We start from the raw sequence: 144179 nt of genomic DNA, 5'->3' as shown, positions 1-144179 counted from the left end.
TGCACAGTCATTTTCATATACTGCTTCTCCTTTTGCTCTTCCAAAGTGGCAGACACCAGAGAAAGCTCACCAAAGAGGGATACCAGCCACGTCAGGCGAGAGATGCCACTAAATGCAGGAAAGCCAAACTGCCCTTCTTCCAGTGGGCCAGCTGTGGGCAATCACAAATGTTGTTGAGGACTAGGAAGAAGAGAATGCCTGACAAAAGGCAGGGCACAGAGTCCATGGGAGAGTGCATGGACAGAGGGACCTTGCCTTACCAGGTAGCTAAATGTTGACTCACAAAAGCAACTCCCTTTTAGGAGTTATTCAGTTTTAATAGTAAAATGAGACATGCTACTGCCAACAGCACTCAATTCAGCCAAAGAGAATGATAAAGAGTTTTAGGCTTTTAGTATGCTTGGCATATTTACATGTGCATATGTCACCACATATGCACATATACACATATCCGTTCTCTTCAATAAATGATTTAAAGTCACCCACAGTCAGGCATAGTGGTGCAAACCTGTAACACCAGATAAGGGACATGGAGACTTTTGCCCAGGCTGACCTGGGAAAAGTTAGTGTGATTCTATCTAAAAAAAAATAAGGCTCTTGGGTTCCAGATACTTGGAAGGGATACAGGGGCAGGAAGATTGCTGAGGCTGGCACCAGATAAATGTACAAGACCTTATCTGAAAAACAAACAAAATACAGCGAAATGCAAAAAAGCAAGAAGTGCTGAGGTATGGTTCATGGTAGCAGGAATGAAGTCCTGACTCAATTCCTATCACCACCAAAAAACATCTGGCAAAAGGAGAAGAACCATGATCTGTTAGCCCCTGAAACCCAGATTGTCATCAGCTCCATGTGAAATGGCACACATCATGATATTTTAAAAGGCTGGAGCAAACAGCAATACCTTCCAGCTAGTTCAAGAGTATCAAGCTGATGGAGTGCTAAATGTTTCCTTAAGTCTTCATAAAAGTATACTCAGAAGAGTATAGCTATTAGAATTTCTGCTTGATCATGATCTGAATGTTTACCTCTGTCCTTAGCCCAAATCTGAAAGAGAAGCTTCATACCATTGCATTATGACTGTGATATTAACACTTAAGACAATGAGCATGTTCTATGAAAAGACAAAAAGAAGTTGGAAGCTGGCAGTGCATGTCTATAATTGTAGCTATTTGGAGGAATGAGATCTAAGAATCATGGTTTGAAGCCAGCTGGGTCAGGAAAGTCTGAAACACTTTTATCTTTAGTTAACCACGAGAAAGCCAGAAGTGGAGCTGTGGCACATGTGCTGGAGTGCTAGCCTTGAGGGAAGCTAAGGGAGAGCCCCGAGACCCTGAGGTCCTGCCCCAGCACAGACACACAGAAAAGTGCTAAATAAACACACATAAAAATTCGTGGAAGCACTGGGACCTAGACAAAGCATCAGACTTAGAAGCAAAATCAGCTCCCTCCAGGCTGCCCACCATCTCCTGTAGTTCATCTCCCCTGAACATGTTACAGAACAGCTCCTACCAGCTCCTGCCACATAGTGAACTTCCAACCTGGTTCTGTCACATGACTGGTGTGTGAGCTCAATGCCTGTGAGCTTCTATTGCTTTACCTGTACTGAGGATAGAAATTTCCAACTTTGCATGACCATTATGTGAGTTTCTGACACTTCAATTGTTATCCTTCTTGTCACAAGTCTCCTACATCATTTTCAAGCATCAGGACAATGAGAATGCATTGTTTTGAAACTCCTAAGGAGATGAAGGATCTTACCACTCATTGAGGTCAAGGATCCTAAAGATCTGCTTTCTCTAACAAAAGCCACTCAGGTGTTCCTGATATCCACATGAGCATCCATCTAACCACGAGAGCAGGTATCTCTATCAGTGTCCTTTCCTACTGTTCATGCTCAAAGAATGACTACCATACAATGAATGATCCAATGTACAATACATGAAATGCTGTGCACCCAGCCAATATTCCTGTAACTTCACAGGCAAGGAAAGGAGCTGGGGGTTCAATGTGTCTGCAGACTAAAACTGACCTGTGAAGAGAAGGGACCCTTTGAGCAGTTCTTTCCCCAGGACTTCTCTTTTCAGAAATGCAAATTCCTCCATCAAGAGTTCTATGTGCTCTTCATGCAAGACTTTTCCTGTCATGACAAAAATGGAATACACAAGGCAGTTAGGAGCACTGTGTACAGTTGCACATCTTGAGAGGCTTTGTCTGCCTCAGACAGGACAGGACACATATCCCTTACACATATTGCCCTTTGCCAGGTGCCAGTGGCTCACATCTGTAATCCTAGCTACTCTGTAGACTGAAATCTGAGGATCAAACTTCTAAGTCATCCCTGGCAGGAAAGTTTGTGCGACTCTTTTCTCCAGTTTTCCACAAAAACTGGGTTTATGGAGCTGTGGACCAAACTGGTACAGCAGTAGCCTTCAGCACAAAGGCTCAGGGATAGCATTCAGGCACTGAGTGCAAGTGTCAGAAGCAGCATAGAAACAAATACTGCCCTGGGCAGGTGTCTAGGATGTCCCCATCACTCCCTCCCATGTGCCAGATGCCCAGCTCTGGGAGTTCTAGCATGCCAGATTCAGCTACTCCCCCAATATGTCAATTAAAGAGATGCGTGCTAGTGAAGAGCAGTCAGACTTCCTTGACGCTTGTGCCCACAGGAAGAGAGAGCATAAGAATTTGAGCCTCTTTCCTAGTTTGGCATCTTGTGCTTTCTCCACAGGCATTGGTGCCAGGGCAAACAACTTGCAAGGGGACAACTACTGAGCTCCACCCCTTCTTCCAGTATTCACTCAGTCATGTGTTCCCTCCACAAACAACTACTGAAGGCTACTCTGATGTAGGGCAGGGTACAGCTCTGGGAATACAGAGGTGAAGGAAGTACTTCCAAGACCGAGCTTATTGCCAGTGTAGCACTGTCAGTCCTACACTGATGGTAAGTGCAAGGTGCTTTATTTGTGATTTTTTGTTATAATTGCTGACAAACTCTAGTAAAATAGTAAAGAGAAAGGATTGGTGGTTTAAACTTGACTCAACACCTCAATCCCAAGGCATTCTGCTCTTTTCTAGCTGCCTCCATAGAAGGGCTCATGCAGAATTAAATAAATATAAAACCCGCTGGAGGGCAGCAGGCTTAGGGGAGCAAATGTGGATGTTAAAGTCTGTTGGACGTTAATGGTTATAATGGTTGGTGTGTGATGTGATCTGCCACAAATCATGTAACTTCTCTGAACTGTGGCTTTCTACATATAAGCTAGAGAAAATAGATACTGCTATGTAATTTTTAGATATGATTTATTCTCTCTTTCTGCCTGGTCCTGAACATGGCAGAGCAGCCCAGTGGGAAGTATCTGGGCCCTTCCACCCAAGAATGGACTAATGCTTTTCTTTAGCCCTCACAGGATTGAAGTGGCTACTGTGGGGGAGTTCCACCCTTTTCTTTATGAATGTGTCAGCTAGCCTTTCCACATTGCCATGGTACATGGGACAGAAGGAGGCCCTCTCTACATGTTAAATAAAAACAGCTGGTTAATCCTCGAATGCCAGCCTTCACTACTGAGCACAAGTTGAGTTCTGTTACAGCAGGAGCAAGTAAAACACCTATTTTAAGAATTTCTCTGAGAATTAAGCACAGTGCATAAAAGCGTTTTCAGCTGGGTGCTGGTGGCTCACACCTGTAATCCTAGCTACTCAGAAGACTGAGGTCTGATGGTCAAGGTTCAAAGCCAGCCCAGGCAGGAAAGTCCACGAGACTCTTAGCTCCAATAAACCACCAGAAAACCAGAAGTGGTGCTGTGGCTCAAGTGGTTAAATGCTAGCCTTGAGCTGAAGAGCGAGGCAATGCCTAGGCCCAGACTTCAAGCCCCATGACTGACAGACAAAATTTTTTTTTTCATATTCTTGACATACAGTGAACATTTCTAAGTAGTTGTTACCTTGGTGAAACAGAAACCACACAAAATGCACATAAAGGACAATCAAGTACTCTAATCGGGACACTTTTCTATTGGCAATATAACCAGAAAAAGGTCCTGAGACTAGCTCAGGTGGAAAGTAATTCAATTTTTCCAATGGAGAAAAGGAATCTTTTTTCTTTTTTTTTTTTTTGGGGGGGGGGTCCGATCGTGGGGCCTGAACTCTAGGCCTGGGCGCTGTCCCTCAGCTCTTTAGCTCAAGGCTAGCACTCTACCACTTGAGCCACAGCACCACTTCCAGCTTTTTTTTTCTGCTTATGTAGTACTGAGGAATTGAACCCAGGGCCTCAGGCATGCAAGGCAAGCGCTCTACCACTGAGCCACCTTCCCAGCCCGAGAAAAGGAATCTTAGTCCCGGTCATAGTTTACACATTTCCTGCAAATCAAAACAATATTGAGACATTATCTTTCCCCAGTTAGATTGGCCAACAGTTTGAATTCTAACAACAAAAATGCTGGTGGGGATGTGGGGGAAAGGGAACCCTATTGCACTGCTGGTGGAAATGTAAACTAGAGCAACTACTTTGAAAGCAATCTGGAGGTTCCTTAAAAAACTAAACATAGACCTTCCCTATGACTCAGCCATACCACTCCTAGGCATCTACTCTAAGCATCATGAGCCAGGATATGATAAGGACACCTGTACAATCATGTTCATTGCCACACTATTCAAAACAGCAAAAATAGGGAAACAACCTAGATGCCCCATAATAGAAGAGTGGATCCAAGAAATATGGTACCTAGCTACAATGGAATTTTACACAGTCATTAGAAAGAATAAAATAATGTCATGTGCAAGAAAATAGATGGAACTAGAACAAATCATATTAAGTTAGATAAGCCAAGATCAGAGACAAATGGTGCATGTTCTCCCTGATATGTGGAAATTAGATCTGAAAGGTACTGGACTACAAAATACGAAGAATTTTAGATGCTCACATAGAGTGGGACCAGAAGAGGATAGTCTTAGGAGAAAATCACAAAGGTGCAATACCCAAATACCTCTTCATATGTATATGATATACATACTGAAACAAACTCCAAATATATGGAAACAAAGGACTTTTTTCTTAATTTTTTTTCTTTTGTTGACTCTGTATTCTTTACCTTATGTAAGGTGTATTCACATTCACATCTGTGGGAGGGTGAGGGGAGGGCAGAAAATTGGAGGAAAAAGGGTGAAAAAATACAACAGTGGAGTGCTGCACATTGATGAAAAAAGTGAACTATGCAACTTGTGGGTGGAGATGGGAGGGGGTGGTAATGGAAGAGGAGGAGGGAACAGATGACATTATGCAAAAGCATATGTACGTATTTCTGGATGTATATGAATGTATCCCCATTATATATCACTTCTAAAAAACTAAAGTAAAATTGGAAGAAAAAAAGTTTACACATTTCCACGAATCCCTGTGTACTCCAGGTCCCTCCACTATGTAGGAACAGCAACATGCCTGAAATGGTTCGAGCTTGAAAGTATAGTATAGAGATGCAGTCACACAGCTCCTCAGGGCAGAAAGCCTTAATAAGCGGGTCTGTGTGCAGACAGAGAGCATACGTCACCTTTCTCCTCAGCCAGGTCCCACAGTTCCTGAGCAGCTGCCAATGACAGCGCCATGGGGTATTCCACAAGAACATGCTTGCCAGCACTTAGAAACTGCCTTGGAAAAACAAGAAACACAGCAAGAGAACCCTCAAATGAGCATCACGGGCTCCTCAAGATGGGGAAGAGGGTGTCGTAAGCACATGAGTCTGTGTGTGAATATATTACCAACCAGGTGGGAGAGAGTCCTGGGAGACGTGGTGGAAGACTGAGCTCATAGAGTTTTTGACGACTCTGAGAAAATACCTCTCCAGTTTTAATGCAAATGTTCAATCAGTGTCATTCAGTTATAGACTATTTTACAGTCACTCTGGGAAAAACATATATTCTCAAATAAACTATTTCTTCCACAGTATTAGAAAGACAACAGAGCCCCTGGGCAGTGAGCTGTTTCTGAAACAGTCTGACCAGGTTTATCCTAGTACATTTGAAGTGGGTCCTGAAGCAGGAGAAGGTATTTTCCAGGTTCACTTTTGCCTAACATGCTCTTGGGCATTTTGTGCTTTTGCCACTTGCAAATTTTGGTATGCTTGAGGTAGGCTAGGGAGAACAGAGAGCGCGAGAGAGATGGACTTGTAACGTCTCTGTTCACCATACTTTGACAGACCCAAAATGCTGTCCTCACGAGTAGAATGTGATTGTCTTGACACCAGGGTGCAGGCACTTATAAATACCAGGATAAGCAGATCGCCTTTTCAAGAAAATTTACCCTTGTGCCAGAGAAGTTGAAGGGGACTCAAAGGAAATGTATCCACTTAGAGTTAAAAGGTCTTTCAGGAACAGCATGTTAGTGGTCTCTAGACTTCCTGTGAGAACCCAGAACAGAAACTTCAGGGATGCAGTGATGTGTCCAGTCACCTGGGCCCAGGTCTCCCCTGGTACTCCTCCCTCTGTACCAGGCCCACCAAATGCTTACAGTTAGAGGCTGTGCACTCACCCAGGGGAGATGCACCACTGCGCTTCTGCTCTGCAGCAGGAACATTTCCTGATTTCAACCATACCCCTATTTCCTTATAGACATATAGATAAACATTGCAACATAGAGGAACAACTAAAGAGCCAAAAGAGTTTTTGAAAATGTCTGTGTAATCTTCCCTCCCTTCCATTTTTCAGGAGCTTTAGGGGATCAAACAAACATACAACATAAGCTCTCTAAAATGAGAGATGCCTCTGTTAGGCTTCTCTCCACAGGCTCCAGACCCCATCCTCCATGCTCCCTTTTCCACAGGCCACATGAGCTTCTCAAAAAGCAGCCTTGTTGTGGTCCCAATGAATCCCCAAGGATCCTAGAGCAGGCTCTGAGAACCAACCAGGCAGCGATAGTGGCTGGGCATCCCACATTCAGCGAGTTGGCCCAGGACCCAGGAGAAAGCCACAAGAGCACATACCATCACAATGTACATCCCCCCCAGTACAGGCCTGACAGCAGTTTCTAAAGATTCCAAAACACCATAAGCCTTCCTTTAACCATGAAAACTTCCTTGCAGGGTGTTAGCTTGCTCAGTGCTTTTTCCATTCACAGGGCAGACTGCCTACAACGAAGAACCCACCTGATGTAGTGCTCATGGCTGGAGCTCTCGCTGCAGATGAAGGCCACCTCAACCTCTTGGCTGGAAAGAGCATCTTCCAAAGGAATCTACTGCACTTCTGCAATGCTTCCAAGTTTCCGTCTATTTTAGAACAGTGCAGAAATGCAACTCAAAAGCAAGCACCAATAAATGAGTGCCACCCTTCTCCCTTCTTCCCAACAATACTCAGAGACCAGCTTTTGGAAAGGAAGGACTTAATGTTCTCTCTCCCTTATTCAGGGCATTTTCCATTGTGACTTCAGGTAAAGTCATGGGATTTGGACTCGGGTGCCAACACTACCAGTGTCGGTAAGAAGCAGCCAAGGGAGTCTCTGAGTTACTATTTCTCTAAAATAAAAAGAATAATATCCTTTAATGACACAAGAAGGGGTCTTTGTGGTTGTTTCCAGTTCCAGGCACTTAGTCAAACATGGTTACACACAATCTAGAGCCAGGAATACTCTGAGTGTGCCAATGCCTACTGAGATCAAGCTCCTTTGCTTACCTCAAGGCCTGGTGACTGTCAAGCAGAGGACAAGCGTCTCTGCCTCCTTCACCATAGAGTCTGTGAGTGACACAGCTTTAGGGGAACAGGGCCAAGACAGAACCCCAGGGCATGTGACTCCCACAGGACATAGAAGGGCTCCAGTGACGGGAGAACAAAAGCCATAGCACTGTGTGCCATGCCCTGGTGCTGAGGCTGAATGACAGAGAGCCTCAAGGGACAATGAAGGGACATGGGCAGCCAGCACAGGCTCCAGCCAATCGCAGCCACAGCAGGAGGAGGGCATTTGGGAAAGTCGGCTCCCCAAAGATAATATGCTATGTTTCCTTCCATGGGCCATCAACTCACTACAGGATGTGACTAGGATTAGTGTGTGTCCACTATATGTCGAAGATATCAAGAACATTAAACAGAAGCATCACCTTCCAGTGACAAACAGGGAAGAAGCTGCACATAGGAACACATTTCCCAACACTTGAAAGCTGACGACATGAGGACTGTGTTGAGAAGCAGGGGTTCAAGACTCAGAGAAGACAAAGAATGGTAGCCTAGGGTTTCAGAACAGGATTCCTGGAGGGACAGCAGAAACTAGCCAGTAGGTAATGAGGAACCATGTGGTAACAGCAGGGTGTAAGTTGTGTGGGGACAAGACATTGGCATGAAACACCCATCTTTCTACATGGTTGCTGGGAGATGAGAAATTCCACTTTGCCCTTGAGCTCGAGTCTCATCCTGTCAGAGCTTCAGACAGGCATACTCGGGGTCTTCTTGTGTGTGAAGCTCTTGAAGTCTTACAGGAAGAAGCTTGGCAAAGAGCAATTCTAACACTTCTAGATCTCTCTGGGGCCTAAAAGCTCACATTCAATGCTTACATAGGAACCAGATGGTCTGAAGAATTATAATATGAAGAGTCTTCAGGGTGAATAACTACAATAGTCAGTGTCACCAGCTAGCTGACAATTAATGCCAGCAAAAAATACTGCACAAAATCAGCTTGGTATGATGTTTGGTGAGTAATGTGTGTTTGTGCATGAGTAAGGTTAGGGAAATGAAGAATCAGAGTGATAGGCTTGGTTTCCTATGAGCTGTAGGAAACAATCTTTAAAGAAAAGTGGATTTAGCCAGGTGCCAGTGGCTCATGCCTGTAATCCTAGCTACTCAGGAGACTGAGATCTGAGGATCACGGTTCAAAGCCAGCCCAGGCAGGAAAGTCCGTGAGACTCTTATCTCCAATAAACCACCAGAAAACCAGAAGTGGCACTATGGCTTAAGTGGTAGAGCGCTAGCCTTGAGCTGAAGAGCTGATGGACAGTGCCCAGGCCCAGTGTTCAAGTCCTGCGACTAACAAAAAAAAAAAAAAAAAAGAAGAAGAGAAAAGTAGGTTAAAAGTATCAGTGGGAAGAAAATACACAATATTTAAAAGACGAGCTTTGGAATCATTCAGTCTTATATTCTTAAGTTCTCTAGCTTTTTGATCTCTAAAAAACTAATTAACCTTCCTGTGGCTCAGTTTCCTTCTCTGACTAGTGGTGTTGACTGAGTATAGAACTCAGAATGACAGAAAGTATGTGAATCCTAGGGTTACCATGAGGATGCCATCTCTGAAAACTGATGGAACAATGAACTCCCACATGCCTCCCAGCCTTTTTCAGACCAAACCCACCTGTATTTGCTGTGTCCCTTCTGTAGCAGATGTACCTGGGGCTAATCTTCCCTGTTCTGTTCTTGGGGTTCCCATTTGCTGTACACCCCAGCTCAAGACCCTCTCCTTTTCACTTTCAAGACCTGACCAAACCTGAGACCTTGTGGGAAAGAACTGTGTGTGGTTTTCTCCCCTGGGTCAGAAGATGTCCGTGTTTTGTTGTGTTATTTTGCACTATGCTTCCTAAAATTATGTGTACCAAGCTAGTCCATGCCACCTGGACACGAAGCCAATCAGGTTCAGGTAAGCCGAGGAACCTTCTGGATTCTTTAAGTCCCTTATCCTCACGGAGCCAGCTCTGCCAACACCAACAACCACTACACCAAACTTTCTCACGGGCTGAAACATAAGGGACCAAGTTAGGATTGTAAACAGCAATTTAGCAGAGGACAACAAGAAACAAAGGATAGTCAGAGTCTTGATAAACAGGAAGAGCTGTAATTCTACAACACTGGAAGCCTCTGTATTCTGGCTGGACTAAGACTCTCCTGGGCTCAGAGGTGAGTCAGCTCTGTCCAACACATTCTGAAGGGGCTGTGCCTATGTCTTTGTGTGAAAATCTTGCCAGATGCCTACCTCCAATTGGCTTTCCCTGCCTACTGCCACCTCTCCAATGATGGAGTGTTCTGCTGTAAATCCTGCTACCCAGCCTGAGCTGTGGCCTCTGTCCTCAGTCTACCAGGGACATGAGGATAGGATGAGCTTAGAGTTATTCAAAGTGGTCACAGCTGCTGTATACGATGCTGACAGATAAGAGCACATGGAAAGCAGGATCCATGTGGTTTAAGTCCTTAGCATAGCTTTCCACATTTTAGCCACCATTATGGCCATTCAACTGTAACACCTTAAATATCACCTAAGTGCACTGCTGGAGGCTGCCTGGAAATAGACCACAGGGAATAGCAAGTGCACATTTTAGAATTATGAAACAACTCGATGTCCTTTAAATTTCTATGCATGACTTCCACATATCCCTTCAACCCAGTTGTGCTTGAATGCTTCTGAGCACAGAAATAGGAATGTCACCTTTGTGATCTCACCATCTGTGACCCCTGACTTGGCCCTCTTCCTTTGTCCACTGCTCTAGCCTTAGTTCAGATTTGAGATATTCTGGGCATTTTCCTATTACTGACTTCTTATTTTGTTCCATGTGGCCAGAAAACATTCTTTCAATGTTTTAAATCTTTTTAAATGTGTAGAGATGTTATTTTTGCATGTGTGCCAGTACTGGAGCTTGAACATAGGGCTTCATGCTCTCCCTCCCTTGGCTTTTTCACTTAAGGCTGGTTCTCTACCATTTGAGCTGATAAATTGAAGAGTCACTCAGATTTCTCTGTCCAGGTGGACTTCAAATGAAGCTCCTCAGTTCTCAGGCTCCTGAGTAGCTAGCGTGAGCCACCAATACCCAGTTCTGATATGTGTTTTATGATGTAGGATATGGTTTATCTTGGTGCTAAATTTGTATCTTAAGTGTCTCTCCAAGTTAAGCTTAGGTGTTCTGCATCAACAGGTTAGCAATAGTGGAAGGCAGGGGAACCTTTATGAGGCAGGAGCTAGTGGGAGGCCTTATGGTCATTGGGGATCTGCCTTCAGAACTGCAGGACCCTGGCCTCTCCCTGCTGCCCAGGAGTGAAGGGCTTTCTTGTGAGACATGTATCCTGTTGTGTTGGGCTGCCTTGCCACAGACCTAAAGGCAACAGGGCCAACTGACCATTGACTGGAATCTCCATATTTGAGCCAAAATACACCTTTTTCTGTAGGAACTGATTATCTCAGGCATTTGTTTCAGTAATAGAAATGTGAATAACCTAGTTTGATAATGTTTGGAGCAGACTTGAAAATGTAGTATTAAAGAAATAAAGAAATAGGTATGGTTTTGAGACAGTAGAAAAGGAACATACCTAATGGGTCACAATGTGATTCAAAGACCAATCATAAGAGTAAATCATAGTCCCAGAGTAAACTTCCTCCCCTCCCCTTGGTCTACAAACACTTGTGTTTGGCACTCCAAACCTAAAAGTAGAGTTCAAAGAAAGTTAGGATTCAGAGCAGATGTTCTACCAACTTAGAGAAAAGCATCTTTATGAGATGAAATGTTTGGGGGAAAAAAAGGGGAGTCACTGTAGAACTTTAAAGTGGCACTCTGAAGTGAAGACACTGGAGGTGGCCATGGAAGAGATATTGGGGCAGCAGCAACTTCCTGTCTTTGCTTCCTGGCTGCCATGAGGTAAAGAGATCTCCTCTGTCATGGGCCCCTGCTGTGATGTGCTGGGACACCACAAACCCCAAACAAGAAGGACAAGTGACCTGGGATGGGAAGCTCTGAAACAATGAGCCAAATTAAAACTCTTCCTCTGTAAAGTTGATATCCTCAGAAATTTGTCATAGTAACAGAAATCTGATGAATAGAGAGAAAAATGGGCAATGGGAGAGCAAGTTAGAAATAACCATTAAATTGCATAAACTGCAATCTGTAAATTACAACTACCTTTTGGCACCAGCAAATCATACTCTGAGAGTAAATCCTACAGAGCTATCCTGGGAAAGAAATTTCATCTATATCACTCTTGTTTATAAGAAGCCAAAGAGAAAAACAATCTGCTAGTAGCAGAGTGGTTATGTAAGCAATGTTATATCTATAAAATTGAATATGATACAACTACACAAAAGAATACAGTGGTTCTTTATGCATTGAAAGTAAATGCTCTCCAAGATATACATTGTTGGGGGAGAAACAAAAAGATACATAACAGTGTAAGTTCTGTGCTACACTTTATACATAGCCAGACAGCTGGTAGCTCACATCTTTACTGTTCAGAAGGCTGAGATCTGAGGATCACTGGTTCAAAGCCAGCATGGGCAGGAAAATCTGTGAAACTCTCACCCTCAATTACCGACCTCCTCCACCCCTCAAAAGAAAACGGTGGATGTGGAGCTGTGGTTCAAGTGGCAGAGTGCTAGCCTTGAGGCCAAAAAGTTCAGTGACAATACTCAGGAACTGAGTTCAAGCCCCAGGACTGGGAAACACCACACACACACACACACACACACACACACACACACACACACACACACACACACACACACACACACACACACACACACACACACACACAAAGTAAGTGGATAAAGGGAAGCGTATGTGTATATAATTATAATCTCTATGAAAGGTTGACCAAGAAGAAACTAATACCACTGGAGAACAAAATGCAGGAAGAGCATGAGATACTGGGTAACTGAAAAACAGAGGTAGGAGAAAGAGGAGGGCTAATCCTCATAGTATTTTGAAGTCTTTTATCATTTAGAAATGTTTAAATACATAAACAACTAATTAAGATAGGTGTGGATAACTGAAGGGTGCTCAGAGGTAAAAACACCAGAGCTGGCAGTGCTTCTAGTGACTCTCCTCCCTGGAGTTCCTATGTGCTAGAAGACATGTGCTGCTCCATTTCTGGAACTATCTGTCTCTCACCATCTCCTAACCAAAACTTACTCCCAAATCACCCTGACTCCTCATGCATGTGGGTTTGACTTTGGTCTCCTCTCACTCCACTGACCCCAATGCAATCTTTCATTTCCATACTGCTCTGCTTCAGCAAGGAATGTGGTCCACAGGGCATCCAAACCCCACTGCCACATTCCAGAGATCCTCAGCCACATGTTCCCGGACCTCATAAATACTGGACACTCCAGTGGCTCTTCTTTAAAGCCACTCCTTCCTCATCTTGTCTCACCTCGAGCTGCTGAGGTTTTCTTTACATATACTTTGTTCCTTCCTCATCCTGCCCCACAGGTGAGCACATCTCCCTAAACTCAATGGTTATGCCTCTTTGCTTCACTCTCTCTCCCATGACTCCAGAGTGGGGAGCTCCATTCTTCAGGCTGCCATGACCACATCTGTGCTGAAAGGCTGCAGTGTAACACCTTAAGCTGTGAGCCACTCCCTCCACCAGATCCAGTTCCAAGACACAACATAAACTGGGAATTTCTTCAGGCTGTCTTGTCCTCATTTAGGCCTTCATGCTCTGCTGAATTCCAGCCTTTCACCCACCTAACTAACAATCTTCTCAATTTCTGTGCAAAGACTCATTGCCACAGGAGTTCTATCAGCCTGAAATGCTTGTCATCCAGAGTCATTCCTTAGGCAATCATTCTCTGAGAGCAAAGGGCTGATTATTGCTGAGGATCCTCTGTCCTTTGCCCTGCAGCCAGCATGTGAGTCAGCAAGTTTTCTTGACAATTTCCACCATGTGATTTCCTTCCTCTACATTTTCACTGACTACTACAACCCTGGACTGGATTACTGGATTACTCAACAGTCTGGGAGTTGTCCGGCCCTTCAGTCAATCAACATTCAATGAGGACCACGTGTATCTGAGGCATCAGGTTAGAGGCCATGGGGACACACTGAGGAACAAAGCAAGCAGGCAGCTCAGCTTTAAGTGAGAGGACAGAAGGTAAGGGGAGGTAAAGAAATAACAATGATGGAAGTGACGAGAGGGCCATGTCCCCTCCAGATGGAGGGCTCTGAGAAAACCCTTCACCCAGCAGAAATGGCAGGAGAACTGGATGGACAGAATTAGATGGATCTGGACATGACCAAAGGTATTCATCTGTATCTTAGCACCCTGCTGTTGTTCCTTACAGAAATTTGTGTAACACTTACTTTCTTCATCTACAGAACACAGATGTCAATAACATCCTGCTCAGCAGCTTGTGGAGAGGAGGAAATACAAGCACAACTTGGTGGATTGTATAGTGCTTAACTGAATGGGAAAATGGAAAATGATATTAATAAAATTGAATGATGTCAATAGCACAGTAAATAGCACAGTTGCAGCCATGTATGAGGACCTTGGGGAAATTGTAGCTACAATCTGATGTTATAGGATTATATGCATGGGTTGTACCAACAGAAGATACTAGTTTCATTTTGTCACATTAAAAGTTATTGACACAAAACCAAAAACATTTTCATGAAAAATACAGCTATACAACGGAAAATATGTAAGACATGAGGACAACTGTCTTTGTCAAGGTGGGAATAGGGATGGGGAAAAAGGGACAAACATAAACACACATGGGAGGAGTTCCATGGACAACAGGGAAATGCAGCCAACAGTCTGGAGGAGGGTGTCCTCTGTGCTGGAGGAGAGGGGAGGGCCAGAGGAGGGAGAGCATGGAGATTAAGCAAGGAATTAAGTGGGAAAGAGAGGAGGCAGATGAAACATCAGAAGCAAACAATGTTGAGATGTATCCATGGCCACAACTGTCAGCAGTGATCCATGAACAAAAGTGCCATATCTGTAATGGTTTATTACCATATCCAAGTTGAATTTACAGCGACTCATAGTGTGGAATGACACAAATTTTGATGACTGGTGAACTCAGGGAGAGAGCAGGCATCCAATATTTGTTAACTACCAGTTGGAGTGAGTTCCCTGAGAAGCCAACTTTGGTCTGGTGACACAGTGAGACCAGGTTGCACTGTCATGAGATCAGGGTCCTTATGGAGTCATTCAGCAAGGATAAGCAACTGGCTCCTGGCTATATGGAGAAAGACCTGCTTGAACAGATCCACTCAGGACTTCCTGAAACATACAGCCTAAAATGAAAGCTGTGGAAATAGATGAGTGCACAAGATCATGGGTAGGACAAGAAGTACCTGGGGAACACAGACTTAAGAAAAGGGAGAGAAGGAGGCTAAGAAAGAGCTAAAGGTAGTGAGCAGGACACAGACCAAACCCTGATGCACAAAGCATCAGTAGTCACTCAAAAAGCATGTGGTGATAGTTGTTCAGAGGCAGCATTCCATCAGTACAGCAAATACCTGAGATAACCAAGGCATAAAGACGCAAGGTTTACGTGGCCTCACTGTTGGGGAGGTTCCAGTCCACGACTGGTTGGTCCTTGTTGCCTGGGCCACCCCTAGCTCATGACTGTTGTTTCAGAATTAGCTGTCGTGGAAAAGTCTGAATCAAACTGAAGGTGAATGGACACAGATAAGAACCCAGAGGGGCCTAATTCCTACTCTATCACCCAGAAACATGTGTACATCAGCAGATGACAGGCCAGATGTTTTCACATTTGTGCTGGTGTTTCTGAGAGCTCTGCAGGGGGAAGGGAATACCCTTAGAAGGAGGAAGAAGAGGCGCTGCAAACACAGCATGCATGTTATGATGGTGGTAAAAGACTCACCTCCGCATCCATTTTGATCTTTTCCTTCAGGGCCTGTGAGGACAAAAGCAGTAGTTCAGGCTCCTGCTGACATTGCTCCAAACCCTATACTAACTCTCTCCTGAGTCCCCACTTTCTCTCCTATTCAGTCCCATCTTCCCCAGATGTCTTCACCACCTCAGCCCCCTGGTACTCAGGCTGGGATCTTCTAATCTAAGGCTGATGGTAGTAAACTTCCCTTATCACATCAATTACATCTCCTCCAAAAGAAGATGCCCAAATCCTGAGGTCCATCTTTCTCTGGGAAGACAGCTGGAAACATGAGGCCTCCATGGAAATGAAATATTCCCACAGCTGACGATTGGAAATGCCAGTGTCTCATCTTACTGCCTTGGAGACAAGGCAGTAAGAAACAGTCATCCTTTTTTCCTTTGCCTAGCTGAGTATACTATGTTAAAAGAACAATGCTGGACTACTTCACATGAAGGGTGAAGGAACAAACACGTGAGCCAGGGGTCAGAGGATCCAGTGGATAAAAGGGGAGAGAAAAAGACACAGGAGAGAGAAGGAACAGAAGTAAACAGTCCACGATGGCACAGCAGTAGTACCAAACTTCAGTGCACTTGTAGGCCAGCTTTATCAAAATATGGTTCCTAGTTCAGAAGGTCTTGTGTTGAGTAGAGAAGAGGCTCAGAATTTGCATTTTCTCAGGCACTCAACTGGTCATTACACAGGTCAGCCACCCCCTTCGAGGAAACACTACAATTGTATAAAAATTGACTTTGCATTCATTTTCAGAGCTGCTATGTCGAAGAAAAGCCATTCCTTTCCCCAACTCTTTCCCAGCCACTCTTTCTGCTCCCAGCCTGTTTGCTCCACACCCTCAGTATCCTCCTCAGCCTCACTACAAAAGCTTCTACCTCTTATTGAAAGGGGTCTTCACTTAATAGGAAGGAAATGAGATAATATGCTAATATGAAGCCAATTATTCTACGGAATACATTTCTAATATTTTTAAACTTGGAGCATGTGCCCATATTTAAGAAGAGCTGCTAATTAAGGAAAATGATGATAGAAAATGCACAATTCAATTTCAAAATTGAGCTGAAAAGAAGGGGTAGAGAATCGCACATGTGTTCCTATGGACTACCCTCCCACTCCAGAAGGCCAGGTCATAACCTTGGACCCTATTGCTGTAACTCTAGCTCTTCTCAGCCTGGAGATACAAGAAAACAGGAACTGCTAGACCCACCAGTGGGGCCCAAGGAATGTGAACATTCTGCACAAGCTGGAGGCAGGTGTTCTTATCTGCCTGCAATCCTAACTACTCAGGAGGCTGAGTTCTGCAGGCCACCTTTCAAAGCCAGCTCAGGCAGAAAAATCTGTGAGACTCTGATCAATTAGCCAGGAAAAAAGCCAGAAGTGCGCTGCAGACCAAGTGGTAGACACTAGTCTTGAGCTCAGACAGCATCCAGAAAGGCAGAGGGCCTCCACAAAATTGAAAAAAAAAAAAAAAAAAGTACAGACTTAATGTGTTAATATATCTTTCTTTTGTACTTGATCGAGCCCCTCACTGTTGGATCAGGCCTGTGGCTTCTCCCAGGTGCTCAGCCTGTAGTTAGGCAGCAAGGTCAGGGCTGGGCGGGACAGTACCCAGCTGGTGGGAAGGCTGCCAGGGCTTTGGGGCCTATGCTGTCAGTAGCACGCTGGTCCTACCAGAACAGCACCGCCCTGCAAAGCGCATGGATCTCTGCTAGAAAAACTGATCCCCAAGAGTTTATCCGACCCCTAGGAGCGCCCCATCCCTACATTAGAGCTCAATCCCAGTGAGTTTACAGGAACCCTGCCAGTGCACTGGATCCCGGGAGCATGCAAGAAGCCGTGGGCGCGCCCATATCGGCTCCCCGGGAGCGTACCGGGGAGCGCACGAGCCCCGCGGGCGCGATCCCTGTGAGTGTGCACGGTTCCCTGCAGGGTGCACTTACCCAGGAGCTGGCGGATCCCCCGGACCCCTTACCCTAAGCCACCAAGTCGAGGTGCAACTTGTCCTCCGGACCTGCCCACCTGGCAGCAGCCAAGTTGCTGACTGGGCGGTAGGCGGGTTCTCATTGGCTGCAGTCTTTCTTTGGGCGGAGACACCTAAGGAAGAGGAGGGTTTCGTTTTGTTTTGTTTTTGACTAGGAGAAGTAGTGCTGTGGCTTAAAGCTGTAGAATGCTTGCCTGGAAGGAAAAAGCTTCAGGACAGTGCCCCAGGACACACACCTGCTCCCATACACATACTGCTTATTTTTGGCTACTGGGAAAGAAAGCAAGGCTTTGTATCTTGACATTAAGTTTTTATCCCCACGCAGGGCCTCCCTCAAGTCCCACTCCTACTCTACAATCCTAACAGGGCCTTATTTGTGCCCAGGATTCAAGATCTCAGGGGTAACCCTGTTCTCCCAGCTGCTCAGGCTACGACCTGCTCACCCATGGGTATCTCCTCCCACCTGGTAGTCAGAGAATTCCCTTGACTGGGCTTTCCTCATGTACCCAGGGTCCCATCATTTCCTACCTCATCTCTGTCATCTCCCCGCTGGGGAATTAGTGCTGTGAAGAGTATATCGTATTTTGCCAGAAAACCACACAGACATCCAGGTACAGAAAACAAAGAAAGGTTTACTGCCAGGAAAGGGAGAAGTGAGAAGAAGTGTTGGCTATTGTCTGAGGTGACCTAAATAACGTAGGAGTTTTAGGAGGAGACAGAAAGGGCTAGCAGGCGGAGACCCTGGTGTGGATGTGAGGACCAGGGGCGTCATGGCAGACTAGGATTTATGGCTGCTGCCCAAGTAGTAGGTAAGGGGCCCTGCAGCTGCCCAGGCCTGAAGGTCACTCTAAGGTGCTCTTGTTGCCTTCTATGGTGGTAGCTGCCCCAGAGAAGTGCCATCCCAAGGTAGAGGGGGTTGGAGGCTAATTATTTACTGCCTTTACTATATAGGCCTGGTGTTGCCTAGGAAGGGAGCATGCTAAGCTGTGGAGAGGGGAAGGAGTGTGCTGAGTTATGGGAAGGAGCTCACTGGGCTAACAAGTGCTGTCCTCCTAGACCTTTCCCCATGCAGCAGCCAGACTGACCTTAAACCTCTAAGTCAGTTGCTGTTCTCTAATCCAAACCTTCCCAGTGGCTTCCATTTATATCTCAACCCTACCCTCTGCTTCTCAGCCTTTTCTGAAAAAAAAAAAAGTCATCTTCTCACTGGCAAGGCCTAGGTCACAAGCCAAATTCTAGGGACTGAGCATGTGAGCACTTTAAGTGAAAGACATGGAGAATGGGTGTTTCCTCCAAATGAAATGCTAAATTGTGGTACCAGGACAAAGGTTGCTGGCTAGGCAAAATCCACAGATGATAACTTGCTGAGTCAGAGGAGCTTTGGGGAAGTCTGGGAGAAGGACCCTACAAGTTCTTGAGAGCAGAGATTAAGCATGTGAACTCCACACCCCAAAATTCTTGGAATGTTATGACAGGAATGTGATAGTATATCTTATGTTCAGTTCTGACTCTCTTTGTGTGTGTAAGAACATTCCATTGTACTGAGTGATCATCTGCTTCAGCTTAAAGTACTTTGTGGTAGGTTAGAGGTATAGTAATAGTTGCTTTAGGTCACAAAACACAGAAAATTCCCATTCAAATGCATTAAACCATAAGAAAATAGTGGCTCACACTTGTAAGGAGACTGAGATCTGAGGATCACAGTTCAAAGCCAGACTGGGCAGGAAAGTCTGTGAGACTCTTATCTCCAATAAACCACCAGAAAACTGAAAGTCGTGCTGTGACTGAAGTGGTAGAGCACTTACCTTGAGCTGAAGAGCTGAGGGACAGTGTCCAGGCCCAGAGTTCAAACCCCTTGACAGATTAAAAAGAAAGAAAGAAAGAAAACATAGCTATGACCAGGCACTAGTGGCCCACACCTGTAGTACTAACTTCTCAGGAGGTTGAGATCTGAGCATCAAAGTTGGAAGCCACCCAAGACAGAAAGTCCGTAAGACTCTTCTCTCCAATTAACAGGTCCCAGTCTCACTCATGGGTCTCAAGACTCAAACATTTCCCCAAAGTCCCAGCTCTCAATCTGATCACGAGGGGTTTTAGGGTCCAATCTCCAAACTTTGTACGACACTGATATTCAGACCATACCACATGCATCTCAGAATTGTTATTGTAGGGACTATTCATTGAAGTTTCGTGCTATCCTTTGCCAGCCAGAATCCTTTCAGAACTTTACTGATTCACAGAATCAACAAATTATTTACAAACTAATTTTGCTCTATTGCAGCATGTTTAATTGAAGGTATTGCCTCCCTAAATTTACTTTACGGAAATGTCACAATTGTTTGATTTGAGGTCTCAGAGATGTTGATGTCTATTTATGGTCCTTTGCCAGAATAATTTGGAAGACTGGGATGATTAAAGATTTGGGAAACTTTTATATGAATTATTTAGTTTTATCTTTCTCCCCTACTTTCCTGTAGAAAGGTTGCTAATGGAGCTTTGACCCTACCAGTGATAACTTAGAGAATATGAAAACACACTGAGTAAACAAGATGCTCTTAATGTACTACTATTCTATATGAATACCAGGACCAAAAAAATTAAAATACAATGAAACCCATTTGTATAATTACTAGCCACTAATTTAAAAAAAAATAAAACTACACACATTAGCTCCAATTCGAGCTTCTTGCCTCTATGGAAAATTCTTTTTTTTTTTTTTTTTTTTTTTTGGTTGGTTGTGGGGCCTGAACTCTGGGCTTGGGCACTGTCCCTCAGATCTTCAGCTCAAGGCTAGCGCTCTACCACTTGAGCCACAGTGCCACATCCGGCTTTTTCTGCTTATGTGGTGCTGAGGAATCGAGCCCAGGGCCTTATGCATGCAAGTCAAGCACTCTACCACCTTCCCAGCCCTCTATGGGTAATCTGAAGGCTTTATAAACTTGTGGCCAGAACTAATCCCATGTCTCCATCCAACTCCAGAACATTCTGAGAAATACACTGGATACAATGTTTAGTGGTTTTTATTTTCTCAGCCCACAACATCATAACCAACCAAGCCCATCCCTCAAATGTTAATATGAACTGAACAAATTCTATGAGCACTGGTGCAAGCCGTGAGGAAAACATGTTAGGGAGATAGTTCTGAGAGAGTACCTGGAGGATGTAGTTTTGGAAGCATCTCAGGCAGAAGCAGGGGAGTCAGTATCCAGCATGCATTGGCCTGTTTTTGGACATTTCTGTGAAGCCACCTGAGGAAGGGTTACACTGAGTGAGGTCGTGCATGTCTACGTAGAAGTGATAAGCTAAGGGAAAAAAAAACCAGAATGTAAATATGATCTTGAGAACATCTGGAGTGGTGGCAGGGGGGGGGGGGAATCTTGCCATCACAAGTCCAGTGGATTCTAGAGGAACCTGAAGCCAGGCTCCCTTCCACAGGTGCACTTCCCCTGGTGGCCCAAGAAGACCTGTGATTTATGCAAACACAAGGAGAACCCCTACCTCACCTTCAATTGAATGAAAGTCTGTTGGGATGGGTGCAGTCAGCCTGGCCACACTCCCCTTCTGGCTGTACAAATTAAGTTGTTTAGCTGAATTTTCAAGTCAGCTGGGAGACACTACCCTTTGCTACCCCCTGCTGTTGTAACACTAGGCCAAATAGAAGTCTTCTTCCCAGGGATCTTGCTTTCTCCTTAGTAGAGCAGGCTGAGCTGGTAACATGGAGAGAGCAATAGCAGAAGCTGCAGTTACAGTGGCAGAGAAGGCCATAGCTGCAGGAGTAGTGGTGGCAGCAGCGGCAGAGGTGTAAAGGCCACTAGCCCAACAGCAACAGTGACAACACTGGAAATAGCTGAAGACCTGCAGAGAGAAAGCGGCCAAAGAAGAAACACCAGGGAGCAAAGGGAGTGGAGACAGAGGGCCGTGATAATCAGAAGATGAGAAGCTGTGAGCTGTGTCACTGCAAGAGCCGCAGAGAGCGGCCAAGCCTTAAGGCCAGGGTCTCAGGCACCCTAGGACCATGAGCTATAACATGAGTTGCTGTCTAGGGCTGAGGATCCCAGCATCCTTTACTTAGGAGCTAGAATACTTCCTGCTCTAGAATGAGGGTTCATCCCTGAGGCCTGTAAGAGAACTGGCACACTCATAGGTGCCACCTCTTGCTGCTTCCTTCAGCCTGCTGCCACTTCCCACTGCTGCTGGATGCCCAGAATTAAGGCAGCTGTCATGTACCAGGGCTTCTCTGGGTTAAAGCCCAGAGAAATAAGCCTCCAACCCAATGCCCAGAGACCCAATATGCCCCTCATTATTAGGATTTTGAGCTGTAAACCTCTATGACTGCCTGCATACACCCCGCGCCTTCAGCTACTCTGGACTTATTTTTTATAGAATAGACAAGTTTAAGTGTTCTTTGAGAATATGTTGAAAAATTGAAAATTCTTCCCAAGGACATGGAGAAGTGGAATGGAGCTCTCAAGGATATGTAGAGCCACAAGTTGCTTCTTCTCCAAAAACAAACAAACCAACAAACAAAATACAAGTCAGAGAAAAAGGAAGATGACAGTGTAGTTTCACTTCCGGTTGTGGATACATTTCCAAATATTCAGGACATTCCAGTATCAGTGGTTTGCACAAAATGTGATGTCATTAGTGTACTGAGAGAATATGGGTAGAGATGAACCTTTGTATTTTACCCATTATCTGTAAAGCTTGCCTACAGTAAGGTGCAATACCTCTTTATACTTCAATAAAAGACCCCAAAAACATGGAATCATCGTATCATACATTATTCAGAAACAGTGTAAATTTCCCTGTAAGATACCTGCTGTTGTAGGAAAAGGATGCAGAATTTATTCCAATAATGTGGGATAATAAAGTAGGATTACTTCCAAGTTTTCAATATTGCAAGTAGAAACTTATCTTAAAAACATAATTAAGGCAACTGTCCTAATGTTTAGGGCAGAAGACTAGGTATTTCTTATGAAGCTATAGTACCTTTTAGCAAAACAGCCCACCTATAGATCCATCACCAAGAGCCTCCCATACAACACAAAATAAATCTGTGTCACCAATGTTGCATTCCAAATATCTCTGCTTGCTCCCTTGCCCCTACAAAAAACCAAAACCAAAACAAAACAAAACTGATTCAAGCATGAAAGTTGAAGCTACCAGGAAAGGCATCCTGGCAACTGTTTCTGTTGTTTGGGTTTGATGGGACAGGGTCTCACTATACAGCCCAAGCTGGCCTGATACTTGCTAGGTAGCCCAAGTTGGTCTTGAATCTGTTACTGTCTTGCCTCTGCTTCTTCAGTGCTGGAATTACAGGCATGTACCACCATGCTTGCTCTGGTAAATACTTTCAATATTTAGTTGACTAAAAAGACTGGCTAGCTGGATTAGTGGCTCACACCTATCGAGGAGGTTAGGATCTAAGGTTCATGGTCCAAAGCCAGCCTAGGCAGGATAGTCTCTGAGATTCTTATCACCAAAATCTAGGGGTGGAGCTGTGACTCAAGTGGTAGAGTACTCATCGTGAGCAGAAAAGCTAAAAGAGAGCACAAGGCTGAGTTCCAGACCTAGTATCAGCACATTACAAACGAACAAATAAACAAAAAGTGTATTATTAAATTAAGTCTCTTGCTGATAATAGTAGCACAAAAGTCAGACCAGAAGCTCATATTACCAGGCATGCGAGTGGAAGTAGAATTACATGACAAAGCAGTTCAAGTTTCTCTAAAGACCTTCTATGCATCTTCTATGGCAGGAGGAGCTTCTGGACAACACTGAATGAAGTACTTATTCAGTTTTCTGAACAGTGTAGACATAGCTCTGTCTTTTCCTTTAGAAGTGAAATTAAGAGAGGTGTGGTCATTTTTTTCAGACTAAATTTATGTTTTGTTTTGTTTTTTACTTTTTGTGGATGTCCATCTTTATAAAAGAAACTCAAGAAAAGAAAAAAAATACATGTTACAAAAAGTAGCTATTTACCTTCCAATTTTGCACAAGAAAATAATTTTGGACTTTTACAATCTCATGCCTAGATATGAAATACAACCATGTGACCATAAACCAAAGGCTACTTTAAAACATATGTGAAGTCTAGAAAAAGATTCTTAAAAATTCAATTTGGACATTTGACACAGAAGTTGAAGCTGATCCTTACCAAAATCATAAATAATTATGATCATTTTGCTGAAGAAGAGGGAACAATTGTCAAAATTCTGCACAGTAACATAAATGAAACATGCTAAGTTAACTCAGAATATGCTCGAAAACTATTTGTCAGTCAGTGATCCTGGTAGGAGTGAGGAGCATCTATGCTCAAGCCTACAAAATCATGTGGTACAGGGTAGGCACTTTCCTTTCATACTTCTCATTGGCTGTCTTGACTGACTGCATCAGTGGTTTTGTGTGGACTTCAAATGATACATATGACGCTTCAGAGAAAAAAAAGGTTCCCCCCCCACCTCTGTCAGACATTAAAGCATGATTTAGAGATATCAATATGTTCCTCTCAGAAGAAAAAAAATACTGGCTAAATATGTTCAAGAAAAATGTACAGGTTATTAAAATGTAAAGGAGTACTTTTTTGATGTATAACTCTGTCACGACATACTTGTCCTTTATGACCTACCACTGCAATCCACTAATAAAGTATTATCTACAAAAAGACAACAAACTTGATGTAAGGCATAACCACATTAATTTGTCTTTGAAAACTGAACTAGTAAAAGATCGATAGTGGATCAATGAACAGCTATGAACAGATGCCATTTCGTGTGTGTGTGTTTATTTCTTGTGTTTTGCATGCTAATTTTACTTGTGCACTTGCTCTCAAAACTATTCATATAGTCTATAGTTCAAGTATCTTAAAATATGATTAGTGTCTATTAATTCTTTGTAAAAGCACCATTTGGGGGCCTCAGAATTTAATGGCAGGCTATTTTAATAGGGGGAGAGGAAGAAAGAGGGCAGAGAGGGAAGAAGAGGGCAGGGAGGAGAGGAAGGTGAGGGAGGAAGGGAAGAAGGAAAGGAGGGGGAGGAGAAAAGGGTGAAGGGGAGAGGGGCATGGATGAAGGGCAGGGGTGGGGCGGAGGGGGAGAAGAGGCAAAGAGGGAGGGCAGTAGAGGAGGGGGAAAGCAGAGGAAAGGGGGGCAGGAAAGGAAGGGGCAGGGGAGGGCGGGGGAGGAGGGGAGGAGGGGAGGGGAGGGGAGGAAGACAGAGAGGAGAGAAGGGAGAGAAGCAGGAAGCGGAACAGGAAGAGGGTGGGAGGAGGCCAACCTTTTCCTCCAGAGAGGGAGAAGCCTCGGCGCCCAAGCCCAGAGGCCCGTCCGCTGGGTCCTAACCAAGGCCGCTGGTCGCAGAGACTGAAGAGCAGCTCTAGCCCGCGGAGGCCCCACACCGGAAGTCTCGCCTCCTCCTCCCGGGATCGCCCCTCCTCTTCCGCTGAGGAGCCCACAAATAGAGCTCCCAGCTCCGCAGCTCTGCAGAGGGCGAGCGGGTGGAGTCCTCTTCGGGCCCTCGGGAGCCATCCACGCCTCTCCTTCGCTGCTCCTCTGCGGGCCTCGTTCGTTCGGTGCACAGCCTCTCTTTCGCTGCTCCTCTGCGGGCCTCGTTCGGGTGCACCGTGGCACTTCCCCTGAGAGCTGAGCGCGGCCCGATTGTGCTGAGCGTCCTGGCGTTCATGGATGGCAAGCTGGGCGCACGGCGGCCGGGTCCTGGGGCTGGAACTGCAGCTGTGGTCAGGGGACCAGCCCCTGAGAGGCCTCTGCCAGAGCAACCAAGGTGTTAGTGCGCTGCTCACCTGGGCTCAGCTCCACCCACGCCTGGGCCCCGCCCATACCGCTGGCCCCTCCCTCCCTCGGCCCAGACCCAGCTGAACTCCCACCTGCCTCACTTCCCATCCCCAGACCCCCCTTGCTACCTGGATGGGGACCCAGGCCAGGTGCTCCCTCTTGGGGGAAATATGGCTGCCCTAATAAGCCTCTTTGCCCTGTGCCTGCCTGCCTCTGTGTGGGCCCCTGGGATGGATGTGTCCCATCCTCTTTCAGAAGGAATGAAGTTTCTGGTTCAAGGGTCTTTATATCCTGCCCTGGTGCAATATGAGGAGTGTGGCCTCCCACAGCCGGTGACTGCAGAGAAGGCTTCTCAGAGTAAGAGTGGTGGTATATGTATGTGAAATTCACCTATGTCATTTAATGACACGTACATGGTATCTATGCATATGTCATATATGTGCATCAACCATTTTCTGCCCTGAGTTTTAATATATTGAGAGAGGTAGAAGATGGACTCCAATGAAAATGGAATACTATATGAAACAGTACACAGGAAAAATTGAGTTAAAAACATGGTGCTAGAAATGAAAACCTTAAGACAATCACCAAGGTAATCTCTCAGAAAGTAGAACAAAAAGAATGCAAGAAAGAGAACTCACTTCCTTGGTGGCTCATGCCTATACACCTAGCTTCTAAGGAGGCTGAGTTTGGAGGATTTTGTGCCAGAGCAGCAATGAAATATTCTCAAGACTCAGGTCCAAATGACTAGCAAAAAGCTGGGCTGGAGACATGTCTTATAATAGAGTGCCAGCTGTAAACAGCCAAGGGGAAGGAGATCAAGCACCCTCCCTCCCAAGGGAGGGGGAAAGAACGACTCATAACTCAAAGTTGGAGTTTGTAAACTGAATGTGTTCGATAAATGCTCAGTGTAATAAATATGTCCATATTAACCCACTTGATTACAAAAATTCAGGACAAAGGGTGACAGAGTGAGGACGCTCAAAAAGACAGCCAGGTCCCATATGAAGGATCAGGAATCAGCTTTGGATTTCTCTGTAGCAACCTGAAAATGAGCAGAGCAAGCACTGCCTTCAAAATTCTTAAGGAAAATAGATGTAACCCTAGAATTCATGTACATAGTCGAATTAAGGCCAGTTTTAATACAGATATTTTCAGACATGCAAAACATTTATTTCACCAGGTGCATTTATTCAAGGCTAAAAGGCACCATGTGTTGGGACTCAGGCCTGCAATCCTAGCTACTTTGGAGGTTGAGATCTGGAAGAGTGCAATTTGGAGGCCAGTCCAAATAGAAAGTCCATGAGACTCCATCTTCAAAATGAGCAGCAGAAAGTCGGCTGAAGGCCTGGCTCAAATGGCACAAGATCATGAAGAAGAAACCTAATGAGCGCAAAACCCTGAGTTCAAGCTCATTATTCCCTAAACCTGTCTTATATACTGCACTTACTATGTGTTGACTATCACGTATGCAGTGTTCCTGAATCATTTATCTTACATAGTGTTTGCATTCAAACAATAATGCATCCACAACCAACCAATTGCCCTAAAATCTGTACACCTTTACTATGAGCAACCGTGGAGCTCCCTCTGCTGTATGTTTATTTTTCTGCAGTTAGTCAAACAATTGGGGGCCCTTTCTGAAAATATTTAAATGCAAACCTGCACTATTGATTATCTCATAAAAGCCACCCTGAGTTGAAAACGATCATTATAAATTTTTCTGCTATGCTCCATTGGGACAGAATAGCATCAAACCATAAAGACAGCTTCAGTGGCTCCTTGCAGTCCTGGGTGGATTGAAGGCTGAATATATAGTGTAAAACGAGATAAGGCTTGCAAATAGCCTATGTGTGTGAATCATGGTAATGTCTAATAAAATGCAAATGCAGTGAATAGTTGGTACATTGCATTTTTAAGAGAAGAATGTCAAAGAAAAACTGTACACATTCAGAATAGGAGAAAACCTTTCTCTAGTATTTTCTATTCTTCATTGAGCTGAACCTGTGGATCCAGGGAATAGGGAAGCCTCCCTTTATATGTGATCTGTATATGTGAACATAAATATATAAATATATTAACTGGCTATATATATGGCATAGCATGAGGGGTATATGCAAAAAAATCAGTATATAAACCTTATCACACTTACTATATTGCTCAACTCCTAATGCTCCATTGATTATAATACAAGCATCGTAATGATGATGCACAGACCACCTGTTAATATAATATTACCTTTTGTACTTTGGAATTGTAGACTAGGTCCTTCCAACCCCTTTCTTTGTTCTTTTGAAAGAATGAGAAATCCTAGTTTCCAGAAATTTTTCTAGAGCTAAGCTTAGAAAGGAGTACACACATGAAAACCCTGACCCCATTAAGTTGGTGTCTGGAGCCTCTGGAAGACAATCAGCAAAGAGCCAAAGCCCTTACCAAAAGTGAAGCTTAGCCAGGCACTAGTGCTCAAGTCTGTAATCCTAGCCACTTAGGAGCTGAGATCTGAGAATGGAGGTTCAGAGCCACCCTTGGCAGGAAGGTCTCTGAGACTTTTATCTCCGATTAACCACCCAGAAGCCAGAACTAGAGCTGTGACTCAAGTGGTAGAGCACTAACCTTGAGCAATCAGGCTCTGAGTTGAAGCCCCAGGACTGGCACCAAAATATTAAAGGTTATCCCAAACCATGATCTAATGACTCTTACAACTAACTGGAACAGTAGACTTCCAGTTCATCCACCATCCATTTCCAAAGCCGAAAATCATTTCTTCTCTGATGACAGTGAACAATTTTAGCCCTGACTGGATTCCCTGTGCCTGTTTGCATGTCTGGGTTTCTGTTTGTTTGCCTGTGGATGTGTGTTCATTTGCAATGACATCAGAGACAAATAGCCACCCTCAGCGAGCTACTTGCCATGAAGTGTGTCTTAGGGATAGAGAAGTCACAGATGGTAACTTTGTCGGTTGAATCTTGTAGAGGATGTGGTTGAAATTTCTCTCCCTGGTCATTCTGATCTACATGAACCATGAATGGCAATTGCAATACACATGAATTTTGTCAGGATCACCCAGGCTGAAGTATGGAGTATTTTTGCTTTCTTCCTAAAAACTTGGTGATGCTTCCCCTTTGGGTACATACAAGAAGCATGCTTTGTTTCTAAATAGAACTTTTGGGAGTGCAAATACCATAGAAGACACAAAGATATCAGCAATCAAATTTCATCAGACTTAAGAAACTAGGCATTTCTAAACACCATAACTCTCATTATCATGATTTTGAGCCAAGACAGTGACATTCTATTGTCCCTCTTCTCCAGCCCCCCTCTGGGAACATGTACAATATTACTGTGATCAAACCTGATGATGTGAATAGCAGAAAAGCTCTGCAAATTTAAAGAAACAAAAAAGGAAGTCACATTTGCTTACAATACTTTCAATTATTTGAGAAATTACAATAATCTTACAGATAATTGGGAGACAAACTATTGTTTGTAACAAAACAAAACAAATATAGTGATGTACTAGGTACCTCTAAATGCTTTAAGCATTCTCTTCACACTCTAGCCACTCTTCCTACATAAAACTGCTTGAACCAACAACCTACATCACTTACAAAAATTGTATTCCATATATTGGAATGTAACAAATACCATTTCTGTTTAATAATCAGAAATTGGATCTAATTGTAAGCTCACATCAGCTTGCTTGATTCTTTGTGCCCTAAGTCTGTGACTATAAAACATGATTTTTGTGTCTTTCATTCTTTCTGGCCCTCCTTCATCTTTCCTTCCTCCTTTGTTCCATCATTCCTTTCTTCTACCTTTACTTCCTTCCTTTCCTTCTTTCCTCCAAACTAACTAACTTACTTACTTACTTCCTGTCTCTCCTGCTTTGTTCCTATGTTTTTCTTTCCTTTCTCTTCCCCATTCCTTCCTTTCTTCCTCCCTCCCTTTTTCTCTTTCTTGCTTTCTCCGTCCCTCCATCCCTCCCTCTTGTCCTTCTTTCCTTCCTTCCTTCCTTCCTTCCTTCCTTCCTTCCTTCCTTCCTTCCTTCCTTCCTTCCTTCCTTCCTTTCTCTTTGTCTGATTTGGAATTTGAACTGAGAGGCTTGTGACTACATTGCTGCTTCTTCCTCTTTCAACCTAAAATTCTTCATTTTGTTATGCTGTATGTCATATTGTTTTTGCTATTTCACATTATCTGGATCTTCTCTATTGCTTCTCTTCTTTCTCATCCTGCTTTTCTATGTTATTCCTGCCCCTACTCCTGTTTTTCTCTTTTGCCTAGTTTTATTCTCAAGTATTATTTTTTTCCAATTAATTTCATTCCTATAATTCATAATTAGTATCTTATTTCATGAAATATTATCTTACGTCCTGTTTTCATCTACTCTTTTTGGAATCGTAGTATAATTACTTTTACCTGGGGCCTGCTCTTTTTATTTCCATTGCTGCTTTAGCTATCAGTTGTGGAACTGAGAGGTTGGTTCATTTCCTTGAGTTTGTGAGTTAAGTGTTTTTTGTTTTGTTTTGTTTTTTACTATAAAACAAATCCTTTAATTTTTAAAATGTTTTATAAAACAATGTTACACTTAAGCCAGCCCTGAAGATAAGCACAAAATTTACCAGTTTACACATTTAAAAAAAGACAAAAACAAAAACCCACAACAAACTCAATCACCCACTCTGTGCATAGGACGATGCTAGGTGCGATAAAAGGGAATCTTAGCCCTAGAAACACGATTTCACTTTCTGGAACTGCACCATTTCCTTTCCCAGAGAAACCTATTGTTTCTGCCACCTATTTCCACATGTAGCACACAAAAAAGTAGACCCATTGCACAGCAACAGCTGTGATCTCTAGAGAAAAAGCAGCTCACAGACTCCAGGCCAAAACGACCAGTTTTGTCATCTTCTGTGGCTGTGACAAAACACCTGACCAAAGCCTGCTAAAAGGACTAAAGGATCCTTTTGGCTCAAGGTTTTATGGATTTCCATCCATGGTGACTTGGCCCCCTCTGAGCCTGTGTGGAGGCTGTTGAGCTTGTGATGGTCAATAAGCAGAAGGAATGGCACAGTGGAGAAGCCAAGGTCCCAACCGCCCTTCCAGGGTGGGTCCCCATGACCTCACTTCCTTCTGCCTCCTAGGTAACACCAGAGGCTAGTGGCCAGCCTTGAGCACATCAGCTCTGAAGCACATTTCAGTTTCAGATATTCATAGATACTGGATGGAGCTCAGGAGGTTGCATGGTAACATTCCCTGCAGATGTAAGCCTCCCAATGCTAGAAAAGGGATTGAAAGACTGCCTGGAGTCCTGTGACTCACCTTGCCTGTGAGCTGTGAGCCCTGGAGCCTTCAAGGTCTTTGCAAAGCAGGACACGGTTTAAGGATAACATCCTCTTGCCCCTGATGGTGAGGCAGGGATCTCACAGGCCTTTCACTGTAGCTGCCATTGTAGTGCACTGAAATCAGGAGTCTGAAGTGAGCAGTTTGTCCTTTTATTTTTGCAGCTGGACTATGAAGACTGTGTCCCTGATGACCTCTGGCCTCCACTATATTCTAGTGATTTCAATGGGAACAGAAGGTAAAAATTCCTTGGAGATTACTTCTCAGACTGTGATACAAGCTAAAGAAAAGAAATTAACTATATAACTTGGGGGGTAAGGGGAGTCATGAGGGCAAACACTCAGAGAACCTGAGGGAAGGGGTGACACTGCTGAAAGAAATGTACTCAGAGCCTGACTGCTGTAACTGTAATCCCTCTGTATTTCACCTTTATAATCAAAAGAATCATCTGATTCTTAGAATGAGAGTGAAGCTCAGCCCACACTTAGAATGAAACCGGGACAGGTAGCTGCAAGCAGGAATTCCTGTATTGTGTACAGTGTGGAAGGAGTTAATGAAGTGTGTGGCCCACACCCATCTCACAACTGAAGCACAAGTTTTCTGTGTTGAAACTCCAAGTGTTTCTTCCAGTCCACCTGAAGCTGTGTCTTCAGAAAAGCTGGGCTTGCCACAAGTATATTTGAAAGGGAAGAGTTTTTTTTCTGCTTCTCATTGTGAACATGAGACCCAGCTATTCAGTCTCATGGCCTTGGTCCTAAGGCATAGATTGGAGCCATGCATTATCCTTCCCAACCCAGTCTCTTATCCATCTCCTCACATCCTCCTTCCACCTTCCTTGTGCCTGATAAACATTACATGAGGTTGGACACAAGACTCATGCACGTATTCCCAGCTAGTGGGGAGGCAGCAATTGGGAGGATCACAGTTCAGGGCCAGGGCAAGTAAAACTGTTAGCATGACCGCATCTCAAACAGTAAGCTAGATGTGGTGGCATGCACCTGTGCGTGTACCTCCATGGTTGATTGCAGGTTCAAAGGACCGTGGTTGGACTTGAAATAGGACAAGCCAGCAGGGGCTATGATAGATTTGCCTGAGAGAAGAGTAGGGAGTAAATTACCGGTGTGGTGTGTCACCAACAATGATAAAAACTGACATCATGCAGGGCACTGGTGGCTCATGCCTGTAATCCTAGCTCCTCAGGAGGCTGAGATCTGAGGACTGCAGTTCAAAGTCCATTTGTGGAGGAAAGTCCAAGAGACTCTTATCTAAAATGAACCACAAAAAAGCCACAAGTGGTAGCCTTGAACACAAAGTTTAGGGGCAGTGCCCATGCCCTGGGTTCAAGCCCCAGGATCAACACACACACACACATTATGACACAACTAACCTCACATTGAAGTAGACAAGAATTAAATTATTAGGCAAAAATACTTTACCTTAAATGACAAATATCTGTTAGTAGATTAAAATAAGAATAGAAAATTCGTCTGCTATAGACAGTGGATCACAGGTCATCTGTACCAGATGCAATATCAATACACAACTTTATTGATCTCAAATAAATTTTCCGTTTATAAAGAAAACTCTACAAAAAGATTGTAAATTTTGGTACATATTTGTTGCTTATAATCCAATAAAACTAGAAAGAACAATAAATAGCTGAACCAAAATATCCACTTGAAAAGAGCATACTTATTTCTAAATCATCCTTGAAGAAAAATTGAGAAAGGAAAGGAAAACTACCTGAAATCTCCTCACAGGAGAAAAGGAAAATTCTCGTTAAAACATTCTATCTTCAGCTTTGTTTCCCCTCTCATCACATCCAGCACTGAAGCTGTTAGGTCATTCATTTGGGCAGTGATTCCAGCCCAGGTCCCCGCCAGCGGCGTCTGGGTCCCCGGCCCTGCGCCCCGGCCCGGGACGCCGCACCCCCACTCCCGCACTCCGCGCCCAGACTTCGCCCCAGTCCGGAGCTCGGCGGGCGCGTCCCGGTCATCGTCCCCTAGTCCAGGGAGGCGGCGGGGAGGGAGGAGGTCCCGGCGGCCCCGGCCCCCTCCCGGTCGGTCCCCCAGCACCTGTCCGGGCTTGGAACCATCCTGGTCCGCCCTGGAGCCCCGTCGCCTCCCTCCCTACGGCCCCTCCCCGCCGGCCACAGGGGGCCCTCCCCTCCCGGCCCGGAGCTCCTCCCCGCCGACCCGCGGTCCCAGCCCCCTCCCCGGGCCCCGGGCGCCCTCTCCCCCCTCCGCCCGCCCGAGGTGAGTGACCCCGCGGCGCGGGCCAGGAAACTACAGACTAGCCGGGCTCTCGGGACAGCGGCGGCGGCTGGTTCCCGCACCCGGAGCCCCCGCGACCCTCCGGAGCGGTGCGTGGAGGCCCCGCGGCTCTGCCACGCGGGTGGCGGAGCGCCGCACCCCGCCGGTCCCCCGCCGCTCGGCTGAGCGCGCAGACACGCACCCTCGGGGTCAGGTGGCCGCTCTGCTCTCGCGTCCGCACCCCCTGCCAGCTGGCCCAGGCTCGGTCTGCACCGCGAAGGGCACCGCGGGCTAGGCCGCGAACTCCCGCCAACCGCCAGCCCACCGCGCCCGGGGAGGTTTGCTCCCAGGAGACCAGAGTTTGCAGGGATAGCGGCTGTCCAGGATTGCCCCCTGCCCACAGGGCCGCGACTGCTGCATTCGGGTGTGTGCGGGCGCACCTGTGTGTGTGCATGTGTGCGCGCCGGTATTGGGACTTGAACTCGGGGCCTCGTGCTCTTGCTGGGCTTTTTGACCAGGCTGGTGCTCTACCACTTGAGCCACAGCTCCACTTCCAGGTTTTTGGTGCTTAATTGGAGAGAAGAGTTTCATGGACTATTCTGCCTGGTCTGGCTTCAAACCCCAGTTCTTACTAGAAGGAATATCCAAAACTCACTCTTCGCAGGCTTTCTCTGGTTATGCTCAGGGCCAGCCATTGTCTGTTCACCTTTCCGTTTGTGTAACTTGTGCTCCTACGTTTTGGGCTAAATAAAGTCGCTCACTTCTCAGCGGATCCACCATTCTTTCTTTCCATTCTTGGAGGCTAATTTGACCTTCAGGGTCTCCCTCCATGTCTGCAGACATCCAGCGCAGGTTCATTAGGCTCAGATATTGGTTCAGGTATTCACAGCACTGCTGGCCATTATTAATAGGTTAGCTAGAAAAGATAGATTAAGTGGCTCATGCCTGTAAAACTGGTCACTCCGGAGGCTGAGATCTTAGGATAGCGGTTTGAAGCTAGCCCACGCATCCAAGCCTGTAAGATTCATCTCCAATCAACCCCTCCTGAAAAGCAGAAGTGGCTGTACTAAGCCTTAAGACCAGAAGAAAGGAAAAGAGAGATCCGTATTTCTTTATCTGGTGCACACCCGTGTGTATGTGTAGGTGTGCATGCACACACATACAGAGGCCTGAATTCAGGACCTAGGCTTTTTTTACTCATGGTTAGTGCTCTACCACTTGAGGCACAGATCAACTTCTGACTTCTTGATGATGAACTGGAGATAAGAGTCTCACAGACTTTCCTGCCCAGGCTGGCTTTGAACTATGTTCCTCAGATCTCAGGCTCCTGGATAGCAAGGATGACAGGTGTGAGCCTCTGACACTTGACTATCTTGGCTTTTTTGTCTAAGTGTGTTTTGATTACATCTACTGAGCTTTATAACTTAAAATGCAAACCAAATAGAAAACAGAAAGTGAAACTTCCAAGTTTTTCTAGGCTCTAAAAAGAAACACTAAATATTTACTCTTCCTCCTTCCTATCCTCCACCCTCTCTTCCTCTCTTTCACAGATTTACTTCAGTCACAGCTCCACTTCTGGCTTTTGGGTGGCTAATTGGAGAAAAGAGTTTTCTGTCTAGGCTGGCTCTAACCAAGTTTCTCATATCTCAGCCTCCTGAGTAGCTAAGTTTATGGGGTGCTAGCCATTAGTGCCCAGCTCTTTACTGGGATTTGAGCTTGCACTGTAGGAATAAAGCAGTGTACCATGGTGAGCTAGTCTGCAGCTCATTGTTCAATAATTAGCATGGCTAAATGAGTTTGGTGAATTTCCATTGGTCGTGGATGTGTCAAAGATGTTTTTCTTCTTGTGTGCAAGCATCCTGCCTTGAGGTTTTCAGAAGAGCAATGCTTGAACCCGGGAACAGCCAAATTACTCATAGTTGTAATACCCTGACCTCCTGGTATGGCCTGGGTGTGGTAGAAGAAACACAGACCAGCTCTAACAGACAATAGTTTTGTATACAGATGTTGAAAAAAATGATCGACGTGGCTACATGCACTACTGAGTAGGATCTGCCTCACAGGTCAGTGTAGCAAAGGGTCAGAATGAGATGAAGATGGACATTTCAAGGCTTTCTCTCACTTTAACCATCCATCAGATAGCCATAGCTTCTAGTAAACACTCAGTATTTTCAGCTAAAGTGGCCCTCAGAAGTTTTCTGAAGAAAGCCAGGCAACTGTGATCACAATCTACACATCAGGGTTGTTGTCTTCACTAAGCCAGTAGGACGCTAATAATGTTGCTCAGGTGTGTGACTTCCAAAGGTGATAACTTGGAACAGATAAACCAAGAGAAGATGCTATTGTTCTGGTGGGACACATGATTTGACATCTGGGTAGATTCTAGGGAGGTACCAAGGGCTCCTTGTGGAATGAGATCTTTCCATGGTGACAGTTCGTGGTTTATCGTTTGTATAGTCATGTCAAACCTCACTAGTTTTAGCTTCATTTTGTCATAAGGGGTTTCAAGCTTGGGGTTTTTGACAAAGTAATTAAGAATCTTCTTTATTTACCTATTTCTTCATTTCTTCATTCATTCATTCATTTATTTTTGGTCAGTCTTGAGGCTTGAATTCAGCCTTGGTGCTGCCCTGAATTTGTTTTTCTCAAAGCCAGCCTTCTACCACTTTGAGCCACAGCTCCACTTCCAATTTTCTGGTAGATAATTAGACATAGAGACTCATGGACTTTCTAGTCTGGGTTCGCTTAAACTGTGATCCTCAGACCTCAGCCTACTGACTTGTGAGGATTGCAGGTATGAGCCACCAGCACGTGGCTAAAAGTATAATTTTAATGGATATTTATTAGCACCTAGAGTTTATGTGCATTTTGTCTCCTTGTACTAGACCTTAGCTCTGTCATTCCCCACCATAGCTTCTCCAGTCTGGTTTCTAGTCAGGAATCATGAAGGGACCATTACTCCTTCACAGAACATGCTAGGTTCACACTGATACATTGATTTGTGTGTGTGTGCGTGTACACCAGTGCATGCCCCATGCACACACACACAGATGTGAGCACACACACACACACACACACACACACACACACACACACACACACATGGCAATACTGAATTTAAAGGCCTGGTGTGGGGAAATCTGTGGGGAACGCAGGCAGCAAAGATGGCCCTGAGAGGAAGTTGAGTGGGCAGAGCCGGATTTGTTTAGGCTCAGTGTGTAAACAACTCATGGAAACTTAGGTGCATGATAAGGTATGGCCTTTCAGTGATTGGTTGGTTCATTTCCTCCCTTCCCACGCAGTCTTTTGCTTTAAAAAGGGGATGCTCCCTGTTAATAAACGAGTTCCTGCTTGGTTTGACTTCCCGCGGCATCTGATTGTCTCTGGGGCTAAGGGAGGCTGGGGAACGGGCAGGCGAGCAGCTGCACTTCGCACTTACCTTTCCTTGGACCCCATCTGTCCAAGGACGGACGAAGACCCAACAGCCAGGGTGCTTTTTCTCCTCAAGTTAGCTCTCTACCACTTGGGCCATAGCTCCACTTTCAACTTTTTGCTGGTTACTTGGAGATAAGAATCTTTCTGATTTGTCTGCCTTTGAACTGATTTGTCTGCCTCAGATCTCAGTAGCTAAGATGATAGGCATGAGATACCAGCACCCAGAAAAATCAAGATTTTAAGGGGAGAGGTTTGCAAATATTTGAGTCTCCTGGGCAGCATATTCTCAGCTTGCAACAGGCAGGTGGGAGGGCTCTTGTCACTACCTCGCTCTCACTGTGCATAAGAGGGTTCCTGTACTAGTGCCCATATTCCACCTGGACTATTAGCTCACGTTTCACCAGGTAGCCTCTGGGGACAGGTGAGTTCACAGGGTGTGTTAATTGGTTCATCATTGTCATTCCATGAGGCTCCAGTTGGCACAGGAGGTGACATCTTTCTTCTCTCTCCTCTGGTCTTTTTTTTTTTTGTCGGTCGTGGGGCTTGCACTCTGGGCCTGGGCGCTGTCCCTCAGCTCTTCAGCTCAAGGCGAGCGCTCTACCACTTGAGCTACAGCGCCACTTCTGGTTTTCTGGTGGTTTATTGGAGATAGGAGTCTCACGGTCTCTCCTGCCCAGGCTGGCTTTGAACCGCGATCCTCAGATCTCAGCCTCCTGAGTAGCTAGGATTACAGGCGTGAGCCACCAGCGCCCAGCTCTCCTCTGGTGTTTATATTGATTCAAGGCCCCTGTGGATAACCTCAGACCATCACCCCTACCTCCTCCAGTGTACATGGTCACCCTTAGCCCTTTCTCAACCGAGCTTTCAACTGCCATTGCCCATGAAGTTGTTAAATAGTCCTGGCTAAGCAGAGGGCTGAGATGAAGGGAGGAAGGTCAGGAGGTGGAAGCCTCAAAGTCCAATGAATACCAGGGGAAGGAGGAAGTAGACTCAGGAAGGTGCCAGCAGAGGTGAGGCCAGGACCAGGAAATTGGCTTCTCTGACCACCTGTCTGTCTTAAGGATCCCTGGGGACTGTGACTCTCCAGGATCTCCCAATCCCTTCTTCTCTCAGTGAATAGAAATAGACAGAGATGGCTCAACACCAGCACAAGTCAGACTGGGGAAAACATATACCGGGGGAGCGTCTGGCCAAAGCTGGAGCTGTGTCACTCCCCTGTTAGGACGTGTGTAATGGTCCATGAGAATGCTGGTTTTGCCTGGTGGAGATTGGTAGGAAAGTATCTGATCCTGGGACATAGGTAATATGCAAAATGGGTCACAGCTTAGAGTTAGGGAGGAGACCAGCCTGGCCCTCACCTCTTAAAGTGCCAGTAAATTTTGGTCTGGTGCCAGCTGCATGGGAGGTGGAGAGAGGGTAGGGCAGGAGTGGTTGGAAGTCAAGGCACTGGTCTGTGATCTATTGATAAGGACACCTGGGCCACTCACCAGATTATATACCCTGTGTGATGACCATAGGAGAGGCAGAACACAGAGAAGGCCAGTCCATCTGACCATTGTGGACAGTGCTGCTCCTGATGGTTCCCAGGATCCAGAATAACATAAAAGTTGGGAGCATCTGGTCAGTGGGTACTGCAGAAAGCCTGAAGGCATTGCCAGAGGTGTACAACCCAGGATCCTTCCTTGAGGCCAGCACAGGGCCTCTAACCCCATTGCCCACAGTACCACCCAACACTAGGAAAACCTCTTCTTTTGCTCATCTGACTGATCATAAATACTCTTTGTCTGCACTGTGCTTGGCTTTTGTTTCCTGGTGTTACAGGACGAAGGACTGTACTTCTAGAAGTCATTCCCAGGCTGGGCATGTAGCCTGGTGGTAGAGCACTTCCCTAGCAGGAGTGAGGTCCAGAGTTCAACCCTCAGCACTGCAAAAACAACAACAAACTCTCCTTTTCAAAGCTCCCCTGGCAGGGTCTTAATGGCTGGCATTTTCAAAGAAGTGTTTTAAAATGCCAGGGGGAATCAAAGTTAGATGAAGATAAGCAAGCAGTGGTTGCTGGGGAAATTTTCCTCTAGATCCAACCACTATCATTTCTCTGGTTTTCAGAATTTACTGAAAATAGCCAGCATATTATGATTAATAACTATGAAAAATCCAGCTAATCAAAAAGGACTTTTTGGTGTCAAGATCGTGGTGAGATACAAAGGGTGAAGTGGGTTGTGGGACTATTAACTGAGATCCAGGAAAAAGGCTACAGCCTACAGACTTGGAATGAGTAGTCTTGTCTTTTCTCTTCCCTTTTCTTCTTTTTTTTAAAGTAAGTTTTTATTGTGAAAATACTGTACAGAGGGGTTACAGTCACATGAGCAAGGTAGTAAGTACATTTCTTTTCAAGGATTGTTGCCTCTCCTTTGTTTTTTTCCATCTCTTCCTTCCCACCTCCACAACTACACTCCCCTCTACCGCCCCACCCCTGCCTAAATTGTAAAGTTTGTTTTTCAACAGTGTCTTCTACATATCATTGTTGCAATGGGTCAACCTGTATCCCTATTAAAACTTTTTGTTTTTTCCCTTCCCCTCCTCAAATTATACCAATATCAAATACAGTGAAAATAGGCGGAGGAACATACAAAACAACAACAAAAAATCACATGGTGCCTTATGAATATGTTAGAAACAATAGCAAGAAAAAACGACTTGTGTCCCTATCTTGGAGTTCATTTCGCTTGACATCATCTTATCTGGTCATATGTACATAGCTTTTTGACCTTTTCTGATTGTTCCAGACATATACTCATTATTGCAAATAAGAGAAACCATAGGACCTTTGTTTCTTTGCGCCTGGCTTACTTCAATTAATATAATTTTTTCCAAGTCTTTCCATTTTCTAACAAATGGGGCAATGTCATTCTTTCTGATGGAAGTATAGAATTCAATTTTGTGTATATACCACATTTTCTTCATTCATTCATCTACTGAGAGGTATCTGGGTTAGTTCCATATCTTAGCTATGGTAAATAATGCTGTAATAAACATAGTTGTGCTGGTAGCTTTAGTGTGGTCTTGTTTGTGATCATTTGGGTAAATGCCTAAAAGTGGGATTGCTGGGTCATAAGGGGGCTCTATGTGCAGTCTTTTGTGGAACCTCCATACTGCTTTCCAACATGGTTGAACAATATCAACTCATTTTCTTGTTTCTAACAGGGACTGCCTCACTCAGCTTTCCAATCCAAACCTAGCAACCATGAAGGAAAATGTTCTCTACCACTTCAGCCTCAGCACCAGCACACACAACTTCCCAGCTAGGTTTGGCGATGTCAAAGTAAAAGCCCAGGCTTTCATTCTAGCAATTTGCTTTACACTAATCTTCTCTGTGATACTGCCAGGTCTGCTCACAGATAGTAGAGAGGTGACAGGTACATGCCATTATGAGTTTATCATATTTTTACAAATGTCAAGTATATGAACTAGCAATACAGGAAATTACTTGAATAAGCTGCATTGACCCCGAATGATCTTTTACAACTTTAGTATATAATGGATACAGATATACAGATAGGAAACTTCCTGAATCAGGCCAAGAGACTTATACTGAAAGTCTGTTTACTGAATACCACTGAAGTTCCTGGTGAGAAGTCTTGGCTCTAAAGACCTGTGCTGGCAGCAGTGTGCTGAGGGCATCCTTGTTCTCTGGTTGTAGTTTGTGTTGCTGGAAGCCCCTCTTAGATGAACTCCTTCATCAGGTATGTGGCCACACAGCTGGGCCTTGACCTGGGTACATGGGATTACATGAATGTGTTCAATTTCCATTTCATATCCTAATTTGATTAATTTGTATGTCAGATGGATGGCTTCATGTGTTCATCGATTCTCCAGTGATGGCTTACTATTTAGCAAGATTACATTAGATGCTATGCTTGAACAGGATGAGATTTCATGTCACTAACTTTCCTTCAGATCAGTCCCATTTAGTTTGGAATCTTCCAATGAAATAGGAGACGGTGCTACTCAAATTTAGTTTGAGCCTGGAGCCAGTGGCTCACACCTGTAACACTAGCATCTCAGGAGGCTGAGTTCTGGGGATCTTGGTTTCCAGCCAGCCTGAGCAGGATGAGGTGAGACTTGCCGCCAGTTAGCCACCAAGGAAGCTGGAACTTGAGCAGCATTTCACGTGGTAGAGCACTAGCCTTGAGCCTAAAAGCTAAGGCCTAAAAGCACATAGGCCCTGAGTTCAAGCCTCAGGACCAGCATACACACACAAAAAAAACCCTGAAACAAACAAAATGTTTCACTAGATGCTTGAGTTTCTGTTACGTTAATCTGGTTCATTGTGCATGCATCTTATAATGATTTACTCATAATGTGAGAACAAGGATACTGTGTGGAGCTGAGATCCTCAGGGCTTCAGGATGCTATGTGCCAGGATGCATGGCCACAGTGTGAATGAGAAAGAGTTTGCAGTAAGACCCTCAGCCTTTGCAACACTGGCCTCCTGGGCCTGAAAACTATGCCATCTCCTGCCAAAACACTTCAGCTCATGGCAAGCTGTGTGAGCTGGCACAGGCACAACTTTCTCCTTAGCAAGATGGAATACCAATGTCCACCTCACCAGACTGTAGGGAAGACTTTAGGGAAGGTATAAAGGACTTGGTAGAGATCATGGCCCACAGTAGCTTCTCAACAGATACCTAGATGAAGATACAGCCATGTTGGCATCCTGGCCTGGTTGTGGTCTCCTTAATCAGAAGGCTTTGCTACATGTTTTCCCCTTTTATTTGCCAATATCTCCTGGATCTTTAATTTCTACAGATAAGACTATGAAGGGAATGCTACTTCTTATCTCCCACAGCAAACAATTCAAACCAAAAGCCGGTGGCTTTATATGCTATGTATTTTCACATACTTTTGCAAGAGGAAAAGGGTCTTAAGTCAAATCAAGTCCTCTCATGAGCAAACTAATACGTGGAGTTGAGGAACTCTTTTCTCCTACACCTAGACTCTCAATCAAAAATGAAGTATGACCTGAATATCTGTAACTCAAGAATGGTTCATTGGTAGGTAAGGGTCTAGATGGCACTGTCTTAATAAACATAATTGCAGTGGTGAGTGTAATAGTGTCAGGACAAAGCCATTATTTTCAGAATCAAAGACTGGTCAGAATTTGTCTTTCTTGTGATTTGATTGCTTTCCCCTTTAAACACTAGGAGGTCATTTTATCTCTTGTGGACAATTTGCATACATCGACACTCATAACAAGACAGGACTTAATCACATGAGTTTCTTTCCTACCAGTATCTTTTTGGGAAGAAATGACAGAGGCAGGATGTGTTCCTTGATCAGGCAAGAGGAGGGACTAATGTTGTAAAGTAAAACCACTTGGAAGATCCAGAGAAGCCACCTTTTGAGAGGCTAAATTGGGAGTCTTCATTAAAAAGTTGGCATCTGCAGGCAGACTCCTGTCGCAAAGACTTGCAGTCCTGTGAAGACACTTCACACTATTAGAAAACTGAGTCGGGAGACCAGAGAAGAAATAAAGAGCAGAAAAACCATACCAACAACCCATATGAACCACAATGGAGGCCATGTTGATCAGAGGAGAGTCAGGATATGGACACAGCACATGAGGCCTGGCTTAAAGGCTTCTGAGCTGTCTGCCCTAAAATAGTGTCACGTCAGGGGACAGGGCACAGGAAAGTTCAGAGCACGGTCCAGTAACACATCATCCAAGTCCCCACTCCTGCCTCTCCCAATTCAGGCATGCCCAGCACCTGGGGGGGGGTGGGAATTCCTCTTCCTTCACCTGGAAGTCAAGATGGCCCCAGTTAAACCCAGTATGCTATCCACTATGTGGCCATGATGGCACTGGTTAGACCCAGCATCCCTACTTCACTAAGATGTCAGAGATTGAGAGAATTGCAGTTTTGACTCCAGCCTGGGGAATCAATTCTGGGGCTCTTGTTTTCACACAGTTTTAAACACAAATGGGGTCAGGTGGAGGTGGACTGACCCGCTGGGCAAACTCAGTGATGCTGAACACTATCTTTAAAAGCTGGAGTTTACTGGATGGACAGACTGGTGCTAACTCAACTTGGGAGTGAGCAGCCCCAAACTCAGGTAGCTCCATGTTTATAAAGGCTAAACATGCATTCTGTTAGAGTAGGTGCAAGCAAGCTGGTGTAGAGAAGTGAACCTTAGCAGTTATTTTGCAAGTGCATAAACCACAAACATTTCTGTAACAATTAAAACCACAAATACCTGGGTAACAATCTCGTGACCTCTACAGGACATGTTCTATGAAGGATTCTAGGTGCACAGCCCCTAAGTTCCTTGCTGGTCATGTTTGTCTGCTTGGCCTGCTGGGCATTTTGTCCACTGAAACTTGGGGATAGTGAAGGAAAAATAAAGGTGAAATGCTCTTGCCATGGCTGCTATCTTCAACTGTCTAATGGAACAAAGATGACAAGTCTTCTTCCAGTAACCTGAATAAGTGCCCAGGAGGGCAACTATAGAAGAATTATTTGATCTCAGTGAAATGATGGGTGAAGAGGATTTATATTACCTAGGGCTCTGGCATTTGACTGATTATGTTCCGTGATGTCAGGTCATTTCCATGTTTCCCTGTGTTTCCCTTCATCAGTGTACTTAGGGATTTAGGCAGGTACTTGCTTTGGAAGAACTGTGATTTTGGTGTGACTGTCTTTAGCTCTTTTTGCAGCTCAGTGTCTCCCTCCCTAGAGCACTGCCCTGGGTCTGGTGGCCTCTCTTTGATTTTCCCCCAGGGTCCTGCAGTTGTGCATCGTGACTCCAGTCCCTCCCAGCAGATTGAGGGTGGATTCCCATATAGATCAAGGCTGTTGCACAGGAGACGTTTCAACACTCAGATTTCAAGGCTTGTGGAATGGTCCGTGAGAACACTTCCAAACCTAGCCCCGAGCGGGACCTGTTCTTCCTCATTCTGCAAAAAATGACCTCCAAGCCTGAAAAGATTTCATCTTCAAGTAGGATATGTGGAAGTCTCTGCCATTAACTAAGGCAAAGAAAGAAAAGCACCCACAAAAACCATGTTATTGCTGAGAAATTATATAAACAGACTATTAGTGTTTCAATTTAATCTTTTACTGGAAATCAGGCAAAATTGTGGCTGATGAAAGGGCAGCCTAGGATAGAGCCCCATGCCCAGCTCTCTTGGTGGGCTGGGGGCTCAGGAACGGCAAGATTCCCTCATATTCTGTCATCTTTGCCATGTTGCAGTGTGAAGAAGGCTTGGGTGAGCAGCTCAAGTGCACGCTGGGTACATGGCTGCCCCTTCCACCGCTGAGCTGTTCATTTGTCTCCCACTGGGAGCTGCCATTGTCACTGAGCTTTCTTGTTGAAGCCTGGCAACTGAATGGAGAGATTGCCTTAATTCCAGGGCTTCCCTGAGCCCACAGGGCTGTCCCACACCCACTGCCCTCTGGGCTTGAGGCAGCCTTCATTAATGTTCATTTGCAAGTAGCCATGTGCCCAATCCTCTGAGGACCACCGTGGGACCCCAATGAAGGAAGTGAGGTGGGCAGAGGTCAGGCCACACCACCCAGACAAAGGCTTGTGTGGCAGTTGGTGGGAGGGCAGCCCCAGCTCATCAGGCTGCCTGTCCCACCACCCAGACCCTGGGGAGTCCCTGGCCCCTGGGCCAATGTACTTACTTTCCTGAGCGCTTCCGCAGGGGAGGGCTCCTCTTGTTGTTCCTGCTCAGGACAAGTACCCGGCGGGGAGGCTCCAGCTCCCTGGATAGCTTGGAGCTAAGACAAGAAGTAGCTGGTTGGACAGCAGGCTCCACCCTGGGGGTTCCCTCCCAGGGGCCCTGGGGACTCAGGAGCTCATACACCCTTCCTTCAACAGGTCTGGTGGGAGGCTGACTCAGGCAACAGGCTCTCATGGACTGGTGCTGGGGATTCCCATGTTTGTTGCCCCCACTGCCTACCCCAGCTCACCTTTCCAATTGATTCAGGTGGTTCATATTATTAAACCAAGATACGAACTTCATGTCAGGAACTACCTCGAGCTCCTTACATGAGCCCTGTAGTTCCTTGACCAGGGCCATCACCTTGAATTCCTGGTTGAGAGAAAGGACACAGTGGTGATGGACCTGGACCAGGGCAAGGTAGGCCAGGCAGCTGACTTCAGGTCTTCACTTGGCTTCACTCTTGTCTCTCCCCAACACACTCGCCTTTCTCTACTGAGATCCAGTGCCCAACCCCAGCAAGCTGTCCTAGATCCCCAGCTCAAGGCCCCATCTCCTGACCTCTGGAGGACAAGTGATGTGACCATCCACATCAGAGGGAAGGAAGGACCTAAGGGACCCGCACAGCTGGCTGCCTGCAGAGGAAGGTGTCATTTTCTCACCTCTCGTCGTCTTTTTATGTTCAGCCAAGAGCCCTGCAGAGCAAAGAATATGTGCTAAGAAAATGCTGTTTCCACTTGGCGCCCTACCAAGTCCTTCCAGCAGAGGGCAGGGTGGGTGCACAGCTGGACTAGGATTGCTCTCAGTCTAGGGCAGGGATGCCAGGGGCCTGAGGACAGGTTGCTCACTGCTCAATTCTCTGTGGACATGGCAGAGACTGAGGCTTCAGGGACAAGGCCATGCTATTCCCACATGCTATGTCAGCTTGAGCACCTGCTGTCACACTGCCACCCTCACTGACCTCCCTCTGAGACATGGCCAAATGTCATCAGCAGCACTGAGGTCTGAGAACATAGGGCATCATAAGTAGGATTGCTGTGGTGCTTGGCACTCTGGGGCTGGGGAGGACGTGGGCTCTTGCTGGAGGCCAAGGGGCAGGGAGAGGCTCTTTGTCCCCAATCTGCTTTCCCAGGGCTGGGGCCCTGTTCACTCACATCCTTGGAATCTTGGTCTTTGTGCAGTGAGGCCAGGTGAGTGAGGATGGTGCCCAGGTAAGGGACTGTGCCCTCGGGATACTCCTGTGGCATTGGGTGCAGAAAGATCAGAAGGGTCCTGTTAAGCTCCTCGCAAGAACCCGACTTACCCCAGTCCCATGGAGCCATCTATCTAGCAGAACTTGGGGCAAGACAGGCTCACTCCTCAATGATCCACCCTCTACCCCATACCAAAGACACAGCCCTGCATGGGGAAATCCATCTGGCCTGGTCCCCTCCAGGGCTGACACTTGACACCCATGCAAGGTCTGTGGCCCTGCCCTTCACCTGCTCCTGTGCTCTTGCATTCCTTACTGTGGTGGCTGCAATGCATTCCTGCAACATGCCATCTGAGCAGAGGCAGGGTGTAATGGGGCAATAAGGGAGTGGGCCAACTGGTCGGTTGTGTTGGGGGAAGCCCCTCAACTCCTCCTTCTAGGAAGCCCCTGGTCTCAGGCTCGCACACTACTCACCAGTTGCTGAGGCTTCCTGAGGCCTCTCTTGAGTTTCTTCCAGAGGGTCCTGTGTTTGGGCTCTTGCCTCTGGCAGCATTGAGCATGGGAGTAAAAAGCTTTCATTCTCTAACCATTTAATCCTCCAGAGTCCCTTCTTTCCATGGGGTGTGACAGCTTTGGCTTGGGCCTTTAGATCTCAGGCTCCTTGTGACCATCAGCACTGTAGCCCTGGGCAGGCTAGAGAGCCTGGCAGGGCCTATCTCCAGGGTGGATGTGGACATTTGCGTGCCCTAAAAGATGTTTCTGTGGCTGCCTGGTCTGGAGGAACCCGCTGACCCACGTGACTGGCAAGGCTTCCCTCCTGGGATGGGAAGGCCACCCAGAAACCAAGCCAGGGCCTGGCTTGGCGGTGCCAGGCAGGCAGGTTGTAGAGAGGCAGCCTCATCACAGGCCACACTCAGGAGGAAGCTGGACAGGAAAGTGGACATCCCCAATCCGATCACTTCCTCCAACCTCCTCAGGCACCCAGCTTGCCTCCTCTTCCACTCACTCCATTGGGTCCCCAGGGGCTTCCTGTTCCCATACAATCTATCCTAGCCCCAAGCCCATGATGGATGCTTCTAGACAAGCTATGTTGGATACTCTCCTAGAATTCCATCAGAAAGCAAATCCTCGCCCGCCCTCCCTGGACCAAAAGTTATTCCGGGGCTCATACCACCTTGTACACCTGCTCGTGGCAATACATCTTCTTCAGCTCCTGGAACGTCTTCCGACTCTCCCTGGAGGAGGGACAGAGACAAGGTGACAGATGGGAGAGGGCGAGAGAGGGGAGGAGTGTGAATGCATTGCCCATTTTGGGGCAGGACTTCATCCTAATGGGAACAGAGCTGTGCAAGGAGATCCACTGTGATCCTAAGGTCACATGGTTTGGAGCCAAGTCTTGAGGGGAAACCTCCAGTTTCACCCCAATTTCCAGTGTGGTTTTGTTTGGAAGAGCACTGCACAGACGGGTGTGGGCATGTTGTGTCCGAAGGAAAAAGTATGGCACAAAAGGAATCCCAACCACACAGGCAAATCCTAAGCAAGGTCATAGGTGTCTGAGTTGGGCAGAGCCGCAGTCCCTGCCATGGGGAATTGCCACTGGGCTCCCAGATGAGGGAGGCTAGGCTGAGGAAGCAAGGGTTGCCCAGGAGAAAGGTGCACCCACCTGCCAATCAATCTCCACGTCTTCTTCAGGCCTTGGAGCTGGCTGCTCTGCAGAGCACACATGATGGGAACGAGGGTGCAGCTGTTCCTCAGAAGGTGGCACTCCTAGGAGTGAAGAATGGGTGAGGAGAGCTGTGGAGGAAACTCCTGGGCTCCTGCTTGGCCTGGGGCTGGGCCTTTGTTACTAGGCTGAACTGGGACAGCTTGGGGGAGGGGAATGACAGTGGAAGCAGGGCAGGAATGCACACAGCCCAAGTGAGGGCAGAGTAGGAGGAGGGCTGTAAGGCTAGGCAGAGGCTGTGAGGGAGCAGGCAGCCCCCTGGTGGGAGTGGGAAAGGGAAGAAGAGCCCCCGGGCCCCTCCTGCTCTTACCAGAGCCACCTCTATCCAGTGCTGCACCACTTGGGCTCTCTCTGCTGCCTCCATGCTGTGGTCCCCGAGGCACGTGGTGATCACACAACTGGAGACCTGCTCACAGTGCTCCAGTATGGGAAGCAGAGTGGGTGCCAGGCGCTCCAGACACTCCTTTTGGTCAGCATGGACATACACATAAGTCAAAAGGTGGTAAGGGAGGAGTTTTTTGAACAGTTTCTGAAAAGATGAAATGAATGGTCAGCATGACTCTGCCCTGAGGCAGGTGTGGCAGTAGAGGTGCAAAGGAAAGCCCACACGCCCAGCCCTGCCAAGCTACTTACGATGGCCATGATGGAGAACTGATCTGCCTTCTCTTCGGGCAGCCAATCTAGCACTCGACCTGTCTCCTCATCACTGTCTAATTCCATCATGTCTAATTCCATCCGGGATGGCCCCCTGGAGGAAATCTGCACATCCTCCATCTCCACACACTCCCAGGGAGCTGGGTCTGTTTCCGCAGGCCTGTCTGCCGCACTAGCTGGTGGGCGAGCAGGCTCTTCCTCAGCAGCACAGGGCAGAACACCATCGGCGTCTTCAGCCACTGGCGGCTCAAAATAAGTAACTGGATGAATGTCCCCTCCTAAGCCTGTGTCAGCTTCCAGCTGCACAGATGGGACGGGTGCTACATCCCGGCTGGGCGGCAGAGGCTCCTGTACGGGTGGCTCTGGCTGCTCAGCACCAGACTCAAGGCAGTCAGCCTCTCCAGCAAGGGGGCAAGACTGCACTTGCTTCCCAGATGGACCAAGAGACTCCCCTTGCTCCCCAGATGGACCGAGAGACTCCACTTGCTCCCCAGATGGACCGAGAGACTCCACTTGCTCCCCAGATGGACCGAGAGACTCCACTTGCTCCCCAGATGGACCCAGAGACTCCACTTGCTCCCCAGATGGACCGAGAGACTCCACTTGCTCCCCAGATGGACCCAGAGACTCCACTTGCTCCCCAGATGGACCCAGAGACTCCACTTGCTCCCCAGATGAACCGAGAGACTCCACTTGCTCCCCAGATGGACCCAGAGACTCCACTTGCTCCCCAGATGGACCGAGAACAGACTCCAGGCTTTCATCTCCTGGAGCCTCTAGCTCTGGCCCTGAGCTGCTCACTACAATAGGTTTGGAGGGCTCTGGTTGAACTGCAGATGCGTCTCCTTCTTGGGCGGGTTGCAGAATTGGGTCACACTGGCCTTCAGGCAGCTGGGCTTCTGGAGTGGGCACTGGCATACCCTCATCACTGGCATGTATTGGTGCATCAATGGCTGGCTCTAGAGCCATTGCTACCACTGGGCTAAGTGCCCCTGGCACTGAGGGATCAGCCATTCTTCCTTCATTTGATAGAACAAGACTTGAGTATTGCAGGTCAAGATCCAGACTTGGTGCTGGAGATGGTGCAAGGCTGTGGGCCATTGGCTGACCTGCAGGTGGATTGATCTCTTCGGTCACAGTTGATCGAGGTGAGTCAGAACATCCGTCTGCATGGGGTTCTTGTTGGCGCTCCACTGCAGCTCCTGGAGCTGAGGGGGCCTCTGAGGCTACAGCTAGCTCCAGCTCTGACTGACATGGTAGTACTGCTTCTACGCAGGGTATTGGAGCCAGTGGTTGGACAGTGATTTTCTCATAAAGCCTGGCAGTTGGTGGAACAGCTGCAAGAAAAGATCCCCTACAGCACTGCCTTCCCCTCAGTCATTCCTACGGCCACGAGACCCCTGCCTGCTGAGAAGCCCTAGTCCCTGGACTCCACCCCAGGAAGCCCTGCCAGGACAGGTTTCATGCTACGGCATCCAGGTTCCCTGGCTGTCCTGTTGATGGCCCCATGGTAGCATGGGAGCTGCCTTCAGGTGGACAAAGCTTGGAATCCCACACCTGTTCTCTCCTTTGCCAGCCCATGCTACTCACCCTCCAGCTCTGGCTTCTTGAGAAGCATATGCTCCAGCTGGCTGAGCAGAAGGCGGGCCTGCTGCTCCTCAACAGAGCCAGGCATATTGAGGTGCAGATATGTTACCAGGTGTTGCAGGCAGGACGTGTCCGGTGCTCCAGTGAAGTCTTCTGGGTACTCCCTCATCCAGGAGCCCAGGATGAAGGAGAAGGCTCTAGGTGCAGAGGGAGAAGCAGCAGAGTCAGAGGCTGGGCCTACCCTCCTTTCAGACCCCCTCAAACACAGGTGTATGAATTGGGCTCCTGGGCCTGCTCATGCCCATAGCCCATAACGAGCCTGGTCACCTGGCTGCACTACACACATTGTCTACACGAGGGATGCGACTAGACCTACATCACAGATGAAACCACCCCACCCACACCCACCGCCTGGTGTCCCTGGGCATGCTCCCCAAACTGTCATCTCTGGGGTGCTTTGTCCTGTTGCTTGTTATCTCCAGAACCCAGAATCTCCTCACTTGGGCAGCCTCTAGTGGCCTCTAGTGGCCTCCTGTTCACATAGAGCCAGGTGTCAACAGTCTTGTCCTGACTCTCAACCCAAACAGCACATCCTGGCCCTTGAGCACTCACTGAGGCCCTTGGAATCTCAGGGCATTGTCCATGATGGCGCAGTGTGGCCCTCCCCATTCTGTGTGGTCCTGAGGATTCCCAGGGCAGGCAAATGGGACTGGGTTGGTCACATGCCAGAGGCTTCTCCCACCCTCCATAGGCACAGAACAAGCACACACAATCCCTGCAGGGACACATTTCTACCTGGACTTGAGCCTTCCCCTCAGGAATCTCAATTTCCCTTTGCCCAGGCCTCCCAAAGCCAGCTCTTTGCAACCACCCCTAAGACACATGCCCTCCCTCCTCCCCCAGGCACACTCACCGCTGCAGGTGCTCCTGCGCGCCTGCCTTCTCCTCCTCATAGTCCTCAAAATGACTGTATCTAGGGGACACCATGAGAATGTCAAACATACTGTGTCTGCACATGATGTCTACAGTCCCAATGGTCTCTCTGAGCACAGGATGGAGCTCAGGATGACAAGGATTTCCCTGTTCTTTCACTGAGTGGTGTCAAGCGTCTGGAAATGCATCCCCACACAAGATGATGAGCCCATTAGCTTCCTCCCCCACACACACCTCAATGGGCATGGGGTTTCTCAGTGTTTCCCCTGGGCTTCCTAGTGAGGTTCAGCTAGGTCAAGATGCCCAGATGGAACATCCACCACCACTGTCAATTTGGAAAATGCTTTTCTTGAGGTCTTATTCATAGGAGGCCTCGATGTAGAGAGGGGGTCTTCATGAGAGAGGGGCTTCTCCCAGCTGCGCCCACATCCCTGCGCTCCCTAGTGTGTAAGGTCATGATGTGGACAGGCCTGTTCAGGACCCATCCCACCACTCCAGCCTCAGGCAGTGAGGATGTTGCTCCTAGCATGCCAGTAGTCAAGATCCAAGCAGATCCTCACTGGTGCAGCACATGCCAAGGCCTAGCCAATGGACCCATCCCTAGGATCAGAGGTGGCACTTACCTGTTGAACAGAAGGTTCAACACGTGATGGGCAGTCGTGAAAGTGCGGTATGTCCCCAGAAATACTGGGATAAACACAGCATCTCCGAATAGCAGGGCAGGCACTAAGTGGTCTACTAGCTTCTCCACTTTACCTCCCTGCAGGTATCCTGCTTTGCAGGGATCAGGAAGGGTGGGGGCTAAAACCCACTCTAATTCCTGTGAAGAAATGAGACACAGTTAAACATAGAAACAGCAGCACACTGGGAAAAGGCTCAGGGCCATACCATGAAAATAACCTGGGGACAGACACACACACACACACACACACACACACACACACACACACACACACACACACACACACACACACACACACACACACACACACACACACACTTTCACCCCACTCAAGAATGTAAACACATAGCGTCTGAGGCTGCCAGAAGGTAGTAGGTTAGGGGACTCGCCCTCCCTCCACACCCTCCTTCTTCCTTGATTCACCCGTGGGATACATGGTGTATTTCTTCTCAGGCGACTGGGACAAGGGATGACCCAGCGTCTTCGAACAATATCGAACTCGCTTTGTGGCGCTGTTCTGTGGAATAGCGGGCAACAGCAGGAGAACATCCTGCTGTCCCTCCGCTGTCCATACAGCTCAGCTGGTTCAGCTGGTAACCAGCACCAACTCCTGCTGGCCCTTTGTGACGTCATTTCTGGAGATAACATCATCAATGAAGGGAAGTCCCCTCTTCTGAACTCAGCCTCAGACCACACCTCTGCAAATGTCCCCTGGGTGCTAGCTGGGCCCCATGGCAGGGCAGGAGCCAAACGAGACACACTCCACATACACAACCAACTGTCCTCTGTCTAGTTAATGTCATGGTTATGAGGACACACTTAATGAGTTCCCACCAGATCCCTCCTACCAGTTTAAATGTCTCCTCATGTACAAGTGCCTGTGCTTGCCTGCCTCCGCCAGTCACCCATTCATTCCTAGTGCTTCCACCCAGCACCTGCTTGAGCATATCCTACGCTGAATAAGACCCAGTATCTATCCAATGCTTGGGAACCCTACAGCTCGTGTCAGTCATTTTCACTGCACTCTACATTGTAGAGATTCAGTCCCTGCACATGGTGTCTAGACAGAGAATAAACTGCAAACCACTTGTCCTTGCCTAGGCCTCTCTTTCCTGTAGTAGGAGCCTCCAGGAGGAGGATACCAAGTTCAAGGAGGATACCTAGGCAAGAGATTCTATCTCAAATCCATGCAAGCCAACAATGAACGACAAAGAAAAAGGAAAGGCAACATCTGAGCTCTATGTGGGGGTGAGAATTTCACAAGTGCACACACAGATGAGGTCTTCTCTATTTGGAAGCCTACCCAGGAGAGACTCCTTTGTTCAACACACCTATTGAGAGAGGTACACACATGACCTCACATGGACACATAGACACAGATTCATCCACACAGACACAGTGGCACACGTCTGTTCATTCATATGGGTCCTCACATGCGCATATTGGAGCTCTGCCTGCCACAAGGTCTGTGTGCGAATGAGAGGGTGGGTGAGAGATGGGAAGCTGAAAAGAATGGGGAGTTTGTTCAGTGTCCTGTAGCCTCAGCTCTCTACTCTTCTGGAGAGTCAGAGAGCGTGGCGGCCTGGGATCCAAGAGAATTTGAGGCCAAACTCTGGGCTCATTTGGTGGGCTGATGGAGTGACCAGTGTGGGCATGGAGAGCCTGTGATTTCTGCACCATGTTCACTGAGGTAGAGGTGGAAAGGGCACAAAGGGATCGGGCTACCAGAGTGGATTGGGCGCCACTCAGCTCCTAGGGCTGAGAATTTTCGGCTGCCACTGGGCATGGGAAGAGGAGTTAGAGAGCAGCCTGGACGTGGAGTTTGTTGATGTGGAGAAATGTGGAGATGGGAGTCCTTTACTTTTCAAGCAACAGGGGAAGTGGACAGGCGACTCCACCACGGGGATCCCGGCAGGGGAGGGAGAACCTTGGCATCCTTTGCCTCTAGATTCCTAGGTGTGCCCTACTCTGTCTGCTCCTTCCCTAGGTCCACCATCTCCCTTGCTCAAGATGTCACAGTCAGGGCTGAGAAGGTGGCTCAGTGGTACAGTGCTTGCCTTGCATGCCTGAGTCCCTGGGTTCGAATCCTCAGGACCACATAAGCAGAAAAAGCCAGAAGTGGCGCTATGGCTCAATTTGTAGAGCACTAGCCTTTAGTTGAAGAGCTGAGGTACAGCACAGAGGCCAAGTTCAGGCCCCATGACTGAAAACAAAAATGTCACAGTCAGTGCCCAAGACTCTGATGATGGCAACTTATGCTCACTGGCATGGTTCGTGCATGCAGGGCCAAGGAGGTCTATGCATTCAGCCTGACTGGGAGCCATGGTGGGGGCTTTTTCATGGGAAACAGAGGCCGGGGTTTCCTGCTCTAAAGCCACCCAACAGAAGCCCTTGAGGCAACCCTCCAATGTGGTTTCCACCTCCATCACCAGGACCATGTTACTGGTCCTGCCGACCATGGCGCTGATCCTGCCATCTATCCTGACGACACAGTCCCTGACTCCTCCTGCCTGCTCTGAGGAAGTGACCACTGTGTGAGGGCTGCAGGGAGAATCCAGGCCTAGGACATTGATTTGATATATCTGTGCTTATTATTTTATACCATTATAGACTTAACCATTTTTAATTTCCAAAGGCTAATATACCAGTGACAATTGTCCACCTCTTAGGATGGTGGGGAAGAACTAATGGAACCAGAAGTATGGCACAATCAATTCAGCTCCACCATGGTATGGACTTTCTTTGTACACAACTCCAAATCTCACTCCCACGATTGGTAGCGGCATACTCATCCTCTTTCTCCAACATGTTTAATGGTAAGAATGGAAGCAAACAGCCGAGAACATCCAACTGTGATGTGGTGCTGGTGGTACCCACCGCTTCTTCTCCTACTGCTCCAAGCAGCAGCACCTCTGCACCACCTCTGCCAGCACCAGGCAGTGCAGGATGAGCTTCCTTTCTGCAGCCAGTTCCTTCTAAAGACCTGGCCCCAGAGCTTCTGCACAGATTTGACTCTTTCTGGAACCTGTTCTTGCTGACACCTCCATTTGGTACATTCTCCAGGGATCCAGATTTGAAATGGAACCTTCAACGTCTGTTGCTTTGAAGACAGGCCCTTTCTCCTCAAGCCAGGTTAGCAGATTGTAAAAAGACAGGAGAAGCCTCACTTTAGACAGCGCATGGTGGGGAGCAGGTGGGAGGCTTGCCCACCTTCTGCAGACATGGCCTCACTGTGCACTCAGCTTCCTTGCAGCTGTGGCTCAATGTGGCAGCTCAGTGACAGCCAGATGTCCCTCACGCCACAGGCCATCGGCATTCTTAGTGCTCTTCTCATCACATTCTCATGACTCTCTCAACCTAAACATGCCAGAAAATACCAACAATTGGGCCCAAAGCAGACAGGGTCCTCTGGTTCCCTTCTGTTTCCCACTGAAGCTCCCATCAGAGCTCCTGAAAACCTACAAAGTATGTAAAATGCCACTTCTCCAAATTGTGACCCCTTTCTCTGGGTTGTTTCTCTTCCGATAGCAGGGAAGAGCTACGATGTCTGCCTGTGCAACAGTGAGGACATTTTCCTGGGTAAATTCTGTCCCAAAGGAAGGGTCTGGTTCATTCATAACCTGAGTATGTATGGCAACTGATGCTACCCAGTCCACTGGAGCCAGGCCTGGGCTCACTGAGGGGGTTCCTCTTTGACATCACTCATGAATATTTACAAATGCAACTACTCACCAACCAGGGCACTGGCAATTCATTCTTCTCTTTGCAGGAAGCCACATCCACACCTGTGTCAGCATGTCAGCACATGCTTTGTAGGCATGGCCAAGGTGGCGATTTTGGAGCAAGTCCTGAAGAACCAGACAGGACCCGTGCCACCTTCCCCAGCATCCTGAGGACCTGAATACAGGTGTTTTTGTCACTACTTCTAAATTGGATATCTGCATGAGTTGGTCTTGAACAAACTGAATACATACTTTGACAAAATTTAAACACAGCCAATAAATTAGTAAGGACTATGGTATGTGAGGACTGTGAGAAGATGCAGACAGTACCACGTGTGGTCTATACTTGTTTCTGTGTGCTTCCCGCATGGCTGGGGAGAATGCACACAGTGTGAGGACCGCAGAAAGGCAACTGGAGTGAGGACTGAAAATCCCTGGATCAGTTACTAGTTGAACAGGAAATGTTGCCTTGGTCCTTTGCTTGTGGACTTAGCTGGGGAGGTGCTGGGAACTTAGCAGTTGGGACCTAGTGCAATAGATCACTGGTTAAGTGTCTGTCCTGCCCCTTCCTGTACTGTGCAGCCTGCTTTGGCTGCATGACAGAAGCAGCCTCTGCCATTGCTCACTGCTGATGAGATGATGTCTGACTTACCACAAGCCTCTCACAACCAAGCCTGGACTGAAGAGGCCGGAAGCAAGCCAAAACACTCCTTTCCTCCTTGAAACAGTTTCTCTCAGTCACTTGTTGTAGACAAGGAAAGTCTAACAGCATCCTTGCGAAGTTTCTTGACTTCTGTGCCTCAGTTGCCCCTTCAAGGAGTCAGTATACAGACTGAGTCAGAAAACACTTGTAAAAGGCCAGACTGTTCCCTAGCAGGGTAATATATAAGGATTCCACTTCTGAGCATTTACCCAAATGATCACAAACAAAACCATACTAAGGCTACCAGCACAAATATGTTTATCGCAGCATTATTCACCATAGCTGAGATATGGAACCAACCCAGATGTCCCTCAGTAGATGAATTGATCAAGAAAATGTGATATATATATAAATATATATATATATGTGTGTGTGTATATATACATATACACATATTTAAAATGGAATTCTATGCTTCCATCAGAAAGAATGACACTAACCATTAGTTAGGAAATGGAAAGACTTGGAAAAATCATATTCACTGAAGCAAGCCAGACCCAAAGAAATACAGGCCCCATCGTTTCCCTCATATGCAATACTTAATATACATCTAGCATTATTTTGTCAGATGAGCAGAAAAGCTCAACAGCTATATACATATGACCATAGAAGATGATGCTAGGTGAAATGAACCCCAAGAGGTCTTTCTTTATTGTAGTTTTTAATGCACTATGTGATTATTTGGTTTCCTTTGTATGTTCTTCCCCCTATGGTATATCCCCTGTTTGTCACTCTACTTGATTTTGGCACCCTGAATCTATTTTTTTTTCACCTGTACCCTGAATCTCCTATATACATTTGTATAATTTGGGGAGGGGAAGGGAAATAACAAAACGCTGAAACCAGGACACAGGATGACCCATTGGAACAATGATACTCATAGGACAGTATATTGGAAATTAAATTTACAACTTTCCTTCTGGGGAGGACTGAGGAAGGTGGGGATGGCAAGGGATAGTGAGAGAAGAAGGGCAGGGGTAACAATGCGCGACAAGAAATGTACTCATTGCCATACTCATATAACTGTAACCCCTCTGTACAGCATCTTTATAATAAAATAAATAAAATAAAATATAAAAAAGAATTGAAAAGGCCAGGCCATGCTACTCATGAGACATTGCCTCCTACTGCATTTGTATAGCAGGGATTGGAGGGATGACCCCTGCTTTTCCAGGCAATTCGTGTGTGTGTGTGTGTGTGTGTGTGTGTGTGTGTGTGTGTGTGTGTGTGTGTGTGTGTGTGTGTGTGTGTCATGGGGCTTGAACTCTGGGAGTGGGCACTATCCTCAGCAATTCAGCTCAAGGCGAGCACTCTACCACTTGAGTCACATGCCAATTCCGGTTTTCTGAGAGTCAAGGGGTGTCCTGCCCAGGATTGGCTTTGAACCTTGATCCTCAGATCTCAGCCTCCTGGGTAGCTAGGATTACAGGTGTTAGCCACCGATGCCCGACTTTTTCTAGGCATTTTATGGGCTACTATCATAATCAGCCTGTGTCCTCATTCACTCAACTATACTATCTGAAACTAACTTAAGGAATTCTGTCCCAAGACAACAGTTATCAGTAGCTCTTAAGGTGTGATGATAAGGTCCAGACAGATGCCATGTTTGAGCTCAAATATCTCATTCTAGCAGAATGGGATAAGCTGGAGGAAGAGAGAAAATAACTGGAGACATGCGAAACCATTCCTCCAAGGCACCATCAGAAGCCAGGAGTGTAGTCATTGGCTATGACAGCTAAAAGACATTAGATGTAAATAAACTTTAGGTAATATAAACAGTCTGATCTATCTCAGAATGTTTATCATGTCTTCAGATATGAGGCAGTGAAGAATGGCAACATGTTTCTCACACCTCCATTTCTTCATCAGTAAAGCTACGTGAAGGGAGCTGGGAGCAGGGGTGCAGGCCTAGAGTCCCAGTTACTGGGAAGGCCGAAGTTATGAGGATCACTTGAGTCAACTACATCAGGATCAATCTCTAAATTGAGTATGCAAATAAAGAAGTATACAGTAAAGATTCTAGTACTTGACCTCCGCAACATGCTTCAATTCTATAAGCAACTATTCACTTACTGGACAATGGAGCCAACACAAGTGGGACTACTTTCTAGTCTTTGCAAGCTGTCAGCTCTGCTGCACCTGGACAACTGGCTGTGGCCCTTGGGGTTTTCTCTGTTGTCACCCTTGTATACAATGGACACAGCCTGAAGTCTCCTTCTCATAGGTTTCTCATGACTTACATCTGTCCTTGGTCTCTAGGTGCACAGTCATTTACATATACTGTTCCTCTTCTTGCTCTGCCAAAGTAGCAGACACCAGGAAATGCTTACCCAAGGATACCAGCCAGGTCAGGCGAGAGATGCCACTGAATGCAGGAAAGCCAAACTGCTCTTCGTCCATTGGCCAGCTGTGGGCAATCACAAATGCTGTGAGGACTAGGAAGTAGAGAATGCCTGACAAAGAGCAGGACCCAGGTGCATGGGAGAGCGCATGGACACAGGGACCTTGCCTTACAAGGCAGCCAAATGTAGCCTCAAATAAGAAAGCCTCTTGTAGGTTTGAACTTCAATTTTGCTAGTAAAATGAGACATGCTCCTGGCAATAGCACACAATTCAGCTAAACAGTATGATGAAAAGATCTAGGCTTTAAATATAGGAAGTTTACATGTACTTAGGAAGACAGCTACCCTCCACCCCTCCACCCCAAAAAAACGCTTCTACAATAAATGATTTAAAGTCACCCACCATCCAGGCACAGTAGAGCAAACCATAATACAAGCTACTTGGGACATGGACACTGGAGGAGTGTGGTTCAAGACCAGCAGTCTGAACAAAAGTTACTGAGATTCTATATCAAAGTCTATATCAAAGTATAAGGGCCTGTGGTCCCAGTACTCACAGGCAGGACTAGGAAGGTCACTGACTGCATCTGGCACCAGGTAAATGTTCAGGACCCTCTGACAAACAAACTAAAGCCAAAGGTGCTGAGGCATAGCTTATGTGTAGCAGGTAGAGAGTCCTGAGTTATTTGCCACTGCCGCCAATAATGTTAAAGTCTTCTGGCAAGAGGAGAACAACCATGGTCTGCTAAGCTCCTGAAACCCAGATTCTTATCAACTCCATGTGAAATGGCGCACATCATGAAAATGGAAATAGAGAAAACAGCAACACTGGTCAGCTAGTTCAAGAGCATCAAGTTGATGGAGTGCTAAATATTCCCTTCTCTCTTCACAAAACCACACTCTGGAGAGTGTATGCACTAGAATTTCTGCCTGATTATGAAACTGACTGCTCATCTTCGTCCTTAGCCCAAATCTTAAACAAAACCTAAACTTAAGACTTCATATACGTTATATTAAATTTGTCAATCATTTCTTATGATTCTGACATTAACACTTAAAACAATGAGCGTGTTCTAGAGAATGACATATACAAGTTGTAGCTGGGTGCTGGCAGCTCATGTCTAGAATCAGCTACTTGGGAGACTGCAATCTGGAATCATGGTGTGAAGTCCATTGGGTCAGGAAAGTCTGTGACGCTCATGTTCATGAACCACAGCCAGAAATGGAGCTGTGGCACATGGTGGAGTGCTAGCCCTGTGAGGAAAAGCTAAGGGAGAGCACACAGACCCTGAGCTCAAGCCCCAGCCTTGACACACAGAAAAATTCTAAGGAAGCACACATAACAATTCATGGAGGCACTAGGACCTAAATGAAGCATCAAACTTAGAAGCAAAATCAGCTCCCTCCAGGCTGCTCACCATCTCCTGAAGTCCATCTCCTCTGAACACCTTACACAACAGCTCCTACCACCTCCTGCCACAAACTGAATCTAACCTGGTCCTGACTGGTGTGTGAGCTCAATGCCTGTGACCTTCTATTGCTTTACCTGTTCTGAGGTAAGAATTACCAAGGTTACATGGCTATTATGCGAGTTTCTGACACATATTGTTATCCTTCTTGTCATAAGTCTCCTATATCATTTTCAAACATCTGGACAATGATATTCCATTGTTTTGAAACTCATGAGGAGATAAAGCATCTTATCACCCATTAAAGTCGAGGATCCTAAAGATCTCCTTCTCTAATAAAAGCCACTCAGATGGTCCTGATACCCATATGAGCATCCATCCAACCACAGGAGCAGGTATCTCTAACAGGGTCCTTTTCTACTGTTCTTGCTCAAAGAATGACCACCATACAATAAATGATCCAATGTATAATACATGAAATACTGTGCACCCAGCCAATGTTCCTCTAACTTCCCAGACAAGGAAAGGAGCTGAGTGTTCAATAAGTCTGCAGACTAAAACTGACCTGTGAAGAGAAGGGACCCTTTGAGCAGTTCTTTCCCCAGGACTTCTCTTTGCAGGATTGCAAATTCCTCCATCAAGAGTTCTCTGTGTTCTTCCTGTATGACTTTTCCTGTCATGACAAAAATCGGGTACACAAGCCAGTTTGGAGTACTGGGTACAGGTGCACATCTTGAGAGGCTGTGTCAGCCTCAGGACAGGACAGGACACGTGTCCCTTAGAAATATTTCTCTTAGCAAGGTCCCAGTGTCTCACTATTGTAATCCAAGCTACTCTGCGATCCTTGGACCAGCACAGAAACAAGTACTATCCTGGCCAGGTGTCTAGGCTCTCCCCACACCTCCACCCACGTGCCAGCTGAAGGAGACTCCAGGTGGAAGCTCAAAACAAATAAAACTCTAAGAAAGCACGACGGTAGCCACCTGTCTCCAAAGACACCATGAAACTTCAGAAGTGTCTGAGAGCCCACAAGGGGTTAATCTGGGTTCTGGAAAGGATTCAGTTACACACACACACACACACACACACACACACACACACACACACACACACACACACACACACACACACACACACACACACACACACACACACACACACACACACACACACACACACACACACACACACACACACACACACACACACACACACACCCCTATGACCTGAACAGGAAGGAGTTAGGCAAACTAGAGGAAGGGAGATAATGTGTGACTCTATTAAAACTGAAGGAACCATGATTTATCAAATGATCATGTCTTCAGGATCACTGAGAAACATTATTTAAATTGTTGTACAAGTAAGATGTTAACAGTTTTTGATGTGTGGTGGAATTTTCATATCAAGGTGTGATGTTTCCCTGTATGTAAAACAAACAGGCTCACAGGTTGTTTGAGTTACACAAATTATCTAGAATAAAATAAAATAGAACACAGAGCCAGGCACCAGTGGCTCACAACTATAATTCTAGCTACTCAGGAAGCTGAGATCTGAAGATCAAGGTTCAAAGTCAGCCCAGATAGTAAAGCCCAGGTAGTATAGTTATGTCCAATTAACTACTAAAAATAGTCAGAAGTGGAGCTGTGGCTCCAGTGGTAGAGTGCTAGCCTTGAGCAAAAGAAGCTCAGAGATAGTGCCTTCCCCCTGAGTTCAAGCCACAGGAATGGCACAAAAAGAAAAAAGGATCACAATGCTACTCTGTTCACAATGCGTTCTTTTATTTCACAACTTTGGAAAAGTACCAAGCAATCACACTTGCCTGTGTGTTGGGGAAACGGGAATCATATGGGACAGGCCCCCTGGGACTCAATGTCAGGCTCCTTCACTGGAATTAGGGAGTCAGGAAGATAGTTATTGGTGTGATGGTAGTGAAAACACAAGACTGGCTGAATCACAGCCCAATAATGTCTTGCAATACCAGAAGCTTTACAAAGGACGAGCAAGTGTCCAACGGCCCTCCAGGGTCAGTACACATGTTACTCCATACTACGACATCATGACCTAGCTGGTCCCAACAGCTGGCCTCTGGGAGGCTGCACTCAAGAGGGCTAACCTCCAGAGCATCAGGCAAAATGTGCTAGGGAACCCATCCCTATAAGGACAAAGCCAATACTTACTGCTCCTTATCAGTCGTTCCCAGTTGACAGCAGCCACAGGCAGAAGCAGGAAAGGCAGTGCAAGCTGCAGAGGTGAGATACCTCTTGGCCTCAGAAGTATTTGCAGCCTGCGATGAGGACCCTGTAAGCCACGTAGTGCATTAGAGTCCGTTCCATCATTTTGCAAACATTTGACCTCCCTCCCTGAGATCTAGATCCTGTGTCAAACACAAAGAAGATCACAAATATGGGAAACAAGCTTGTTCTTGGGGTAAAAAATACTGATGGCCAGGGGGAAATCTGTGCTGTTGAAGTGTCATCATTTTCTCTCCTTGTAATTTTCCACCTTTGCTGCCTGTACCCAACACTTCTACTACTGGATGAGATGCTGAACTCAGTAGGCTAGAACAACAAGGGGCAGAGGAGGTTAAATGTAACCTCCTTAGGAAAGAAAAGAAAAAGTAGTAAGGAAATAAGGAAACAGTCTCATTCTTGGTTTTGGCATCTCTAAGAGGTAATGTTGAGTGGATGGTCTCAAAGGTCCTCCCAGTATGATAACATGACTCACTAGTCATCAGCAAAAAGGAAGGTAGAATACAATAAAATGCCAGGTTCACCCTTCAAATGAGAAAAGCGCAAAGAATACAACAATACCATGCATCAACAAAAATATGGCAGGGGCTGGGAAGGTGGCTCAGTGGTAGAGTGCTTGCCTTGCATGCCTGAGGCCCTGGGTTCGATTCCCCAGCACCACATAAGCAAAAAGAAAAAAGCCGGAAGTGGCGCTGTGGATCAAGTGGTAGAGCGCTAGCCTTGAGTTGAAGAGCTGAGGGACAGCACCCAGGCCCAGAGTTCAGGCCCCACGACCGGACCCCCAAAAAAACAAACAACAACAAAAATATGGCATAAGCCAGATACTGGTGGCTTGTGCCTGTAATCCCAGCTACTCAGGAGGCTGATCTGAAGTAGCAGGGTTTCCCAGTGAGCCTAAGCAGGATAGTTCATGAGTCTTTGATGACTAATTAACCATCAAAAAGCCAGAAGTGGAGGTATGGCTTAAGTGACAGAACACAAACCTTGAGTGTAAAAGCCAAGAGAGAGTTTAAGGTCCCAAGTTCAAGGCCCAGTATCAGAATACACATGCGCACAAAAACACATGGAATGACCAAGATCACATACACAATGCTAAATGAAGTGTAAATTAGCATAACCTGTGTGGAGAACAATTCACTTACTAGAATAAAGTTGAACAAATTCAACAGGGCCTTTATTCAGAGTCTAGGATAACCCGTTTGGGTTAAATACATAAAAATATGAATTACAGAATGCTTCTTTTGGTGGAATTAAAAACAATTTCCATGTCTAGCGGTGTATAAGGGAAGTACACAATGCACTTGGGTGGTCTAACAGCTTAGTCTTCTTTGCATTGCTAAAACAAATACTTGAGGTGAATCAGCTTATACAGAAGAAAGGTATTATTTCAGTTTAGTTTTAGAGGTTCCAGTTCAGGGTCATTTGGCCCTTTGCTTTCAAGTCTGTGGCAAGGAGTACCACCATAGTGGGAGTATACACATAATAGCCAAGGAGAGAAAAAGACAAGGGCTCAAGATCCCAGGATCCACTTCAAGAGCAAGCTGCTCCCCACACCCCACCATTGACCTACCTTCCCTTCCATCAGGCTCTTCCTCCTGAAGGTTCCACTTCTCTTTCCTAGTGCCTCTGACTTGTCACTTGGCCTTTCACACATGAGCCTTATACGACATTCCAGATACAAACTCTAGTATCCAATTCACAGCAGTTAAAGGGATAAATAGTACTTGTATAGCTCCTATTATGTTTTTGCAAAGAACAGATAAAATAAGAAGTTGATCAATATATAGATCATTCCTGAGAATCAGAAAAGAAAACAAAGAAGAGAAAAGAAAAACAAAAGGGGGAAAAAAAGACTTTAAAAACCAAGTAATTGGGCTGGGAAGGTGGCTCAGTGGTAGAGCCCTTGCCTTGCATGCCTAAGGCCCTGGGTTCGATTCCTCAGCACCACATAAGCAAAAAGAAAAAAGCCAGAAGTGGTGCTGTGGCTCAAGTGGTAGAGCGCTAGCCTTGAGCCGAAGAACTGAGGGACAGCGCCCAGGCCCAGAGTTCAGGCCCCACAACCGGACCCAAAAAAAGACAACCAAATAATTTTCTGACCCAGTAAAGAACATAGAGCTCAGCAGAATCTCGGCAGAAAGCACCTCCAGGAAGCTCACACACAATAGGGTTTTGCACATAACAAATAAAGTTCCCTAAAACCTACTGGATACTATTGATGATTTCTATTAAAACTTACTTATTAGTAACACAAATTATTTTAAAAGCTATCATTACTGGTTCGTGCTGATTTACAGGCATTATTTCATGGACACTCCTTAGTGACTTTCTCTGACAAGCATCTCACTTATATATTACTGCATGGAAACAATCCTAAACCCAGTAGTTTCAAACAATAACAATAGTTTTAGTCCTCTTAGAAAAGGGCCAGGGTTGGTCTGTGTTCAAGCAGAGTCAACTAAACCCAGGCTTTCTGGATGATCCACTTGCAAGACCGTCATTCACATGGTCAGGATTGGTCCCAGGCATTTACCAAGAGCTCAGCCAGGCCTGAGGGCCACAGGGCTCAATGATTCCCACATGGGTGTGGGCTTCCTCACAGCATGGCGGCTGGATTCCAAAAGCAATACATGTCTAGGTGCTTAGCATTTTGATCATAGAGCTTTGCTAGGAATATAATAATCGATTTCACTACAGTCTGTCTGTCAGTCAAGGCTGTCACAACATAATCCTGGAGACCAAAGAGAAGACACATCAACCCTACCACAAGGTGAGAGGAGTAAAAAGGGAGCAGTGTGGGAAATGTGTGTCCAGAGATCCATGCATGGCTATCTTTGGAAAATTCAATATGCTACAGGGTCCTTGGTATCATCTCCATTTGGAAAATGAAGAAACTGTGTCCTACACAGACTCAGACACAGTTTTCTAGGCAGCACACAGCTCACAAGGCAGAGTCCTTGCCAGCAACTCTCCAGCCTTCTAGTTCTTCTAAAATTTCTCCTGTAATTAATCTGGCCTGGATCACCTCTACTTTCCTTTTCTGGGAAGGGTCTATGTCATGTCACTAACAGGAAGATGAAGGTAAACTTCCCATTATGGGAGATTTTGCTAAATGAGATACCTGTCCTTTCTCCTCAACTAAAGTCTGAACTGCTTGCAAGACAGGAAGCAGCTCAGTAATACCTTGTATCCACTTGAAATTTGATCCGGTTCCATGGGCACAACAGGAGTTCAATGAACTCCTATTTGAGATGCACCTATTTATTTCCAGCCTGGGTCTCTGACTCTCCACTACGCTATGAATAAAAGGCACAGGGAGAGGGGCTGGAGGCCTGTTTATACCTCTTACTCTACCTCCTCATCCCTCAACTCACATATAGCCCCTCATGTTATAATCCTTGAATGAATTAAGGAATGTATGCACGCATGAATGAATGACAGATGGATCTAAGTGGGGTAGTGTTCCAGGTTTATCATCACTTTCTTGATCCAAACAAGCAAAATCTAGCATAAGAGATAGACAATGCCTTCTCATTGAGACCTCCAAGCCTAAGACAAGGCAACCTGATGTTTTGGTGGAAAATTAAACCCAGTGGGCCTCATGTTGGAAAGAAGCAGATAAAGATGCATCATACAGAGGATGGCAGTGCAAAGAGTTTTTAGCTGAAAGAGAGAAAGGATGTAAGCTTTGTTGTTTTCATTTTATGCTGGTACTGGGACTTGAACACAGGATCTGTACACTGTCTCTTAGCTTATTCACTCAAGACTGGTGCTTTACTACGTGAGCCACATCCGATTTCTAGCATTTTGGTGGTTAATTGAAAATAAATGTATCATGTACTTTCTTGACCTGGCTGTCTTTGAACCGTGATCTTCATAGCATTATAGAGGTGAAACACTGCTGCAATCTTTAAGCCTGCTCATCTTCTCTGACATTTTCTAACACTCTCCTTACTGGGATCCTGTGGTTAAGTGCAGAAGACACAAGGATAAGAGGAGGAGGAAGCAGTCAGTGTTCCCTGATGCCTTCTCTACTCCATGCTGTCTGCTGAGTAGAAGCTTGGGCGTTTACTCCTACTTAGACAGTTTCATAATGAAATGAAATGGGGCTGGGGGAAGGCAGCTGCAACTGGAAGTAGGGACAAGAAGTAGCTGAGATGCAGCAACCAATTCCAGTTCACCAAGATTCTACATTGGAAATCCCACAGTTATCCTGAACTGTTAATGGAGTAACTCAGAGGTTCATTCTCCTTTACCACACATCTCTGTAAATAAATAAAACCCTCTGGCTTCTACTTACCATGCCAATCTAAACCTGGTTTCTCCCATCTACCACACTTTCTTGGTTTGAAAAGAAATCACTGCAGGAAGGTACACACATTTTTGTTTCCCACAATGAGTGGCACAATGAATTGTAACCGTGGAGCGATCGTGGAGAAAATTTTCTATTTTTCTATTTTTGCCTTCTCAGAGTTCCTTCAGCAACAATTAATTTTGCTGAGTCTTGACCCTTAAGGGTCTGAGAGGGAGGTCATAAACTGACCTCAATTGAAATGCTGAATTGAAATCTCTTTGTACAACTACTGAATAATATATGTATGTATGTATGTAGATTTATAAAACATTTACTAAATAGCATGCTGTGAAAATAAATGAAGAAATAAGAGAGAGGTAATGCATTCTCTTGTCTAATTTCTCTATTGTGTTGAAAGGTATCTTTTCATAAACACAGTCTACCAAAATATTGGGTACTAGTGATGACTCACACCTGTAATCCTAGCTACTCAGGAGGCTGAGGTCTGAGGATCATGATTCCTAGCCAGGCCAGGCAGAAAAGTCCGTGAGACTCTTATCCTCAATTAACCATCCAAAAGCCAGAGGTGGAGGTGTGTGTGGTCAAGTAATAGAACTCCACCAGCCTTGAATGAAAAAAGCCAAGTGAGAACTCCTGAGACCCCGAGTTTAAGACTGTTGAGAGAAAGATTCTTATGATCAGTGAGCATAGTTTTTTCCTTGTCTGGTCTGTAGTAATTTGCTGTGCTTTATCAAAGGCACTCAACAAGCACCTCCACAGTCTGCACTTCTCAGCATGGTAGGGGAACAAAGTCCCTGCATGGCTGCAGCTGTGTGACTACTGAGGAGGGAGCTTGAGTCTTCCTCCACTGTGAGGCCCTGCCTGGGGATTCAGGCCCTGGCACCTTATCAGCTGCCTGGCAACACCTCAGTCATGAGGTAAAGAAGGATATGTTAAGATGGTAACAGAGCTGGGAAATTCCTACCACCCACTGATGTCCCAGGCTCAAACAGCAAGGCAGGCCTCAGTGTCTGTGATGACATGTGAGAGGCCAGGTGCCTGCAGGTACCATGGAAAGCCAGCACTCTCTCCACTCTATAAGCACACCACCCTGCTGTGCCCTGAATGCCTTTGCTCCTTTATGTGCTTACTACCTGGTACTTTCCAGCCCTTACAGCATGTTTCTTCTTCCATTAAAAAAAAAAATCAGCACCCATTCTATGGACACAGCTTCATATTTGTGTTTATTGTTGCATTTTTCTGTGCTGTTAAAAAATATTTTGTTTGCTTGTTTTTAACAAGGTCTTGCAGTGTAGCTCAGGCAGTATTCAAGGTCTCAATCGACCTGCCTCTGTTTCCTAAGGGCTAGGATTTCAATTGTATGCCACTTCCCCCTACTTACTGCATCCAGAGACCACATAGAGTACCTGACCTGAAACAACCAGGTTTGTACAGGTACACAGGTATCGTCCACACCTAGGACTCATTCGTTCACCACCAAATGATGGATGATTGATGAATATTGGATTGGTTAAGTGATGCGCAACTATGTACATAATTTGTGCTCCAGAGAGAAGATTCTTTTCTAATTACAGTCCACTTCACCGTTTTCCACTACCATCCACCTCTGTCCATAACACAACTTCTAGAATCGAAGGCTCGACTCAAGGGGTAGAGTAACAGCCATGAACAAGAACACTAAGGGACAGCATCCAGGGTCTGAATTCAAGCCCCAATACTGCCACAACATCAACATCTGAAGAGAAAATTACAATAATGGGGAAGAGAGAAGTACTGAGTATTTATAAGCAGCACTTCCAAGTCAGGGAAGTGTTAGAAGATAAGAGTGCTGTGACTGTGCTATGCGAGGTGTGAATAATTTCCAGGGCTTTAATTTACTGTCGAGTTGGATTTGTTTTAATTGCTTTTTAATAAAAGGTAAAGTGTGTTGTTGCTGTTTTTATCTATATCCTAGTTGTTACAAGGAAGAAACCTCATACTGTGTGACTATACTGAGAAACAGTTCAGCAAACTTAAGATTTCCTTGTCTATTGAACTGTAGGGGTCAGTATCATTACTTTGTCATTAATAATTGCACACTGTGGGCTAGATGCAGGAAAGACCGTCTGTCACCCACATATGACTATGCTAACATCTTCATATTATTTTGCTCATCGTTTATGGAACTGAGACCACACTCTTTCAAACCACATGGCTTGTCCTTATAGGCATCTTCCCTTGCACAAAATGCTTCAGTCATTGCTCTAAAACTGAATGCAGGAAGACAATCACATTTCCATTTACTTCTCACTGGAAAACTAGGCTGTTTTCATTTCTTCCCGCACAGCTAAGCAGAGTCAAACTCTTTAAACAAAAATCCTTGTCCAGAGTGCAAGATAAAACCCTTGAAACTTTTACCAAGTTCCAGGCACTACATTATGTCCTGGAACTTTCTGCACCTTGCTCCCAGTCATCTTACCAGCAGCTCTGAGGCATGTGCTCTGGTTTCACCCATTAAATAGGAGGAAGGAGAGCATTCAGGTCAGGGAGGGCAAAGTACATGGACCAGCACACTAGCTGGGTCCCCATCAGGCTAGGATCTGTCATCTAGACAGATCACAGGGGAAACCACATAGGCCAAGTTCACAGTCCCAACATGGACAAACTGCCTCCTAGAAAAGCCGGAGCGATTTTACCCAGCAGAGCTGTCCTGGCATGGCCAACAGCAGGACAGCAGTTTTATTAGGCTTTGAGCCAGGGACAAACACATTTTAAATATGATCATCTAGGCACAGGGGTGCATTTGCCATCCAGCTTATAAAACCCTTCCCATGATTGAGCCCTTGCCATTCTCACTCTAGGTCATTTTTGTTTCCTTTTGTCACTACTTTGGTGTTATTTTCTTGCAAGCCCTGCAACCCTAGATCCATTGTCTAGCAAGACCACTGGGGGGCTGTGGCAAACATAATGCTAAGTGCACTATGCCAATGGCACTTTCCATAGCCACACATTTCCCAGGCACCTTGGAATTTGCCACAACTTCAAGGAACACAAGTAGAATGTAGGCCCCAGGTTGGCAATGCCCCTGAACAGCCCCATTCGCACTACATCAATAGTTTGGGGTCATTTTATTGGATAAAATTCTTAAGAGGACACTGATTGGAACAGATGAAACCAGTAATGGACTCACTCGTGTTAATAAATAAGCGAATAGATCCAAGAAGGAGCTCTTGGCCTATCCTGGTAGCCCTGACTTCAGTTAATGGCAGAAGGACAGATAGCTCATTAGAATAATGTCAAACATAACTAATTAGACAATTATGCTGTCACCAATTAGAACCTGTCGATATCTAATTTTGACTTCTGTCTAATCAGGCAGGCCCCAAGTTCTCCTAACTTGTTTGTGACTCAGGGCTAACGATTATTTTTTCTTTTTCTTTTGTTTTTAATTGCTCTGTAGTATACTCTGCTGAATGTAATTAGTCTAAGAGGATCTTTTTTTTTTCTTTTGTTTGAAACAGCATTTAGCCTTACGTAGGTAACTAAGGAGGAAAGCAATGTCTTCCAAGAATGAACCACTCTCAAGTCCTGCCAGTCTTTATGGCTCTCTTGGCACGTCCAAGTCCAAATTACCTAGCTCACTTGGCATCTTTTGTTCCTGTTTCCAGCCAAGCCATCCAGTCTGCCCACTTGGCTGTGACATTTCAGAGCTGGAACCTCCTAAAATCAGGGCATAAGCACAACGCAGAATTCCTAGCCACGTCTTCCTTAGGCCTAAATATACTCTGCACCAGGCTTAGCTGTCTACTGAGGAGGCAGAGTGAGAGGCTAAGTTGAACAATTTCCTCCAAATAGTTTAAAATCCAAAGTTGTCTGCAAAGGAGCACAGATGTTCTGATCTCTGACAACAGCCAGAATTTGTTGCCAACACATCAGCCCACTAGCAGAGAAAAACAGACACAAAATACCAGATCTACGTGACTCTCTTTCTGCCTGACCTAGCACCAACTCTGTGATCTCCCAGGGCACACATACTTGGCGATTATCAGCCAGGAAGGCTCAATGTCACTAGTACCCTTCAGAAACCTCTGTACTCCAGCCAACAACCTTATCAAATTTTTATCACGGTTCATTTGGGTCACCCTCCACATACCATAAACCTTTTCCTGTGAGGATTCTCTCCACATATCAAAGCAGAGAATACAGAATCAAGACTTTGGAAGCTGATACCTCAATTCACCCCCTGCTTCTTCAGGATTTGAATCTGAAGCCAATGAATGAAGCATCAAAGGTAGGAGGAGAAAAGTAAAGTCTTTCTCAAAACTGGGCACTGTGATGGATCTTTCAGAATATTCTCCCAACAGGCAGGGATGAAAACCACCAGGTATCACAAACTTCAGCAGAACAGAGCTAGCCAGAGGATTAAGTCACTTTCATTGCCCAAAACTGGCCTAGTGCTTGGAGTTTGCAAATATACTATGGGGTTTAACTACAAGGAGCAGGACCAGAAGTGATGGGTGGGTGGATCAGTCCTGAGTAAGACCAAGAAGCCAATCTACTCTCCACAAATACAGACAAGGGGTATCTCTGTCCCCATCCAAATGGTAACCTTTAAAAAGTGCAGTTTACAACCCTAGTGTATTGTGCAACTGAAGTATTTGTGCCCTTGTTAGACTCATAAGCTCTGATGCTTAGGACATCTGGCCAACAAGAACAAAGCCAGGCTCAGCCAAAGTAGAGGGGCCCACCTTGATATCAGCATCAGATGCATCCTCAGCCCCAACCTGAAACACCACGCAAGCAAAACAGGATTTATTCATTATTGATGACACTCATACTGTCCAGAGAAATAAATCAATGAAGAAACATGGATGCCTTCTTCATCATCGTCTTAATTCAGCCCTGAAAGAACCTTAGTTTTAAATCTCCACAGGGAATTTATCCAACAGGCTGGATATTATTGACTTAATTCATCAGGTTGGTTTTTAAATTTTCATGTGCTTTACTTTGGCCTCAGGGGTCTAGTATAAGTCAGAACACATGCGTAGCATTAATTGGGAAACTCATGTGGTTTTCCTGCTTCCGCTGGAGGATTTGGCTCTTGGCAAGAACAGACAACACTTTTAGAGAATCTGGTTTCATCAGGAAGCAGTTGGTTTTCACTGGCTTGCCACATTCTTGTGGCTGTTCTAACAGGTGAACAGGTGCATAAGCAAAAGAGGCAAGCGACAGTCACCTTCCTGCTTAGGAGAGGATTTTAGAACATGTTCACTAATTGTCAAGTAGTGTATATCAGTACTGCAAGGTGTCCCATTGAAAGAACTCGCCAAATCCAAGGATGCTTTGGAGTTCCTTTGTGGGCTGGCTATGAACACTTGGAAACTTGTACACTTTTTCTACTTATAATTCATAGGAAAGGGAGGCTACATGTGTGTGTTGAATGTTCCTATCTTGCAGGGGAAGAATGGGAGATTTTCAAGCACTACCTACATTAGAGTCTCAATCCTATGACACTGAAAAAGGATCCAGGTCTGCCTCTTCCTGACTCCAGGCTCTCTGCCCCACACAGATATCTTTCCCCATGACAGGCAATTTCCTAAGAATATTGAAGAGGAAAACCCTCAGCACTTTCCTTCAGTAACATATGTCATGATTTCTTATGCCATCTGCCTTAAGACAGACACCAGTGGTTTATGCCAGTAATCCCAGCCACTCAGGATGCTGAGATAAGAGGATCACGGTTCAAAGCCAGGCTGAACTAAAAGTTCATGAGACTCTTACCTCCAGTTAGCCAGCAAAAGTACAGAAATGGAGCTGTGGTTCACGTGGTAGAGCACCAGTCTTGAGCGAAAAATCTAAGCAAGAGCAGGAGGCCCAGAGTTCAAACCTCAGTAATGGCACACAGACACACAAAAAGACATTCCTCTTACAAGCTGTGGCAAACTGCGCATATGACTAAGCTATGTCATACCTAACCTGTAAAGGCTCACTTTCCCTCTGAAATTAAAGAAACTCATACCTATCAATTCATTTCTCACACCTCTCTTCTTAATCTTCCTATGTATTTCATTGTAGCTCTTTCCTCAGATATAAAGATCTGCTATTGCTACAATCTATATAACAATGTAGAGGGAAATCATTCTTTCCTGAAAGTGCCCTCCTGAGGTTTTACCTCAAGAATCCTGCAAATGAACCTGGAAGATGGGGGTCAGATTGCCTTCCCTTCCTCTTCCTAAAGGTGTAAGAGCCTGTACCTGAGAGCGGCTGCTTTCATGATCAATGAATGGGAGATGTGGGGCTGAGAGCTCTGCGAGGTGGTGGTCTAGGATCCTCCCTCATGGGAGACCCCTTGAGCCACAGATCCACTTCTGGCAGTTTCTTGGTTAACAGGAGGTAAAGGTCTCATGAACTTTCCTTACCAGGATGGCTTGGAACTAAGATCCTCAGATTGCAGCCTCCTAAGTAGCTAGGAGCTACAGTGAATGCCCATCCCAAAGCCTTTCTAATCTTCTAACAAAAGGACACCCCTTCCAAGCACAATTCAGAGAACTTCAGGCCATCTTTCCATTCAACTCCAGCCTCTGCTGAGATCCACCACCTTCCATAAGTTCACCCTCTCTGAATTGTGAACTTTTCTCATATGAAACAGGAGTACTACTAGTTAAAGGGCTACAGTGAGAATTAAATGAGATAGGCTGACTCCATCAGTGAGCACCTTTCTTTCCAGTGAATGCTCCAAATGCAAATATCACCATCACCAACACTGAGGTTTCAAGCTATGTCCTATCCAGCCTCTGCACCAGCTCAGGCCCCACACAGGCTCTGCAGTGCATCAGTGCTGCCCAGGCCTTTTCTAGACCCAATTATACTTCAATGTCTCTTAAAATCACTGCAGCTTAGTCTCATCTGTAGCAAGAACATTAGCTCCATCACAGGTCTGCTGTGCTCACTCTGCTTCATCAAATATGGCTTAACAGAAACAAACAAACAAACATTTAAGTATTCCTTTTAAGCCAGCAGGAAGGTCTCACACATTTCTTCCACATTCTGGGAACTATTCACTCAGCATCCTCATCCAGAATCCTATCCCTAAAAAGTCTGTAGCGTCCTTCAGGAAAAATCACAAGCCAATCTTTGTAAAGCCTCCCCTGAGCCTCCTGAGGCAGTGGAGAGAGTTCAGAACTCCAGGGATGTCTTTGGAAATGACCTTCAAGCCACTGACTGTCTACAGTGTGAACTCTGACAGCTCCCCGCCCCCAGGCCTACGTGTTAGGTCTGATGGCAGCCTGGAAGGTTCTAGAACCTTAGCAAGAAGGGCTTAGTGGAAGGAAGTCAGGTCACTGGAGACTTGTCTAAGGGATGGTGGGACCCCACCCCTTCCTGTTCCTCTCTTTTTGCCTCCCGGCCACCATAAAGTAGGCAGCTTTGCTCCATCCTGTGCTTCCACCATGAGGACTTGCTTTGCCACAAGGCCCAAAGGCAAGGGGCCAAGATCTCAGCCTCCTGTGTAAAAAGGATTACAGGCATGAGCCACCAGCACCAGGCTGCAGTTTATTTTCAAGGTGAGGTCTCAATTATGTCCCAATCAATGTAGACTGTGATCCTCCTATTGGTGCTTCCCTTCACGGATGACAGGCATGTGCCACCAAGCCCAGTGATTGACTGCATGGGTCTCAAGAACTTTTATGGCCTCAAAGTACCATCCCCCAATCTGCACCTCCCAAATAGCTAGGATTACAGGCTTGAGCCATGACATCTGGCTGAGGAGCATTTCATAAAGATATAAGCTGGGCTAAGATTTTTCCCAACTTCTGGACTTGGCAATAGATATGATGGTCCTGGCCAAGAATGAGAGGCCCAGCCTCCCTCCAGGAAAACCTCAGAGCCCAGTCACATCCATAAGAAACAGCAGCAGCCACCACACCATAGGGTGGCAGCAACCTGCACAGAACATAATCACAGCTCATGCCCACAGAGACCCTCCTTCCTATGTGGCAAATGGAAAGCCACTGCTGACATGGGGGAAAGTAAGCATCATTACAATGACCTAGGATGAAATTTGGAAAATCTGTTATGGACTCCCAAGGCTCAGCCCTTTCGTGGACAGAAAAGCTGTGTTAGTTACACACGAGTGTGAATGCATCTATGCATGAATACATCTGTGTGTGCATGTGTATTGGTGCATGTGTGCATATATACATGTATCTGCCTTTGTGAGTGTATATTTGTGTGGGCATTGTGAGCGTGGTGCATGAATCTGTGTATGCATGTGTCTGTGTGTGTCTCTGTATACATGTGTGTGAGCACGCACCTATGTAGGCATGTGTGTGCATATGAGCCTGTGTGTGCATGTGTGTGCATGCGTTTCAGAATATTCATGTATATATGCACATGAGTGGGCAGCTGTGTGGGCATATATGCATGCATCCCTGTTTGTATGTGCATGTGTGTGCACACATATTCGTAAGTTTAAGGAAATAGACCCCAGACTTCTCATAGGAAGGGAGGAGTTAATATTCCACAGGTTATTAATCCTGTAAGCCTCTTCCTCTGGGGACACATCCCAGGAAAAAGGGAAGCAGGTCAGAGGGACCAAACAGTCTATAAAGTAGTACAAGATTCTAAAGCTAACCTTGCCTCTCATAAAAGGGGGAAAAAGTGAGTGATGACTTTGGGCACCTGTCCCCAGATACTAAACTTGTGGAAAGGTGAAAGTAAAACTTCAGAGGAGCTGTCCATCCTCAGGACAATGAAGGTTGCTCTGCAGCCACTTAGCAGCTCTGAGTAAGGGGACATCTGGTCCACACAGGGAGAGGACACCCCAGTGAACAAGCAGGGACATGCTGCAAAGCCCAGGACTCCCACCTCCTCCGCACAACCACCAGGGCCCCGGGCCCACACATGATGCACCAGTCCTCATACAAGTCCCCAAGTCCACATACAACCTAAGAGATGAAACCCACGTAAAGGAAGGGCACATTACCAACACCTCAAACCAAATGCTCGCCACACTTTTATGTTTTCACCAACTCACAGACTCCACAGAAAAAAGAAGCGCAATTCACCACTTCACCCTGCTCACCAGATGAGCTTTTTTCTTTTTCTCCCCTTTATAACCAACAAAGTCCGTCCTTAATCCAAAGGCAGAAGCAAAACACAAGATGTGCAGCATCCTGCTACCTCTCCCCTTCCCAGGCTCTATACCTCCTCCTGGCAGTGTTTAAATTTAAGAGTCAGCCTGGCAGGCCCAGCAGCTCTGAGATGCAAACAGCCTTGGTCCCACCCAGCACTGTGCCAGCATGGAGGAGGGGGCACAGGAAGCCAAGCTTCCTGTTTGTAGCCAGACGCACCCCCCCCACTTTCCCTCTGGAGGAGGAACCAGGGGCCCCACATAGAGGCAGGGAGGTCTTTGCCAATGAGGACAGACACAGAGAGGGTACTGCATTTTGGAAGGATTTGCACAGTGCCTAACTTTAAGCCCTCACTGGCCAACTTGCCTTACCAGGTACCACCTTGGTACCAGACACAAAGCAAAGAGGAAGAGACTGGCCCAGATGAACCACTCCAATGGCAATCCCAACTACAAAGGAGGGGTTTGTGTGAGACACTTTTTTAGCTTATTATTTTTATATTGAGGTCTACTAGGGAAGAGATCTAACACTCAGTTACCACCCCCTCCAGCTCCCACCCCCCCCAAAAAACAGCCAATATACTTTAAATCTTTACTAGAATTGCTTCTTAGGTTTGGAGATAGCTTAAATGTGTCCCCCAAGCCTCTCAACCTTCACCCCCCACCCCCCTACACCCCAACCCTGGCAGTGTGCCAATGTTAGGAAGGACTAAGGCCTTTAAGAAGAGAGGCCAGAGGTGTACACTGAGAACATCACAGTTGGCTGCCAGTCCCAGCAGAAATTAAGACCCCAGTCTGGAAAGGTGGGTCAGTGGTAAAGTGCTTGCCTTGCCTGCATGAGGCCCTGGGTTCAATTCCTCACCACCTCATAAGCAGAAAGCCTGGAAGTTGCCCTATGGCTCAAATGGTAAAGCACTAACCTTGAGCTGAAGAGCTCAGGAACAGCACTCAGGCCCAGAGTTCAAGCCCCATGACCCACCAAAAAAAAAAAAAAAAAAAAAAAGAAAAGAAAAGACCCCATTTCAAAAAATAAGCCCCATCCCTGAGCTTTTGTACTTAAGACTAGTGCTCTATACCACTTGGACCCACAGCTCCACTTCTAATTTTCTGGTGGTTACTTGGGGTTGAGAGTCTCATGGACTCTATAAGCTTGGCTGGCTTTTAACCATGATCCTCCACTCTCAGCCTCCTGAGTAGCGACTGTTATAGGCATGAACAACCAGCACCTGACATAAAGCAAAATATTTTTTCGGAAAGCTTCAATCCATCAGCATGTTCCCTATTTCCTACCACATGTACTATGGCTTGGTGGCTCTAAGCAGCTCCTGCCACAGGCTGGCACAAACACAAAAACTGTTACTCCACTCTGACCACAATCAGTCTCCTGGGAATTACGGGAGGCTCAACTTGGAAGAACACTGTGTAGCCAGCAGATGGTAAACTAGACACCAGTACCACAGCCATCTCCATGGCTGTTGTATCAACCAGGTGAGCACTCGTGCCCTCTCTCCAGGAGCCAACCCTGATCAAAGCTTCTGCACAGACCACACTCGTCTAGTCCCACTGCTTTATCTCTGCCTGCATAAAGCCCTCAGGATGACATGAGCAACTTGTCTGACTAGTAAATTCAGTCAGAAGTCTTTCCCAGTGGTCGTATTTATGAACATTTGCCTTTTTTACCCAAAAATATTCCTGTCTACTTTGCCAACCCAATTTCAAGGACTGGGACATCCTGCATAATACATGGCTAGCATTCTGTACACTCACTGAGAAATTTGCCATTCACATGACAGAAAGAAAAGGACTCAAAGAAATTTTGGTCTACGATGAGCAAACTGGTTCTATTCCCTGTATTCCACAAATCTAAAAAGTGAATTCCTACACTCAATGGGAAAATATTTGGATTTAGAATATCAGATCACAATTACTTAACTGCTTCAGTAAGTTTTCATAACTTACACAATCCTTAAACCTTCTGTTTCCAAAGCTGCATTTGCAGCCTCAAAAGAGCTTGTTTTGCAGGAATAGTACTTTAGTGGCCAGGCTTCTATCTAAGCAGTAGTTCCCAAGTCACACTCACTGTTCTTGTTATCCATAGGAAGATCACCTTACAGCACACAAGTCTTTGTTCTTCATTTTAGTTATTCTAGGAATTTGTATGTGTGTGTGTGTGTCTTTGTGTGTGTCTGTGTGTGTGTCTTTGTAAACTGGGGTTGAAAATCAGGGCATTGTACTCTCACTTAGGTTTTTTACTCAAGCCTGACACTCTACCACTTGAACCACACTTCCACTGACAGCTTTTGGCTGATTAACTGGAAATAAAGAGTCTCATGGACTTTCCTGCCCAGGCTGGCTTCCAACTTCAATCTGCAGATCTCAGCCTCCTCAATAGCTAAGATAATAGGCACGAGATATCAGTTCCTGCCTAGAAAACTTTCTTTGTTAAAGCAAACATTTTTATGTGAATCTATCAGCAGTGCACCATGTAAGAACCATCATTTTCAAGGATTTAGCTTTCTTTTAAAGAACTTACTTTCTTTCTCAGCTCTATTCCCCAACGGTTCTTGATTTAACTCACAAAATACAGTAAGTCCAGACACCACATTTCCTAAACAAAAAGATTTTTGCTTACTTTTCATAAAATAAAGAGGTTTCTGAAAATGGCCACATTTAGGGTTTTTTTTTTTGGCAGTTTGTTTCTAAACTACATCTTTAGTTTATAAGCCATTAGCTGGCATGACTCCCTCTTCCTTAGAAGTGAATGTTAGTCTTCTCTTACACCTCTTCCTCCTCTTTCTCCTCTTCTTCCTCCTTCTGCTTCTCTCTCCCTCTCTCAACTTTCACAAAAATTGTCCTAAATTTGAGAATTGACATCATAAATTCTGATCCCATGCACATCCAGTTGCTTTCTTTTTTATATTATTATTATTTTGGGGTCAGTTATGGGGCTTGAACTTGGGGCCTGGGAGCTGTCTCTGAGCTCTTTTTTGCTCAAGGCTACCACTCTACCACTTAGAGCCACAGCTCCACTTCCCATTTTCTGGGGGTTAATTAGCAGTCTTTCCTAACCAGCTGGCTTTGAAATCAATCCTCAGATCTCAACCTTCTGAGTAGCTAGGATTACAGTGTGAGCTACCAGCGCCCACCTAAGCCAATTCTAACCTCTGTGTTTCTTCCTTACTATAAGCCATGTTCTCTTTTTGTCTACCTTCTATCTCTTAAACATCATGACCACTCCCAACTCAGGCACAGAGAGACCCCTGGGGATACCTGGCTTTTTATGGAGGAGGTGGACAGGCCAGCCTGGCAGGAGGTTCCTTCCCAGGAGAATTGTCCAGCTGCTGTCCTTCATCAGAACCCCGCCCCCCACCACACCTCATCTCACCATGACAGGCCTGGCAGCTCCTGGCAGCTGAACCACCTACTCCTGCCTGTTGGCCTTGACACCACATCCAAGGCTTCACCCAGCCCCAAGAAGCACCTCAGGGCTCTCCAGGCCATAGCTGCCCACACATTTCTAACTTCATTCCTATGTGCTGAAGCTGGCAGCAGCTCACTGGTAGACCACACACCTGTTAGCAACTGCACATTGCAGGCTCAATTCTCTGCAGTGACAACCACCCATGGATCTCACCACTGCCCAGTGTGGCAGACCCAGGAAGAAAGTCTGGGTTAGGCCTTGCCAGTGTGTCTAACCACACAGATGGAATGTTCTAGGGATGCTAGGAAGCAAACAGATACCACAAAGCCATTTAAGGTGACATGACACTTACTTTTCTTTTGACTGACTTTAGAAAAATAGCCTCTGGGCCCATCTAGCCTAAGCATGAAGGGCAGAGGTGGCTCATACCTATAATCCAAGTTACTCAGGAGGCTGAGATCCAAGAATCATGGCTCAGGAAGACAAATCTAAAACACTTGTATCTCCAATTAATTAGCAAAAAGCCACAAGTGGAGCTGTGGCTCAAATGGTAGTGCACCAGCTTTGAGTGAAAAGTCAAGCAAAACTTCTAGACTCTGAGTTTAAGACCCAGTATTTTATTACCGTACTACATGAGTTATAACATTTATAAATATAACATGTAATATTATGTTATAAATAATATAATACTGTTACAGTATTATAATAATAACAATAATAAATCAATAATAACAACAAACCAAAAAGGGCTCAAGATGTAGCTTGGTGGGAAAGCACCTGCCTAGCAAGCATCAAGTCCTAGGCTCAAACTCCAAACTGCCAAAATAAAAAGTTGTGAAAAGTTTCCTGAGATTAAACCCCAGCTTTTAAGTCCCTCACTTTGTAACATTAGACCTATTACTTCCCTTCTCAATACTCCTGTTTTCTCTTCTGTCCCTAAGGGTAAACACAATGCCACACAAAAAAAAGAGGGTCACAAATGATGTAAGCTTCTTAGACTAGACCTGATATGTAGTAAGATGTTATATAATGGCACCTCCGAAGAGACCACTTACTTCTTACATTCTCTGTCTGGACACTTCACTGGTCCCTTAAAAAATGTCTGGGATAAGGAAATCAATGGCCAAGGAAGGTGGTCCATGCCCATAATTCTAACTACTTGGAGGGCTAACATTGGCCAGGACCGATCTAGGCAGGAAAGTTTTCAGCTTACCTTTGCCACTGAGATTTGGGTAAAGTGGTACACATGTGTAAACAACAAGTGGAAACTTAAAGAAAACAGGCAGATGACAGTCCAGGCACATGCCTGGGCACGAAGTGAGACCCTAGCTCAGAAATAACCAGCACACACAAATTCACTCTTATACTTGGTTGCTAGAATTAGAAGATAAACATATAAGTAAACACATACCAAATCCTGTACCTAAATATGTGATCAATCTGATTAAAGTACCATAGATGCATGCGTGAAGGGCCATAATAAAGTTCCTGAGAACAAGTACCATGAACTTTAACAAAAACATTAGGAAGGTGGAACATGTCCTGTCTGTGGTGTAGGAGCCAGTGCAAAGGGGTGGGAGAATGGAGAGGGTGAAAGGTAGCCAAGGGGTTCACCATGTTTTATGTCGATGTGTATGAAAATAAGCAATAAAGCATGGTGAGACTGATTTAGGAAGGAGGAGAGAGGATGAAGGGGAGCGATAGAAGGGATGAGTCTGACCCAGGAGCACGGTGTGCATTAAGGACATGTCAAAATGAAACGTCAAACAAACAGCCAATGAAAGAAATGGTTGGGGTGGGGCTTGCCTAGCAAGCAGGAGGTCCTGAGTTCAAACCTCAGTGCTGCTAAAGGAAAGGGGAAAAAATGAAGAAGTGTCTATTTCCTCCTTCTTCCTTAAAGTGACTGGCCTTTAAATGCTACCTTTTGTCCTTCATTCATCATGTCTTTATTCCTAAAGTCAATTTCATCTGTTTGATAACTCGATTCTACCAACTTAAAGGCAGAGCAGCCTCCGAGATACTCTGTCATTACTCAGGCAAGTAGCTAATAAACATAGGTTAAGAACACATCTGTTCTCAGATTTTTAGCTTCTCTCCCTTTTTATCTAGTCTCTGATTGTTCCTGAGGCTCAGGCAGGCAGCTGGCCTTGGGACCAGCACAGACCAGGACAGTCTCACCCCCATTCCCCATTCTCTCATCTGTCCTTTCTCCCATCCACATCCTCTTGCACCATTTCCATTGTAACCACAGGTTTGAAAGATTTAGGTCCTAGACTATTACCAAAAAGCTTTTCTCTTGTGCTTTGAAAGAATCTGGCAGATGCTTTATTCTGTCACATTGAGGCAATAGAGCACAGCAAAGCACTTGGGTTTCCCTTTGCTTTTATAGATTGAAATTCATTAAACATATTCTGCACGGCAGTTCTGAGTAATGTTGGCCCGGGAAGAAAAGAAACACAGCTCCCAAAACACTGAGAAAGGATACTCAGATGGACCACAGCTTGGAGAAACGTTGAGGTTCAGTAATCCGTCCACCCTTAGACAGTCCGCAGGACATCCCATGAATGACACCACTTTATTATAGTTTTATTCTCCTCTGATGAGCCAGTGACACTCTCTGAGACACAATGAGCTGGTGCAGAAGGATCTGCTGTTTGGAGAGGGGTTTTCTTAAGAGCAGTTTCTTTAGTTTGCAGGATGATTCCTAAACCATGCTTTCCTGAGGCAAAGTTAGCTGGATGTTTGGAAAGCAAGGGTGTTGACACCAGCTGTGAGGTAAATCACCAACTGAAGACTCCAGTAATCATCAGAAATGACAGGAGAGGCTCACAACCACCCTCCAAGGCTGGAAAACCTGGTTATCAAATTAATTTTGGAAAGTGAAAGATGAAAGGACAGGCCACTTTTTTTACCCCCTGGAAGAATGCTGATTTGGTTCAAAAAATGATTTATGAAAAAAGACTTGTTTCAAGCTTCATGAAGCTAATTAAACAGGAAATTTGCACCAAGATAAATTCAATCTTTGTGTCATAAAACCACTGGACTGTGAAGAGGGGCAGAGGTATAACTGATTATGAGTTATGAGACATAACTGAATGGGTAGGCTGAAGATAAAAAGCAGATAGAAAGTCTCCATGCTGTTTTCTTTTGGCAGTATTGGAATCCAAACTCAAGGCCTTGTACTTGCTCAGCTTGCATGCCCAGCTGGCATTCTATCTACCTATTGAGCCATGCCTCCAGCCCAACATTTTGCTGGTTATTTGGAGGATTAAAAAGTCTTATGGACTTTTCTGCCCAAGCTTGCTTTGAACTATGATCCTACAAATTTCAACCTCCTGAGTAGCTAAGATGAGAAGCACGAACCACACATACTCTTTGACATTCTAACATACTACTAGTCTATAGAGAGTGTATTTCTCTTCATTTGGAAGAGACACTGCAATAGTAGAAGACATGCATACAAAATTAAAGCACTGTTTGTATCAACAATATTTAGTTAGCTCCCTCTTCATCCCTATTTTATTTATTCCACTGCAATACTGCTATGGTGACAAGGAATCATTTTCCCTAAAATTGCACTTTCTCTGATAGCAGCACCAGTTTTCCTTTTTCTATCTCCCTCTTTCTTAATCTTCTTTAATCTCAGTCTTCTCTAGAAAGTATTTGCAGGTAACTCTGGAATGTCTCACTCCATGACATTGTAATTCAGGGTTCACACAGATTCAGTCCTGATCCTAGGTCTGCTTCCCTTCATCCATGCCAAGCAATGTATTTCTTTTCGTAAATTCCTACATGGAAGGGTGGCTAAGTTTACAGACATGGGATGAAATAAGAAGGATAAAGCAGGGTTCCCAGGAATAGCTGTCTGCTCGGACAGGCCATCCACCACCTCTGTTTACAGAAGAGGTGAAGAGACAGGAGGAATTTAGCTAAGTTTTGAAGGCAATTTCAACTTCCACCCAGGGTTAGGAAGGCTGTCAACTACCTAGAAGCTGACACTGGATGTAAGACAGCAGTGAAAAGAATACTGAGAAGAACTAGTGGAATACGGCATATTAAGAAGTGAGTTCAATACTTAAAGATAATAAGAAAAAAAGGAGGGGCTGGGAAGGTGGCTCAGTGGTAGAGCACTTGCCTTGCATGCATGAGGCCCTGGGTTCGATTCCTCAGCTTCACATAAGCTAAAAGAAAAAAGCCAGAAGTGGCGCTGTGGCTCAAGTGGTAGAGTGCTAGCCTTGAGCTGAAGAGCTGAGGGACAGTGCCCAGGCCCAGAGTTCAGGCCCCATGACTGGACACCCCCCCTAAAAAAAAAAGATAAAATAAGGAAGTGAGTTCAAGCTGGGTACAGTGCTATATACTTGTAATTCTGGATACTGGGAGGACTGGATTTCCAGAGCAGCTTATGTAAAAAGTTACAAAGACGCCATCTCCAAAGAAAACAAAATGCTGTGTATAGTGATACACACTTGTCATCTCAGCTAGGGAAGAAAGTATAAATACCAGGTTCACAGTCCAGAGACCAGCTCAAGAAGTCATAAGGTCTTATCTCAAAATCCACCAGAGTAAAAGGGCTGGCAGCATGACTCCTGTGGTAGAGAGCCTGCTTAAAAAGGATGAAGCCTTGGTTTCAAACTCCAGTATAACAACACACAACAATCACAATAACGTTTTATTTCTCATTCATCGTTCCTCTCTAGCACTCATCTCTTTTCACTACCTAGGGGGTCTAGGTTTGTAAGTGGAGGCACTAAATTCAGCTCCTTGATGGCTAACAGATATGCTGGGTCAGCCACCTGCAGGGTGTGAAGGGACAGAGACTTCAAACAAATGTCCATTCAATAAGACACTGGCAAGGCAAGCTGAGCCAGAGCCCCAGCCCTGAAGAAAAACCAGGCAGGCTTTGTAGGAAAGGACCTATTCTAACAATGGCACAACCTCACCTTCCTCAAACTCCCCCAGCTTCAATCACTCTGTGTTGATGTGTGTGTGTGTGTGTGTGTGTGAGAGAGAGAGAGAGAGAGAGAGAGAGAGAGACAGACAGACAGACAGACAGACAGACAGACAGACGGAAAGACAGACTGACGGAAAGACAGACTGACTGACAGAGACAGACAGAAAGAGAAAGACAAAGTGTGTGTGTGTGTGTGTGTGTGTGTGTGTGTGTGTGTGTGTGTGTGTGTGTGTGTGTGTGTGTGTGTGTCTTGGGACTTGAACTCAGGACCTAGCTGCTGTTCTTAAGCTTCATTTTGCTCAAGGCCAGAAATTTACCACTTGAGCTACAGCTACACTTTTGGCTCAATCACACTTTGCATTACCTATCACCACTCAGCTGAGCCTTCTGAAAAAAAATATTAATGCCGGTAGTTACAGTTTTTGAGTAAAATACACCATATCCCCTGAACGCTCTCAGTGCTGTGTGTGCTGTACTACTGAGAAGATTGTAGGAGGCTCCTGAGGTGTTTCCTGATGTGTTCCATGACTCATTGCATAGGTAACAAAGACTCTGAACGAGACTCATGTAATTCTACAGTCCTGGCTCTTGAACTCCATCTAAGTTTAGAGTAGTTGCAGCCAGAAGCAAAAAGCCCAGATGCCCAGAGGTCCCATCTGAGAGGAAGGACGCTGTTACTCCAGACTCCAGCACAAAGGTAAGTACAGAGGTTTGTTTTTACAGTTCTCCAGTTTGAACTCATACCTTTGTACTTGCTAGGCAGGCACTTTATCACTTAAACCACAGTCCAATACCAATCATCTATTTTTCATTTCAATTATTTTTCAGATCTCACATTTTTGTCTGGGGATGGCCTCAGATCACAATCCTACTATGTCTGATTTCCCAAGTTGCTGAGATCACAAGTATACAACAAGAAGTCTGGGCTTCTTTGTTGAGAACTTGTGGTCTGGGCCTGGGCAACTGTGTTCTTGCTACCTCTACATCAGGGTAGCTGAGATTCCAGCAGTAGCCACTGATCCAGGCTTGCTAAGCTCCTCACAAACAATATCTAAAGTTCAATGGGCATGACTATGGTAATCGTAGATGACTTTTTCTTACCCGTGAGTTGAATAAATCATGATGAACTCCTAAGTGAACATTAAACTTCTCACACCATCTACTCTGGAAATCAAAGGTCTTCCCTCCTCTCCTGCTTGTTTTACTTCAAAAACCAAAATCCCCCCACCCCCCACCAATGCCACTCCTTTGTGGTCCCTTTGGGCCCAGGGCACTTCAAGGGGAGAATATAGCCACATGTAAACTCCATCTCAAGTCACGCTCTGAACTCTGACTTCTCAACTTGTGTTCATTTTCTACTTTGCCAGAACTTCAACCTGGAATGAACATTATGTCTTCCTCATCCTCCCTGTTCTGTCTATTTCCAGTTTGCTGCTTAAATCTGAGGCCAGGCTCTAAACTTTCCTTCTTATTCTGCCTGTGGCTAGCGAGGAAAGCAGATGGTAATTGGACTGTGTGGAGTATTTCTATAAGAGCAGCAAACACAAAGGCTTAACTGAATGGAAGGTCAGTTGGGATACAGGGGACCTAACAATGTCAGAGAAATGAGTAGCTGACAGTGGCTCATGCCTGTAATCCTAGCTACTCAGCAGGAAAGTTCATGAGACTCGTCTCCAATAAACCACTAGAGAACCAGAAGTGTCACTATGGTCAAGTGGTACAGCACTTATCCTGAGCTAAAGAGCACAAGGACAACAGCCAGGGCCAGAATTCAAGCCCCATGACCGACAAAAAAAAAAAAAAAGAGAAATGTGTGGTCAAAAAAGCAAGCTAGAAGTAGCACACAGCCAAAGTGCCTCATTCTTTCATTCACTCATTTATTGACACTGAGATTTGAACTTGCAGTACTGAGTTCTGAACTTAGCAAGGGTGAAGCCTGCTGAGCCACGCATCCAGCTCATCACAGGCTTTTGGATGGGAAGTAACACAGTTGGATACGTTTTCTCAAAGGACTGGAGACTACACTGAAAGCTGACACACCAGTTACCTAGACAAACTGGCAAGTGGGCTAAAATGTAACAAGCTTTTGAAAGGAGCTCTGACTGTATAAACACCCAGTCCATTTTCCTGATCCCCACTGTGAGTGAGCTTGCCATATTTTGGTGGATGCTGCCAGCATCAACATGCCTGACCATATGGAAATCTTGAAATTCTCCTCAGCACCCCCCATTCTATTTAAACATTTAAATATTGCCTATTTAAATACTGCCTTGCTTTCATGGATTCACTTCTTCATTAGTGGAACTTCCAATGAAAAGCAGGTCGGGACTTCTCAACTTTTCCTTTTCAGCCCAGTTTGGCTTTCATAGTTTTTATTCCTTTATCTCTCAGTGATGTTCTGGGTCAATTTCTTACTCACAGAGTCCACAATTCCAATTCTCTCTTTGGCTAAATCAAGCTCATCATGAAGTACCTTATGGATTTTAAATAATTGTTATAGAGTTAAATTATTATATAATTGTTACACATTGTTAAAAATGGTTAGGTATCGTTAAGTAATTGCTATTGTTCCATGGAGGTTTTCACTTTTGAGATTTCTAATTGGCTCTATCCAGGTGCACGTGCTCTCCATTTGCACTGGAGTACTTAGTGTTCATCATGTCCTGCTTCTATGGGTACCGTTCCCTGTCTTTCAAAGTTCTCTCCTTGAGGAAACTTAACACTTGATTTTGTAAGTTCTTTCTGTGTCCCTCCACCCTGACCAAGTAGAGCATCAGCAGATATTATGAAGCAAGGGTGGGATCACAGGACACCTGACTGCATAGAGAAGCAGAGGGGCAGAGAAAATCTAGGAAGATGTCACCATGGTCACGTGGGGGTGGAAACTAACCTCCATAGCTGTGGGATGGACCTCTGGGCTCCTAAATTTAGAAGGTGAGTAGGCACAGAGTAGAGTCTTCCTGAAGAGGCACGGGGAAGCCTGGATGTCTGCTGCTTTCAATTATCCAACCTCAAGTACCTGGTTATAGTGACTAGAAGAACAAACATGAAGATTCATCATCATCGCTATAGCCCATACTATGCTGTTGAGTCTCAACTGACTTTTAGTTGTGGTTCACCTCCCTGCACAGAGTTCTGGGCCCTGGACTGAGAAATGCAAGGGTGCATGAGGCTTCTACCTTCTGTGTATCCAGAGAAGCACCCATCTTATTAGCCTCATGTGGCCTCTTGAGGTGGAAAGCCAACATCAGCCAGAGCAGAGGCCATGAAGAAGCTAGCTAATATGGCTGACACAGCTCCTTGCACAGACTTTGACAGTGTACCGCAAAGTCTATTGGTTAAAAACTCCAAGGGACTTTTTTCCTCCTGACAGCAAACACACAACTGTCATCTTCAAACTTACAAAGATGGGAAGTTACATGTGAGTCCACTGTGGGCTGATCAGAAGTCTCCTTGGAACACAACAGGCTGAGGGAGCTGATAATCACCAATGAAAAAACTTCTCTCACTAACTCAATAACACCATGGGGAGACTGTCCATGTTCTGTAAACAACTAAATGTCTACAACCATTTCTCAAGCTATCAGAACCCCTGCATCACATCCTTCTGGTGCTTATCACAAATGGCATTAAGCCATCACCCACTACCCAACCCCAGGCTGCCAGAGGGAAGACCCCTGCAGAAGGAAGACTGGACACTCGATGTAGACCCCAAATGATTCTTTTTGGTTGTGGAACTTGAACTCTGGGCTTGGGCGCTGTCCCTTCGCTCTTCAGCTCAAGGCGAGCACTCTACAGCTTGAGCCACAGCACCACTTGCGGTTTTCTAGTGATTTATTGGAGATAAGGGTCTCACGAGTTTTCTGCCCGGGCTTGCTTTGAACTGTGATCCTCAGATCTCAGCCTCCTGAGTAGCTAGGATTACAGGCATGAACCACCAGCGCCCAGCTCCAAGTGATTCTTGTGCACACACAACATGCAATCTGGAATCAACGGTGGGACACACACGATCCCACAGAACACAGCACAGCAGTGTCGAATTTACCCTCTAAAAACGGCTCTTCCTGAAACAGCATCTACCTACCCAGGTTAAAAAGAAGCAAAACAGTGGGACGGAGAGAGATCAATTTCCTGCTCCTGACCAAACAGTAGCAGACTACCCGAGGAACAACCATTGGTTGACCACGTGGGTGCACGTGGAAGACATGGATTGTGCTTCCAGTTGCTGTGCCCAGGTCTCCCTCCAGTATGAAATAGCACCTGCCACCCACACTGCCATACTTGAGCCATTGCAGGGCACTGGGAGTCTGAGCTCCTCAATCTCAATGAGGGTGTTTCCTGGTGGCCTGCAATTTAGCCGACTGCTTCTAACATGAGTCTAAAGCCAGTTCCTGGGGTTATGGCCTAGCCTGTCACTCCAGAACAAATTCTGCCTTTTCTAATTCAATATTCTCATCTGTGAAGCTAGAATAATCACCGAGAAGGAGAGGAGGGAGCATCACAGGCCTCCTGATAGGATGCACTGCGAAGGACAAGACATCAATCACCTCTCTGGTATTTCTGCCCAAAATGCAAAGCCCAAAACTAATGGGGGGAATATAGTTGTCATATATTCCACAAAGATGTCACTAACGGTAAAGGAAGACTAAGGGGTTGTTCCCAATGACTGGAGACCAGAGAGTCATGACAATAAGCATAGCCTATAACCCTGGATGGAATGGTAGACTGTAGGAAAATTTAGAAGAAAAAGAAAAAACTCACTTGAGAAAATCAATTAAAGTGATGTTGGCCAGGTACTGGTGCAATCCTTGCTACTCAGGAGGTTGAGATCTGAGGACTGCAGTTCAAAGCTAGTCAGGGCAAGAAATCTCGTGACACTCTTATCTCCAATTAACCACCAGAAAACCAGAAGTGGTACTGTGGCTCAAAGTGGTAGAGTGCTAGCCTTGAGCAAAAGAGCTCAGGGAAAGTACCCAGACGCTGAGTTCAAGCCCCATAACCAACAAAAAAAAATAAAATGTAATAATTTTTTTAAAAAATGAAATGATGTTAGTGTGCTGATGACATCTCTTTGTCAACAAAACCCCCCGTCCCCAAACATACCTTTCCTTACATTCAAGAGTAAGCTCCAGAAATTGCCCTGTATCATTTAGTATTCCTTTGAATTTTCACCTTGCTATATCATTTCTGCATTCTATACCCAGGAAGAAAACATCATGTAATTCTGAAGCAGAATTGAGGTCATAAAAAATAGAGTTACCATGATATTCAAATTGGGAAAATGAAGAAAACCACCTAGAATCTTACATTAGAGGCTTTTGAAACCTGTAAATGGATATTAAGTCTCAACCTCTCTTTCCTTCCATCATTCCCACAGCATACCCCAGGGAGGGCAAAGCTAAGCTTCTGAGACCATCTGTCACACAACAGTGACCGAGAACTAGATCACAAGCCATCACACAGCACTCAAGCCAAAGGATCTCTCACAGCTCAACCGTCTCTCACAAACCTTTAGGATACTTTTCATTCAGTAAACATTTCCTGAATGTCTCATGCATAGAACAACCTGCTACACAAACACATAGTAAAATTTACACTAGCAATAAAATTACAATTGGCTGGGATCCAAGACTGGAGTCCCTCAATGTTAATCTCATTGTAAAGCTGTTAATATAAACAAGTAGCAATGTGCTTACTTGGCTGCTTCTCCAACAAGTGAAGAATGATTAACCTGGACTAGTGCTTCATACCTCTAAATTCTAGCTCCTCAGGAGGCTGAGAGCTGAGGATCATGATTCAAAGCCAGCCCAGGCATGAAAGTCTATGTGACTCTTTTATCTCCAATGAACCACGAGAAAAGCAGAAGTAGTGCTATGGTTCAAAGTGGTAGAGTGCCTTTGAATCCACAAAAAATATAATAATAATGTCATCTGGGAAACCTTTCCTAAAGGACACACACACACAAACACAAAGCACCTTTCCCCACAGCAGCTGTGCACCTGGAGGAAGGTGCTTAACTTGCCTATTGTATTTAGAAGTGGGGTTGCTGGAAGAAGGGGATACTGGAAGTAGCTAAGGTTATCAAGATAGAATATTGGTGATTTTATAAGAGGAGGAGATCAAAAGACATCCAGTCAGGGTTTCCAGTGACCACTTGAAAGTTCCAGAATATCAAAGCATTACTGTGGCCCCGACAAAGAAGGGCTCGTGGGGGTAGGGGGATGGGTGGGCTTTGGGTTCATGTCTGTCTCCAGTTTCAGGATGCATAATTAAAACAGAGGTGGCCCCCAGGGCTGTCTCTGAGCTACAGGATGGATAATTAGCACATATACACCCTCAGCCACAGCAGCACCCCCAACCCTGAGAGAGCAAAAGGCCCTGGGAGAGGCAGGAGACCCAAGGGCCCAGATTTGCTCTGCTTCCAGAGTGAACTCAAAGACTCAACTTTGGGGTTGGCTGTGTGTGCTGCTCGGTTTCAAAGAAGTGGGAACAGCTCAACCACTCAAGCATCAGGATAAAGCAGAGCGGCCTGGAAAGAGCCAAGATACGATCAAATGGGGAGAAAATGTGGAGAACCTTAGGAAAATAAAGCAACACAAAGGGCAAAGAACCCAAGGGAAATTAAGGGAACACAAAGGACAAACCGTCAAGTGGGAATCCTTCACGTGGGAGTCCTACTTCTAGACTCAAAGAATGAAAACGCAGCTTCCACCTGCTGCAGAAAGTCTAGATGCTCTGATATCACACAACTGCTCTCACTTCTTAGGGAGAACAAAGCAGGGGTTCTCAGCTAGGCAGGGGCAGGAAAGGGAATAGGCTGCTCCCCAAGAAGACAATCTGGAAAGTGCAGACACATTTTTGGTCATCCCAAAACAATGGGCAAGCCAACCCCAGGAAGAGGGGAGGGGAACTTTTTGGTTATAAAGCTTGAAATGTCAATAGCACTGAGACCCAGACTTTGTGAAATAGAGGGCCGATTTCAAGGGCAGTTCTGCAAGTAGAGAAAGAAGGCTACCAGAGACCTGAGCCTCCCCCATGGGAAAGCCATCCTCCTAACAGACTTTGTATTCATCTATGGTAGAAACACCAGAGGCATCATGGGGCCTATGCTCCTGTCTTCAGCATGACTTGTGGCCTGTAATCCTAACTACTCAGGAAATAGATCTGAGGATCCCTGTTCCAAGCCAGCCTGGACAGTAAAGTGCATCAGACTCTTTATCTGCAATTAACCACCAAAAAGCCCAAAGTGGAGGTGTGATTCAACTGGTGGAGTACCAGTGAAAAAGCTAAGAGAGAACTTAGCCCTGAGTTCAAGCCCCAGTACTGGCACACACACACACAAAAGAAGAAGAAGAAGAAGAAAAACGCACATTCGTTCTTCATGGCAAATATTTCTCCTTTTGATTAATTAAATTGCACTCTGGCTCACATGCCAGAGTACATCTATCCTGGGCTAGGTTGATGGGCACACTGTCCCCAGAGGAAAGTGAAAACCAAGATCATCTGAAGAATGGCACATCCAAAGAGGAATCAGCTCTGCAGAGGTCTGCCTCAGTGGCAGCAGGTAGCCTTAGTTTCCATGGCAACCCAGGGCACATCCCTTACAAACAACAGCATTCATTTCTGTTATTTGAGGTTTTGGGTTTTTTTTTATGATTCTGGGGACTGAAGCCAAGGTGGCATGCAACTTGAGCAACTCCCTCAGCTGAACCAGACCAATTTCATCCTCATAATCCTCCAGCTGCAGCCTTTGAGTAGCTGGGGTTACAGATGCTCACCACAGGTGAGCATTTGTATCAGCATGCATGATGATGATCCTCCCCAGAAACTAATGCAGGAAAAGTCTGACTCAAGCATCCTAGTCTCTGATGCTGGCAAGTCCTGGAAAACCAACAAGACCAGCAATCAACCAGTGCATGCAGACATCAGGATGTAGAGCAAGAAAAAGGGTAGCAGAAAAAAGAATCAAAAGAATTGGCTTTAGGCTCAGATCTGCTCTCCAAATACCCCTAGGACATTTCACCCCTCCAAGCCATAGGTATAAGGACATTATGTACAGACTCTCCTGTGGCTTCCAAATTGCATGAGGGTAAAGGGTTCCTTCCCAGAGGAAGAATCAAGTCCACACTGGGTCTCCAACCCATGTGCTGTGCTTACGGACCCACCATCCTGCCAAATACTGCTCTTTGTGCAGAAATACAGTTCTCCCGGGAGCACATCAAGTACCAAGTTTCCAGCATTTTCAACTGAGGAAAAGTTTTGTTGCTACATTATTAACTCTTAGAACTAAAATAGCCCCAACTGTAGCCTCAATTCTTAAAATTGTGGTTCCAATACTAACCTCGCTCCATTTCTGGAGGCCAGTGTTAGGGGAATGAAGAGAAGAAAGGGGGCCTCACAAACCTTGAGGAGCATCTCCTTCTATTATACATGTGATTCAGTCCTCCGCTCACCACTATGCCAGGTTGTGCCTGAGGTTAATTCCATTTGGTGAGCTAGAGTTCCTGTGCCCACATGAACTTCTATCTCCTCCTACTCCACTCACCTGTCACCCGCCTTCCCTCCCACAGCTTGAGGACAGTGACAAAACTCTGCTCAAATTATCCATGCACTGACTCTTGCAAAACATCAGAAGATATACTGCAAAGACACAGGCCGTTAATTAAATTGTAGATCATGAGAACTGAACCCTGGTAGGCTTCAGTTGTGGTTATGATAGGTAGGTCATGCTGGCTAAATTATGCCCAGCCTAAATTATGCTCAGAACTGACTGAGCAGAACAACCTCTGTGCATGCTGCACCTGAGCTTTGCTTCCTCCCCAAACACAATGCTGATATACTGGAAGGCTGGGGTCAGGTAATGTCCAGAGGCCACACTGGAACTTTCACATCCTTGTTTTGGACAGTGCTGAAGTTAGAAACCCTTAGCTTGCTTCTCTACATAAAGGGTCTCAAGTTCTGACTGGCTGAAATGCCTAACTGAATCATATATTGCAGCACTGTGGCTACTAGCAAGAGAGATTTGATAGGGTCTCTGCAAATCTCTTAATTAAAATCACAGAGATAGGGACTGCTCAGCATAAAATAGGAAACGAAAGGCATGGCAGAGTAAATTTCCAAAGACTTCCAAAGTTCTAAACTAGCACACAGATATACTTCTAAGTGCAGTAACTAAGTAATTCTGTATCACCACAGTGAAAAGCATGTCCTTGGATCTCTGATGTCTCCAGGAGGGTGATGTTTGGGCCTAGCACACTGCTGTGTTCCATAAGCAGACAGAAAAATCGGGAGGATCAAGGGTTCAGGTCAGCCCCAAGCCAAAAAGTTGTTGAGATCCCACCTCAACAGAAAATTCAGCAGGGAGCAGCAATGTGCACCTGCCAGCCTAGGACCAGCAGTCCATGCCAACAGGGATGAAAAGTGAGATGCTATCTCAAAAAATAACTACAGTAAATAAAAAAATAAGGGCCTGGGTCACATGGTAGCATGCCTGCCTTGCAACACAAAGTGCTGACTTCAAACTCCAGTGTAGAAGAAAAAACTTGCCTCAAAAGAGGCATTTTTTAAAGTTAAGCCAATGACTGACACTTACTGCTGCTGCTTCAACCTTTAGAAATAGTGACTTTTACAGATTAAACCAACAGGACGTGGTCTACAGAACACAGCTATGTCTTTCTTATGTCAATATTCTCACAGAGTCACTACAAAGTTGATAAAAAAAAAGTATAAATTCCTAGAAGTTCCTGGATTATTTTTTTAAAAAGAGTTAAAAAAGCAGGGGCCTAGAATAAGGCTTTGTGGTACACTGATTGCTAAGCATGCATGAAGCCCTGGGTTTGATTCCTCACGAACACATAAACAGAAAGAGCCAGAAGTGGTGCTGTGGCTCAAGTGGTAGATTAATTGCCTTCAACAAAAGAAGCTCAGTAACAGTGGGCAGGCCCTGAGGTCAAGCCCGAAGACTGGCCAAAAAAGTAAAGAAAAGAAAAGACACATTGCTGCTCTTACCTAAAATTCTAGCTGCTAAAGAGGCTGAGAGCTGAGAATCGAGGTCTGGAGCCAGCATTAGCAGACAAGTTCCAAGCAATATCACAAGGCTCTGAGTTTAAATCCCAGCATGGTACTAAACACACACACACACACACACACACACACACACACACACACACACACACACACACACACACACACACACACACTCACACCACATATCCAGCCATACATTGGTCAATAAGATGGAGTGAATGCACAGAGTAACACCAGGAGGATATTCTTAGGAGAGGGTCACAGAGGCTCAACAACTATGTACATCTGGTCATATAAAATAATATTTATCAAAATGAACTCCAGGAAAAATGTTTTTTTTTCTTTGTTGCTGTTTTCATTTTCCTTTCCTCTTGTCTTGTTCATTTATCTGTCTTTGGGAGGGTAAGGTGGAACACCAAAATGGAGGGACAAAGAGTGAACAAACGCAGCAGGAGTATTCAATAGGCAATGTTGAAAATGGACTCTACAACTTATTGGGTGGGGACTAGAGGGAAAAGTGGGGAGAACGCAAGAGAAGGGATGACATTGTCCAAAAAGGAATGCACTCGTTACCTGACTTATGTAACTGTGACCCCTCTGTACATCACCTTTCCGGTAATAATACTTTTTTTAAAAAACCTCAGTGTATATTTTGTGAAACAATTTCTCCTCTGCTCACCTCCACTGCAGGTTTTATCATTTGGTTTTCTTTGTTTATTGTGCCAGTACTGGGGCTTTAATTAGGTCCCAGGCCCTGTCCCTTGTGTTGGTGCTCTAACCCTTGAGAGCCACACCTCCACTTTAGGCTTTTTGATGTTTAATTGGAGATAAGGTTCTCTTGGATTCTCCTGCTTGTGCTGGCCTCAAACCTTTGTCCTCAGATCTCAGATCTCTCCTGAATAGTTACAATTAGAGACATGAATACCTATGCTGGGCCTATTACATGTGTTAGTCAATGCTAGTCTGAACCAACCAAATTAGTATTATCACGTCTCATACTCCTTAAGCTTACAAGCCCTAGCCTAGTAGACAGAAGCCAAACTGAATGTGCCCAGCTGTCCCAAGCACCTTCTGCTCTGCAAGGTGGACCCATTGCAACAATGAGATGTACAAGTCGTCATGTCGAAAATGAACTTTACAATTTTGGTAGGGGAGGGGGAGGATTGGGTGGGGGGGGCAGGGAGGATGGGAAGGGATGGGAAGGGGAAACAAAGGAGGAGGCTACAATGCTTGATAAGAAATGTACTCATTACCTTGCCCATGTAATTCTAACCCCTCTATATGGTATTTTTACAGAAAAAAAAAAAAAGGCAGCCAGGTTCAACTATTCCCAACCTTTTCCAATTTCAACAGGATGTCTGCTAAGACAAGCCATCTGCTTGGTGGTTGGGGACACTCAAATGTGGTTGCTGAGCTTCAGGCTACTCCAGGCTGCTGTTCTACCATATGAGACACACTTCCACTTCAGCTTTTTTCTGGCTAATTGGAGGTAAGAACCTCAAGGACTTTCTTCTTCAGGATACTTTTGAACTGAGATCCTCGGATTTTGGCCTCTCAAGTAGCTAGGATTGGAGGCATGAGCCACAGACACCTGACTTCTAGTAGCTGTTTTAGATGGAATGGTCAGAGAAACTTTGCAAACCCACAATTCAGCAGACTAAAGTAATGGAAATAAGAGAAAGCAACGCACGTGCAAATACAGAATGTGCAAAGGCCCTGGGCTGAGAACTCAGTGAACAAGAAAAATGGGATGTGCTCAGCATGGCTGTACTGGACACATGCCATCCAGCACTGCAGCCAGTAGCAGGTCCTGAGTTTCCCCAGACTGCTGCCTGAGCCTACCCCTGGCTGACACCACCCAAGAGTCTGGTTCCTACCTTTCCCCACAAGTCCAGCCCCAGCTCCAGCCCCACCTGGAGTCCTCATCCTTATTCTTTCACAGACTACCAGTTCACCTAATTAACAACAAACACACCAGAAACTGAGGACATGTGTAATGGGAAAAGCAGCAGGCCACACGATCTGTTCAATCTACACTTCAATACATAGGACAGAGATTACTGAGGGTTAAAATTAAGTGTGTTGTATGTCTGCTGAAGATCTGACCTGATAACTTAGCAGGCTCCCCGGTTCTACAAATGATGGGACAAAAATCCTTGAAACAACCTTGGAACCATGCAAACCTGGAGCAGAGAAGGCCTCAATAGCTTCTGGCAGCCTTTGCAATCTCCAGGTGCAGAGAACTGGACCAGGCCCTCAGGTCCCTAAATTGCTCCCAGAGATTGCAGACTCAGTTACTCTTGTTTTCTAGCTATCTTCTTTCAATGCTCAAATTTTCCCACTGTCCCTAACCTCAAGACACAGGCAGGAGCCTTTGCCTCAGGGCCACAACCCCCTCTCTAGGGTTCTGGGACATCCTACCCCTGACAGTGAGATTCAAGCGTCCCCAGCAGAGGTGGGAGGCCTGCGCAGGCTGAGGCCTAGGGAGCTGTCCAGGGCCCTGGGCTGGCCCTGCGGGGACCTGCCCGGCTGCAGGAAGGCCCTTTGGCAATAAGCCAGGGCTGCTCCTGAAACCAAAGGCCCCTGACCCTCCTGACCAACTTCATGGGCGACAGGATCAGTGGGAGGGGAGGCCCTGGAGACAGAGCCCCCTGTGTGGTCAGCCAGCCTTGTGCACCCGCCTCCTAGCGCGCTCCTGCCAGGGGCTCGGCCTGGGACCGGAGTCATTATGTTTCTCAGCCCTCGAAGCCGCCCCAGGGTCACCAGGCCGCGCTTCTGCTCCAGCTCCGGGAACGCTAGTGCGGCGGCCTCGTCCTGCAGGGTGCGCCCACCGGGTCCACGCCCACCCCGGACCAGGCCCCTCCGCCGCTCCGCAGACCCTGTCCCGCTCCAGTCCCTCCATTCCCCCTGGAGCCTCCAGCCCGCCATCCCGACCGGCCCACGCCGGTCCCCGCCCCTCGCACCCCGGAGCCCTCCACGCCGAACCCGGCCCCGACCCCTCCTCGCCGGCCCCGGCAGCCGTCTCCCCTCCCCGCCGGCCCGAGGTCAGCGACCCCGCGCGGCGCCTCGGGGTCTCCGGACAGCGGAGGCGGCTGCGGAGGCGGAGGCGGCGTTCCCGGCATCCTGAGCCCTAACGACTCCACGTGCAGTGAATTGCGAACTCGGGGCTCAGCGCGCCGGGAGGCCGGCGGATCGCTGCTCCCCGCCGGTCCTGTCGCTCCGCTCGCACCACTCTGCGGGTCGGGCGGCGCCGCCGCTCTCACCTCTGCTTCCTCGGCCGCAGCCTCCGTCTGCACCTGAGCAGAGCACCGCGCGCTCCCTGGCGAACTCCCGCCAACCGCCGGCCCCGCCCGCCCGGCCGGCGCTCGCGCCCCCGCCCGCCGCCCACCGCGCCGAGGCCGGGGCCCGACTTCCCCACGTCCCCACCTCACACAGAGGGAACGGCCACAGCCCGCGCCCAGACTGCGCGCACGCACCGAGGGCGCAGGGAGAAGGCCGGCCACCGGCCACCTCGGCCCCCGGAGCCGCCGGGGCCGCCAGCAGCGCCTGCAGCTCTGCACAGGCTTCCATTCAGCCTAGCACTCGGAGACGACTGCGGGGCTTCACTCAGCTCCTCCCCTTCGGCAGGACAGAAATAGCGCAGAGCCGGTTGTCCTGCGTGTGCTCAGTCACTGGAACCACCAGCATGTCCACCTGCCTGCCCTCCTGCCAGATAAACACCGCTGGAACTAGCCAATCAGAGGGCAGCTGGAAAGTCGGGAAAGGACCAGATGTTCCCAATAGTTAACGTTGCGGTCAGGCAGACTAGGAGCCACCAATGGGAAGAGAGCATTATTTGTTTTGTAAATGTCAACCAATCCTGTATTTGCCAAACTGGAAACCCCCTTTACTTGTTTGTACCCCATTATAAAAAATCCTGTGTGAACTAAGCTCGGGGTCTTCACCTTTGGCTGCATCCATGCTGGCGTTGGTCTGGGCTCAAGCTTGCTAATAAAAGGCTCTTTGCTTTTGCAATGGACTTAACTACTCTGTGTCTTTGGGGGGGGGTCTCAGATTTGGGTGTTACAATATGCTAAATTGAAACCCTTTTGCATAACTACTTGAAAGTAGTAATAGAGTCTAAAAATTGTAATAGAATAACTTTTAAAACAAATACAAAACCTAAGAATCCTTCCAACTTTACAATAAATGTTAACAAATAGACTGACCATCCATTCTTATCAGAGAAATGATGCAGAATATTTCAAGGCCCAGGTATTGGGGGGGACACGGTGGAAATCCCACCTGCACTTGTAGCCAAGTGACATTGGACATCTTTTTAGGCTTTGTCTTTTCTTCTAAGCTCTAAGATGAGAGATGTTAGGATCCGAATGCTTCTCTCAGACAGTGCTGAGCTTATTTTAATTGCCCAACAGATGGAGCCAATGGGAAAATGCATTTATAATGGCTATTAATGTATTGTAGGAATACCCAGTAAAGATCTCAGTACTCCTTAGTCAATATGTCTTTTGTAAAAAGTAGAGAAATAACTCACGGGAAGGGACTGGGGAAGAAACTGAAGGAAAGTGAAAGAAATAGTGACATTGTCTAAAAGAAGTGACATTGTCGAAAAAAAGAACATGTAATCTGTTTCATTTGTAGCCACCTTGGGCTGCTTTCCAAAGGCCTGGTGTCCTGTAGTAACTTCTTCTAAGCCTGAGAATCTGTTCTCGAATGAGTCTAGAATTTCGGGCATGAGTGAGCAAAGTCAAGAGTAAGGAAAAATCACTAGGTTGTTTGTTTTCTGCCTGAAGGCAGAATACTTAAATAGCATATTATATCCATGAGCAAAGGGTTTTGTACACACACACACACAAACACCCCCTCACACACACACAAAAAGAAGAGAGGCCTTCTTTTACTACACTATGGATTTGAAAAGAAGAAAGAGGTAGATTACTTTAATGGCAAAGTTACATTATCTTAAATAATCATCATTTGCATATTCATTTATGGAAAATAGGAAAGTTTTGTAATATTTGGGAAAGATATTTCTGTAGTTTATTTCAAAGAGACTAATTATAAAGGAAAAGGAATTCAGCATCCAGGCAGGCAGTGTGTTGTGGCTATGTTGCTTTTTAATAAGGTAAATAATAATGAAACACTGCAGACACTAACATTCCTGTCTGAAACTTTACATCTGAAGATGTAAGAATGAAGTAAAGAAAAGGTTTCTTTTATTGAAGTCCAATTCCACAGCAACCCGAGGAAAGATTTTCCATTATACCCATTTTATAAATGAAATAGCCGAAGAGGTTAAGTGGCTTGCCCAACTGACGGTGTTATCAAGTGGCAGAAGGAAAGTGAAGTCAGATTTCTCAGTTCCAAGCCAGTGACTCTCATGCTGCAATAGCGTCATACAGAAATGGACCCAGTCTCATGGAGACTGCAGAGTCTTCCAGCCAGAGACTGTCACATGACTAAACTGGACCTGGGGAAAAATCTTTCCTGTCATAGAAGAAAGCAGAATTGGCAAGTGCCTGTATATTATAGACACACAGATTACTGAACATGAACTAATTTGATATTAGTAGGTACGTACTTAGTGTCATTTAGGAGCAGGGAATGTGCTTCCACAAGACAAGACCCCTGATGTATTTTAGTACATTCCATATGGGAAGGAAACAAGGGAATTACATGTATTTATTTACTAAAACATCCATTGAGTAAGGCTGGTCATCTTATTTGTGTGTGTATGGCCTGGGCACTGTCCCTCAGGTTTTGTGCTCAAGACTAGCATTCTACCACTTGAGTCACAGCTCCACTTTCAGAGGGTTTTTCAGGTGGTCTATTGGAGATAAGAGTCTCACTGACTGTGCTGCCCGGACTGGCTTCCAACCACACATCTTGGCTTCCTGAGTAGCTAGGATTACACGTGTGATAGATGGGTGCCCAGCCACCTTACTTTTTGAGTAAAGCAAACCACCACTGTGGTAACAGTTTTGTAAGAATCACAGTGATGGGGTAGGGTGTTTGGATGTGGTGCATCCCTCAAAGGCCGGTGTTCTGAAGGCTTGGTCAGCAGTCTGTGTTGCTATTGAGAGCCTCTGGGAGGTGTGGCCTCATGGAAGGAAGTTAGGTAATTGGGGGCAAGCCCTGAGGAACCCCAAGCCATCTGTGTGTGTGCCTCTCTCTGTCTCTGTCTTCCTATATCTCTCTGTTTGCCCTCTGTCTGTCTGTCTCTGTTTCTGTCTCTCTCTGTCTGTGTATCTCTCTCTCAATCCTCTTGTCCTCAGCTGCCATGAGATGAACAGCTTTGTTCCTCTATTCTACAAACCATTCTACAATCCCTGAAACAGTAAAAGCCAAGCACATGGACAGAAGCCTCTGCACCCATGAGTCAAAATAAACCTTTTCCTCATTCATTTCAGGTAGGTTATCACAGCCACAAAAAGCTGACAGAGATGTTAGGTATGGATGAATGTAAAGGCGAAAGATTATACTACTTCTTGGCCTCTGCTTTCAGTGACACATATGAAGCCATCTCAGTGTTAATAAATGAAGTTTCATCTGAATTAACTACTTCACAGGATTTCATATCATGAATTAGTAAAAAAAATTCTTCTTTATTATCAATAATAATCCAATGAACATCTTTGCATAAACAGCTTAAGCATTTTCTATTATTTACATATTCTCTATATTATCCCATTGTTTCTTTCCAAAAATATCCTAAAATTCATTTGGGTTTTAGCTCAGTGATAGAGAACTTGTGCAGCATGAGAGGCTCCAGGTTCAATATCCAGAACCAAAACATTAAAATGTTATTTTAAAAAACCAAAAACCTTCAGTGCTGAGCTCTGGTGGTTCACCCTTGTAATCCTAGCTACTCAGGAGGCTGAGATCTGAGGATCACAGTTCAAAGCCAGCCTGGGCAAGACAGTCTGTGAGACTCTTATCTCCAATTAACCACCAGAAAACCGGAAGTGGTGCTGTGGCTCAAGTGGTACAGTGCTAGCCTTGGCCAGGACAGCTCAGCAACACCACCCTGGCCCAGAGCTGAAGCCCCACAGCCAACAAAAACAAAACAAAACAAAGAAAACCTTTAGGGCTGGGAAGGTAGCTAAGTGGTAGAGTGCTTGCCTAGCATGCATGAAGCCAGGGGTTTAATTCCTCACCTCCTCATAAACAGAAAAGGCTGGAAGTGGAACTTTGGCTCAAGTGGTAGAGTGCTAGCTTGAGTAAACAAAGTTCAGAGACAGTGCCCAAGGCCTGAGTTCAAGCCACATGGCTGGCAAAAACAACAACAACACAAAAGCCCTTCAGACCAATTGTTGAATCAAAACATGGATGTGTTGAATATGTTGGTAAATATAATTGTCTTCTGGAAATATAATAGCAATAAATTCATAAGTGAACTTCCTATTTACATCTGTCTCTCTTTCTAAATGCCCGTTGCACATTTTTAGGCCAATATTTCCTGTCAGTTATTTTTATTAATTTCTAAAACCTTAAAAGTTATCCACTATCTACAAATCCTTCCAAGCACTGGCTAACACTCATTCCTTTCCAGTCCTAGGCCAGCCTGTCCCTTATGGCTTTAACTCTTTGGTTTTTCAGTATGATTCCATACTTTGGCTACATTGGTGTCCCACACTGATATCATCATTCTCAGTGCACCCATATAATGAAATGTTAAACAGCTCTGAACAGAAGTCTGTCTGGATATTAATTGCCAAGTGAAAAAATATATACTCAAGAGCATCAAAGCTCTGTATATGAATTGTGTTTGTTTTACTTCTTTCCTTTGTAACTGAAATAATGGGCACATATTTTCTTTGAAAATTGAAAACATTGTCTATAACACTTTGGCCATGAGCCTTTCTAGACATATCATCTTTCCTTTCAGTCTGAGTCCTCACTTCCTTTTTGAGTGTCTGTCATTCTAGTGGCACTTGGCAAATGAGCCAATGCATCTATCTCCCCCAAGAAAACCACAAATTCATCCAGACCTTGAGATACTTCTTGTGCAATGCTACGTGATTCATAAAAAGCCCAAATCATTTACCAGAAAAAATGACTATTTGTATGGATGGTGGCTTGCCTGTCTGCCTGCCTATCTTAAACATTCTGCATGACTGAGTTGTCTCCCTTTGCTCTCAGAATAGAACAGCTACTGTACACAGCTGGATGGTATTTGCCTTGAGGAGGCAACAGTTCTGGACAGGCCTCATCTCCCAACTTCTTTCTCTTTTCCCATTGAGTGCACACTGAGTGATCTCTTAGGCAAAGGATGGATTTCAGCTTTTCTTATTAGAATGTGCCTTCAAGGCTGCTGCAATGGATTGCTCAAAGGTTAGTAAAATGTTCAAGGAACCCACTGGTACTTTTTTTGTTTTGTTTTGTTTTAAGCCACTCCCACAGGCTATTCCAATAGGCACATCTTCATAAATCCGGTACACAGGAATAGATGACTTGCACTTAGATACTTCCTTTTTGAACATCTTGAGCATAGAGTCAGAGACTGTATTGAGAACATTTAGTCTTAAATATTCCAGATTTAGAGGGGGGTGTTAACTATAGTTCTTCAGTACTCCTCCCACTTGCATGAAAAAAAATCACATGTAGGGCTGAGATGGTGGCTCAGGGTAGAGTGCTTATCTTTTATCCATGAAGCTCTGGTTGTGATTCCTTAGTACTACATAAACAGAAAAATCTGGAAGTGGCACTGTGGCTCAAGTAATAGGGTGCTAGCGTTGAGCTGATGAGCTGAGGAATAGCACCCAGGCCCAGAGTTCAGGCACCAAAACCGACAAAAATAAATACATTAATTAATTAATTAGTTAATTAATTAAAAATTAAAAAATAATATGTGAGTGATGTGTTCTCAGCTATTAGCAAGATTATCTAAATTACTGGTAAAGGTTATCTAACATAGACATGTCTTTTGCTGCCAAATCATTAGCAAAATGGGCATGGTTATGATTTAAATTTATATACTGTCTCTTGCCCTTAGTTCTTATTTCTCCCCACAAAGCTCTAACTAAATGTTTGACTTAAAACTTATATTCTGGTGCATGTTTAATTAAGTCTGCATGTAATAAGAAAGGTTTCTCATAGTGAGTTTCACAGTGTAAATAACTGTGGCTCCTTGGGAATTGGCTTACATCTTTTTTTTTTAATTTGTGTATGTGTTGAATTAAATTTTATTTTATGTTTTAAATGAATAAATATATGCTTACTGTAGAAAACACTAAACATTAAAAATAAACAAAAAACATCCCATATAGGTAACATCCTATATGTTACATATAAATCTTTTAGAGGCATTTTGAAAAACAAAAGTAGAATGATACCACAAACCTAAGGGTTGCATGCTGTGTTTTGATTTTGTTACTTGTTTGCTACCTTTATGTTTTAAAAGTAAAACAGCAGAATCATCTTCTATCAAGATCCAGAATGAAAACCAATTGTTCAAATCATCTTTACATGAAAGGTGAAAATTACCAAGATTTTCCTTTCTGTCATAATCACCCTAATTCCTGGCTTTTGTAACATAATTCTGTTTGTGACTAAGATTTTGACAACCAAATATTTCTTGGAGTATATCTCTTCTTTGCAAAAAATATTATTTTTACTTTTTATTGGGATTTGCTTTTGGTTTTTGAAGTAAGTCTTTGAATTAAGTGGTACCCAATATTGCAGCCTATCTTGGGCACAAAAATATACATTCTTGTTGGGTGCAGTTGGGTCATAGTTGTAATCCTTGTTACTTGGGAGGCTGAGATCTGAGGATCCTGGTTCAAAGCCAGCCGGGACAGAAAAGTAAATGAGAATCATCTTCAATTAATTGCCAGAAGGCTAGAAATAGAACTGTGGCTCAAATGCCATCTTTGAGCAAAAGAAGTTCAGAGGAAGTGCCTAGTCCCACAATCCAAGCCCCAAGATCAACACAAATAGATAAATAGATAAATAAATGGGCACATAAATACATTATTGAGTCTTCACTTTCTCTTTCACTTAAATGGAATACATGATGTTTTTAGAGCAAACAAAACCTTTTTTTGACTACAGTAGGGATTAAACTCAGAACTTTGCCCTTGCTAGGCAGGTGCCGTGCCACATGAGCCACACTCCAGCTGAGATTCATCTTTTAAAGTAAGGGTGAAGGGCTATTATATTTTTAAATAGTTGCAAATTTGAGACTATTTTTCAGTTGATTTCATACTGGAAAATTATCTTGCATATGGTAAAATTATGGCAAAATTTTCTGCCCTCAAAAAGAACTCTGCCAATGATGTGTCTTTGGCATTTAGTGTCACAGAGACCTGAGTGATTGTTTTTTCCAATCCTATACCACATAATGCACTACAGGCTTGTCTTTAAGATCTTTGGAGTTTTTATAAATTGAGTATTTGTCAAGATGTAACCTAATTTTTGTAGGAATGTGGTGAAACTTATTAAGATTCATTTCCCAGTGATTCATTTATTTATTTATTTTGTCTAAGAAAAAATTCTACATTTGTGTGTGGTTCTTGCTCTTGCAAGAATCTTCACCAGAGCCAGGCTCTGGTGGCTCACACCTGTAATCCTAGCTACTCAGGAGGCTGAGATCTGAGGATCGTGGTCAAAGCCAGCCGGCAGCAAAGTCCGTGAAACTCTTATCTCCAATAAACCACCAGAAAACTGGAAGTGGCCCTATAGCTCAAGTGGTAGAGTGCTAGCCTTGAGCTGAAGAGCTGAAGTACAGCGCAAGGGCCCAGAGTTCAAGCCCCATGACTGATAAAAGAGACAGGGGGAGGGGTGCAAAACTTCTAGCTTTGGGGTTTTATCAGGGAAGAAAGGGATGCAGATGAATCTCACAGCAAACCAGAATTTGCTCCAGAATTAAGAGATGTATTCTAAAAGCCAATCACAGTGAGATCAGAAAAAGGGACATCTAGGGTTCTCAGGACAACCCCCTCCCCTGAGGTTCCACATCCCTCACCATGGTCCTGAGCAGTCCTGTGTGCAGGCCCTTGAACTCCATAGCACCATGGCTCTGAGCATAACACATGCAGGCCACTAGGCATCACATCATGGCCCATTGTCCTGGAAGACCTGCAAGTGAACAGTAGACTGAAGGAACCCCAGAGTTATCCAGGATGGAGCACCTGGTCAGAGGGAGTAAGGATGCAGATCTCAAGAGTCATATAGCTCTCTCCTAACTGTACCTTATTCACTCCTGCACAACCCACCCCAGGCTAAGCTCACTCTTGGGACCCTCTTGCCTAGCAGGAGCCTGCTTAACTTTTTCTTCAACAAGTCTTTGCTGTTTTGGGGGTTTGTTTTTGGGGGGGTTAGTTTTTTTGCTTTCTGGTAGGTCATGGGGCCTGAACTCTCAGCCTGGGCACTGTCCCTCAGCTCTTCAGCTCAAGGCAGGTGTTCTACCACTTGAGCCACAGCACCACTTCCAGCTTTTTCTGCTTATGTGGTGCGGAGGAATCCAACCCAGGGCGTCATGCATACAAGGCAAGCACTCTACCACTGAGCCGCCTTCCCAGACACTTACATGCATTCTTTTCTTCCTTTTATTTTTTTTGATGGGGAGCATTTGAACTCAGGGCCTTCTACTTCTTGTTGGATTCCTGTCCTTAGCCTTTTTTTCCCCTCTGTTGTTGTTTTTCCAAGATGGACTTGAGCTTATGCCTAAACCTAGGCCATGACCCTCTTCTTTGTACTTCTCACTTAGCTGGGAAGACAAGCATGCACCATCATGTCTAGCTTTCTTACAGAAATGTCTCAAAAACTTCTTGCCCAAGAACTTCTTGTCACTAGAACTTCTTGTGATCTGTCTGCTCTTTCCCTTCTGAGTAGCTGGCATTAAAGACATGTGTCTGGCACTTTCAAGTATTTTCATTGGTGGTAGCATAATTGTTTAAGTATCTTTTAGCCATGTGGTGTGAAAAGCCATTGGAAGTGGGTGACTGTTCACTTGACTTGGTCATTTTGATATCCATCACAATTATTATTTTCAAACATAATAACTCAGTATCCTATCAAACATTATAAACTACCATGTAACTTCCAAGTTATGAACTGTTTGCTGATAAATGACTTGCAATACCAAGCGTTTAAAATTGGATCATACAATAGCTGTAGGTTTTTCATGTCTAAAATTAATATACTCTACGCTTATTTAACTAATCTAAAGGTAATAGAACTGGTTCATTGGTACCTGGAAATTAAAGTATGGTATTGAATGAACAAAGCATACACATATAATGGAATATTAATTGGTTTGGAAAGTTTTATTCAAAACAAATTTATTAAAAAATGGGCATATCTGTTATCATGGTTAGTGTGTCTAGGTTTTAATCATAATTTGTCTTCTAAGCACTTAAAGACTAGCTTTTGTAAGCAACAGCAAATCAACCCCTTTCAACATCACTCCTACTTTAATTGACAAAATGAAGAAATCTCTGAAAACAACACGGAAATAATTTCAGGCTTAGACTTCAGCATGAATGGTATCACCGTGCCCTTTCCCTCTAAAACACAGCTATGTTCATTTTAGAGAGAACATTCTACTCCTAATGACGCTGGGGAAAAATGTAGTTTGTCTCAAAGCTTTTTCTTGTCAGCCAACAGCATGGACAGAATAGGAATCAGGAGTGCAATACAAAGGGTTTGTGGTCAGATAATCAGATTATTTCTGAGTTTTGTAAACAGACACTTGGTGTTGTAATCTGTAAATGTGGAGAACAGATATTCTGATTTCCAGTGCTTCCTCCTAGAGTTTAAACTTCAAAAGAACAACTTCCAAATTACTTTTAGCTTAGCCGACCCAAATGGGCTGCAGTGCCAACACAGGTGGGCAGCCGGGCACCAGTGGCTCACTCCTGCACTCCCAGCTCCTCAGAAGGCTAAGGTCTGAAGATCATGGTTCAAGCTAGCCTGGGCAGGGAAGTCAATAAGATTCTTGTAAGGTCCACCCTGGGAAGGCAGAGCAGACTCCTCCCTCCTCTTGGTTAAGTCTCCGCCCAATAGCTGTGTCACCCAGGTAACCAACACAGGTGGAGGCAATCACCTCCCCCCCCCTCCCCAAGGTCACATCCCCAACCGGTGTGGCCACACCTTCTTCTGCCCTTAGTTTGCCTGTGGTTCAACCCTTTTTTATTCCTGCTGCTTGGGCTTCCAACTTGACCAGAAGCAGCCTGCAAAGAAACCTTTTCTTTGCCTGAATACCACGTGCTACTCTCTTTCCTTGGCTGCCAATTTAATTTACCCAACAAAGCAGAATTCTAGGACTCAAAGCCAGGTCCAGATGCAGTTCTCATGAGCAATGTGTATTTGCATTTCCTCTCTTTGCCCTTTTTGTTAGGGGTAGAGGGAAGAAAATACATTTGCTGCTTTGAAATGCCTATAAATTGTGTTTTCCAAATTCTAGAAATCCCAGAGAATGTTTATTTCCACTTTGATTATAATGAAGCAGACTTGGACAAATAGAAGTCAACAGCTGTCAGCCAGACTTTCTGCCTTTTTAGGAGAAATTTAAATTCATGCTGATTTAATCTCTGGACGTGGAGTGACTCTCTGAGGAAAAAACTAGATCACAAATAGAAATATCAATATATTTGACTGCATGGGAATAAAACAGCTCATATGTTCAAAGCAGAGCACAATTAAAGGCACAGTATTTAGCCACAAGTGGGTGCAAAGGATACACAGTTTTAATATTTAACAAGGTTATATAATAAAAGAAGAATCACTCAGTAGAAAATGATGGATAGAGATGATTCACACTGGAAGATATACAAGTGGCTGGTGATCAGACCACAAAAACTGCTAATATGCAATTCAGAGGCTTAGAAATGATGGTGATACATCTTTTTTTTTTTCTAGTAGGTTAGCAACAACATGAAAACACTGTTATAAGACTGTCACAATACACTAAAATACTGGTCTACCTTTCCATCCTACAAAGGTTCCTCCGGGCCCTGGTGGTAGATTATATGGGGCCACAATTAGGTACTGGTCTGAATTGTAAGTTATTTGTCTCTGCCTCAGTTTTCTCATCTGTAAAATAGGTATGAAAGAATACTTCCAGTGTGTGGCTGTGGATAGAATTAAATGAGCTAGTCTACAGAATTCATTTAGCATGGTGATGGTTCAGCTGCTATCTGCTGCTGGGAGAGTGGCCTATACCTATCAGATAGGTCTTTTCCTCTGCCTTAATCTAAACTAAACTTTGATCGTGGGTATGGACATATAGGAAACAATACAGAATACATAAGATTGGGTACTATCCATGGTTTCAGGCATTGAAGGGGCCTTGGATTATATTCCCAATTCATAATATGTCAAAACAATGTGGCTATGCTTCCTATAAATGAAAATTCAGAAGCACATTTTGGACATTTTTGTTAAGACAACAAACACACCAAGCTATTAGCAGGTTAAAAAAAGAGTAAAACACTTAAGATTGATACAACTCAAGGGGCTCACTAAGCTTTTCTAAGGGTTATGATTATAGCCACAAGTAAAAAGAAATAAAATTAGAGTGATTTGTTTGAAGTAACTGCTCAAACTGCCCACAACTCAACCCCTTGCAGTTCCATCTTTTGGGAAAGCAATCAGGAGAGAAGAGAGAATTAGAAAGCAGAGCCAGCCAAGGCCCAATGGAGAAGAGTGGCTTAATGGTGTTGACAGAGCTTTGGTCCACTGTGTCTTCTCTCCATCTTGTCCTCCCTCATCTGTCCCTCCCTCCCTCCTTCCTTCCTTCCTTCCTTCCCTCCTTCCTTTCTTCCTCCTCCCTCCTGCCTTCCTTTTCCTTCTTTTTTTCCTTCTTTTTCTTTCTTTTTTTTTTTCTCGGTCTCCTCTTTGTTTCTATTTTTGTTTCCTTTCTATTATCTGTAAGTAGTTGTATTAAGGGGTTTCAATTCAAGATGTCAGTTTATAAGTACAATGCACCTTGGTCAATGCCACCCCTTCCACCCATAGTTCTCTCTCATCTCTCCCCTCCCCACCCATCCCAAGTTACCTGGTTCCATTTTCACATCCTTCATTCATTTCTAAACAAGCTAACGTGAACATCAGCTTTCAAGGATTCTGCCCATCAGAAATGGAAGGGGCCCAGCCTACAGCTGTGCTGTGGATGGCAGCATGCAGTCACCACTGAAAGCAGAGGAAATAAGGACAAATAGAAGTCCACGGCTGTCAGCCAGACTTTCTGCCTTTTTAGGAGAAATTTATATTCATACTGATTTAATCTCTGGACGTGGAGTGACTCTCTGAGGAAAAAACTAGATCACAAATAGAAATATCAATATATTTGACTGCATGGGAATAAAACAGCTCATATGTTCAAAGCAGAACACAATTAAAGGCACAGTATTTAGCCACAAGTGGGTACAAAGGATACACAGTTTTAATATTTAACAAGGTTATATAATAAAAGAAGAATCACTCAGTAGAAAATGATGGGGAAGTTCAGGAAGCCAGCAGAGGAGCCCGGGTTGAAGTGTGGAGCTCAGCATGTCCTCAGCCCCTCAGTGGGTTCTGAAAACACCACTGTCTTCAAACACCATGAGACCACAGGCTGTCACACTGCTGGTGAAATGAACCCATTGTTTTCTTCAACTGGTTGGAATTAGAGTGTGGGAAATACTTTGTTTTAGAATACTGTCCACATAAAATATTTTAAAACAAGTGGGTTTAAAGGGAAAAGTTTCAACTTGACAAAAATCATTTCGGGGTGTTTTTTCCTTTTAAAACTTCTATAGACACGTGTACATGCACACAATGGAGGAGCAATGGAGGAGCATCCAGAGGCAGTAAGCCACTGCTTGGATGGCAGAAATGTCAGATCCTAGAGTCACTTGTGCATGGCCTTTCAAAACTGGTCACAGCCGGGAGGTCATGGGAAGAGTTTGTAAGCATGCCTAATGTCCATGACTATCTACCTTGTAAGGGACAGACACTTGCCAGTCCTCTGTGATAGTAAAAAGCTAATGTTATAAAATATGGGAAGTAGCTTAAATCTCAACCCCTTTATGTGCCAAAAGCTCTAATTGGCAGCTCTAATTGATCTGACACTAGTTACATGAAGTTCATCTGCTCAGGAAAAATACAGAGAGTGTGTTTCTATTGATATCTGTCTTAGGCATTGTTTGGGATCATTAGAGATCACATTCCTAAGCCACCTAGGAAGATGCTTTTGCAAACCAGAGTGCTAAACAAGCTACACTGCTGTAGCCAGAGAAAAGGTCTGTGCAGTTGTCAAAATATTGTTCTTAATGACATCTAACCCTGATGGCCTCTTTGTAAAATAGGCTAAGGTTATAGGTTCCTGGCTAGGTAAGATCAACGCCTCTGAAGTCAGCTTGAAAAAGTTACAGAAGATAGACCTTCGCTCTTCTACCCCCATTTTAAGATCAAGGGTCCAGAGTCAGTTTTGGAGAAATGAGGCAAAATAGATAAAATAAAAAAAAAGACATAAAAATAGTGTTAACTGTTGTAGGTGTGCAAGGTGTGGAGACTGCATCTGTCAGAGATGGTTACAAGACTGAGCCTTCTGTGTCTATTTACAAAAATATCTGGTTAGTAAAAAGGTTGTGATTTTGGTAAATTGTCCTGGGCTATTGTTTAAAGATCTTAAAGACCAGCAGGATCAAAGCCTGCCAAGCAATGTATCTTTAACCAGTCTGTGTAGGAATTTACAGCCCAGCATGAGGTGGGATAGTCCCTTGGAGCCACTGAGAGACCGGGTTGCTGCAGAGGCTGCTGCTGCTGCTGTTGGGGAAGGATGGCCTGACAGCCACCTGGAGGAACTCCTGCCTGATTCCATCACCTGAGTCTGCTTCCTGGTTGACTGCTGCTAAATCTAAGAACTTGTGGGACATTCTTTTAGGTGATATCCAGAAACCCTCTCTTCCCACAGTGGATATTGAGGACAAGGATATCACTGGCTTGCTTGCCTTAGGCACTTCAGTGCATAGTGACTGGAAATCCACTCTATGGTCACAGCCTAGTTTGGCTCTGGTATGGTAATAACCTGAGTGTGTTATCAATGGAAGTAATAAACTGAAAGGGAGAGGGGGGTAGTAAAGAAAGCCTTGGGAAAGGAACTGGGGAAAAATTGGTGTCCCCTTTGGATAAGAAAGGATTTGAAAAGTAAGGATTGTCTTTAAGACAAACCTCAGAAAGTTTAAGTATGTCACAGATGGTATGAATATGTCTTAAAATTGGAGCTTACAAGTGCAGCTGGTATAAAATTAAGTTAACTGTGATACACGGAGTCAGGACTGGTGGAAAAAAAATGTAAGGGGCCCTGGTACTGTTACTTTTGTTACAATCAGACCTTGTATACTCAACAGACTTGTAAAAAAAAAAAAAAAAAAGATCAGCTCAGTCCGTCTATTAGTTCTGAGATCCAAATACCATGCATTGAGAACAACTGACACCACACAAGATAATATAGAGACACCCTAAATTTTAAGATTAAAATTAGTCCAAAGACAAGAGGAGGGAATGAAAGATTGAAATTGGGGCTATGTCCATTTTACAATATGCTAACTGCTAATTCTGCTTCTGTAAACCTGCTTGCGCTAACACTGACTCTTCCCCTCCCAGAAATAAGTTAAAAAGTTACAAAGTCCAGATGCAGGCCCAGGTACAAGGTCTGCAAACATAGATAAAGAACAAAAGAATATGTTCTCCTGAATTCCTGTGTAAAAACTCACGGCAGGGGGCTCAAGACAAGGACCATCTGGCCAGCCCAGCAAACTAGGTCAAATGTCAACCAATCGCGAGCCTGTAACTATGTGGACTCCCCCCCAGAGAAGCCTCCCCTAGGGAACCAACCAGTTTTCAACAAACAAGTGTTACAAAAATGATTGCTGGAGTATATGATAATTTTTAAGCTGAGCCAATCCTGGGGAGCCTGGGGTCTTATGCTAATCCTGTGGTTTTTGTCTTTAAAAGTGCCTGTAACCTCTGCTCGGGGCTTCCAGTCTGCCTTGGACAGGGAGCTCTTTTGTGCAAACGCCTAATAAAATCCTCTTGCTTGTTGCATCTGCTGGTTTGGAGTCTTGGTTCTTGGGGTGCCCTCCCGTTGAAGAAAGCATCCCAGTGAGTCTGGGGTCTTTCAGTGAGTCATGTAGCTCTGTACTAGAACACCTTAACACCAATACAATGCACCTCAAGCCCTGCCTTCCCTTGAGGACCCTGCCTGTCCAGCAAGAGCTCTGCTTATCTTTTTCTTTAATAAATCTTTGCTGCTTTGCCTCTCCCTCTGTGTCTGCACTTTTCTTCAAGACCATTAGACAGCCTTTCAGTATCATAAGGCTTCTGATAGCAAGTTGGTAAAACAACTAACAGGAAAAATTATTACTATATACCTGACTTTGCTTTAACCCAGTCTTACTCTGCGCAGGACCACAGGATTTTATGCATGGAATAGTTACAAGCCATTTTCTCTCCAAAGCTTTTAGGATGACTTCTTTGCATTCTGGAAACACTGGTGAGAAACTTAGCTCCCAAGGTAGGTCATACAAATGTTAAAGCTTCTTAATAATTCCAAAAGGATATCTTTAAAAATTAAAAACCCAAACATACTTTTCTTTTCTTCCATTGACAATTGTTAGGTAGGACAGACTGCAATTGAATTGCAAGGTCAACCAACCAACATTTATATTGACTATTGGAAAACTTAGAAAAGGAAGAGGAAGTTCTTATTTGTCGAGAAGGTTCACCTTGCAGATGAAAGCGTGTCAGAAAAGACCACAGGAGCCACACACTGCCAGATGTATTCAGTGTAGACCTTTCACTCACGTGTCCCCCAGCCTTTGGCCCCTGCAGGACAGAAAGGCCACTCCTCAGTGCATTAGAAGCCAACTGGACTTTGGAGAGCAGGTCATGCTGTACTTTGACTGACAGGGCTGCAGAAAGGCTTCCTTTTTATGCGTCAACAGAGGAAGGAGCTCTTTCCTGCATGTATTGTGCTGAGGACAGAGAGTGTATGAGACTTTATTTCCTGTGCTTCTCATGGCCCATTACTTCTGGGACTTCTGTGCACCAGAATTTAAAGGGAGGTGAAAGGCCATGACCAGAGTATATAGCTGGCTGGAAAACTGGGCTGTACCTTGGACTCAGCTGGAGAGATGAAAAATATTGATGCCCTTTTTTGTTGGTTTGTTCATTGTTTTTCAATACTGAGGATAAACTCAGGGATTTGTGCTCGCAGGGCAGCTGCTCTACCACTTGAGACATGCCTCCAGCGCTTTTTATTCATTGATTTATTTATTTAGTGTTGGTCATGGGGCTTGAACTCTGGGCCTGAGAGCTGTCCCTCAACAATCCAGCTCAAGGCCAGCACTTCACGACTTGAGCTACAGCGCCATGTTTAGTTTTCTGGTGGTTTATTGGAGATAAGAGTTTCGTGGACTTTCCTGCCCGGGCTGGCTTTGAACTGTGATCCTCAAATCTCAGCCTCCTGAATAGCTAGGATTACAGGTGTGAGCCACCAGCGCCCAGCCCCCTTTTATTTTTGAGGTAGGATTTGCTTTGTGTCTGGGACAACCTGGTCTGCAATCTTCCTTCTTATGCTTCCCTGCATTTCTGGAGGTGACAGGCAGGCTCCTCTGCACCCAGCCATTGTGCTTTCCCCACAGCTGGGAATAATAGGTGTAAATCATCAAGCCCAGCCATTGGTTGAGATGCAGACTTGTCAATTTCTTTTTGCTTAAGCTGACTTTGAACCATGATATTCCTGATTTCTATCTCCCAAATAGCTGGGATTAGAGGGCTGAACTACTGTGTTCAGCTTGATGCCTGGGCTTTAATTTGTTTGGGTAGAGCTGTCATGATTTCAGAAAACATATGAAGTGCTTACAATACACAGAAGACTGAACAATACATTGTTAGGATTAGAGCACAGAGACTCTTGGGTCTTACGTGTTTAATTCTGCCTGGTTGGTAGATAATAGACTTACAAAGCCATTGCACCTTGTAGCCACAGTTCATGTGTGGTTTTGGTCATTACTCTCTCTCCTCTCCCGATGATGAATGTGAACTGGCATCTCATAATCTATGAATGGCATTGAACACATCTTTACAAGTTTACTGGTTTTTCCCATTTCCTCATGTGAAATACCTGTTCAGGACTTTTGCTAATTTTTAATGTTAAGATGTCTGCTTTTGTTTTTAGGCCTATTTTTTATTTATAAGTTTTTTTATTGTGAAAATACAGGGGGGTTACAGTTACATGAGCAAGGTAATGAGTACATTTCTTATCAAACATTGGTGCCTCCTCCTTTGTTTTTCCCTATTATCCCTTCCCTCCCACTTCCACAACTACACTACTGCCCCCTACAGTTTAGCACTGCATATGAGCTGAACACTTTGAATCATCTGTAGATTGCTGAGATTACCTAGCACAGTGCAGATGTCATGTGAATAGTTGCCCTTTCACATCATTTAGGAAATAATGACAAGAATATACATGTTCAGCTCAGATGCACTTTACTTTGTCTTCCAAATATTTGAATTTGTGGCTGTGGAACCCAGGCATACAGTGTCCAGGCTAGAGAAGTGAAACTGCTAAGTGATTATGAAATCATGCCCTTCAAAAATACTCTATTTTTAAATATCAAAAAAATCCACAGAAAAGCCGTCCATTCTTTAGAGTCACATAATAACTGTAAACAGCTTGTCACTTATGTTGGAATTCACCAAATCTATGACTCTCCTGCCACAGTCCAAGTTCACCTTGCCAGGTAGTGAGAAAACCCTAGGAGATTTATAAAAACCACCACTTAACCTGTTTTACACAAAGACAACTCAGATGAATCTTGGTTCCTCTTTCACTATGGACGGGGTATGTGAGGCTAGGGTTGGGGGGACCAGATCCTCCCGAGTTCCTAGGTGCCCATTGGGACTTCAGACCTCTAATGCCAGAGGGTCTGTTGGTGGCAAGTTAATGTCGGAGCATGAAGAACATCTGCTTCATTCTCTTTTCTGCAAACCTGTCCAAGACAAGAGGACTTCATTGTGAAAAGCAATTTTTCCTGCAAACAACTTGGCATGTGTGTCAGCTGTTTGCAATTCCAATGACCTTTTGATGGAGAACTGAGAACACTGCCAAATGGCTCCATTATGACTAGTCATTCTGATCTTTTGGTTGACTCTTCTTTGGAGCAGTGTTTCTACATGAAGATGGGTGGAGCAGTTCTCATGTCTACAAGATTTGGGGACTGCTCAGGAAAGTATTTGTTCCCACTGAATCAGGCAAAGGTGATACCTTAGTTTTCTGGCTTCTACTTTCTATCTGCAAGATTTAAGCCAGCTCTCCAGAGGCCTGGCTCACAGATGTTGTCATCCCAGCGTTCTGTCCTCTGCTGTCTACTGACTATTCCCTCCAATGCTGGGCTGGCAGAATTCTCTGGTTTCTCAGCAGCGCTCTGGTCCTCTCAAGAAGAGAAACAATCAAACATAAACCCATCCAGATGTGACTGTGCAACTCAAAAGGTAGATTTCCAGGCCTGTTGTGACTCACCATTCCTCCAGATTTGATTGAAACGAGCCTTTGCTCAATGATGTGTTCCTTGTATTTTTCCATCAGACTGAAAGGAATGCCTTTGTTTATGTAGGGGGGTAAGGAGACTTTGCACTGTACATAAAAGGATGGCACCGCCAAGGCGAGGGAGTTATAGATCCTGGATCTGTGCTCGCCAATCATGGGGAAGTATGTGGCTCTAAGTCATGTATGGGATTTTCTTAGGTAGAGAAATCTATTGCAATGTATTATTCTTTTTTTTTTCCTTCCAAGGAAGGCATTTTTTTAAATTTTTTATTGTAAAGATACTATACAGAGGGTTACAGTTACATGAGTAAAGTAATAAGTACACTTCCTATTGAGCATTGTTACCCCCTCCATTGTTTTCCCCCTACCATCCCTTTCCTCCCTACCTTCCCCAGGTTCTTTTTTTTTTAATTGTGATTAAGTGATTACATAATTTCCCAAATTTCACAGTATTGTGGAATAATGATGCTCATTTAAAGTCACAAGTTCATTCTAACTTTCCTGGAGCAAATTGTCTATCACAGTCTATAACATATAAAGGTGTACACATATACCCCATACATGTGATCAGCAGCATGGGGATATTTAGTAGTGGTTCAGAGTTCTTTGTTTCTTAAGGCCTGTTAGTTCTGCCGTATCACCTAACATTTTGGATTTAGCATCCACTTATCAGGGAGACTATGTACCCTTTGTCTCTTCGCTCTTGGCTTACCTCGCTCAACATGATTCCTTCTAGCTCCATCCATTTCCCTGCAAATGCCATTATTTTGTCATTTCTAATGGCTGCATAATATTCCATTGTGTATAGATACCACAATTTTTGGATTCATTCATCTGTGGTGGGGCATCTGGGTTGTTTCCATATCCTAGCTATTGTGAACAGTGCTGCAATAAACATGGAGGTGCACGTGTCCTTTTATATTGGTTCCTGTTGTTCAGGGTAGATGCCTAGAAGTGGTATGACTGGGTCATAAGGGAGGTCAATCTTTATCTTTCTAAGGACCCTCCAGAGTGCTTTCCAAAGTGGTTGTATAAGTGTACATTCCCACCAGCAGTGTAATAGGGTTCCTCTTTCTCCACATCCCCTCCAGCATTTGTCATTGGCTGATTTGTGGATGTGGGACATTCTGACTGGGGTAAGGTAGTATCTCAGGGTTGTCTTTATTTGCATTTCCTTCACCAGAAGGGATGATGGACATTTCCTCATGTGTTTCTTTGCCATTTTTATTTCTTCATCTGAGAAGTCCCTCTTTAGTTCCCTTGCCCATTTAGTAATTGGTTTGTTAGGTTTGGGAGGGATTAGTTTCTTGAATTCCCTGTATATACAGGATGTTAACCCTGTGTCTGATATATTGCTGGTAAATATTTTTTCTACCTTGGTTGTGATAGATTTAGCTGTGCAGAAGCTTTTTATTTTAAGGTAGTCCCATTTGTCGAGTCTCTCTCCAACTTGTTGTTTCGCTGGGACTCTGTTCAGGAAGTTCCTTCCTGCGCCTATTAGTTCAAGTGTCTCTCCTACTCTGTCCTGCAGTAGTTTCAGAGATTCAGGTTTAATGTTAAGGTCTTTAATCCATTTTGAGTTGATGTTGGTGCATGGTGATAGGCTGGAGTCCACTTTTAGTTTTCTGCATGTGGCTGCCCAGTTTTCCCAGCACCAGTGGTTGAAGAGGCTGTGTTTCTTCCATTGTATATCTTTGGCTCCTTTGTCGAATATCAGCTGGCTGTAGGCCTGTGGATTTATTTCTGGATCTTCTATTCTGTTCCATTGGTCTTCGGGTCTGTTTTTGTGCCAGTACCATGCTGTCTTTGTTATTATAGCTCTGTAGTAGAGTTTGAAGTTCGGCATGGATAGCCCTCCCATGTTGTCTTTATTCCCTAGAATTGTTTTGGCTATTCTAGGTCTTTTGTTGTTCCATATGAATTTTTGGACTGTTTTCTGTATTTCAGTGATGTACGTCAATGGGATTTTAATAGGAATTACATTGAATTTGTATATTAATTTTGGAAGTATTTCAAGGAAGGCATTTTTTAAAGAGATTTCACAAATATCAACACTCATTTTTCCCCCAATATCCCAAAATTCACAAATCTCTTTGAATCAAGTGATGTATTTTGGTTCAGAAAGTGTGGATGTTGAATCCACTGAGGGCTGTTTCATCCAGGGGTGCAGTCAAGGTCAAGACGCACACAGCATTAATAAACATAGCTGTGGCTTCATTTTTGGAGCTGCTCTGATGCTGCAGACTGAAGCTAGGCATAGGTGAATCTGGCCCAGCAACCCAGACTGTCCTGTGGGTAGATGACTTGAGTTTATCAGCCTTCCATCAGCTTCTTTCTATTAAGGTAGTCATGGATGGGTGTGGTGGCTCCCTTCTGTAATCCCAGCTACTCAGATGGTAAAAATGTGGGAGGATCAAGATATTAGGCCAGCCCAGGCAAAAAAACAAGTTAGTGAGATCCCCTCCCCCATCTGAACCAATCATCTAGGCACACGCCTGTCATCCCAGCTACATAGGAGGCAAAAGTAGGGGGAGCTCAGTCCAGGCAAGTAGTTGAGATGCTCGGCAAGCATGAAGTGCTATTGGTGTGGGTCCAGATATAGAATGCCTGCCTAGCAAGGCCCAAACTCTGAATACAAACCCAGTACTTTCACCACAAACATGAAAAGAAAAAAAAGATTAGTCATCTCACCAACTAACAACAAATGTACAATATTATTCACTACAGGGAAATAGAGCAGCCTAGAGAAATTCTGGGTGTCCCGGAACAAACAAATTAACGTCTGGATGGCAGTGCCAGGAGTCACAGCCAAGTGTCTGAATTTTCCTGTACCTGGTTGCCCACAGCCTCACACTGCTGAGAATTTTCTGCCCTGTGTTACTTTTAGGTCATTTTGTTTTAGGAGCGGAGACCATGAACAGTATTGACAGATTTATTTTAGCAGCTGGGGGCAAAAGAGGCCAAATAAACCTACAACAGAAATTCATATTTTGGGGCTGGAAGGTGGCTCAGTGGTAGAGTGCTTGCCTCACATGCATGAGGCCCTGGGTTCGATTCCTCAACACCACATAAACAGAAATGGCCGGAAGAGGCACTGTGGCTCTAATGGTAGAGCCCTAGCCTTGAGCTGAAGAGCTCATGGACAGCACCCAGGCCTAGAGTTCAAGTCCCACGACCAACCAAAAAAAAAAAATTCATATTTATTTTGCCATTAGTCTGCAGACTTAGGCAAAGAGCAGCAGGAGATGAATAATATAAAGACCAAGGAATAGAGAAATGTCTCAATCAATACATATAAACACACATATACACCATATATATATATATTATATAGACATAATATTAACATAAATACACATATATGTGCACACAAATATACAAATATGGCTAGCCTTTGTAAATACACATACACAATCACACACACCCACACACAAATATATCCGTCTCAGATTGTTTTCCTTTCATTCTTCCTGATGAAGACACTGTGTGGCTGTGTATGCAAGTTGGAAGTATGCTAATTTGACTTAAATATTAACAAACTCATAATTGGGTATTAAAATTTGAAAAAAATAAATCTTCCACGCAAACACAATGTTAAGAAACATGGAATACAATTTCAAAACAAAGGGTACATGCACTTGCACCCCCATTTGCAGACTACCCCAGGCAATGATTGAAGTGCCTGATTTCATGGTTAGAGGCTGTGGCTCCCCCTTGTGTTTACAAGAACCCCAAATCTTGCAGGGATTTTGGTCACTCTTGGGCTGTTTCAATATTCATTGCTACTTAAACATTTAAAGCACTTTTGTGCCAGACCTTATCATTAAACCATGCTTCTGCATGTGCTGACAATCCTATCTGAAAGGCAGTCACTTTTGAATGGACAGGACATAAAATGCCATCACTCACGCCCCAAAATCACCCAGATTGGCCAGGCAGTAAACTCAAGTGAGCCCTTAAGGAGCATTTTAGAGAAAAATACTGAAAATAGAAAAACAGAATCCTAAAGGAGATATATCCTACATGTTCATGGAGAAACTATTCTGAAAGAAAGGCTCTTCTGCTCTGTAAGCAGCTATTGTTTTCCTTTAGCAAAAAAGATCATTGTACTGCATAAATTTTCAGGGTTTTTTTTGTTTGTTTTGTTTTTCTTTGCCAGTCCTGGGGCTTGAACTCAGGGCCTGGGCACTGGCCTTGAGCTTCTTTTATTCAAGGCTGGTACTCTACCACTGAGACACAGCACATTTCTGGCACAATTCAGAACCATTTCAGGCACAATTCCCAGCATCTGCCTCCAGCTTGCCACCAAGCAGAAATAAACTATTGGGAATTGTCAGAGGGCTGGCATTTGTCTTGGGAGGTGAGAGCCAAAGTTCTTCACTTGTACTTCAGCTGTGAGCCAGCAGTGAGCTGAACAGCTGCTGCAGGACAAGGCTAAGCAGAGATGTTGGGGTGGGGGTACAGGTGGGTTGAAGCAGGAGTCAGGTGCACAGATGAGTGGTTGGTGCTGAGGGCTGAAAGAAGGCCAGGGAGAGGTCCTAGGGTTTAAACCTGTGCAGAGAGCCAGCATTCCAACATAGAGCAGGTTGGGGCTTTCAGTGTGCAATTGTTGGAGCTGGCAGGGACAGAAATAAAAGGCTTTTCCCTGCATTTGGCCAGAGAACACTGGCAGAGAACCCTTCCCTCAGTTGGGAGGGAGGATCAGCTGGTATGGACTGTCTGACCTGGACAGTTATGGAGTCACATATCTAATTATTCACAATGCAAGGCGATTACTCAGGGTGATGTATATTTTGTATGTATGCAGGGTAGTAGTTTGAGAGATAAAAACTGTTGCTTAGGATGCTGTGATTTCTGGCTACTGTAATTTTATTTTCGGAAGCAAATGTCTCTAATGATTCTCTCTACAAAACACAAGAGAGTTCAGCAAAGCAATTGATAGGCAATAATGAAGCAAGCACATGAGAGTTGTTTATTACAAGCTCCAGCCTGGATTTAAAACGATCACCGACGCCAGCAGGTCAGAGTTGAGAGCCATGACCCTTCCTTCAGCAGGGTTTTTACAGGATTTCTGGGGCATTCTATACACCATAGTATCACTTAGCAAATCATATCACACCATGGGAAATTCATAAAATAATTCTAAAAGATGATTAGTTTAACTCGTGCAGGAACCGACCAGGGACTGGGGGTTGGCTGGTTCATGGGGCTGATGCTCTTTGAAATGATCTGAGCTGCAACCAAGTGGTCTTTATCTTGCAGGAACATTTGGAACTTAGCTCTACTTTGTGGAATTTACTGTAAAGGGTACCGTAAAGGGTACTGTAAAGGTTCCTGGAATTTGGGCCCAAAGGGAGTTGCTGATACAGTTCCTGGAGTTTCAGTTATAGTGCCTTAACAGGATAGAATCTAAGCTAAAATGGCTATGTTATATTTTGTTCGGGCTTCACACTCCCTTTTTTGTTTTTGTTTTTTTTCTCAATTGTGGGGCTTAAACTCAGGGTCTGGCCACTGTCCCTGAGGTCTTTTGCTCAAGGTTAGCATTCTACCATTCTGAGCCACGGTACCACTTCTGGTTCTCTGGTGGTTAATTGGAGATAAGAGTCTCATGGACTTTCTTGCCCAGTCTGGCTTTGAACCACTCTCCTTAGATCTCAGCCTTTTAAGTAGCTGGGATCACAGGCATGAACCACCAGCATCTGGTGACAATGCTCCTCTTAATATAGTTCATTCTCCTCCCATTTCTCATCATATAATAAGAGGTTTGAACCAGCTGACTTGATGACATCTCAGGTCTTGTCTGTTGACAGTCCTCTGGTGACAGTGGCTGCAAGCTTGTTCCATTTTTTGCAACAAGCTCATCTGCATGTCAGTGGCCATGGAATGAAATCAGAAGTGGCAGAGGAATGCTCAGGTTTCTGGGGAGGCAGAATGCTTGTCACTCAGCGAAACTCAGATTTCCTTGGTATGCACCATTGATATATCATTAAAAAAACACATACAGGGCAGAGGTAATGACATCAAAGCAAGTTAATGATGTGGACCACTTATTCTTACTATGACTTATTCTGGCAGGCTAAATTCTGAGGCCATCAAGATAAAATTTCAGGAATGGCTCTTTTGTTAATTATTGATTGCAAATGGAAGAGGAATGGTTTCTCATCGGACACTATTACAGGGAACTTGTCTGCTCTTAGGCTCCTCTTGTTTTATTCCTCAACTGCCAGAGATTGGCAGCATTTTGGCTGTGTTTGTGCATACGCTTGTCATTTGTGTAATACAAGAGATGATGTCCAGCTTGGCAGCATGTTCTCCAACATGGCCATGAGAATTCAGACTGATTATTGGTTAAGCTGGTAACTGAGTTAGACTCTGGAGGACACGGTCAAGGTCAAGGTGGAACTAAAGGGCAGCCTTGTAGAGGCTATCAAAGAAGGCATGGGAGGGGGCAGGCACTGGTGGCTCATACCTGTGACCCTAGATAGTTAGGAGGTTGAGAGCTGAGGATCTAGTTTGAATCCAACTCAGGCAGGAAAATATGTGAGACACTTATCTCCAATTACTACCATGAATTTTTTTTATAAAAAAGCCAGAAGTGGAGCTGTAGCTCAAGTGATAAAGTGCTAGTCTTGAGCAAATAAAGCTCAGGGACAGCGGCCAGGCCCTGAGATCAAGTCCTAGGACCGGGACAAAACAAACAAGCTCAGATCAGCAGCCCCTAGACTTCAAAATTATGTTTCTTTTACCTTAAAAATACCTAAGTATAGACTTTATTCTCTTCCTCCTAGGATCCTGGAAGCCTGTCATCTTCCCATGTTACTTCTGATATAAAGCGAAGCCCATTTAGCTCTGCAGCCTTTAGACCTCATCTGTTAGCTCATCAAAACAAAATTTATATTAAATGGAATTTCAGAAACATCATCCTGGTCTAAATTGAACCTCACTTGATGGGAAGCAAAATGTGTGTTGGTAATTTTGCTTTGGATTCTTGCCTTGGGGCTCTTTGAATTCTAGGGCTGAAGGGAGAGAGAGCCCCTGTCCAGACCTCAGTCTGCCCCTCCCAGGGTGTGACTCCTGACACCTCGCTCTTAGTCACCCCCCCCAACACGTTACACACCCCAATCAGACGTAGAATAGAGGGAAAATGATGACCTCCTAGAAGCTTCACTTTTCTCTGTTCAGACCCCTGATTGAAAAAGAGCAACTCTAAAATATGACAATCACCCCAGTATCTCCAATATCAGTCCTTTAGGCTGCTAGACCTTGGGGGACACTGGCAGCATTTGTTTGGGCAAGAGTTGACAAAATAGGGGTGAACACATAACATGTGGAAAAGCATGAAGACATAAAGCCAGAATCCATCTTCAGCTTGGACTGTTCACTCCCAGGGAAAATGCTCTTTAGATGGCGGGGCATGGATGGGGCAGGAGGGCAGCGCAGGTTTCCAATGACAGAGAGGACATAGTGACATTCCAGGGAAGGCCCACAGTGGCCCTGGGAGGAGCTGTCATTGCTCCAACTCCACAGAGCAGGGCATGCAGGGTGAGAAGGGCCTGAGGTCAGGAAAAAGATTGAGCAGGAGTGATAGATATGCTTGGTAACTTTGTGTCACCCTCTAATCAAGTCAAGCGTTGCACTTAGAATCCATGATAACGCTGGTACTCAGCTTTCTTCCTAGTTCTGCTTCCCTTGTAGCGGGGATTACAGAGATGCACTGGCTTGGTTTTATGAGACAGTGTCTCATTAAATATTTTTTCATTTTTATTTTTTTATTGTGAAAATACTGTATAGAGGGGTTACAATTACATGGGCAAGATAATGAGTACATTTCTTATCAAGCATTGTAGCCTCCTCCTTTGTTTCCCCTTCTCATCCCCTCCCATCCTCCCCCTCATTAACTATTTTCATGCCTGCACCAACCTTGAACTCGTATCCTACATCTGATATCTCCCAAGTAGCTGAGATTATAAGGATGATCCACTGAGCCCAGCCCTCACACCTGTTTTTCCAGTGATCAGGTGAGAAGTACTTTGAGCCAAAGATGGGAGAAAAATCAGTTCTGGTCATAGAGGAATTTGGCTCTTGCTTATGGAAGACAGTTGACTGACCAAAACTGAATACAGCCAATGTGGCTGCTGGTTAGCAACAATTCATCAGGTCAGATCAAAGTCACCAGTGTTTTAGCTTTAGATAAGCAACTCACCCATTGAGGGGAAAAGTAAAAACAGTCTAGGGTGATTTTTGTTAGTAGTAGAAGAGTTGGCCCAGTTCCTTCCCCACCCCTACCCCTTCTACCCAGGAGCCAAGCATTTCTCTCACAGATAAGTTTTTTTTTTTAATTTTTTAATTTTTAATTTTTTATTGTGAAAATACTGTACAGAGGAGTTACAATTACATGGGCAAGATAATGAGTACATTTCTTTTTTATTATTTTTTATTTTTTATTTTTTTACAGAAACTATTAGTATTTATTTTATTTTGTGAAAATACTGTACAGAGGAGTTACAATTACATAGGCAAGATAATGAGTACATTTCTTATCAAGCATTGTATCCTCCCCCTTTGTTTCCCCTTCCCATCCCTTCCCATCGTCCTCCTCCCCGCCCCCCACGAAAGTTGTAAAGTTCCTTTTTGACGTAACGACTTGTACATCTCATTGTTGCAATGGGTCCACCTGTATCCCTATTTAAACGGTTTGTTTTTCCCCTTCCCCTCCACAAATTATGCTGACATCAAATACAGTGAAAGCAAGGGTTATACTGTGGGGGAGGGCCATACAAAGCAACAAAGAAATAATATTATAAATGTGTTAAAAACAATTGCATGAAAGAAAAAAAAACATTTGAATACATATCTTAGGGTTCATTTCCTTAACATCACCTTATCTGACCTTTTCTGCATGGTTTCCCTTATTTGCAATATCTAGTATATGAATACATTTCTTTTTTTTTATTGTGAACATACTGTACAGAGAGATTACAATTACATGGGCAAGATAATGAGTACATTTCCTATCAAGCATTGTAGACTCCTTTTTTTACCCTTCACATCCCTTCCCAGCCTCCCCCGCCCCCCCCCACTCAATCCCCCCTTCCCCCACCAAAGTTGTAAAGTTCGTTTTCAACATGACAACTTGTACTTCTCATTGCTGCAACGGGTCCACCTGTATCCTTTTTTAAACGACCTGTTTTTCGTTTTTCCCCTTCCCCTCCACAAATTATAATGACATCAAATACTGTGAAAGCAGGGTTTATACTGTGGGGGAGGGACATACAAAGCAACAAAGATATAATCTTATAAATGAGTTAGAAACAATTGCATGAAAGAAAAAAAACATTTAAATACATATCTTAGGGTTCATTTTCCTAACATCACCTTATCTGACCTTTTCAGCTTGACTCATACATATACTAGATATTGCAAATAAGGGAAACCATGGGACCTATGTTTCTTTGGCCTTGGCTTACTTCACTTAATATAATTTTTCCAAGTCTTTCCATTTCCTAACAAATGGGGCAATGTCATTCTTTCTGATGGAGGCATAGAATTCCATTGTGTATATATATCACATTTTCTTGATCCATTCATCTACTGAGGGGCATCTGGGTTGGTTCCAGATCTTAGCTATGGTAAATAATGCTGCAATAAACATAGTTGTGCTGGTAGCTTTAGTGTCGTCTTGTTTGTAAACATTTGGGTAAATGCCCAAAAGTGGGATTGCTGGGTCATAGGGGAGCTCTATGTGGAGTCTTTTGAGGAACCTCCATACTACTTTCCAAAGTGGTTGAGCAAGTTTACACTCCCACCAACAATGAAGTAAGGTTCCCTTCTGTCCACATCCCCTCCAGCATCTGTTGTTATTAGAGTTCTTGATTATAGCCATTCTAACTGGGGTGAGGTGGTATCTCAATGTTGTTTTGATTTGCATTTCTTTTATGGCTAGGGAGGTTGAGCGTTTCTTCATGTGTCTATTGGCCATCCTTCTTTCTTCTTCAGAGAAGTTTCTCTTTAAGTCTTTAGCCCACTTATTTATTGGGCAGTTGTTTCTTTGAGGATTTGTTGTTGGGGGATTTAAGTTTTTGAGTTCCAAGTATATTTTAGATATGAGACCCTTGTCTGTTGTATGGCTAGTGAAGATCTTCTCCCAATCCGTGGGCTTTCTATTGATCTTGCTAGCTATGTCGTTTGCCATGCGGAAGCTCTGCAACTTCATGCAATCCCATTTGTCCAACCTTTCTTTGATTTGTTCTCACAGCTAAGTTTTATGCATTAACAATTACCCTGAAACACAAATTGAAGAGTTTCTCTGAGCAAAAAAAGCAATTTCATTCTCCTCTGATTTTTTTTCTTCTACGGACAGGTTAGCTTGAATCTGCAAGCTGCCATCTCTGCAGACATATTCTAAGCTGACCTCTTGACAATGTCATCTTAGAGATGAATTGAAGCCTCAGACTAGACAGGGGTATAAAACAAACAAAGAAACAAAAACCAACAACAAAAAACCAAAAGCACTTGCAGAACTTGGTGTCTCCCCATATTATCACGCTGAGTTTTGGACAAGTCTTTCAAATGTTAAGTGTTTTAAAAGTCCCCTAATCTAATTTGCCTTTCTGTCTTCTTCAGGGATGGTGAGGGAAGGTTAATGAGAAGATGGCAGCTGCTTTGATCTCCTGAGGAGAGACGTGTTTGAATATCTCACACAGTGACCAGGTAGAGGCAAGATTTTAGAAGGAGAAATGACCCATCATTAACACGCTCATCTGTACACCGGAGCCGGCTGTTATTCCAGGCCAGTCCTATTTATGGACTTGTTGTTCTGAAGAGAAAGAGAGACTCTGCTGTGTTTCCAGCATATCTGGTGACTTCTGTCCCTGGCAGCCGACCTCATGGTGCCTTCGGGATTACAGATCAAATAATCTTCCACCACCTCTTCTTCTTCTTGGTTTGATCTTTGCTTAACCTCGCCTCACTCAATTTTTATTGCTTCCTACTTTTTCCTCTTTTATTGTGGCAATTCCTTCTGATGTTTTCCTAACATACCAGGCTCTCTCCCTATCCTTTCACCTCCCCCGACTTTTGTAACAGAATTTACTGAATGTTCTTTTTCTTCAGAACTCTCTTTTTGTCTGTTTCTGTTTTTGATACCAGTACTAGTGCTTGAACTCAGGATCTGGGTGCTGACCCTGAGCTTTTGTGCTCAAGGCTAGCGCTCTATCATCTGAGCCACAGCTCCACTTCTGTCTCTTGGTAGTTCATGGGAGACATGAGTCTCTCATGGACTTTCCTGCCTGGGCTGGCTTTGAACCTTGAGCCTCACATCTCAGCCTCCTGAATAACTGGGATTACTGGCATAAACCACAGACTCCTGGCTGTATTCTTTTCTTCCATCTTCCCAATGTTATCATGTGGCCAGTTGCCATGACCTGTCAGGTCTGAGCGGAGCTTTGTGTCCCTGAGGAAACTTTGTGTGTTTTCCTAGTCTAGTAGAGAGGGCCTTGAACAGTCTTCTCTCATCATGTGCTCAACTTTTCCTAGAGCTCCCTGAGCATCCATCGTCCTCTCGCTGCAGACCAGAGGTTGTCAATCTCCACAGTGCTCTAAAAGCACCTTGGGGTAGAATCTAGGGAACAGCACTTATAAAGTTTTCTAGGTGCTGCTGGGACCTCTGTCCCTTTGAAAACCCCTGTACTAGATTGTCATATCCTGAGGGCATGGGTTGTGACCACACCTACAATGCTGGCTCACTGTTGCATGGAAGAGTTTATGGAATGAGTGAATGTAGCCTTAAATGTGCAGGTCCCGACCTTTGGTGGCCAGCCTGCTGTTGGAAGACCAGCCTCTTGGGAACCTGAGGTTCTACAATTATCTTCCATAGAAAGGAATTAAGTGAAAATGAAATCTATTGAGTACTTTTACTGCCTTGTCTTCATGAGTCCTTACCTTTGGCTCATTCTGTTCACTAATATGGAAGCTTATTTAGAAAGTCAGCTTATGATAAGGAGGAAGAAGAAAGGACAGTAAAGGCCTTGCAGGGTAGTCTTACTTGGCAGCAGTGTTTGACAAACATCCACTTGCTACTCTCCAGACCCTCTGATTGGATCTTCTTGACATTTGATGAAGTTTATCTGAAGGGCATTGAAATCACAGAAAAGCTTTTGAAAATTTCTGCCCATGCTCCTAAGAGCATAAGACTGAAAATATATTTATTTATTTACTTACTTATTTACTGAGTCTCAAGGCTGGAACTCAGGGCCTGGGTCCTGTCCCTGAGTTTTCATGCTCAAGCAAGTGCTCTACCACTTGAGCCATGGCTCCACGTCCAGCTTTTGGTGGTTAATTAGAGATAAGAGTTTCATGGACTTTGCTACTTGTGCTGGCTTTGAACCATGGTCCTCAGATCTCAGCCACCTGAGTTTTAACTAGGATTACAGGCCTGAGCCACCAGTGCCTGGCTTCCAAAAAGTCTTTATGACCCTAACATGGGCTTGGGGACAGCCAGCTGCTGTCCCTGTGGGCCAGGAGGAGACCTGGGTGGGAAGTCCGGGAACTTGGAACTCTAAGGATAGAGAATGACTGACCTGTCTCTTCACCTACCTTCTGAGATCTTCCAGAGTGGAGGCCACCATGTCTGTTTCCATTTCTTTTGGGCCTGGCACAATTTCTAACACCAATTCATAATATCAAAGGTCAAGACAAATTCTGGACCTTTGGTTAATTAGGCTCCATTGAGTTTTAAGCGATAGCAAACCAACTCGTGACCATTGAAGCATAAAATAATTGAAGCAATTGTAGTAGTTTGGAAAGCCAAAACCAACATTGGCAAAGGAAACCCTCATCCAGCAGAGGGTCTCAGGAAGGCTGTCCCCATGGCCCCTCTGGGGACCACTGACCCTTGACCTCAGCATCCTGGCTACCACTGCCTCTGCTTCTCTGGTTTGTCTTGGGTTTGTTCTCTCTTCCTGCAGGTGAGCTGTGACAGGCAGTAAGCATGAATGATGGTGGTTCCCAAAAGTTCTGTGTCCTCCAAGCTCATGTAATAGACTCCATCCAAAAGAAGGACACTGGCTAGGCCAGGATGAACAGTTAGGTCTGCAGTGGTACACCTCAGGGCTGGGCCTGTTAGCCCTGGGCATCAGGAAGTGTCTTTGAGGAATAGTACCTTTGTTCCCACCAGGGGATCCATCGCTGGTATCTGGACTTCCTGGCTCCTCACAGGCACTCTACATCTCCATAGAGAAGCACCAACAGGCTCTGAATTTGTAGATTTCTTGAGAAGATACAATCATGTCTAAACATCCCTGCACAGACTTATTTATCCATGGCAGTCAGTCCTCATCATAGTTAGGTTGTAGAATCAGCCTATGTGCTTGTCATCTGACAGATGGATAAAGATGATGTGGTAGGTATACATAGTGGAGTCTTACTCAACTGTAAAGAAGAAGGAAGGCAGAGAAGGAAGAAGGAAGGAAGGCATATTATTTTCAGGAAACTGGGTGGAACTTGCTGATTTTTATGTCCAGTAAAATAACCTAGAAGGAAACCATATTTTTCAGAAAGAAAAATATCACGTATTTCCTTCAATGTGAGGACTCTTGAAAGTTGAAAGGAAACTCTTAGAAAGGAGAAAAGGTATCAAGGTGAAGGAAGAGGGGACGACAAGGAGGGAAATAGGAGGGACCAACATCAGTAAAGTAGCCATGGCTACCCATGGCTCATATCTGTAATCCTAGTTACTCAAGAGACTGAGATCTTTGAGGATCAAAGTATGATGCTAGCCTAGGCAGGAAAGTCTGTGAGACTCTTACCTCAAATTAACCACCCCAAAGTTGCAAGTGGAGCTGTGAATCAAGCGGTAGAGTGCTAACCTTGAGCAAAAAAGCTCAGGGACAGCGCCCATGCCATGAGTTCAAGCCCAAGGACCAGGACACATACAGAAAAAAAAAAGTATGGTATTATCCTGTATGATATCACAACAAACCCCATTATGCTGTAGAACAAATATATACTAATAAAACAAGAAATGTGAGAATTGTGATAGTAGAGGAATTAAACAGACAGAGGCAGCTGAGCCTCATTCATACAACACAGAATGTGGGAACCAAGGAAGATCCTGGACTCTGGCAGGCAAAGGAGAGAACAAAGTAAGTTGAGATCTGGGACCAGAGAGACTGACTGAATAGAGCAGAAGAGACTGAACAGAACTGTCAGCAGGGTGCTGAGTGAGGAATACCAAGGACAATAAATAGGTGGGCAATGGGCTGGGGGAAGACTTCTTTACCTTCTTAGCTGCCCCCCTTCAGACCAGTGACCAGGGAGGAAAACAGGCAGCAGCCCTTTTACAGCTCATTTTGAAGGGGACCGCTTCCTGTGGCAGGCCTGGCAGGCTATCTATACAAGCTGTCCCCAAGAGCATGCCATACAGGCACATGGGCCTCTTTGATGGTGCTGCCTTTCAGAATAACCAGAATTTGAAAACTTGTCACATAAACCATGCACTCTGCAGTGCTCTTCTCTCTGCTACTGTAATGGCTCTCTGGGTGCAAATGAATTTTCACTTAGCCAAGTCAAGCTTCTCTCCTAAGCTAGACACAGCCCCACGATTTTGAAGCAGAGGACAGAATGTAGCAAGAAGGGTATGGTTCTGCATAAGAAGGAGAGATGTATTCACTTTGTGTGGAGGGAGAGGGTGGTGGAGGGACGGTCATCCTCTAAGCAGGGGACAAAGGGACAGAGGCTGACTCTTGAGAAGCAATGGCCAGTCAGAAAACCATAAGCTGGAGATTTTGGTACATGGGGCTTTTCAAAGCAATAGTATCCATCCTTCAATTTTCTCACTTCCTTAGAGAAACCATTATAAGAACAAGATGTGGGGCTGGGAATGTGGCTTAGTGGTAGAGTGCTTGCCTAGCATGCATGAAACCCTTGGTTTGATTCCTCAGTACCATATACAAAGAAAAAGCTGGAAACTGCCCTGTGGCTGAAGTGGTAGAGTGCTAGCCTGGAGCAAAAGAGGCTCAAGGACAGAGCCTAGGCCCTGAGTTCAAGCCCAAGACTGGTTTAAAACCAAAAAACAAGATATTTACATATAGCATTCAGTTTCAAAATGTAACAGCAAACCAAGGTTTTGTTAAGTTTTGCTTTCAAAAGGTATCTGGGTCCATATCCTTCGACTCAACCAAAGTTGGACTGAACACATCAGGGGAAAATGGTGTCTCTGTCAAATGTGTAGAGACTATTTTTTTTCTGTTATTACTCCCTAAATGACTCAGTTGAAAAATATTTACATAAGATTACATTATCTTAAGTACTATAATCTAGAGTTGGATCAAAGGCCATGGGAAGATGTGCATATCTTACATGCAAATACGACACCATTTTATATTAAAAAGTGTTTGCACATTCTTGTGTTTTTGGAATCCACGGAGTCCTGGAACCAACCTCGTGCAGATACAGAAAGGCGACTGAATGTATGCATCTTCCCTTTGTGCTTTCTGGCTCTGATGAGCAACTGCCTCCTGCTCTCTGCTCCAGAATTGCTAGTGAGAGGATCACACACAATGGCCATGGTGGAGCTTTGTGTGGATTGGGAAGAAGGGTTGTGTCCACCATTGGGTCGATGTGGGGCGAAGACAACCAAGCTCCAGCAAACACAAGAAAGTGGTGCTGTACATTCAGCAATGGGCGCAAGGGTGGAGGAGAACTCCAAGGCAGATACAGAGAGGGAAACTGGGTGTCCCACCATGCCTGGGAAGGGGGCTTTTATTTTGCTCAAAACTAGTGCTTTACCACTTGAGCCATGCCGTCAGCCCAGCTTTGGGCTGGTTCATTGGAGAAGGAGTCTTTTAGACTTTTCTACCCAGCCAAATTGACTTCAAACTGAAATCCTCCAGATTTCAGCTTCCTGAGTAGCTAGGATTACAGGCATGAGCCATTGGCACCAGGCTCCAAGTAAATGTATAAGCAAAAAGCTTAAGCATCTTACCAAGGACAAGGATGCTTAGTATCTCATGCTATTTGTTTTATCTTTCTCTATATGCTTTATCATGTTTATTCCTTGTTTTCTTACTCATTGTTTTGTGGAAGCACTGGCATTTAATTACAAGGTACCAGGCCAGTAAGTACTGTGGGTTTACCTGTTTCCCCTGAGCCATTTGACTTGCATATTAAAAGGCAGGATCAGTGGTAAAAGCAGGTGGCCTTAGCCTTCAACATGAGAGTTGCAGAGAGGAATATGGAAAAGCACTCACTCCACCAGGACCATCCCTGCTCCTAGTAAGCTCTATTCTGGAATGTGGAAATGGCTTCCTAGAGACAGTATCTCTCTCCCCACTCCCGCCCCTGCCTTTCGCAGGGCTCTCTGTGTCCTCTTTTCTTGAGTCTGTTTTGACTCTGTCATTCTGAAACTTCTGCTTGCTGCTTCCTTTCCATGCTCCCTTTTCCATATCTGAAAGCATTGTCATGTTTTGGCAAACGGAAATTGGAAGAGTGTGTCAGAGTAGCAGAGAGAGATAAAAAACTGTCTCAGATGCTGTGGAGCCCAGAGCAAACCAGAGGCCAGTTTGGATGAAGGCTGTGTTGGACCAGCCTGATAGTCTCCACCTTCCCGAGTATCCTGCCCAGCCACGTGTATCCTTCTGTATGTCCTGATACTGCCTCTTAGGTCTCCCACAGGATTTCTATCTTTCACAGTCTTTGTGGATTTCTCTCTCCTCCTCCTCCCTCCTCCTCCTCCCTCTTCCTCCTCCCTACTCGTCCTCCTCCTCCTCTTCCTTCTGCTTCCAGTCTTGGGGTTGAACTCAGGACCTGGGGACTGTCCATGAGCTCCTTTTGATCAAGGCTAGAATTCTACTGTGACACAATTGAACCCAGGGTTTCATGCATGCTAGGCAAGCACTAAGCCATATTCCCAGCCCCTCTGTCTGCTTTTTTTTTTTTTTGGGGGTCCGGTCGTGGGGCCTGAACTCTGGGCCTGGGCGCTGTCCCTCAGCTCTTCAGCTCAAGGCTAGCGCTCTACCACTTGAGCCACAGTGCCACTTCCAGCTTTTCTTCCTTTTGCTTATATGGTGCTGAGGAATCAAACCCAGGGCCTCAGGCATGCAAGGCAAGCGCTCTACCACTGAGCCACCTTCCCAGCCCTTCTGTCTGCTTTTATCTTTTCCAGTCTGCTTGTTTCTATGGCTTTCCTCCTCTTTCTCATCTTCCCCATACCCTTCTCATATTCACACAATGTTGAACTTGGAGAAGCCTGTTGAAGCAGGAAGAGGATATGCCATTTGGCACTAAATGCTCTTTTGTTAAAGATGTTCTCATCTAGATGCCATCTGTGGGGCCTTTCAAAACAAAACAGAATGTGACTCTCCGTAATTTTGTGTTTGTTTCCATTTGGGGGCAAGTGTCTGTGGCATAACTGGGTACAATCTCCCCCAGCAGGACACTTGATTTCCCACACTGCTCTTCTGTTTCCACACACACTTCTTGAAAGGATGGGAGTCTGTGTCAGTGAAGGTGTCAGGAAGATGTGGGTGTGGTATTTCTAGAGGTCTGCTGAACAATCTGCTATCCATGCACCTGAGAGTGGTAAATGCTGGGTTGGCAGCATCTGGATTCAGTGCCATGTGACTTGTCCCCTGTTTTCCAAGAGGAACCTCAAGAGAGAGCCCTTTGTATTACAAGTCATGTTTGTTTGTTTGTATTCTGATGCTGAGGATGCAAAACCCAGGGCCAGGTACAGGCCACACCCAGCGGCATCCCCAGAGAGAACACTTTGTTAAGGCAAATTGGTTAGGTTCACTGCACATGGTGTTGCAGAAACATCATTTTTCAATTGAAAGCAATCAACATACATTGGGAACTAGTCTATCCCCCTATTGTGCAAGGCCTGTACAGAGCATGCCCAGATGGCTTAGGATATCAGACACACAGGCAAGCAAAGACAGACATAGAGAAAGTGAGGAGACTTGGAGAAGAATTGTTCCATTCCACAGGGGTGGGATGAGGCAAACAAGGTCTTGAAAAAGGTAAAGGACTTTGTGCCAAAGGGAGACAAGGACTGGAGATGTAGCTTCAGTGGTAGAACACTTGCCTAGCAAGCACAAGGCCCTGAGTTCAAACCTCAGTATTGCCAAAACAGTGGAGGGAAGAGGGTAGCAAGGAGACTCATGCTGGGGACATACAGGCGTGAGTGCAGACTGGACTATTCCAGGGCAGTGGAAATTATAGCTAAATCTACAGCATGGAGCTCCTGGGAGGTTGGGGGTCTTCCTGGTAACAAGAACCACTAATGTTTCCTCTGCTCTGTTCAGTGCAGAGTGGCACTCGAAGGCCCATGTACAGGATAGACCTGGGAGATGCTATGGGCCTTTGAAGGTTCTTAGGTCATTGGGAATATTGACGCCAGGGCTGGTGCTATTGCTCTGTACTTCCTGGCTGGTAGTTTAGCATTTGTTTTATCACATGCTGCATCATGATGTGCTATGGTTGCCAGAGGCTCCAGAACCACCCAGAGACCATGGACTTCCAAAACCATGAACCAAAACAGCCCTTCTTCCCTTTCCGCGTTGACTATCCCAGGCATTTCTTCATAGGCAAGGGGGCGGGGAGAGCTAATCAACTCATCCACTCTGCGTTCTGAAGTCAGCACAGACCAAGTTCTTGCCGTGGGCTGACTAGAAATGAGTACGTCTTGGTACACTTGCCTTGTAAGTAGAAAATGAAGGGATTTGAGGTTAGAGAAACAGGTTCAGTTCCCAAACTCTACCTAGCCAAACATTACATAAAATCATCCTGTGGGCACCACTACTCCTGTCCTCCATTCTTCCATCCCTCCTTTCCTCCCTCCCCCTGTTCTTCCCCCTTCTTTCCTCTCTTGGTTCCTGCTCTCCTTTATTCTGTCTTCTCCACTACTTCCCAGAGAACAAAACCTTGCCTTGAAGCGCCATCAAGGGCATATCCTACTCAGGTCATCCCCATGACCTCCTTATACTTCTACCTCTGCCCTTGCCCAGAGCCAAGCCAGATGTCAGGCTTAGCACATGACTGAGTCCCCACAAGGAACCCATTAATGGAGAAGCACTGGGGACCCATGCAGACTCAATTGAGGAGCGCTGGGAGGCAGATTAAGATGTTTACACCAGACATTCCACAGAAGAGAACATAAAAAATAAAAAACTTCCATTGGGCATTACTGTGCTTTAAAGCTACTTCCTGCAGTAGAGTCGCTGGACAGTAGCTTCATTTTCCTTCCTTTTACACAGCATCCACAAGCTCCCCTCTTCTCCCTTTCCTCCTATTGGAAGAACTTCCTTCCAGTCTTGCTGCAGACACAAACTGTAGTTTATGTCACCCCATCAACATGGTAAACAAACCAGAGACCCGTAGATGTGGCCACCTAATAGGGCCATTCATTTATGATTTGAAGACTTAGAAGAATAAGACAAGATCTGCATGGGTTACTTTAATTCAGAGCTTGATGAAAATGATCATGTGCTATTTTGATACAGAGAGCCATACTTGATGGCTAGAAGCATGTATAAATTTGATACAGAGAGCAGTACTTGATGGCTAGAAGCATGTATAAGCTGATGCAATCACTATAGCTCACCTCCAGTCAGCTCTAAGGGTCAGGTAAGAGGTCATTGCTCTTAATGTCCAGACTCTACTCACAGTGTGGCTGGTGCCTCCCTGAGTAGCTTGCAAGCGGTCTAATTCCCTTCCTTTCTTCTCTTCCTGGTCATATTCCTCACACCAGGGAGGAAAAGCTCCTTCCCATCCTATTATGCTTTCCACAGTCCTTTCCGGTTGCTTGTTAGCATCCAGAATGGCTTGTAACGCTGCAGCCTGCTCACTGCCACCCCAGTTTCTGCTGTTTGTAATGATCCTGGCAGATGTGTTCTAGGTATCAGAGTTCTGCCGGCTGTGGTGACAAGGCGGGGGTGGGAGATTAACTTCAAACAAAAACCGGATCCCCTAATTGTGGTATGTCCTGGCACTACAGAGAAGCATCATTAAATTCCACCCTCCTCCATGGCAGCAGATTTAGATATTATTCTGCAATAACTCTCTACTACATACTCCAGGGATTACATAAGCTGCCTAACCTGGATTCTGAGTCTCTGTGTATCCGTATGTAGAATGGTGATAATAATTTAGACTTCCAGTGTTATGAGGATGAGTATGGTCAGGTTAAACACCCTTGATTATGTTATGCATTATGAGTATGTCTTGGCAGCTAATAAGTCTTTACATCTATTTCTTTCCTACAGATTCTTCTCCACAAATACTAAATTGATATGACACCACCATAAATTGCAAGGTTCATCTAGAAAACAAAGGAATAATATAATAAAATACCAAATATTTGTGAAACAAGTGATACATATTATTTATGAAATCTGATTTAAAACTAGAAAGGAATTGGGAGAAATAACGAGGAGACTACAGAGATATCTTTGAAGAAATACAGGTATTCATCATGCAACTGTCTGGATTCTAAATCACAGTGTATTAACTGGATAAAGAAAAATAATATACAGGTCTTTATTCTACTCTGGGAATCGCTGGTTCTGTCTAGAAAAAAAAAAACTTGCCAGATTCTCATTACGTTGGTGGCTTTGCTGCAATCAGAACAGAGAACCTCCCATGCCACATCCAGGATCACCTCCATGTAGCACCGTGCACACCTTCTAAACAGAAGGCTGGACTGTTCATTATGGTCTTTTGTTTTTGCTTTTTTTTTTCTGTCAGTAGCAGGGCTTGAATTCAGGCCCTGAGCATAGTCCCTGAACTCTTTCACTCAAGAATAGCACTTTACAACATTGAGACACAGCACCACTTCTGTTTTTTCTAGTCATTAATTGGACATAACAGTCTCAAGGACTTTCCTGCCCAGGTAGCTTTGAACCAGGATTCTCAGCTCTCAGCCTCTTGAGTAGCTAAGATTACAGGCTTAAGCCACCAGCACCAGGCTCATTATGTATTTAATTTCAACATTTTCTTTCCAAGCAATGATGTGAAAGGAACTCTGTGAATTTTTTATTTTACTTTTGTTGTGGGTCCTGGGACTTGAACTCTGGGCTTGGACGCTGTCCGTGAGCTCTTCAGTTGAAGGCTAGCTGTCTACCAATTAAGCCACAGCCCCGCTTCTGGCTTTTTCTACTTACGTGGTGCTGAGGAATTGAACCCAGGGCCTCATGCATGCAAGGCAAGCACTCTACCACCACCTTCCTAGCCCCTCTGAATGAATTTGAATTTAGTTTGGATCACTTAGAAGGAAGGTGACCATGGCCAACTTTCAGGTTATGTTTCTCAGTAACTCTGCAGGACAGTTCTTATCCCATGAAAAGTTGTTCAGCAACTAGAATCAGGCCTCTGATTCTTTTGTTGTTGTTGTTGTTCCAGTCCTACGGCTCAGGGCCTGGGTGCTGTCCTTGAGCTACTTTGACTCAAGACTGGCGCTCAACCTCTTGAGCCACAGTGCCACTTCCAGCCTTTTTTGAGTAGTTTATTGGAGATAAAGGTCTCACAGATTTTCCTGCCCCAGCTGGCTTCAAACCTTGCTCCTCATATCTCAGTCCCTCCTGAGTAGCTAGGATTACAGGCCTGAGTCACCAGCACCTAGCTTAGGCCACTGGATCTTGATTTCAATCAGTCACTATCAAATTTAGATTCTGCCTTGATCTTGCAAATCTGTCCAAACATCAATTTTCTCTTTGGCAAATTTGGTTCCTTACCTGGCTTCAACATTTCCTAGATGGACCTGTACACTTAGCTTGGGCATTCTTTTCATAATATGCTAATTAAATGTCCACATTGTGTGTGTGTGTGTGTGTGTGTGTGTTTGTGTGTATACATGCATGTGGGTACACTCACCAGTCCTGGAGCTTGAATTCAGGGCCTGGGTGCTGTCCCTGAGCTCTTGTGCTCAAGGCTAGCACTCTACCACTGAGCCACAGCTCCCCTTCTGGCTTTTTGGTGATAAACTGTAGATAAGAATCTCATGGACTTACCTGCCTAGACTGGCTTCAAACTGTGATCTACAGATCTCAGCCTCTTGTGGAGGTAGGATTACAGATGTGAGCCACCAGCACCCAGCAAGTGTACACATTTCATGTCAAGTGTGTGTATGTATGAACACACATGTGTGAAGCTGCAAAGGGATTTGACTTGTGAGCAACAATGAAATTTGACAGTTGTTTGGGAATACCTGATCACAGCGGTGAATCCCCTGGACCCTCCCATGTTATCTACCAGTGTTCTAACTCATCCCTGGATGTGGAAGAGAGTTAAGACTCCTCACCTGTTGTGAACACAGCATCTAGTAGCAAACACTGTCATATTTGAGCAGAAGTTAGCTGGCATTCTGAGTCATTGCCTAAGGCAAGGAATAGATTCAGTAGCCTCTGCAAGAGGGGGTGAACTCAAGAGTGCACCCTAGCCCAGGAGTGGCATCTGCCACAAGAGGGGGTGTACTCAGTAAAGTGCATCCTGGCCCCGGAGTGGCACACAGATGCCCCCCATCCCTTACCCTCTACAAACCCAACACAATATGAGTCAACAAGCCTACTGTAAGAACCCAACTTCAAAACTACTAGAGGAAAACATAGCCATAACACTCAAAGACATAGATCTTTCTGAACAGGAATCTCCAATATTTCAGGAAAGAAGAGTAAGAATTGACCAATGAGATTGCATCAAATTAAGGAAACTTCCATGCCCTGAAGGGAAAAAACAAGTCTTTTGTTGTTCATGGTGCCTGAACTCTGGGTCTGGGCACTGTGCCTCAGCTCTTCAGCTCAACGCAAGTGCTCTACCTCTTTTTTTTTTTTTTGTCGGTCGTGGGGCTTGAACTCTGGGCCTGGGCGCTGTCCCTCAGGCGCTCTACCACTAGAGCTACAGTACCACTTCCGGTTTTCTGGTGGTTTATTGGAGATAGGAGGCTCACTGTCTCTCCTGCTCTGGCTGGCTTTGAACCGCGATCCTCAGATCTCAGCCTCCTGAGTAGCTAGGATTACAGGGGTGAGCCACCAGCGCCTGGCTCAAGTGCTCTACCTCTTGAGCCACGGCGCCACTGCTTGTTTTCTGGTGGTTAATTGGAAATAAAGAGTCTCATGGACTTTCCTGCCTGGGCTTGTTTTGAACTGCAATCCTCAGATCTCAGTCTCCTGAGTAGCTAGGATTACAGGTGTGAGCCACTGGCACCCAGCCAAAAGGAAGTCATTTGAATGAAAAGACAATTGAGAAAATAAAAGAAAACCTTTGCAAGTGATTTCTATATCCAGAATATATAAAGAGCTAAAACGCGTAAGCAACAAAAGCCGAATAAACCTGTCAGTGGACCAATGACTTTAATTTAGACAGTTCTAAAAATGTGGACAAATGGCAACTAAATGCATCCATAGCCATAAAGGAAATGAAAATCACAGCCCCAGAATGGGAATCATTATAAAACAAGTCCTGGTGAAGATTCAGACAAAAAACAAAAAGGAGCCCTGATATACTGCTGGTGGGGGATGTAAATTAGTGCAGGCACTATGGAAGTAAGTATGGAGGTTTCTTAAAAAAAAAAACAAAACTAAAGATAGACCTATAATGGAATCCCTGTCTTCAACTCCTGGGCATAAAGCCAAAGGCGTATAAATCGACACAATAGAGATACACCTAAGTTACTTCCACTCTATTCGAGAGAGCTAAGCCATGAAATCAATCATTGTGCCCAACTCCTGAGTGGAGAAATCAAGCCCTCTAATAATCATAATGAAGTGTTACCCAGCTATAAAGAAGAATGAAATTATGTCATTCACAGGAAAGAATGGGAGGAACTGGTGATGGCCATCCTGAATGAGCTAAGTTCAGAAAGACAAATGCCATCTTTCCCCTATTTTGGTATAAATATTATTGCTATTATGGTTAGTAATAATAATACTATACAATTGTCAAAGAGGGGGACTTTTGGGGTGGAACTAGTTGGAAGGGGAGGGAAAGATGGAGAAGAATGTGATTGAAGTTTGGCATATATAAAATTAATATGATAAAGCCCACTAGAAACTTCAGAAAAAAGGTGGAAGGGGAGGAGGAAAGGGAGTTCAGGAAAAGGGGTAAAAATTTGGCCCAAGTGCAAATTTATACATATGTAGAAATATCACAAGGAAACCTTCTTGTCCAATTAAGTTATACCAGTTAAAAAGATCAGTGTTAACCAAATGCATAACAGAATACAAATCAAACATTATGTAATGTACCTGCAGAAGATCGTTACTAAAATTATTCATCTGTATTGATAATTTTCCATCCAAAACTGATCAATTATTATTTAATTGGTAGTCTACATTAAAAAATTTCTTCATTTGGATTTTTGAGTTTGTCCTGATGTTTCATACCAACTTGCCATGAACTTTGCAGGTGTGTGAACAACAAGAGAACAGGGCTGTGGATTTTAAATATATCTTCAAAGTACAGTCAGCCCTTTAAAGAAAACTACTACTTTATTGTAAATAGATATCTTTTCTCAACTGTAGTACAATTAAAGAGTATTTTTTAACAAGCAAGCAAAGATAAACAGTGAAGAAAGAGATGGAATAACTGAAATATAGAAGCAGAAACTAAGCAGGAATCACTTGAAACTTGAAGATAACTAAAAGTATGGGACAAGAGAGGAGTGGAGGGGAAAAGAAAATAGTCTTGAATCCACTGCTTCCATGTTGATGAGAAATCAAGTGATGACGTGACAGCACCCTCACTGAGAAAACACGAGGGGCTCTTGCCAAACAGCGAAAAGACCCCATGTGAAATCCTATACAGCTCCTTTGTGCTGAAAAGCAACCTTTAGTGGCAATGTTTCATAGCAGTTTATACAAAATAAACCATGAGTTGACCAGAGGAAGAGAAAGATCACTTTATTATACCACATCAATAATCGATTTTCCTGAGGCTCCTCATGGCTCATTCCATAAAGGCCAAATAATGCAGCAATATCATCTTTTGTGTCTGCCTCTGCCTTCCTGCTCAGGAGGATCCCATTTGTTGTTCTGTTGAGGCCCTACCTATAAAATTTCTCAAGGGCACTCGATGCACACAAATCCAATCAATCGATGTAGTCATCTGGAATAATTCAGGAAAAAAAAGGAAATGTATGATAAATAAATCAGCACTGTTTTCACTCCCAATCCCTTTCCTCATCGCTAGGTGATTTTGTTTCAATTACCTGGATACTTAGTTTAATTATTCACCCAGTCTTTCTTTAGAGAAATTGCCATAGAATGGGGGTATACACTTTTCCAAAATTATTCAGATTTTGGGTTTTTTTCAGGTCCCGGAGCTTGAACTAGGGCCTAGGTAGTGTTCTTTAGCCTCTCTGTGCTCAAGGCAGGCACTCTACCACTTGAGCCACAGCACCATTTGCGGCTTTTTCTCTTTATGTGGTACTGAGGAATCAAACCCAGGGCTTCATGCATGCTAGTCAAGCACTCTACCACTAAGCCACATGCCCAGCCCCCAATTCTTTAGATTTTTAAACTCTTTGGATTTTGGTCCCTTCATCTAGAAAAAAGAATAATAAATTTAGGATTGGGATTCAAAGAGATAGAGGATATAGGTCACAAAGGAGACTGAGTCTACTTGTTTCTTTCTTGTTTGCCTCTATTCACATTTTTTAACCACTTTGTATATACAAAACCTGTATCTATATGCATTTGCTTATATTAAAAAACCAATGGCTGTCCCTCAGCTCTTCAGCTTAAGGCTAGTGCTCTACCACTTGAGCCACAGTGCCACTTCCGGCTTTTTCTGCTTATGTGGTGCTGGGGAATCAAACCCAGGGCCTCATGCATGCAAGGCAAGCATTCTACCACTGAGCCACCTTCCCAGCCCCTTCTCAATTGCTCCCTTTTAATTGTCCCTTCTTAATTGCTCCCTTTTGTGGGATGCTATGCTTACCCTGCACCGTCCTTCAGAACCAGTCCTTCTCATACTTGGCACTGCATCTATCAGAATCCTTTAGAATATTTGTTAAAACATGCCTCACTTGGGCCCATCTTCAGAGTATCTGGTAGGAGGCTGAGAATTCGCATTTCTGACCAGTTCCTAGGCATTGCTGCTACTGCTGCCCTTCCCAGAAGGCCTTTGATACCCCTTTAGTTTTCTAGAGCTTCCTATGCTATCACACCTACCTGGAATGTCTTTCCCTAGGTAATCTATACCTACATGTCAAAACCCCTCGGTGGACTAAGTGAAGCCAAATCCTCTCTTCCTTTGCTTTCTGCTTCATCTGCCTTTATCCCCACTAAGGAAGGCATGTCAGTATTAGAGGTACTTAAAAGCTGTTTTGCTGGGCCTATGAATTAAAGATAGCAGGAGAAAAACTTGGCATCTCCTTTCTATTTTGTATGTGTCCATGATTCTCTCTACAGTCACTCTACAATCACCCTGGAATCTGTGAAGGACAGGATTAATCAGTATCTTTATGACAAGGGACCACAACTACCCCTGTGGAACAATAGCACCTCCTCAGGACAGACCATTCACAGGTGATGATTTCTTTATCTCAACCAGTGATGACAGAGAGTAATGAGAGAAACACACATGCACACACAATATATGTATGTATGCATGCATGCACACATAAACTGCTTTACAATTCTGGTCAAATCTGAGGAGAGAGAAAGTCTCAATCTGATTGCTGCTTTGCTCATAACAGTGTCACAATTCATAGACGGAGGAAACAAAATCATGAAATAGGCCGGTGCTGGTGGCTCACGCCTGTAAACCTAGCAACTCAGGAGGCTGAGATCAGAGGATCATGGTTCACAGCCAGTCCAGGCAAGGAAGTCCGTGAAACTCTTACCTCCAATTAACACCCAGAAAATCAGATGTGGTGCTGTAGCTCAAAGTGGTAAAGTACTAGAGAGCCCAGACCCTGAGTTCAAGCCCACAAAATAAAGCAAAACAAAAAGAAAGAAAGAAAAGAAAAAAGGAAAAAAAGGCAGGAAATACAATAGTTAGATTTTGGTGTGGGCTCCAGTAACAGAATTGGCAGTCTTTCTCCTGGGAGCTAAGTATTTCTGCTGGTTCTTGGGGAGGCCATTCTCACTCATGGCATGGTATAGAAATTGCAAGGGTCCCAGGTCCCTCTCAGCATGGGACCAAGCTTCAGCCTGGCTGCATTTTCAGCAATGTTGGGAGTGGGCAGGAGGCTCACTGAAGTTGATTCCAAGAGTCAGTGAAAAGGAAGAAGAGTGCACCACAGTCAGTCCTGGTGCTTTCTAGAACTCTAACTGACAGGGCCAAATCCTGAGCTAACATTGAGATCATCACTTTCTCTCACAATCATAGATACTTCCTTTAGAGATGGGAAGAAGCAGCACAGTTGGGCCAAGGCAGGATTTGGTACCATGAATCTTTTATCTAAATTACCAAATCATCCCAATAGCACTCCACCTTGATCTTCAATACCACCCTTCAAGCCCAGCCCCTTCAAGTCACCTTTCCCACATGTACTTCTGAGAGAAACTGCTTTGCCACCTTGCATTCAAGTCCTTTTCAGGTCATCTATGCCTCTCCTTACTTCCTTCTAAACTGTACCCTGAGAGCGTGCCTTATGTATTTAGTGGGTTTAATTGAAACAGACAAGAGAGTGCACACTGGACACGTGCCATTGCCAAAGGGGGAAAAATCAAAGACATTAAATTCAATTTGGGGGGAAAAAAGCCCTAATAAATCCCCTTCAGGATGAAGAAGGCTAGCCACAGTATGAATGAGATTTCATAATACCTCCCAAATGTTTCAATACTCTATTATTTCCAGCAACATTTTTATGAAATAATGTGCATAACTATCCAAAAACCTTTTCATAATATATTTCCAGCAACATTTTTATGAAATAATGTGCATAACTATCCAAAAACCTTTTCATAATAAAACTAAATTTAACCCTGGGATAAAACACAAAAATCAGGGGCTGGGAAGGTGGCTCAGCAGTAGAGCGCTTGCCTTGCATGCCTGAGGCCCTGGGTTCGAGTCCTCAGCACCACAGAAGCAAAAAGAAAAAAGCCGGAAGTGGTGCTGTGGCTCAAGTGGTAGAGCGCTAGCCTTGAGCTGAAGAGCTGAGGGACAGCACCCAGGCCCAGAGTTCAGGCCCCACGACCGATCCAACCCCCCCCCCCCCCACACACACAAATCAAACTGCTACTCTTAATATTCGTAGAAACATGGTGCCTACTTAGTTGGTATCACTCAAGTAAAATAAAAGTGGCACTACAGAATAAAATGTTCTTTAGAGAAAAAGGAAGAAAGAAGGAAAGGTCACTCACCTTAAGAGTAGCTGGAGCATCACGTAAACCAATGAGAGTTCTGAATAATGCCAGGGACACCACACAGAGCTGAGGAGTCATGAACACATTATTCTGTTTCAGATACTGGAACAACAACCTCATCCCCACCACTGTCAAGTAAGTCAGAATTACAAAATAAAATGGCTTTCTTTCCTCTAGCAGTTTTATGAAACACACACTGCTGATGGAGAGAATGTGTACTGAGGATATGGGCTCTCCTGTAGGAGGGGGTAAGGCAGTATCTGGGCATGTCACTGTGCAGAATTATCCTACAAACATTTGTCAGCCATTAAGGATCCAGGAAACATGCTCCCTGTACCACCACCTTCTCCCCCTCCCCCTCCCTCTCCCCCTGCCCTTTCCCTTCCCCCTCCTCTTCCTCCTCCTCCTCCTCTGGTAATTTATTCTCTTATCTTTTAAATATGGACTTGGTTATTCATAGGCCAGATCTCACAGAATGCAACCTAGTCCAACTGTCTTTTAGAGTTCTCAGCTTCTCTCTTGGCTTTGGGGACAAATATTCTCCTTGGTTCCATTTCCTAAACCACTTAGAGTGTCATAATGTACTTCTCAAAGAAGATCATTTTTGAAAAACCACAAATTCTTTCAATTTCTGATTTTCAAAAGGAAAAAAACAAACTTCCAAATAGCGGTGATACCCAAAGGTATGTTATAAAACCATTGTACTCTTTTGAGAGTAAGCATTCATCAAACTTCCAGTCCATTTAAGTAATTTAGGCTCTCATTCTTCGCACAGGAGAGTAAGTACTAGTTTGTCTTGGAACAGGATGGGCTTCAAAATCCGGTCAATGAAATCCATAATGGTGTGGTAAAGAAATATCTGTACTTGACCTACCCTGACATATCTCTTTTGTTCAAGGAAAGTCGTATACCTGTAGTTAGTCAGAAGCAGAATATCCACCAATTCCAAGTCATTGTATGTGCTGTTCCTTTACCTGGAATTCCTTCTCCCATCTCTTCAAAATGCACCTCTTACTTATTCTCAAGGATTTAGGTTAGGTATCAACATCTCTTGGAAATATTTCTATCCTTCCTCACAATATCACCATTCAAAACCTCCTTTGTCCAATCTCAGTTAGGAATCCTTCTTACCTATTGCCAGGAATCCTACATATCATTGCCAAGTGGGGAGGGGGCTCAATTATATCTTTTTATAACTGAGTTCTTTGTTCTATG

The 144179-nt window shown here is 44.8% G+C and overlaps 2 protein-coding genes across 4 annotated transcripts in view; both read right to left on the bottom strand.

Annotated features, from left to right (window-relative positions):
* Positions 1-23325, bottom strand: part of LOC138811122 (biliverdin reductase A-like) — a 26741-nt gene extending 3416 nt beyond the window's left edge. For 2 of the 3 annotated variants that reach the window (XM_069998744.1, XM_069998761.1), the window contains exons 1-7: positions 23300-23325; positions 20718-20812; positions 17603-17677; positions 15560-15592; positions 7137-7256; positions 2033-2140; positions 1-151 (exon numbers count right to left, since the gene is read on the bottom strand). The exon at positions 1-151 is cut by the window's left edge and continues 21 nt beyond it. In XM_069998744.1, coding sequence (XP_069854845.1) covers positions 1-151; positions 2033-2140; positions 7137-7256; positions 15560-15592; positions 17603-17677; positions 20718-20812; positions 23300-23310 — 593 coding nt within the window. In that variant the 5' untranslated portion in view covers positions 23311-23325. The remainder of the gene's footprint in view (positions 152-2032; positions 2141-7136; positions 7257-15559; positions 15593-17602; positions 17678-20717; positions 20813-23299) is intronic. The other variant, XM_069998753.1, reaches the window with a different exon arrangement.
* Positions 23326-43475: 20150 nt separating this feature from the next.
* LOC138810654 (ral guanine nucleotide dissociation stimulator-like) lies at positions 43476-97079 on the bottom strand. The gene is made up of 15 exons (XM_069997820.1): positions 97020-97079; positions 96596-96694; positions 50817-51013; positions 50174-50233; positions 49264-49457; positions 47653-49010; positions 47330-47548; positions 46960-47063; positions 46471-46531; positions 45771-45839; positions 45259-45342; positions 44767-44799; positions 44355-44476; positions 44067-44162; positions 43476-43764 (listed from the first exon to the last, which is right to left on the bottom strand). The coding sequence occupies exons 1-15, from the start codon at positions 97077-97079 to the stop codon at positions 43539-43541; spliced, it is 2982 nt and encodes a 993-aa protein (XP_069853921.1). The 3' UTR covers positions 43476-43538.
* Between the last annotated feature and the right edge of the window lie 47100 nt (positions 97080-144179).

The sequence above is a fragment of the Dipodomys merriami genome, unplaced genomic scaffold (genome assembly GCF_024711535.1).
Source record: "Dipodomys merriami isolate MVZ:Mamm:240054 unplaced genomic scaffold, mDipMer1.0.p SCAF_104, whole genome shotgun sequence".
Lineage (NCBI taxonomy): Eukaryota > Metazoa > Chordata > Mammalia > Rodentia > Heteromyidae > Dipodomys > Dipodomys merriami.
This window is presented reverse-complemented; position numbering and strand designations above follow the sequence as displayed.

Bases quoted from the DNA above. Each gene is read 5' to 3' on its own strand.
- LOC138810654 (XM_069997820.1), bottom strand. From the start codon at position 97,079: ATGGATGCAGCCAAAGGTGAAGACCCCGAGCTTAGTTCACACAGGATT. The intron at 96,695-97,019 runs GTACAAACAAGT...TCCGAGTGCTAG, and splicing joins ACAGGATTTTTTATAATGGG to GCTGAATGGAAGCCTGTGCA. The intron at 49,458-50,173 runs GTGAGTGTGCCT...CTCTGCACCTAG, and splicing joins GCGCAGGAGCACCTGCAGCG to AGCCTTCTCCTTCATCCTGG.